This window comes from Triturus cristatus, chromosome 5_2 (genome assembly GCF_964204655.1).
Source record: "Triturus cristatus chromosome 5_2, aTriCri1.1, whole genome shotgun sequence".
Classification (NCBI taxonomy): domain Eukaryota; kingdom Metazoa; phylum Chordata; class Amphibia; order Caudata; family Salamandridae; genus Triturus; species Triturus cristatus.
Genome location: NC_140588.1, coordinates 1,051,535,244 through 1,051,679,422, shown reverse-complemented (window position 1 = coordinate 1,051,679,422; position 144,179 = coordinate 1,051,535,244).

The following is a 144,179-nucleotide window of genomic DNA, read 5'->3' as shown; positions in this document are numbered from 1 at the left end:
GGGGGTATCCACCAGGGACAGATAAGGAGACACATTTATGCTCTACGAAATCGGACAGCTTACATATGGTACATATTTCTGGCCTTCACAGAGCTGAGCCGAAGCGCTTTCTGAAATGGCGGGAAGTGCATGCAGTGCGCATGCGTGTACAAGGCAGTTTTTTTGGCGATTGTGAAACTGAAACATGCCAAAGGAGGCACCGTAGGGTGTTTGTCATATTCGATAATTCACTAGTTGTGGTTCAAAAGCTAGCCGGTAAAGAGCCACCTCCTCTTCTGGTTCTAGAGCAGTTATGCACTTCTAACAATCTGGTTACTCCCTGCTGCCCATTGGTCAGATCTTCTTTTGCCTTGATGTGACACTTTCCTGGACGCAGCACCAAGAAGCCTTACTGGTAGATGCTCGCTTTACAAAATATGTTTACATTCCTAACCTGCACATCTAGTCAGCTAGGCTTCCAGAAGTGACATGGTTCTACCGCCGCGTGTTCCGTCCAGACGCGAGCGACCTCTACATGTTTCAGCGCAAAGGACCTTGGAGGGGAGTCTGAATCTTCACATTGAGAAGTGGGACCTTGGGCGTGTTAGGCTCTTTGCAGTAGACATGCATTATTGGGCAACATGAAGCCATTGTGATAAACTCAAAGTGTGCAAAGTAGACTCTCTGGTCAGCCATTATTAAAAGATGTCTATTTTCTGGACTCACAGAAAATTGTCCAGTCCCAGGCTGAGACCACTGCCCGCAGACAGGCCTTGATGCAACAATCGAGTGAATCAAATGAACCCATTCGTGCCTTTGGGCACATCACTCCTTTAGTTGACCTTTTGTCAAGCATAAAGCAAGAGATACTCTGTTGAGTCCTCAGAAAGATGGGCCATTAGCATCAGATTTTTGGGAGTTCTTTACCCCTAAAATTATACAGCTTAATGGCACGCCCAGGGGTTGGGAGGGTGGGGACGGGGTTAACCTTGAATCACGAGGCGATGTGTCTCAGAGATAAGGTTCAAAATAGCATTTCAAAATACGATCCATAAAGAAAAGACTAAGTCAAAAAAGGAGTTCTAGAGGAGAAATTAAAAAAAAAACCACAAAGATTTATTACAACAATTCAAAGGTACAGTACAAAAATAGTAAAAGTGTAGATGCAGTAATAGTTTCAATAAAAGCATAGAGTCTTTGCCATAAAGGCTCCTAGTAATAGAAACAATGGAGAATAGTAGGCAAAATCAGAAAGAGCCACCGTGCTGCATGCACTGCGATGCACACAAGGGAGAGGGCAGAAATGCACCACATGTAACATTATATGGTGCATTCCTGTCCTCTCCTTGCGATGGCGCACAATGTGCTGCCTTGTGCCAATTCAGGAACCCTTGAGACGTGGTGCAAGGGTGCCTGTAGTGTGGATAGGATTGTTTCAGTGCAGAAAGGTGCACATTCCTGCACAAAAACAATCCTCAGGGGCCTTTTCCTCTTTCTAAGAATGAAGCACACATAGAAAGAGGAAAAAGCAAGGAGAAATAAAGATATTTCTCCTGTTTGCGGCTCTGATAGGAATGCGTACAATTCTGATATATTTCCAGGTCTACCAGTTTTGGTAGATCTGGTGATGCGTCAGTTTAAATGGGTGGATGCGTGGGAACACCTACACTTAACTCTTGTAACACCCCCACAATGCAGTGTAACGCAAGGCAGCAACTTGCGCTGCTTTGCGTTACGCCATATTTACCGAGACACGCAGGGTGGCCTTGCGTGGCTTGGTACATCTGAATCTAGGTTATGCTTCACTCTGCTTCACCTTGAGTGGCACAAGAGTGACGCAAAACATTGATACACGTGGCCCTTAGTCTCACATACACCGCATAATCAGTAAGACATCAGGCAGCATCTCTAGTGGACACAAAAAAGATCTCGCTCACCCCAAATTCAAGGGTTTATTTAGGAACGTTCTCCATAAGAAAGAATCAAAAGTGCAAACGCATCCTAGTGTGAGCAAATAATTCAATTTTCAACAATTGAAGCATGAATTGTCATATAATCCTGCCACTTCGCCAATACATGAATAATGATTCAGCCCCTTTGATCTAATGTCCTCCGGAGGTGCCAGGGCAAACCAGCGGCATAAACAACAGTGAACCATTGGGAATGAATGCAATACCGCATGGGTGGGAAACACTGTCACATTACGCCCTCTTCGAGAACAGTGTCATTCTGCAAAGAACAAATGCACATCTTGCTGCAGGTAGTGTTGGGCTGGAATATAAACAGAGAATAAACATGACTATATGACAGCTTTTTTGATAGGATGGCCTAATTGAGGCCTAACTAGTGTAAGCCAGGCAAGCAGACCTTAAGAGGTCCTAGCAAAATTGGTTCAACTGCGACAGCTCCATGTCAGGATACACATGTGAAGTCCTGTGGAGGAATACATTCTCTGCACACTATTAGTAATGCACAGTATGAATAAACATACAAAAGCACTCACCGATTCAATGAATATAAAAGTGCTGCAGCCTTCATTTTATTATGGAATTACATTCGGGAGAGACACACTTCCCCTTGCGTACTTTCAAGTCATCATCATCATCATTTCACTTTATTCGGTTATAAAATACAATAACCATCAAAGTACAATGTTAAAAGACACATATAATTAGCAACAGTAAAATCCCGATCAAAACATAGGTATTTTAAAAATCACATAATCATTGTTTTCCGGCATCTAAAAACATTTTTAAGAAATACAGTTACAGTAGCAATGATGAATTTGTCTTCTAGAAATTGCAAGGCTAAGAGGGCAGGGCGACAACGTCTCAAACCAAGGGTCCTCAAGGCTGGTACAATCCAGGTCTTTCTTGGCACTTCATAAAATTTGCAAAATAGAATAACATGAATAGTGGATTGCATGGATGTACCATCACAAGGACAATTGCACAAATGTTTGGACCAGTCGTTCATCATTGGGAAGCTAAGAAGTCTAAATATCAGGTTGAATCTAAAACGAGTCAACAAAAAACGATCAAAATCATTATCAGTTAGGGATAGGTATAACTGGATGGTGGGTGAGGAGAGGGTCAGATAATGAGCTTGGGCTGTAGGTTTTTTTAATTCAATAGCTATTCTTTTATCATCTAGATGCTCCATGCAGCAAGCCTTAAGATCTTTCCTGGAAATGGTACGCATGGTAGTTGGATCTATATAGTATTCTGGATGGCCTATGTCTAGCATGAGTTTTTCCACGTATTCCAGCCACCTGATGGATTTAACACCGTCTGATTTCAGTACATCGGTGAGTAGGTAGCGGTTAAATCCTGTTTCCTCTGACATCCAGATACTATGCCATAGAAGGACGGGTTGGATTTTAATGATATCTTCCAGGTATGGGATACCCAATTCCATATGTATTGCATATGTTGTGGTACTTTGGGGTACTGCTAAGAGGAACTTCAGGAACCTGTTTTCCGCAGTCTGCATAGTGTGTATATCAGCATATCCCCAAACGCCTGCTCCATAGATGGCAATAGGAACACATTTTGCCTTGTAGATGTGTATAAGTTCAGCCGGTGAGCGCTTGCCTAATTTTCGACTGAAGTTCGACAGGGCCGCTAATGCCCTGACGAACAGTAGATGTCTATTCTTAATCGACTCAGTCCAGCTTCCTGTCCTCTCAAATAAAATCCCCAAATAGGAAAATGTTTTGGTTTGCTCAATAGGGCTGGTATTAATAAATATAGTCTTAGCCCTCCTGTTTGTCCCAATCCCGCAATTCATAGTGTAAGTCTTTGTACAGTTTATAGACAACCCCAAATTTGACATAAAACTAGTGTAAGAATTAACTACCCTCTGTAGAGCAAGTGGGGTACGGGCCATTAAAACAGCATCATCTGCATACAGAAGTGCTGGGATAGAACGTTTTGCTGCCATGGGTAGATCCCTACACTCCTTGGTTAGGATAGTTTCCAGACCATTTATATAGAGTGTGAAAAGGAATGGAGCAAGGACGCAGCCTTGCCTCACCCCTTTCTCGATACCAAAGTGCCTCGTGCATTCTCCATTTCTTCCATATCTTACCTTAGCCCTGGCCCCCGAATAAAGTTCCCTTAAAAACGAAATGATTAAAAGATCTACGCCGAGCCCTTCTAGAATCAACCACAGCTTGTCATGCAGGACACAGTCGAAAGCTGCCGTAAGGTCGACAAAGGTCATGAATAATCTACCCTTTTTTGCCTTTGTATATTTTTCCATCAGTATATGGAGGTTCAACCCCTGTTCGACTGTGCCCAATCCCTCGCGAAACCCGTATTGGAGGTCACTAATGATAGCTTGTTCGTCAGCCCAGGTCTGTAGTCTATTAAGTAGTACCCGGCCTATGATTTTGGTGGTAGAATCCAGCAAAGATATCGGGCGATAACAAGCTGGATTTGATCTATCACCCTTTTTAAAAATTGGCACGATCAAAGATTCGTACCAAGTTGGTAAAAAGGTAGAATTGCATGCGTTAGAAACCTGGGTTAAAAGAGGACCCCATAGTGCTGTACTAGATTTAAAAAGGTCCGCGGGAATGCCGTCTGGGCCTGGAGCTTTACCAGAAGGGCTAGAATCAATAGCTGCAATAATTTCATTTAAGGTAAAATTCATTTTAAAATCATTTACTATATCCAATGTATTAAAAGTGGGACCTTGTTCCTCAGAGTTTGAATTCTTGTACAGATTGGAGTAGTGTTGGACCCATTCAGATTCCGAGATGGCAACCTCCATTACTGCCATATCTTTATCTGCCATGAAAGGTGAGTTCACCACTTTCCAAAAGGCAGAGAAATCACGACTATCTGCAGCGTCGCGTAATGCCCGCCAAGTATTGAGTTTTAAAATAGACTTAGCATTTTTAAGGACATTTTTATAATTTCGCCTTGCCTCCCTTATGTGTTCAGTGTTCTTGGGTGATGCATGAATACAGTTTTTAAGGTAAGAATATGCTTCTGAACATTCGATGTTAAACCAGCCTGATTTGCTTCTCGAGGTCTTATTCTTTTTAACAGATAATGACTCTTTTATGTATTTCGAGATTGCCAGAAAATTCTCCCTAATCTCAATACTGGGTGTGGTCTCGTCGAGGCACTTCAGAAACATGTTTTTACAATTGGTAACTATATTTGAGATAAGTTCATTAGTATTTACGTTGGACCATTTTAGTGCAAACCCATTTTGTCTAATGCCAACAATGTGGTCAACATTGTCAGCAATTATTGATCTAGTGGTACAGCTCTGTTTGGACGTAGTTACGTCAACACTAAAAGGGAAATGGTCACTAAGGACTATCTCATGTGTCTTAAAGTTATTAATACAAGAGGAATATCTGGATGAGAACAAGATAAAATCAATAGTAGATACTCGACCATGTGCATGAAATGTAGGGGAAAACGGAATCGTGGGGGAGCACAGTCTGTTAGCAAACCCTATATCAAATGTAAACATTAGATCATTTAGAACATCTCCATAAAGCGTGTGCGAGAAATGAGCGAAATTATCCCCGTTTCCATAAGTTAACCCACATACATCGTCATCAAAGTGTTTACATAAGGAGGAATTAAAATCCCCACCCCAGATCACAAGCACCTCTTTCTTTAGTCGGGCAATTAGTGTGTGCAGGAAATCGGTCAATGATCTCAGGGTATCTGTAACCAGAGTCGGTACAATATTGTTATAATAATTTATAATTACTAAACAGAGGGCACTATTCAGATGGAGGGTCACAAGATGATAATAAGGATTGGTGGAAAGAAAATCAATTTTATCGACAATAAGAAAATTAGAAACATATGTGGAGAGGCCCCCCTTGGCTCTCCCATGTGGTGCTGCAATGGCTGACGTATGAAATGTTTTATAACCATTGATATGTAGGGGGTCTTGCATCCAGGTTTCTTGTACATTAATTACATTAGCGTTATCGATAAACTCGATCCAGAGGGGGTTATCCACCTTTGATTTTAGCCCGGCGATGTTCCCAAAAATTATTTTACTCTTAGCCTCTTGGGCTCTTTCATGATCATTAGTCCCTACTCTATTGTCTTGGGGTTGTAATGAATCAGTTTGTTGATCTGGGTTAAGCGCTCCCTCCCAGGTACAAGGACCCAGCACAGCTTGCACTAAGGTAATGTTTGTTGGGTCATTATGCGCAAGTGGCTCTTCCAGGGTGGTGTCAGATTGTAATTCAGGGAAGTTTGCTGGGTCATTTTGTGCGGGTGGCTCTGCCAGGGTGATGTCAGGTTGTAATTCAAGGAAGTTCATTCTGTCCACCCGATCTTTGATATTGAATACATCAGTGCTGGGAAGTTCTCTCAGTTGTTGTCAATCAACTGAGTTGAGGTTTGAGAAAATTTCAAAGCGGTTTTGAACAGGGATACTAAATGAACTTGCGGGGCCTGAAATAGATGTTTCCCTGAAATGGGCCGGTTTACTTAGGCTATCTGGATGGTAAAAAAAGCCTAGTGGCACCAGATTTATGCCCTGAGTGATGGTAGAGAGGGAGCCTGCTCTGTGCAAAATTTCCCGGACCAGATTTGGGGTTTTAAATGACAAGATCACACAGTCCCCTCTCATAAGTTTCTGGCCTTTGCCAATCCACGGTGCCCTTCTGGCCAACTTGAATTCATCATACAACCTTTCTGTGAGGCCGGTTCTAGTGCCTAGCCAGTGTAGTGACTTGTTTCGTAAGCTCTCCCAGGATTCTATGGTTCCCTTTGGAAGGCTCGGTACATTGGTTAAAACGGCTACATAGGGGGTCACTGCGGGTGGTAAATCCGGATTATTTTTCCATTGATCAACTGCACGATCTTTACGAGTAACGGCGGGGGTGTAGTTTGGACCCCCGGCATTCAAAGTTGTGAGCATGGTTGGGGAATGTATGATTGGATTGATGTCAGGTTTAGGAGAGGGATTGTGAGCAGAACTACGTGGTAAGCCTCTAGTCTGTTCCTCGTTGCATTCAGGCAGGATACCGACCAGCCGACAATTAACTCTCTTTTCGTTACCTCCCTTTTTTGGTTTATGCATATCTAATAGACCCTCAGAGAGCTGCTGGGTACTGCTAACGCTGGTGTGTACTAGATCATCTAACTTCCCAATTCTATTAGTTAAATTATCTAGGGTTGCCCTAATGAAAGCATCCAAAGAGTCCAATTTAACATTCATCTTGTTTATCTCCTTTGTAATCTGTGCGTTTGAAGTGCCTAATTGCTTGCTCCTGTCCCCTGGTTTATGGTACCCTACCTGGGGAGCCTTTTTATAAGTCTTTTGGCGCGTCGTTGGTTGGAGTATTACCGGCGGTACATTAAGGTTTCCCGCGGGTTTTTGTGTGGGAGCTGGGTTTCTTGGTCGTTTCGGGGGTGGTTGGTCTTCCTGCTCGTGATCGCTTTCAGAGATGTGATCTGAAATATCCACACTGCACCCATTAGTAGTAATATTTGCTGGTGCAAGTGTAGCAGAAGTATTAGAGTGCCCCTGCGTATTGTTATCGGCCGTTGACTTAGTAGAGGGTTCTAGGTTGGCAGTACTTATCGACTCCTCCACCGTTAGTATCTGCTGCTCAATTACACCCACTGCCCCAGTTAAGTAGGTGAGTAGTGTCTGTCGTGAGCGCGTCTGTGGGTTGGGTTGTTTATTTACATTATGGGGACCAGTTTGTGCCTTTCGTTTACCCATAGTTAGTACTCTCCAAACTCAATTCTGGAGTGGATATTACTCTCCCACCTTAGGTATTAAAAAATATGAACATCAAAAGCGTATGATCTTAATAAGCAAACACAGGAGTAACAGTCACAGGACTAGCTCACACAGTACCTTGCAGGCTCGCGGGACGTGGCCCAGACCAGTCTACTTCAGTCTATGACGGGCTAAGACGGGCCCGTCTTGGCCCGGTCTTCGCCCGGGCGCGCCCGCGCGCGTCCCGCGGTGCGGGACCTTGTCCGTGCTTTTCACGTCCCTCCAGGGACCGGTAACAAAGTGCTGCGTGCGTCTGCAGGGCCAGGGCTCAGAGAAAAGTGCAGGGGGCTTCTCAGGTTTCTAGCGGTCTCCCGCCGATGCGGGACCGCGTCCGTGCTTTTCACGTCCCTCCAGGGACCGGTAACAAAGTGCTGCGTGCGTCTGCAGGGCCAGGGCTCAGAGAAAAGTGCAGGGTGCTTCTCAGGTTTCTAGCGGTCTCCCTTTCAAGTCAGATCTATCACAGACATTGTAGATCTATTTGAGAGAGACTGTCAAGGCTTAGAAACTATATTTATAGTGAAAAATAGCAGCTTCGACCACAAATGTTTAATAGATGAAGCCATACTTAAATCTATTCCCAGGAAAGATGTTTCTTCTGGTTGCGCCTCTGGTGGGAAGGCGACGGGCGTACAATTCTGATGCATTTCCAGAACTGCAGACCTTTTCTGCTGCGATTCCACACAACTACTCAGAGCATGACAACAATAGATGGCAATAGTCAAAGATGGTGCACGTTTTACTCAGCAAACTAGTTATTATAGTTAACAGACCAGTAAAGGGATCAATGAAAGAGGCCATTGAATAAGGAAAAGAGAGGAAGGGAGGCCAATGGGCAATGCACTCACATGCAATGAGGCGCATTGCCCCTCGCTGCGGCTCCTGTCAGGCCTGTGGCGATTACCGATGCTTGTTCCATGGCTGAGCCCTGGCTGTTCTCAGGGCAGCCGTGCGCCTCATAAAACACCATGAGTAGACTGGAACACCATCAAAAAACTGGACTTCCTCAACGCATTGAAACTAATACTGTTGCTTAGTTTCTCCGCTTGTGTTCATTGTATATTAAGGAGAGGCTTCTTTGAGGGCTGTGTGCTCCCACATCCTGCCAAACAACTCTAGCTACTCCCGGCTTTGTAGTCAACAGCACCCTGCATTCTGGGACTTGTAGTATTGTTCTTCCAATTTTCACCTACGCCAGGGTAGATGTAAGGCAGCAGCCCTGGGGCCAAACTGCCGCTGAAGGGCCAAATGTTTGCCTTTTTTCAATGCATGTGGAGCACTCCTGCAGGAAGGTAGTATACTGCCTAGAGAGCTGAAAACCCTCCTCACCTTCCTGGATTGGACTTCAAAGGTCTAACATACAGGATGCTGTTCGCCAACTGGAACATACTGGCTGACTTGGTGACACGCCACATGATAATTTATGCGATTTCACAAGACTGGCATCCACTTTGCTTCTGTTGTTCCCCATTCCGTCTTGCTTCACACCCTTTCTTGGGCAGTTCTGCCTTGAACCACTCGTTCAGTTTTCACTACCATTACTCAGTAGCGGCTCGCGACCTCGCAGAGTGGTGGGTGCAACAGATGACAAACAACAAAGGAGATGCAAAAAATAATAACAATAACTTACCTGCTGTATATCCTCTCTTCTGTCTTCACCAGCACAGGCTTCCAGAATCACCTGTGGCCAACCCTGACGTTGCTGTCATGCAGCTGGCAGCATGGAAGCAGCGTTAGGATTGGCCTGAATGCCAATGATTTGCGCTCCCAGTGAGACTGGGAGCCAGTGCTTGCTGTCTCCAACCGGGCAACACAGCGCGGGTTGGAGTCAGCTTCAGTGCGCATGTCGGTTTGGCCGTCCAGAGATGGCCGGCCAAACCACATGCACACTGACAGCAGTGCCCTGCCCCCCCACTCCCCCTCCATGACGGCCCTGAATTGGGCCTGCGCCCAAGACTCGGCTATTGAAAGAAAAATAAAGCAACAGTTCACATTTTCATTACTGTTTTATTTTTAAAGTCTGAGGCTGATGGAGCGATGCTCCTCCGCCATCGCAGAGGAACCGCCGCTGCCATTACTGATGCCTGTGCATTGACCCTCACTCTGGCTCTGGTTGGCCAGACTGGGAGACTCAGTGTAAAAGACTGCGTTTCAACTGAAAGCCATTTGGAATTAGTGGTATAAGATGTGCTGTGCATGGTTTACCATTGACACACTGCAACCGGCACATCACTGGCCGTGATACTGCAGCCACTACATTGACCTAAGCCCTACATGGAAGGTGTAGGTAAGGATTTGTGGAGGTAGGAATAGTAAATATATAATTACCATGATGATGTAGTAGAGGTGATACTCTTGTGCTACTATTACCCCCATGTAGTGTAATACAGCACCGTGCATACTTTGTGCTTACACATGTGTGCTTTGACATTCTTTCGCACTTGCTGTCTCTCATGCATGCACAGATATACACATGTATACGGATGTACTCACTTACATACCTGACTTTACTCAATTTTACTCACCCTCTGTTTGCTCAATGTGCACACTGGATACAGTAGGCATACGTAGAGGTAGGTTCATGGCCAGCAGCAGTGAATGCCACAAGAGAAGCACTGGGGTGGGAAGGATTGGTATTGGAAAATGGTGGCAAGAGGGCAGTTTAAAGATTGTTGGAATGGGTTTCAGTTTCTTTCATACTTTGTACCTTAGGTATAGTTACTGGTAAAGCACATGGCTAGGGTTATGCAAAGAGCGAGACATCTGCGGCCTGGTGTACCTTTAATGTTGGGTCAGACATCCCACTGAGGTGAACACGTTGGTTAAATGAAACTATGCTTTCTACCAAGTCAAGCTATGTAGGTCTTTTTCACAAACTTCCAAGTTCCATCATGACTTTGCATCAGGCTACTTGGGATTTCTTCGCAAAGTTCTAAGTTCCATGACTTTGCATCAGGCTACGTGGGTCTTCTTCAAAAAGTTCCAAGTTCCATGACTTTACATCTGGCAACACAGGGCTTCTTCGCAAAGTTCCAATTTCCATCATGACTTTGCATCAGGCTATGAAGGTCTTTTTCGCAAAGTTCCAAGTTTCATAACTTTGCATCAGGCTACGTGGGTCTTCTTCGAAAAGTTCCAAGTTTCATAACTTTGCATCAGGCTACGTGGGTCTTCTTCGCAAAGTTCCAAGTTACATGACTTTGCATCAGGCTATGTAGGGCTTATTCGCAAAGTTCCAAGTTCCATCATTAGTTTGCATCAGGCTATGTAGGTCTTTTTTGCAAAGTTCCATCATGACTTTGTGTCAAGCTACGTAGGGCTTCTTTGCAAAGTTCCAAGTTCCATCATGACTTTGCATCAGGATATGTAGGTCTTTTTCACAAAGTTCCAAGTCCCATCATGACTTTGCATCAGGCTATGTAGGTCTTTTTCACAAAGATCCAGGTTCCATTACTTTGCGTCAGGCTTCGTGGGTCTTCTTCGCAAAGTTCCAAGTTCCATTACTTTGCGTCAGGCTACGTGGTTCTTCTTCGCAAAGTTCCAAGTTCCATGACTTTGCATCAGGCTACGTAAGTCTTCTTCGCAAAGTTCCATGACTTTTTGTCAGGCTACGTGGGTCTTCTTCGTAAAGTTCCAAGTTCCATGACTTTGCATTAGGCTACGTGTGTTTTCTTCACAAAGTTCCAAGTTCCATGACTTTGCATCAGGCTACTTGGGATTTCTTCGCAAAGTTCCAAGTTCCATGACTTTGCATCAGGCTACGTGGGTCTACTTTGCAAAGTTCCAAGTTCCATGACTTTGTGTCAGGCTCTGTGGGTCTTCTTCGCAAGTTCCATGAAGAAAAGTAAGTAAAGTTTATTGTTTAGTTAGTTCAAATCATAACAATTTTACCACATATCTCAATTGCGAATAAAAACAGAGATGAAAATCATTTGACAAAATTCTCATAAAAATCTTGTAATTAAAAACCTAGTTGGCACGGAGCATTTTTTGACTGCAAAATTTCAGCAGGTCTCTTTCATCACGATTAAATTACCCATACTAGTTTAAAAACATCGGTTGTCAGGTAATCAATATCGAAGGAGTCCCCTAGTGTTGTACTTAATTTACACAATTCAATTTTTTGGCTGTAATGATGACCACTAGTCTTACACAACAAGATTCAATTAAGACATGCAGGGTTAAAAACACCACTTGGCAGGTAATAAGCTAATTTGCTGCCTCTCCATCCAGAAATGATTTTTCTGTTTCAGTTAAGTTCAGCAGTTTTTGAGTCCAGTGTAAACCAGTTAACCAGTCAGTGGCCCTGCTGTGGTTCCCATCTATTTCCTACCAAATAGTTGTGTAAATGGGGATTTGAACTCTCTTTTTCTTTGGGATATAAATTAACAGTGCGGATTGCCGTCAGCATACGCCCCCAATGGAAAAAAACCTCTTAATGGACCTTGGGTTTCACAGCCTGTTTGTGTATTCGGAGGAACTTGATCAATTTGCAATTCATTTGGGGGTCCGATGAATCTAGCCCCTATATTATGGCAGATCTGCAAGTTCCATGACTTTGTATCAGGCTACGTGGGTCTTCATCGCAAAGTTCCAAGTTCCATGATTTTGTATCAGGCTACGTGGGTCTTCTTCACAAAGTTCCTTGACTTTGCATCAGGCTACATGGGTCTTCTTCGCAAAGTTCCATGACTTTGCATTAGGCTATGTGGGTCTTCTTCGCAAAGTTCCAAGTTCCATGAGTATGCATTTGGCTTCTTGGGTCTTCTTCCCAAAGTTCAAAGTTCCATGACTTTGCGCCAGGCTATGTGGGTCTTCTTCGCAAAGTTCCATTTCTTGGCATCAGGCTATGTAGGTCTTCTTCGCAAGTTCCAAGTTCCATGACTTTGCATCAGGCTAAGTAGGTCTTCTCCGCAAAGTTCCAAGTTTCATGACTTTGCATCAGGCTACGGGGTGCTCTTTGCAAAGTTCCAAGTTCCACAACTTTGCATCAGGCTACTTAGGTCTTCTCCGCAAAGTTCCAAGTTCCATGACTTTGCATCAGGCTTCGTGGTTCTTCTTCGCAAAGTTCCAAGTTCCATGACTTTGCGTCAGGCTACGTGGTTCTTCTTCGCAAAGTTCCAAGTTCCATGACTTTACATCAGGCTACGTGGTCCTTCTTCGCAAAGTTCCAGGTTCCATGACTTTGCATCAGGCTTCGTAGGTCTTCTTTGCAAAGTTCCAAGTTTCATGACTTTGCTCGACTTTGCGGAGTAACTTTTCACTTCAATGATCCTTAAACATGACAATTCTTTCTATGCACGTCATGTTAAAAGTGTTCATTTTTTGTGTCCTTTTTAATTTTTGTTCATTACCTTACTTTCAGCACCACGTACAACTCAGCCGTTGCGGAGTAAGTTAGAGCCTCATGTAAATATACAAAATGCTTGAGAAAATGTTTGCAATTACCATTAAAGTTACCAATTTCTGGGTGGAAATCTGATTTGCACTCTTACCCGACCGCTTCGAGGGATTTCAATGTGGCCACTAAGTCAAGTGCCAAAAGGACACAACTTTACCAGACCAAGACATTCCTTTTAGAAATCATTGTTTTTAAGTGTAAGTGACTAATGTGTTCAACTGAGCTGAGGGCTGTCAGTTTCAGAATACACTTACATGGTAAATAGCCTAGGACTGGAACAGTGCCACATATTAAAAGCGAAATGTAAGTTTTAAATACATGCGTGTGTGACGTATGCATTTATTTATTTAATGTCTTTGTGTAATGCATATAAGGACCTAGAGCCTCAGAACTCTGCACAAAACGCTGTACAAGAAAGAAAACAAAGGCAGTGAAAATAACCCAGGATTGAATAAGGACAAAGATTAGCAGTAAGCAGCAGTAAAATAAACAATGTTGTGAGCTCGAACCGTGAAAAGCTCTCCTAGTGCTCGGGCTGAAGAACGCCTGAACATTTTACAAAGAGTACTGCGCATGTGCATAGACATAGAAAGCATCTGGAGGACAAAAGAGTTCAAGTTCTGCAAACATCACAAAAGGCATCTCTGTGAAAAGAAGTCTGCCTTCAATCAGTGAACAGTCAGGTAATGTATCAGGCCTATACAATATGGTATTAAAGAATAAAGGTGGAGTAAAGAAAAACACTTCCCAGTAGCTCAACAAACAATTCTGTCACTTAGAGTTAGGAACGCAACGCATAATGGTCACAAAGAAAACGTTCCAGGGCGTTTATGAAAGCCGGCTGTGAGATGGTAGTTGTCCTAGCAGGAGGCGAGCGTCCGAGACATTTTGTGCTCAGCCTGAGAAAGACTGGCTAGAAATGCATGTTTTTTTAATAAAATACATGCGTCTCAAGAAATAGAGAGTAAAAGCTGTGGAGTTGTCAAAAAATAGGCAAAACTTAGAGAACACCGGCATGATTCACGTATTTTTGGGTATTTCACGATATTCCAGTTACGTGCAATTCCTAAAATTACGCTTTTATACCACTCTGCATAAGTGTGTGCCATTCACAGTAAAATATTTTCCACAAATGCATGCGAACAGAACGCAAGCAGCTGTTGTCGACAGTGGTTTTGTTAAATGAGTCCTTAAGGCAAAAATTGATGAAAAGACACATTTCCCTCTAAAATATAGGGTCAAATGACAGATTTGTATTTTGCATAATTATTAAGCCTGGGCAGAGTTCGCGTAGTGCAAAAAAAACCTCAGCTGCACTACGCATAGCTCCGCAAGCGACAGAGTGTGTTAGATGAATGCTGTTCACTGTGATTTTCAGCACCAGGTGTTTGTCCGCACTGTACTTATTGCGAACGGCACCATGCAAAGCGCAAGCCGGCGCTGATTCATTTCTGCCACTCAAGTATATTTTTTACGCGAGCAGCAGCTTTCTCAACATGAACAAAGGGTTTCTCAATGCGAGCGGTTGCAAGCATACGCAACCACTTTTAATGAGAAATCTCACCGGGAGGTTTATTTTCCATGCTCGCTCTCGCCAACTTTACGTTGACGATCGCGAACGAAGAAAAATCTCACTAGTAGGTGGATTTTCCTCGCTTGCGCTTGCCAACTTGATGTTGATGAGCACGAGCGAGAGAAAAAAACTCTGCTCCGCTACGCGGAGTGGAGTTTTTCAGACCTCCGCGAGCCCCACGTATTGCAGAGTGTGGAATACAAACTCCGCGAGCAGGGCGAATGTTCACCGCCCGGGCTTTATAATGATGCATAATTAAACTTAATTTTGAAGGCATTTCATGCAATTACTCGAAATCAAAGTACACATATTTTGCATACCCCTAGCAAGAACCCCCCAAAACCTTCAAATTTTCGGTGAAGTAGTGTGAGTGACGAGATAAGAAGAGTGTGTCCCCGAGACAAGCACGTTTGTATTAGATCGATTTGACAATGGTAAGCCAGCTCAACGAGTTCACCACTTTAGGCACATCTACCTCCTGTTCACACGTGGATTTTTTACATCCTCCTGTTTTGTGATTCACCTTTAAGGGACGCATAGGTAAAGTCAGACTTTCCAAATGGAAGTGTAACATGGATTGGGAAAGAACTCTTGAGAGTGTGTTTAAGTTGGGGTCTGGGAGTTGTACATTCTGCTGGTAGAAGGGTATAGAACAAAGTGGGTGGTCACTTTCCGCTCGGTTGTGGTTCCATGTACATAGAGGTTCATACCCCTCACAAGGTACCAAAGTGCATTGTAGGTTGTGCTTGGTTGGAAGGATGTGGGTTTGTAGAGTGGTCTACTTAGGGCATGTTCTGGTTCCATCTGAGATGACCGCAGTGCTGCTGTTATCTAGCCATGTGTCACTGTAGTGGCGGGGAAAGGAGAGAGCAATCGACCTCTTAAGCTTTAATTTATGGTTGTGTCTACTCGGGGTGATTTTCTGTGGGTAACACATGCTGCCACTCTTGTGTCGCTGCATTACTGGAATGAAGAAGAGCAGAGTGAGTTGCACCAGAGCCCTCAAATTACCCAGGTTCATGCTTGAGTACCTCATTAACTCTGGATTTTTTCTGGGTGTAGGCGATAAACTCCGCTCCGCCAGCGGAGTTCACGGAGTTTTGCCCACTACGATTACGATTGTAACACGAAGTTCCGGCAAAACTCCGCCAACCGCCGCATCGCATATGCAGCATTAAGGTTGGTGAACGCGAGCAAGAATTTGCATCCCTAGCTCGATTTTTGGGCACTAGAACGCCACCCGGCGTTATTTTCTCAGTGTGGGCAGTCATACCACAGTATGTCCGTTCGTGTTGAGAAAGCTGCTGTTTGAGTACAAACTCTACTCAAGCGGCAGAAATAAGCAGCGCCCTCTGGTGCCCCACGTGATGCATTTCGCCCTGATTTTACAGTGCAGAACAAGCTCCTGGCACTTAAAATTAGCACAAGCAGAGTGACGTGCTGAATTCGACTGCTCGTGGAACTCCGCAGAATCTCGCAGAGTTTTTATGTAACTCCCCACAATTCTGCGGAGTGAAACTCTGTGAGTTCCACCTCCCCCCCTGCCCCCGCTCTCCCCCCCCCAATATTTTCTTTGCATTCTGGGACTTGAGGTCCTGATATAAAAATAATAAAAACAAGACTATCAAATCCCAAAACTCAAAGCAAAAACCAGGAGTGGATTGGCTACTCACATACAGGCATTGGAAACACGTGAGCTCTGTGGCACTCATGAGGTCATGCCTTCTACCCCTGTGAGAGTAGTAGCTCTAGACTTTGGCTGGGAATGGGCAGCGTTTTTAGAAGAGAAAAACAAGTTAATGTTCTGTTCCATACTGCCCTGTCCCCCACACCAGCATATTACAGACCGTGCAGATTAGAACCCGATATTGCTGAGTAAAAAGTACGTTTTTTAAATTTACTTATATTTCATTATTCCCAATTTGGCGGAAATGTATACTGATTTTTGGTATAATCTGACTTTATTTATATTTTTAGATGACATGCTGTCAAGACCAACAACTGAAACCTAGGATTGCTATTTTTTCCATGCATTGTTGTCTCCCACATCTTTCCATCTGCCCCGTTTTGTTCATCCATGGATCACAAAGCGCTTCCTCCTTCTGCCCCTCCTCTAAGCTCTAGGTTGCACTCTCTGGCAGGGCGGGGGCATGCCATTCTGCTGATCTGTGAGCGCGCTGGATTCACCCACGGATCACACAGCGCTGCCTCCTGCTGCCCCGCCTCTAAACTCTAGATTGCACTCTCCGGCAGGGCGGGGGCATGCTACTCTGCTGATTTGTGAGCGCAGGCTTCATCCGCGGATCAGACAGCGCTGCCTCCCACTGCCCCGCCTCTAAGCTCTAGGTTGCGCTCTCTGGGACGGCGGGGGCATGCTACTCTGCTGATCTGTGAGAGCGCTGGAAATATCCGCGGAGCAGAGAGCGCTGCCTCCCACTGTCTCTCTTCTAAGATCTAGGTTGCCCTCTCTGGCAGGGTGGGGCATGCCAACCACTGATGGAACCCCCTGCTCTGTGAGAGCGCTAGATTCATCCGTGGATGAGACAGCGCGTCCTCCTGTTGCTCTTCCTCTAAGCGCTATGTTTCACTCTCTGGCAGGGCGGGGGCATGCCTCTCTGCTGATCTATGAGCGCTGGATTCATCCATGGATCGGAGATCGCTGCTTCCAACTACCCCGCCTCTAAGCTCTAGGTTGCACTCTCTGGCAGAGGCATGCCACTCTGCTGATCTGTGAGCGCTTGATTCTTCCGCAGATCACACAGCGCTGCCCTCCTCTAAGCTCTATATTGCACTCTCTGGCAGGGCGGGGGCTTGCCAATCTGTGATCTGTGAGCGCTGCCTCCCACTGTCTCTCCTCTAAGCGCTAGGTTTCATTGTCTGGCAGGACGGGGCATTCCAGCTGCTGATGGAACCCCCTGCGATGTGAGTGCGCTGGATTCATCCATGGAGCACACAGCGCTGCCTACCTCTGTCTCTCCTCCAAGCGCTAGGTTTCACTCTTTGGCAGAAATAGGGCATGCTACTCCGTTGATCTGTGTGCGCTGGATTCATGCGTGGATCAGACAGACAGCGCTGCCTCCCGCTGCCCCTCCTCTAAGCGCCTGGTTTCACACTGGCAGGATGGGGCATGCCACTCCGCTGATGAATCCCCAAGCTCTGTGTGACAGCGGCGGGGCCGGCTTTGGGGCAGAAGCTGGAACGGAGTCAAGGAAAGAGAAGCCAGCTCCGTTCTACTCCATCCCTGGCTCGCGACCAATCACATCCAGCGACAAATCGTTAAGACATCTGAGCAGGCAGAGATCAGAGACGGGTCCCATTGTAAAAGGGTCTAATTGACAGGGTCGAGTGGCTTATGGGGCTGGAGGTGAAGGTTTTATTGAGTGTGCCTCCCTGCTTGTTCCATCAAGGAAGGCCCGGTGTCGGCTGTGTCACAAGGAATTAGGCCACAGAAAATCCTCATTGTGTGCAGCGGCCCGGCTGGAGCTTTACGTCATGGAAGGAACGTGAAACAGGAACTGTAAACGAGTATAGGCGAGAAGGCAGCTGTAAAGGTGGATTTATGCATCCATTTATGTATCTGTTTATGGGGGTTTATGCAATGCCAACCAGGCCCCTGGGGCTCAACTGCCAAGTGGCCCAGTGCCATGTGCAACGCCTTCAGCCAGCCAAGGCTACTTAGACACGAGCACTCTGCATAATGAGAACTTCAAGCCCTTCAATATAGCCCAAGTCCTTGATGTGGAATCAGTGACGTCTGCACAGGAGGTCGATGACTGCTTACAAAATTAAATAATTAATATTAGCAGATTATATATATATATATATATACATACATACATATACATACATATATACACATACATACACATGTATATGTATGTATATATATATATATATATATATATATATATATATATATATATATATATATATATATATATATATATATATATATATATATATATATATATATATATATATTATATATATCAAAAGAATACCCTTACAGGCATAGAGTGCTGCATATATTACACAAAAAAGTAACAGAGAACTCTGGGTGGTTCCCAAGTTTAGGTGGAGTGCAGCTCCTGTATACAGCACCCTACAACATTAGCGACATTCAGATTTAGCTCACCTCAAATGTCTGCTTTTCTAGCAAAGTGGCAGCTTTACAAGAAACGGACCCATTTACGCATTAAAGCAGAGATGGATCAGTTTCCTTGCGCTGGAGAAAAAAAATTCCTTGTGCCACCATGGACACGTCGTGTTTACAATAAGGAGTGACAGATGCATCAGAAATTCTGACTCATCTGTTGGCGCAAAAGTAACGCATTACTGGATTCATGTCACAAGCTCTATACAACTCCAGCAATGCATGGAGAGGCCTATACTTATTGTGCTGAGTCAATCCGCATGCCTGCTTCAAGCATGCGTAAGGTTTTTACGCAGTGGCTTCCTAGAAGTGGCGCAGTGAAATCTTGTAGATTTCCCTGCGTCACTTCTGCGAGGCATTCCTGCGTGGGAACGCCCACCCTGCATACAATATATCTGACGCAGGTATAATGTGACGCAGGGCTTTACAACATGGCGCATCTCCCTAGATGTGTCACATTTTAAATGGGCCGCAATGTGACACATCGTTGCGCCGACGCTGCGTCACAAGAAGTGACTCAACGGCGCAGCAAAGAGTGTTGCACGGGGATTGTAAATCTGCACCAGCGTTTTTAAGCATAGGATTAGCACAGTGCTATCTATGCAGAGATAGACAGGGTCAAAGGGACATATTTACAAGGGCATTGCGCCACCAGAGAGCCACTTTTTCTCATGCTCCAGTGCCGGAGTGTTCTGCTCCATATTTACCAAGCGGCGCTAAGCCACTTTGTGTTGTAAATAGCGTACCCTTTCATGCAGGTATCCCCATGAAAGGGGCGTGCAACGAGTGTTGCTTTGGGCGTTCCACCACAACACCCATTGCCTTTTGATGCTGCCCCAGATTTACTAGGATGAATTCTGCAGCACACATAGAAGGAGCCAATCACCTTTAATCATTGTTCATGTGAAGGAAAGCTTCCCTCCCTGCAAATATACAATCATCCCTGCAACGCAGGCACCCCTTTACCATGGTGCAAGGATGTCTGCCATGGCGTTCGGCAGCTTTTTTAGCGCTAGCGTAAGGGAAAACACAGGGGTGCACCAAATTCTTGTATATACGACGGATCCCTGCGTTTTTTAAATGATGCAGCGCGGCACTGCTAAATTGCTTGCAGCGCTGCATTATTTCTCTGCAAATATGCCCCAAAGTCTTTTGCCATTTACACAACAAAATCTTTAAGCATAGGATTAGCACAGTGTCATCCATGCAGAGTGGTAAAATTACAAAAGCTTTTTACCACTCCAGGCACGTTATTACAGCTTTGGATTGGTAAATACCCTCCAAGCCAAACTGGAATGACTAAAAGCAATCCTAGACACCTGGTTTGCTATCACTATAGCTTTTCAGAGAGGTTTAGCTTCATCCAGACACAAGGGAGCACACAGTATAAGTCAAAATAATACCCTTTCAGACATAGAGTGCCACATACATTACACAAAAACGAATCATAGAAGTCTGGGTGGTCCCAAAGTTTAGGTGGAAAGCAGCTCCTGTATAGAACACCCTACAACACAAGTGACACCCTGAATGTGCTCACCTCAAATATCTGTTTTTCAGCAAAGTTTTTAAACATACATTTAGCAAAGTGTCATCCACGCCGAGATAGAAAGGGACAACGTTTTCACCATTTCTACAGCAAAGCCTTTAAGCATAGGACTAGCACAGTGCCGTCCATGCCGAGCTGTAAAATGGCAAAAGCCTTTTACCATATCTAGATATAATCTACATCAGGAAAGGGTGCAGCATTATGCCTGCGGGCTCCCAATGGTGCCGTGCTAAGCACTTCGTAATATAGGAAACAACCCTCCACCACGGTGCAAGGAACATGAGAAAGCACTCACACATGTATGCTGTCTGCTTGCTGATGTAAGTCTCACACTGAATGCAGAGAATAGTGTGAGTTTCACAAAAACAGACACATTCTTTTGGTATATTTTCTCTAAAAAGGGTATGACCCCTGACCACGGAAGCATTGTAATTTACTTGCCCTTCAGAAGATGTGACCATGCTGTGATCCTTCCTAGGAATGGCAAGCAACTGCTCCAGGTGCATTTGTGATTTTGCCACTGTGAGCGTCCCTCTAAGACAAATACCAAAGCGAGATGTTCTGTTTGAATAGTCATCACAATGTGACTGAAATTTCAGGAAAATAAAACATGCAATAAAAAATTCAACTGAAATGGCTTACTTTGACCTGAAATTGCATACAGAGATTGTAGTGGATGAAAGCCCGGTGGGGTTGGGGGCGATCCTTGCTCAACACAATGGGCAGCCCGATGCTCAGAGACAAATTGTGGCCTATGCAAACCACAGTCAATCTCAGACCGAACGTGCTTATTCTCAAAATGAGAAAGAACGCTTAGCTGTAGCATTGATGTGTGAACACTTCCATGTGTGTCTGTATGAGAAGCATTCCCCCCTTGTCGAAGATCATCAGGTGATGCTCACCCTTTTCGGAAATCCGAAAGTCAAGATGCCCCCTCACATCAAGAGGTGGGGGTTGCATCTACAGGAGTATGATTAAACTATTGTGAACAAACCAGGGAAGGATCAGAACCCCGCAGACTACTTTTCACGAGTGCCGCCACAGCGTCATAGTACAACGTCCAAAGCTGCTGAGGCCTACATCAATTTCATAGTACAGTCAAGTGTGCCTGCAGCTCTTTCTATTGATACATACTTGACCCCGTAGAGATGATACTGAGTACCAGTAATTCAAGAATATTCAGGAAGGGGCCAGAATAGTTATCCATGAAAGCCCGAGGCAACAAGTTATTGAACTGGCACATGAAGGACATTGTGACATTGCTGCAACTAAAAGAGCCCTTGTGGATCGAATGTAGTTTCTGCGCTTTGATGAACAAGTTGAGAGGGAGCTGAATGCTTGTCATTTGTGCAACTGTTTGTCTCTCAAATTGACTCAGTAGCACCTGCTGAACATGTCCAATCTTTCTAAGCAAGCCCGGTACAGCTTCACGCAAGCCTGGTTGAGCTTCACTCAAATGTGAAATGAAGACGTAAGTGCTGATGCGCTTGAGACACGGTCTTTGAGGAAGGAGACTGAGTACTTGTCAAGCAAAAGTGGACACATAAGGCTGATGCTGTGTTTGATGTTGAACCGCTAAGAATTGTGGCGAGCAAAGGTGATATGGTAACTACCTAACGGCCAGATAAACCCATAACCAGAAACTTGTCACAATTTAAGCCGTTGCCTCGATGTTCGTCAGGTCCAGACCTCAGGGGTGAGGCAAGTCCACCTGAGTGTCCAAATCAAGAGTCCGACTCTTCTCCCGAGATGCCAGTTGAAGGCACCCATCCGGTATCTTGTACAACTAGATCAGGAAAAGTGGTGTGAGCACCTCAACTACTCGTCAAGGAGTTATAATGTGTATGTGTGTATACATTTTGAATGTACTTTTTATTTAACATATTGGGAGACATTGTGTCCTGTGTTTATGTGTATGAGACCTCTAGCGGCCATCGGCGGACTCCTTACAAGTATTATGTAATCTGGTAGTTGTGGCTGGGTGGGGTTAATGGAGTTCGTGACACAATGTGTTCATTTAACGGTTGCATGCTAAATAATAAAGACATGCAAACCAGTGTGTGGTCTTTCGACACTCAGATGTTTACTCCACTTTTTGCGAGGCCATACTAGGCCCAGGGAATTCCCTTTTTTGTGTCCAGTGTTACTGCCTGGACCATCAACGGCACTGTTTGACCTATTCTTCAATACAGCTCTTCATTTAGAGACCAGATCCGACTCCACTCACTAGTAACACTGCGCCAGGCTGCGCTGTTCCGGAGCGCAATTTGCATATAGCTCCTTACTTAAGGACACGTGCCTTCATTTAGATGTCAGGCCGGACCGGGCCTTTCTTATTTATACTGCGACCAGTATAATTCATTGTGGCGCTTTGTATGTATAGCCAAACTTCAGTTTCGTGAGGGTACTCGCCCTATTGAGCCCTGATGAAGTTCTCCATGAGAGAACGAAACGGGTCAGCTGAGTTTAATGAGTCTATATCATAAGAAAATTAACAATTGAAAATAAAGACTTTCTGTGAAAATCCAATATCAATCTCTGGACTTCATTACCTGGTGCACGCCCACCCCTTGCTTTGTATAGGTTCTGGATCACAGAGGCGTCATCTGACGGCTGATGCCCGAGCTTGTTGCGCTGGACGTGCAATATATTTGAAACTAGCGTGAGGTGCAGAAGCATCAGTCTGCCGTCACTTTCTTTTTCGTAGCAATGTATGGTCTGTTACTTGCTCCCGGGCTGTGGAGGAAGCTACAGCACAACCGCCATGCACAGTGTCGTCATCAAAGGTGTCATTTCAAATGTTGCAGTGATTTTATCAATGATGTCATAAAACATATCATGAATGATGTAATATGGTAGGTAATTAGCATTACTTGGTGAGGTATCGAGTTATAGTTACCTACAGGCACAAGTGAATTTCAGTGCTTTTTGAGTTTGAAGCTTTACATTGCAACTGAAATTTTCACCTAATATAACGTAATTATAATCTTTCTTTCAGTGAATGTTTATGTTTTTTTTAACGTAGAGTAATATTTTATTTCCACACATAAAGCCAACCTGCATCCAAACCCGGTAAGCAGCAATCCCCCTCCACAATGGGAAGGGGTAGCGCAGCCCCCATCCCAAAGCTACTATTGACCCCTTGACCCTTTGTTTTTAAAAAAAGAAAGGGGGTGCTCGTGGTCTCCCTTCCCACGGCACTATTGACTCTGGAACTCCATGCCCGGGGACAAAAAATACATAATTAGGGGAGGAGGGCATGTGGTCCCCTCCTCGAGACTTAAGAGGCCCCAGAGACCATAATAAACATTAGGGGAGGGGGACCTTTCCCCGAGACCAAATGGGCCCCTGGCACCTCATCCCCTGGTGCCAAATGTAATCATATGGGAGGGGCATGTGGACCAGATTGGCCCCCCATGAACTTTATTGGGCCCTGGGAGCTCCATCTCTCGAGTCCAAATAATATTTATATGGTGAGGGGAGCACATAGCCCCCACACTGAGCCTTAATAGGCCCTGGGGACACCACCCCCGAGGCTGAATTCAATTTATAAGAGGAAGGGGATCATGCGCCCCCCCTAACCGAGCACCCATTCCCAGGGGTCAACGTGCATAATAGAGAGGATGGGGGGCATGTGTGCCGTTTCCCCGAGCCTTAATAGGCCCTGGGGGACCACATCCAACCAGGCCGAACATCTACATAAAGATGAGAGGGTAAGCGGCCCCTCCCCGAACCTATTGTGGTCCAGTGGACTCCATCCCCCTCGGCCTGTCTTAATTATAGTGGGCACCCACCAATTAGCAAGTTGGGGGTTGTGAGGGAGCCCCAGGGCCCCCAAGACCACAGTCAGCTCCTGTATACTGTGGGAGCTGGCATAGCTCCCTCCCCAGTAGGACCAGCTATTTCTGCATGCTCCTGCCGGGTGGAAGCAATTTGAGTTTCCCTGCCTGCAGGAGCGCGGGCAGGTACACAGAAGTCTGCTCCCACCCAGTGGGAGCATTTGTAAACCTCCGCCGAGTGAGAGCAGATATGACTTCCCTGCACACGCTCCTGCAGGCAGGGAAGGCATTCCTGCTTCCACCCGGTGGGAGATTTAAAAATGTCTTCCAGAGAATGGTAACAAACATATGTCTTCTGTCCGTGCTGATGCGGGCAGGGACACTACTGTGTCCCGTGGTGGGCTCCTAGGACACAGTTTGTTAGCTAGCTAATCCCTTTTAAGCTCATTCCCCCAGGCCGAACACGATAATAAAGTGAAGGGGGCTGAGCCTCACTGGACCTATTGTAGTTCTGTGGACCCCATCCTCTGACTGAGGACTGTCTTTATTTCAGGTGGCACCCACAAAGCAGCAAGTTGGGGGCTATTGGGGAGCCTTACGGCCATAGCCAAATATTACATATTGTAGGAGCTGGCATGGCTCCGAACACCAGAAGCTGCTATTTGTGCTTGGCTAGAAATTTAAAAATTCTCCCACTGGGTGGGAGCAAACATATGTTTCCCTGCCCGTGCTGATGCAGGAAGAGTAAGTACTGTGTCCTGGTGGTTGGCTCCCTGGGACACAGTCTGTGAGCTGGCTACTCCCTTATAAGTTCATTTTAGCCTTGACGGATCGGGTTACTGGGGTCTTTTAAGGCTCAGGGAGAGGGCCCGCACTCGCCTGGCCGTCTTTCCACTGAGTGCACCACACAATCACATTGGGGAAAACTAGACGGTACAATAGCATGGAGAGTGGTTTTGACATATCACACTATAGTAAACGAACCCCATTGAGGTAAATAGGGTCATTGAACACCTGACCGCCGAGTTTCTGTGGTGGCCAGTATATTTTCTTTCTTTATTACATATGCAGTGACTATCAAATTAGGGACCTGATGAATGCCTCCGGATCTCCATAGGGGACCAATGAATGGCAGAAACATGTTGACCTTGATCTATATTGGTTCAATCCCTAGCCCTCCCGCTTTTGAATCGTGTCCCTGTGACCAACCACAAAAAATTCATTGGTCCAGAGAGACACTTTTAAATCACTGACTAACTTTCCTTGCACTCTGCCCCTCGTTCACCTCTATTTCATATGCTCATCTTTGAGGAAGCACCTGAGCTCTTTCCCTCTGGGAGTTGTAGCCCACACCATGGTGTGAGGAGGGAACCCATATGATGAAGCATGTCACCTAACAGTGGGTTCTTGTCCTGAAGGAAATTTCTCCTTCTATCTCTTTCACGAACATTACACTCCTCTATCTCCTTCTTTTATTTTCCATGTACAGCCGGGCGTACTTTGTGTGATAAGAAGAGAGGGGCCACTATCCCATCGTGGCACATTCATAATGATTGCTAACATTTTAGGGTATCTGTTCTGTAAAAGACAATAAAGACAACAGGTCCAAGAAGGACCTGTTAGCAACACCTCTTTGACCTGTATCTTCACCTGTGGTCAACTTTGATCACACAATCCTTGTTCACTTTGATTATGTGCATGAAACCTGCAGGTAGAGTCATGCCCCTTCATACACATCTTCACTGTACACTTCCATTTCCTGCTGCCCAAAAAAATCCCAGGACTCCCACACTGGATAACAGTGCCCACCTGTTGCACCCAAAAGCGGCAGCAAGATGCAAAGTTCACATAGGTTCTGAAGCCAACATACAATTAGTTTGCATCTCCATGGCTGCCAGCCATTGATCAAGGGATCAGCTTGGTCACATGTCTTTGCCCTTCTTCTTCTGGTCTCCCATGGCATTCTCACCAGAAGTCCTAAGCTAATGGTGAAAAAAATATATAATCTTCTGTTTGAAATATCTAAGGATCTAAGAGAAAAAGCACCTGCATCCTGCACCCCTCAAACACTCCATAGTGTTCATCCACTTCACCCCATTATATATATCACAAACTATGCACTATCAGACTATGCTCCAGCAACTCAAACAGCATCTTCACCATTACCAACAGCAAACACACAAAACACCCCCACTGGCTCAGGATCTCCAATGCTCAGTTTGAAGTCCAACTTGTATCAGACATAGACGACCTCATTGCCATCAACAGTTTCAAGGGATTGCCTGACCACCTCATGATTAATGTGGCACATCAATGGGCTAAACTGCCCAGGAGAGAGTACCAATCACCTACCCAAAAATAGTGGTGCTGACTCTCCAGAAGCAACCGAAGCACACCGTTTTCAAACACCAGTGCTGCCAATTTCAACTGTCCACATCACAAACTCACATTTCAGTTCCACTGTCAACCATTAGGGCTCAATTAGTCTCTAAACATCGAGATACCCGACTTGATTACAGCGACCTCCATCAGCTCTACAAATGGCATCTCTGTAGATCTTTTTTACCTCCTAGGAAATCTGCCTACAAAGACCAAAAAGATTTAATTCCACCACCTAGTATAGATAACTATACATATCTCATTGTATGGCACAGTCACAAGAAAGGAATCACTGTAGACAATGTCTGCACACGCAAGTTTAGTATCATATGTAATCCACCACTTGACTTCAGCTCGGTGACCAAATCACTATCCCCATTGACCTGACCTACTCTTCACCCAACTCACCAAGATTTACACAAAGCAGTAATGATGCAGAGAATATTGTTCTGGAAGTTACCGCAAGACACACTTTTTCAGGCCCTGCTTTCATTGGCAGCTTCTTCTAACCAGCAGATGACCCAATAGAGATGGAGACACAGACAGATGACAAACAGCCTCACCTCCCTGAAACAACTCCTCGGTTAATGAACAGAACAACTGCTAAGCCACCTTCTACAGAAACAACCCACTGCAAGACAATGACAGCCTGGATCTCAGATAATGGTGACCCATGCATTCTCTCTCTCCTTGGCAACTCTGCAGCCTTCAACACCATTGACCTCCAAGCTCACTGCATTGGCTTGTCCAGAGTCATCCTAGAGTAGTTTGAGTTGAACCTAAAGAACAGAGCCCATAGAGCCTCCTCCAGAGGCACACCCATCACTATAACCTGCAGCTTCCTCCAAACTCCATCCTTTAAACATGTGGAACTCCTGGAAGCCAGCCTTGCTAACAAAGGAATTGCATCACACGCACATGTCAGATATCCAGCTCTATCTGAAAGTTGATGGAGCCAAAACATCACCTGGTAAAGAACTTTAAAAAAAAAACTTTTCTTTATTGAATTTCACAATGATAATTACAGCAACAACCCAGTGCAATTATAGTTAAGCATGATGTAATACTACATATAGGTCAGTGGAGTTAACTGGCAGAGGCCTACATAGCCATCAGATATTCCAACAGATCCAATTACCAACATAATGGAAATCATAAGTGAACAGCCCTATGATGCTGACAGCTGCCCAGAGAGCCCATGCGTTCCCCTGTTTGTCCCTGCACCCATAGCGATATGAGGCTGTGATAGTGGGGCATCACCGGCATCCTGCGTGGAAAGTCAGTAAGCATAGAATGGCTGCCATATATCCAGGGGTCCAGCAGCCGGCGGCTGCAGTGACGCATAGGTGTCGCTGTTCGTGTTGCAGTAGGCCATGCTGCGTAGCCATGTCTTCAACATTGGCACTCGTTTGCTGCCCCAGGTAAGGGTAACTTTACGTTTAGCAATAAGGAGCGCTATGGCTACAAATCTCCGCCTATATTTGTGGAGGTCATGCAAATACCCCATGAGCGCAAGCATTTGTGTGGGTTCAATCTCCCTCTCTATCATACAAAAAATTTCTCCAAAAATTACCCTCCAATATGCTGCTATTTCGTTACATGTCCATGTGATGTGCGCAACGTCTGCTTCTGGTGAGCTGCATCTAGGACAGTAGTGTGAGCGGGGTGGATCAATGCGATGTATTTTGTTTGGCGACATATATGCCCTCCAGAGAAATTTTAAATGCAGCACCTTGTGCCAGTGGTTGGGGGAAATACACCTAATCTGCATGCAACAGCTGCTCCACTGTGAGTCAGTTACAGGATGGCCCAGGTCACGGTTCCATGCCGCCGGCACCCCAGCATCCCTGCTAGGTAGCATCGATACTGCAGCCCTATATAATCTGGACATAAGATATATTCCGCTTGTATCTTTAATAATGCAGTTCGGTAATGGAAAATTGGGTGGGTCAATCGGGTAGCTAAAAAAGTTGGCCCTCAGAGCCCTTTGTACCCTGTGCAGCACAAAATGATCCATAACTGTTGTCTCACGGAACAGAGGATCTTCTGTACGCGAAAAAATATGGCCACTAGGGAATAGATCTCCAAATGTTACCAAATGGAATATAGCCAGCGTCCTTTTCACCCGCGTCTCCTGCAGGGTAGGGATCCAGCCATTGCCCGCCAGTGGCAGCTCGGCCGAGTAGAGGAAATGGGAACCAGTTATGTTAAGTAAAAGGTGTCTATATATCTTGTGGGTCCCTAGGAAACCCAGCAGGTAATAATGTGTTAAGGGATGCCGGGAGTGCCAGATTGGACTCCGGCCTGAAATACGGAATCCTGGCATCTGCGTGGTACCAGTGTCGAGCAAAGCTTGCCTGGGCCACCAATTAATAGAGACAGAAATTCGGCACCCCAAACACTCCTCTCTCGTACGGTAATGTCAGGGTATCCCAACTAACCCGTGGTTGCTTTCCTCCCCATACCGGCCTATGCAAACGTGTACAAAGCATAGACAAAAAAATGTTATACAGCGGGATGGGAATATTTTGGAATAAAATTGTGGAAGGACCACCATTTTAATAATGGCAATTCTCCCCACCAGAGACAGGGGCAAAGCAGCCAACGTTCAATGTTACGGTCCAGCCTCTCTAACACCGGGCCATAATGAAGTTGCAGGATACGAGCCGTATCTCTATGTATATGTATACTAAGGTATTTAACGGAGTCCTCGTACCACAACAGCAGATACCCCACCACATCGCCACAAGGCCCATTGGTTAATGGGAAGACCTCTTACTTTTCCCAGTTGATACAGAGGCCTGATAATGTTCCACATCTGGTTATTTCACTGAGAAGCGGGGCAAGGCAATCGGCCAGTTGTCGCACATATAGTATGATGTCGTCTGCGTACGAAGTGATGAGGAGTGGCCCAGTGTTAAACTGCAGGCCCCGTTGACTATGACCGTCCTACAGTCATCTCACAAGGGGGTCCAATGCTAGGACAAACAGCAAGGGTGAAAGCGGGCATCCCTGCCGCGTTCCCCGCGACAGGTGGAATGCTGGGGTTAAGGTGCCATTAAGGCGAATGCGAGCTGTGGGTGTTGAATACAATAACTTAATGAATGCTAGGAACTGACCCGGCACCACAAGACGACCTAGTGTGGCGTACAAGAAGGGACATTCAAGGGAATCAAATGCCTTTTCCTCATCAAGCAGAAAAGGCAACCGCCGGTACTGTGGGCGATATTCTATGTAGCGTGGCAAATAAAGTGCGGAGATTGAGGGCAGTTGACTTATGAGGAATAAATCCCGACTGAGCTGGTGAGAGCATTTGGTCTACGATCAGGGCTAGCCGCGTTGCTAATATTTTAGCTAATATCTTGTTATCAAAATTTAACAATGAGAGCGGCCTATACAAACTGCACTTCTGGGGGTCCTTTCCGGGCTTAGGGAGGAGTATGATTACCGCTTCCCTAAGAGTGGGTGGGGGCACTCCAGACTCCGCCGCTTCCTGATATATGTCTATAAGGTAAGGAGCGAGTATTCCCTTAAATCTCTTGTAGAAGCATCCCGTGAATCCATCGAGCCCCAGGGCCTTGGAGCCGTCTAGTGCATCAATGGCGTCAATTACCTCATCTTCGGTAAAGGGTTCAGCCAGAACCTGCTGGTGCGCTTTTTCTAACCATGTTAGAGATACCTCGTCCAGATACTCCCTGTATATTCTTGGATACCCCTCCACCCTTGATGTGTATAGGTTGGTATAGTAAGTGTGGACCTCCTCGGGATGTCTATGTTCCCGGGTATTCGCATGCCATTCTGCCCTTGCAGTTCGGCTATATATGACGGTTTGCGAGTTTATTGTATCAATCTGGCGAGGGTTTGACCTGGCCGCTCCCCTTCCCCATAGCGCCGTGCCAGTGCATATTTACCTAAGTAATGTGCCTCCCGCTCCGCTGCCTCACAGAACTCCGCCATAAGGGCTACTCGGCATTGCAGACTAGGAGGCTGTAAACCAGTGCGGTCACACCTGTCAATTTCCAACAGCTGCGCATTCAGTTGTGCTCGCATACGACAGAGATCCCTGAGCACTCCAGCGCTCTTAGAGATGCACACTCCCCTCGTGTATGCCTTAACTGCTTCCCATAGGGTGGGCTTCGAGCCTACAGAACCAACGTTTAGTGTGAAATACTCCAATATCGCTTCACAAAGCTCAGATTCAAATACTGTGTCCCACAGGGACATCTCAGGGAAACTCCACGGCCTTTCAACACTACCTGCCCAGGGAATTCACAATTGCAGCAAGACCGGGGACTGGTCTGACAGTGTGCGGTGAAGGTGCCTAATGTCACTAACCCATATAGTCGCCCCTGTAGTGACGAGCCAGTAGTCCAACCAGGTCCAGGTGTTGTGTGGCGCAGAGTAGTGTGTGTACCCATCTTGCCTGGGGCAGTGGTATCTCCATGCATCCACCAAAGCATATGTCTCAGCAATGTCAGCTAGTGAGTGCCTAGCTTGTGCCTTAGTATTGGCGGTAGCGGCAGTGCTGTCCCTTGTTGGATCGAGAAGTATATTGAGGTCTACGCCCAGGAATAACTGGTTCCCCCATGCGATCAATTTGTGCATGAATAGATGCAAAAAAAGTGAATCATCCACATTAGGGGCCTTATGTAGGTGGGCTGGCATTTACCACTTCATAAATACCGAATCATACCGATTCGGTATTTATGAAGTGGTAAATGCAATGTAGGTAATGAGTCGGTAAATATTACCGAATCGGAAAAATTCGGTAATTACCGAATCGGTATTTACCGATTCGGTAATGAGGCATACCTTCCCATTGATGGGAAGGTATGCCTCATTACCGAATCGGTAAATACCGATTCGGTAATGGGGGAGCACATGCAAGGGTGGCAGGGTGTCACATTGACACCCTGTTGCACCCCTGATTCGGCCATGTGTGCACATGTGGCGCACATACATGCCCTAAGGGCATGTATGTCTGCCACATTGCACACTTAAACGTGCACAAAAATGCTTTTTGTCACCTATTCGTCATTTACCACCAACCTTTAGTTGGTGGTAAATAACGAATCCCCACACCCACCACACACTCCCCCTACATCTCATTTCATGATTCGGTATTTACCGAATCGGTAATATTACCGAATCGGTAATTTTACCGATTCGGTAAATACCGAATCATGAAATTCTCCCCCTACATCTCAAAAGCCAAAATACCGGTCGGTAACGGTATAATTACCGAAAATTGGCCGTTACCGACCGGTATTTGGCTTCCTACATGAGGCCCTTGGTGCATAGACCGACAAGAAATACTGAACGCTCCAATAGACACCCCTGGACTATTAGAAAACGGCCTTCTACATCTCTGTACACCGCCACCTCCCTGAAAGGTACTCGGCTATTAATAAATGTTGCGACCCCACGAGCATGGGAACTATAGCCTGCAAAGTACCTATGTGCCCCCCAAGAAGCAGCAATTTCTACCTGCACCATAGGCGCCAGGTGCATCTCTTGCAAAAAAACAATGTCCACTTGGTGCCATTGCAAATAGTTGGTTATTTGCTTACATTTCCATGCGTTATTGAGTCCCCTTACATTCCAAGACATCATTACAATATTCGCCTCTGTTTGTACCCTGTTAACCATGATCTGAAACTTTAGTACATGTACTGCCCATTGCTATATACTTATTGCTGCACCGTAGTAGAAAAATACAAAGGAGCCAAATTGCAAGAACGTACTGGAAAATCCCATGACCACCCTCCCACCTCCCATCCCCCACACCCAACTTCGGGGGAAAAACCCATTCCTTAACTATGATAATTGAGTACATAAAACAGTAAAACATTATACCATACTGTATCAAACATAGTACGTGCATCTGCACTGGGGGGGTGGCAATGCCCCACAGTTACCCCTGTTCTACTGGCGCCATTGCGCCTGACTGGGCAGGATATAGTCCACCTCGTGCAGCTGCCATCGCAACATCAGCATGACCTGAGAAAGAAGGGAAATGACCGCAGTAGGCTTGGAGCAAGTGCAATAGGGCCCAAGACTGTCACTGTTCCTGATCAAGGCATGATCGTTTTAACTCGCTTGCACCTGAGTCTGGAATATTCTGAGAATGTTGCGGAGAAGGAGTTTCCCACTGTTGCCCGTGCTTGGAATATGCCTGACGGAATTCCTGAGCATCATGCCGAGAGTCAAATACACGTGAACTGCCATCCGCGTCTACTGTTATTCGAGCAGGGTACAGCATTCCATGTCGCAGACCAGTCTTGCAGAGACTGGCCTTTACCCCCACATACTTCCACCTGGCTTCCTGAATGATTGCGGTGAAGTCCGGAAATAAGGATATGGAGGACCCCTGCCACATAAGGGTGCCCTTTTCACGGGCCATTCTCAGTGCAGTGTCCCGGTCCTTAAAGTTTAACAAGCGAGTGATGATTGGTCTCGGAGGGCAGCCCTGCTTAGGGCGCGGTCCAGGATGCGTTGGGCTTGTTCTACAACAAACGTGAAAGTGAAAGACTCCCGCCCAAATAGGTCGATTAACACTGTCTTCACTAACCCGTCCAGTCGCCCTTTGTTCGAGGAGGTAAACCCACTATCCTTATGTTGTTGCGTTGCCCCCGTGCCTCGAAGTCCTCATTCTTAATGGCAATGGACTTAAGGGTTTTCTCCATACGCTCGAGCTTTTTGGTAGTTTGGGTGGTTCCGCCCTCCAAGTCGGAAACTCTGCCTTCAGTGGTAGGTATGCGCCCTTCTTGCTGGTCTAGCCTAATGCCCATGGTGTCAAGCCTCTTATCCAGGGCGTCAAATTGTGTGCCTAGTGCCTTAATGCCGGCCCTGAGTTCCGTTGACATGGTATCAGGACCAGCCATCGCAGTCACTGATGGTACACCACCCTCCGCCATGTTGGCACAGTGTGCGTCCACTCTGCCGGCTTGTGGTTTGAAGGGGAGTTTGCTTTGTTTTGGGTCCCTCTCGACCATTCCCCAGGCGTGGCTAGACAGTTGTAGGTGCCAATTAGTGCAGTGACATTTCGGTGTTGGCTGCAAGGTACGCCAGCATCCAAGCTCTTGTTATGTGCCCTGCATTATAATAGAAGGGCCCTGCAGTGCGCCAGCCTTTAATGGCGTCACGATGTTAAGGGGCACCTATGACGCAAATCACTCCCTTGTTCACAACATCAGACTTTGGGGCCGGAGGGGGGCGGCGGCTGGCAGCAATTAATGGCCAAGTGGTGGTCTGCGAGGCGCAGCTGCATGGGGGCACTGTGGAACTCCCCACAGCTCCCGGCCCGATGGACAGTCCCCAGGCTCGCCCGTAGCCCCTGTCGCCACGGGACCTCCGGGGATGAGACTGTGGGGCACTCTGGTCCTGGAGTCAAAGTGCTAAGCACCACTCAATGCCCCCAACGCCAACGCTTACCTCGTCGCGGTCTGGCCGTTACCTTCACAGTGCTCCCACCTCGTGCTCGGTTCCTCGCCTGGCGGCTCCAATTAAATTGAGCCCTTGGCTTCTTGCATAGCGGTAGGCCTCTCCTCACACGTGCCTATCGCATCGATGCAGACGCGATCTGCAGGCTCCTCCTGGGTCGCATTGGTTGCCAGCCGCCCTCACCTCCTCCCACGTTCCATCACCCGACTCAGAGTTGCGGGGAACGCCGCACGGGCAGCAGGATTCCGAGACTATATGGCAGAGCTATAAGCCTACGCGGCAATTTCGTTCGGCGGCTCGGCCACGCCCACCTGGTAAAGAACTTTCACGCCATTGTTGAAGCCTGGATGTCCACTACGTATCTTAGGCTGAATCCAACAGTAGTATAACGAATGGGCTGCCATGGTGAAAAATGGTGACTTTACACCACCATCGATGATCATCAGTCCCCGGTGCTGCGACATCGACTCCAGCCCCATAGCGTGCACACTGCCTGGTGAACCTGGGTCTGATCCACCAGGTCAAACCATTCCTTCCAGAGGACGGCTTGAGAATGGCCACCCAAACACTGGTTGTGTCCCACCTCTGGGCAGTCATACTCCTCATGATACAGCGCAGCATTTCAAAGGCCTTTGTAAATTGAACCAAACAACTATTGGCTCAAAGCCCTCCACTAGGTGCCCACATCCAGGCACATCACTTGCACGACCTGCTGGATTGCCTACAAAAGTGTCAACACTTGCTCCCCATCTTACTCTGCATCTATGACAAAGACATTTACAGGACCACTCAAGACTCATAGCAGCAGCTACGCCCGGCTTGAGAGCAGATACTCCAGCCAGGAGAGCCATGGCACCACAAACTCATGGAGTGTCTAGGGGCCTGGTTTAGATCTCGATGGATGGGTTACTCTGTCACCACGGTGACGGATATCCCGTCCGCAGAAATATAAATACAATTATGTCCTATGGGATTTGGATTTTGGAAAACGAGTAGCTAAATCAGGCCCTTAGTGTGCAAAACAACTCACACTCAGTCTAAACATATCAGACAACCCCCCTTCATTTCACACAAAAACTCAAGACCATACATCTTTGACAAAAGGTAGCTGTGCGATAACCACCGCTACCTACACACTCTGTGAGGAAGCTTCCTGAGTCCACTGCACCTTCTCACCTGGCGTCTGCCCACCGTGCGTCCTACCCCCCTCTTGCTGTGACGTCAACCTGTCCGCCTGCCTCACCTACATCCACAGAGTGCATCCCTCCTCCGCGGTTGCTAGTGTCGTGCTATAGAAGCCCACAAACGTATACATTCAAATTTATGGAAAATTGCTTTGCTGGCGAACAACTGCTTCCTGGCTGCCATTCAACCTATTGTCAGGAGCTGCCATGTTTATAATTGCAGCCTACCCTCCTGGAGCGATGCATCGGAAATAGATTACTATACATTGAGATTTTATCTCAGGCAACTAGGGAACATGTGGGCCTGATTGTACAGCACATGCAGAGTCCCGCCCCTATCGTTTTAAGAGGCTTGAGACTGAGTGGTTCAAAGGTAATTGGCATGTAAGACACATTTTCGTATTCTGCTGCTAGCAAAGTCTAAATGAAGACTACCATGGATTTGAGAATCGTTTCACTGTAATATGTTTGAGTTTTAAAATAACAATAGTATAGCTGACGATTTGTTTATTAAGGTTATACAAATGCTGCATTATACATTCAATAGTAGAGATTATCACATTCCTACTATTATTTTTTTGATATGGCTGTAGTGAGGTGCAGATAAAGTGGTTGGTCTCAGATCACACAATTGGTAGCCATGTTGGAACGACTTGATTAGCGGGCTTCCAAAACAGTTGTCAGCAAATCAACCACTGTCACACATCTCTATGTTAATACAGTGACAATGGGGACATCTCCCATCCCACCTTGTTTGTCCTTGGAGCTCTCAACTTGCCATAGTTTGCTCTGACAACTCGAAATCTTATTATTAGACTAAGGGGCATATTTACAAGCCCCTATTCCCTCAGGAGCATCACCCAAAGGAACATCACTTTTAGTGACGTTCCTGTGGCGATAAGCCCTTCGCCTTATTTACAAGGCAGCGTTGAGCCACTTAATGTGGCTTAACGCCACCGTGTAAATAAGGCCCCCTTTCACGCTACACTTAGTGTGAAAGGGGCATGCATGAGTGTTCCACAGCAACACCCATTGATTTTGACGCTGCCCCCTATTTACAAGGGTGGCGTAAATAGGAGGCAGTGCCGAAATATAGGAGGCAACACCAAAATTAAAACTGGACTTAACATGGTGAAACAAGGAGAAATGTTTTATTTCCTCTCCTTTTGGCTGTTCCTATGTGCACTGCAACAACAAATGGCCATGAATGATTTTTTGTGTGCAGGAAGGTGTCTTTTCCTGCATAGAACAATAATTTACTAAAATGACGATTTTCAACTTCTATGTGTGCTGCACATTGCAGCACACATAGAAGTAGCAAATCGCCATTCTGGATTGTTTATGTGAAGGAAGGGGCACCTTCCTGCACATAAAATATAATTCCCTCAAAGCAAGCCACCTTGCACTAGTGCAAGGGGGCCTGCCTTGGTGCTAGACAATTAAATTTAGCACCAGCGAAGGGAGAAATGCAGGATTGTGCTGTATTATTGCAATACTGTGTTTCTAAAGTGACGGAGCACAGCGTTAGAAATTCTGGAGCTAACCCGAGCTCCGCCACTTTCTTATACTTGTGCCCCTAATACTGGTGAATGGCTGATGATAAACTTTGAAAACTGTCGTGTGTAAGGATAAACCCTCAATTTGCCCTCACAAATAAGTAGAGCTAGTGGGTTTTGAGGGGATTCTTCGCCTTAGGAAATTTGAAAACATTGCTAAAAATTTGGTAAAATTGTGAATTTTCTGTCACAATTTGTTTAATAAACTGATCAAAAGGCAGTTCTTTTTTATAGGAATTTCCAAAGGATCACTCTAGAAATTTTTGATTTGGCATGTGACCTTCCCTTCCGAAATACGCTGGCGGTCTCCAAAATCAGCTGGTACTCTATCAAACCGTGGTCCTCATCTTTTCTGTCAGCTCTCTCTCTCCCTCTCTCTGTTCTAAGCGTTTCATAGCCATCCCTTTCTTTCAGTTGTTTCTCGCCTCACGCCCAGACTTTCTCTCATAATACAATTGTCCCAGCCCGTTTAACCCAGTTCATGTGCCCTCTAATTCTTTTCTCCTCCACCCAGTCTTTCTGTCTCATGCATATGGGTATATTTACAAGAATAGCTGCTGACTGGTTTTTGCGGTGGCTAGCGGCAATTGTTGTAACGCGGCCTATCACGATTGCCCTGTTACCGACATATTTACAATACGTCGCTACATGACGATAGTGTCAGCTAGCCGCGGCGAAAAAGCCACTAACACTAGCATCAAGGAGATAAAAAAATGTGATGTTCTTGAGAGCAAAGTAACAAAAGGCCAATAAGCAGCAAAAACGTTCACGTTAGTCAGCTCAACTTCACTTTTTTGCCTCTAGAGGCAAAAATAGCCCATAAATACACCCCTAATGAAATACAAAAATAAAAAAACAATGGAATGCTGAATAGATCCAGAGGATCAAATCCAGCACAGGTCAACAACCCCACCAAACCCCCCAACAGCCAAGATGACCAGTCAGAGTCCCAGGGTAAGAGGAAATTCAGAAGCAGGGACTCATTCATGAAAAGAGGCTCATCGTTGGGGAAAACCAGTGATGTCACACTTTTTATAGCGCCATCGTTTCGACCCCATGGCAGCCAATGCCTGGAAGCGTGGAAAGTCTCGCTGGGCCCGCGTCTGAGACCCGGAGTTGGAGGCAGCGGTGCTGTGGAGTCACTGTGGCCTGACGGTGGAGGCTGGCCTCGTCGGGCCCAAGCCTGTGGGCCGTGGCTGTAGACATTGAGGCGTTGGCAATCTCCCTTACCTGGTGGCGAAGACTGTAAGGTCGCATGTAGACACGTTGCTGACCTGTGTGAGAAGACCACCTGGCGCCCCTTGGAGCTGTGATTGGTAGAGGCGCGCCTGCGCACCGACCTAGGAAGGTCTGCATTGCATAACAAGCTCCAACACTACACCGGGGTGCACGGACGAGATTGCCAGTGGTGGGCCGCAGCTCTCTGCATCACAGGCCGGAGGATGCGGCACTGCCAAGACAATGTGGAGGGTGAGGCCCCTGAGCTGCACAGAACTTGTGTGGTCGAGTGCTGTAACTTCACGCCTAAGGGGGCCCTGTTGCATCACCTGCATCTGGAGGTTCCCCAGCGGACTTGGCGGTGACTGCTGTACCCAGGCTTGTGAAATCACAACTGGCTGAGACTCCTGCTGGCTGAGTCACAGATTTAGAGAAAGTGCGGTGGATTGAGCCCTGGTGTCGATGTCCAGGTGAGAAGAAGGTGGGAGGGGGAGCAGATGAGGCCTGGGGGTTATGTCGGGCCCAGGCCTAGCACATCTGGGTGGCGCGTACCGTGCCCTGGGCAATACCTGCGATGCGACTGAACTACATCACTGAGGGCAATGCACAAGACTGGTGGGGGGCTCTACTAACTGGCTCAAGTCGCTGATATCGGGCATTGGTGACAGTGGGTGCCAGGGTTACGGGGGTCGGTTCGGGCCCAGGCCCTTGGGTATGCAGCTTGATCCACTGTTACTCACTGGAGAGCAGGGGAACACGGAATCTGGTCATCACTGTTAGATCGGAAGAGGCACCCGGGTGGTGCTGCCTTTCCTCGCCCCAGTTAGTTTGCTTTTGGGTGTCTGGGGGACTATCCCTTAGTGGAGTTGCTCCTATCACAGTTCTGCACCGTCTGGTAGCTGCTGCTGCTGTCCCCATCTACTGCAGCTGGTTTCTCTGACCCAGAGGTCAGGAGTTTGAGGCACTCCTCCACCCACAGGCTCCTTCCTGTGCCTCATCACTGGTGATCCAGTGGTACAGCATCACTGCTCTGCTTGGCTTTGTTTCTTCTGTGCTTTTTTCAGTTCCTTCTTCCCTGTCCTCTCTCTCGCTGCGATTCCCCGTGGCCTGCCCCTCCAATGTCCTTTCCTGCCTCCCAGCTGTCCAGCCCCCTGCAGCACTACTTAATGGCAGCCGCTGTGAGGCCATGCTCAGCGGGCGTGCCACTGGTGCGCCAAAGGCATGCCAAAGGCAAGCCCGTCTCGACACTCCACTGCTACAACACCAGCACCCTCCTGCCCCTCAGCCCTGAATGCCACGCGGCCTGTCATCTAGCATCACCAAAGAATACCCTTCGCCTGCCGAAATTGCAACTGCACCTTCTGCCACATCAACAGCCCTACGTCTCTTGCCGCCCAGCTGACCAACAGCACACCTGTCTGGCTCAACTGCATCCTCCTTAATGTGCGGTCCCTCCACAAACATGCCACAGAAATCTGGGACCTCCTCGATGCCACTTCTCCAGGCATTGCCTTTATCACAGAAACCTTGACCAACCTCTGCTCCGGATCAGACATTGCTATTGCCCTCCCCGACGGCAACTAAATCACCCGCAAGGACCATCCAACTGCCCAGGAGGAGGAATTGCCACCCTGGAGGAGGCATTGCTATTGTCTAAAAAAGCACACTCCGACTGACCACGCACTCTAATGACCCAACGCCGACCATGAAACACTTCCATTTCCAGATCCTGACCAACCCCAAATCCACCCTCCGCGGCACCCTTGCCTACAGCCCCCCCAGCCCCTGATCCCCTATCCACCGATGCCATCAGAGAACTCATCACACCCCAGGCTCTCCCATCTACCGACTACATCCTACTCAGAGACCTCAACTTCCACCTGGAAAACCCTAGTGACCAGAACACCTCCTGAAGAACCTCACCAACATCGGATTCAAGCAGCTAGTCACCGCACCAACCCACATAGCCGGACACAAGCTCAATCCCGAAGCAACCACAACACAGAGACTGCACTCCTCGCTGCCACAGACGACATCCGCTCACTGCTAGACCGAGGTGAGACCGCAGTCCTCATCCTATTAGACATCTTAGCCTCCTTCGACACCGTCTCCCAAAGCACGTGAGGGAGGAGAAGGGGTTGATGCAGTGGCATATACTGCGACATGCTTGCGTGACCTACTGCCATCAGGTGCACTCTCCCCATTCTCTGTTGTGGAGCGGGCCCATCGAGTGCCGGTGAGCAGTCCGCTGCCAGTGACAGGTTCTAGACCCTTTCTCTTCCACCACCTAATGGGATCGTGACACCATCCTGAGGGATGTATGCAAGTTGGAAGAGGTGAAAGTTGATAATGATACAGTTGTTTTCTTCCCTGCCCACGACACTGGGGTGCAGAGGCAGAGGGGGTCATCTCTAGAGGTTAAGCAAAACCTCCAAGATATGGACATCCAATACTTCCTCCTCTTCCCGTCAAGTCTACGACTGACCTCAGATGGTGACAAGCAAAAGTTTTACACCGCTGAACAGTTCAGGCAGCTATCTACTGGTCACAGGGTGCTGCGGACAGGGAGTGAAGGGTTTGCGCAACAAGCTGTCATTCGAAGAGCCAGTTGTAGTGGTAGGCGTAGGAGGAGCAGGAATCCCCGCACAACTACAAGCCACCTCCAATCTGAAGCAGGTTATGCAAGAGAGGCGGAAGGCACTGTATGTGGCGGCAACAATACACAAACACACTCAGAGACAGGAGCCCGACACTTCCCCTGAATGCTCCCCCAGCCACGTAGGCTCCACTGCGACGTGGTCATCCGATGCGGAGTCCGTGTAGCCCCCGGATGTGACTCCTCAGACTGCACATATCTTAATATATTGTTGTGCGTCCCTCCCACACCAGGATCCGTGCAGTGCCAGCGTCAGGCCCCGTAGTGCCAACATCAGGCCCAGCAGCCCGCAGCCACCCAAGGCCCTAAGCATCTCCCACACCAGGATCCGAGCAGTGCCAGTGTCTGCCCCCGTAGGGCCAACATCAGGCCCAGTGATCCCACAGCCACCCAAGGCCCTAAGCATCTCCCACACCAGGGTCCGAGCAGAGCCAGCATCAGTTCCGTAGTGCCAACATCAGGCCCAGTGGCCCCGCAGCCACCCAAGGCCCTAAACATCTCCAACCCCAGGATCCGAGCAGTGCCTGTGTCAGCCCCTGTAGTGCCAACATCAGGCCCAGTGGCCCGCAGCCACCCAAGGCCTTAAGCTTCTCCCACGCCAGGATCCAAGCAGTGCCAGCATCAGCCCCGTAGTGCCAACATCAGTCCCAGCGGCCCGCAGCCACCCAAGGTCCTAAGCATTTCCCACACCAGGACCCGAGCAGTGCAAGCGTCAGGCCTGTAGTGCCAACATCAGGTTTAGCGGACTGCAGCCACCCAAGGCCCTAAGCATCTCCCACACCAGGATCCAAGCCGTGCCAGCGCAGGCACTGTAGAGCCAACCTCAGGCCCAGTGGCACCGCAGCCACCCAAGGCTTTAAGCGTCTCCCACACCAGGATCGGAGGAGTGCCAGGGCCAGGCCCCGTAGTGCCAACATCAGGCCCAGCAGCCCCGTAGCCACCCAAGGCCCTAAGCATCTCCCCCACCAGGAACCGAGCAGTGCCAGCGTCAGGCCCCTTAGTGCCAACATCAGGCCCAGTGGCCCGCAGCCACCCAAGGTGCTAAGCATCTCCCAAACCAGGATCTTAGCAGTGCCAGCGTCTGCCCCCTTAGTGCAAACATCAGGCCCATCGGCCCGACAGCCACCCAGGGCCCTAAGCGTCTCCCACACCAGGATCCGAGCAGTGCCAGCATCAGGTCCCGTAGTGCCAACCTCAGGCCCAGCGGTCCCGCAGCCACCCAAGGCCCTAAGCGTCTCCCACAGCAGGATCCGAGCAGTGCCAGCATCAGGCCTGTAGTGCCAAAATCAGGCCCAGCAGCCCCGCAGCCACCAAAGGCCCTAAGCATCTCCAACACCAGGATCCGAGCAGTGCCGGTGTCAGGCCCCGTAGTGCCAACATCAGGCCCAGCGGCCCACAGCCACCCAAGGCCTTAAGCTTCTCCCACACCAGGATCCGAGCAGTGCCAGCGACCGCCCCCGTAGTGTCATCATCAGGCCCATCGGCCCACAGCCACCCAAGGCCCTAAGCATCTCCCACACCAGGATCCAAGCAGTGCCAGCGTCAGGCCCCGTAGTGCCAAACATCAGACCCAGCAGCCCCGCAGCCACCCAAGGCCCTAAGCTTCTCCCACACCAGGATCCGAGCAGTGCCGGCATCAGCCCCCGTAGTGCCAACATCAGGCCCGGCAGACGGCAGTCACCTAAGGCCCAAAGCATCTCCCACACCAGGGTCTGAGCAGTGCCGGCATCAGGCTCAGTAGTGCCAACATCAAGCCCATCGGTCCCGCAGCCACCCATGGCCCTAAGCGTCTCCCACACCAGGATCCCTGTAGGGCAAGGCCCAGGCCATGGACAGCACTGCTGGTGGTGAATTTCAGGCCCATCATAGTCTTCATCAAGTTGTGCAAGGTGCAAAGCCAGGCAGTAAGAAGCAAGCTCTAAGCTGAGCCGACACAGGCACTGAGTTGTGATAGCATCGGGCTCTGAAGATCACAGGGCACAGGCCTGTGGGAATATCAACCCACAAAAGATTATGGGATCAGTTTGCCCTGCCTGAGCCCAACCCTCTCAGCAACACATTAGACAGACACAACCGGTAGGCAGCACCATCCTTTATTTTATTTTACTTAAAACAAATAAAAAAATAAACAAATAAAGCTAAGTAACAGAAGGCAAAAATAATAGTCAGTGCAGAGCCATGAGGCCCGCATTTACAAGCCGCCACTGATGAGCTACATCTGTGGGCCTCAGACACCACCTCCTTCTGGCTCCTGAGGCATCATTCCTAGGTTCCTACAGTGGCTTCCTGTTTCTTCTCTCATCCCCGATGCCATGAGCACTGGCTTCTTCACCCTATCGATGCCCATAACCGCAGATAACATGTGTATGTATATATATATAAAAGACCATCACAGTCCTGGAATGCGACCATCTCGACAAATTTCAGGTACGGACCACAATGTGCTTGATTGCTTCAGAGTGTTTTTATTGCAAAATAGTCAGCATGAATGAACTGAGGCAAGTTTCCAGCATGACAAGTTTAGCCACTGTCTTGATCACATGTATATAAATTTATATATAAATATATATTCACTGAAAAAAATATAGATTTTACAGACGTTATAGTTAGGAATTAGCATTTAAAAAAACCTTAAAAATTCACTGAGAAAACCACAGGTTTCAGGGACGTTATAGTTAGTTGGACATTTGACTCATATAAAACCAGAGAAATTCGCCCGTTATAGTTAGTTGAGCTAACTATAACTCGCGCGCAAACAATGCACTGGTGATGACATCACATATTGCATTACTCATGACATGGTCAGTGACATAACTAATGACATCACTGATGACATCTCAAAGGACATCACTGATGACATCACTGATGACATCATCCAGTGAATGTGTGTTTCTGTAAAGTTTAAATATTTTTCATATATATCTATGCCAAGGTGTATTGAACAAAGATTGGATTTACAAGTGCCTGAATGGATTATTTAGTAGGTACGTGACTGACTGTATAATTGAGTGATTGAACATGTGTTACTGAATGTATGGGTTAGTGACTAAACTGTGTGAAAGTCTGTATTAGTGTCTCAGTTGGTGTATAAGCGGCTGCATGGGTTGGTGAGTAGCTACATGAGTGTCTATATGGGGTATTGATTTGTTGTCTGACTATTTGTATGGGTGCCTGAGTCTGTATGGGTGGGTGGGGGTGTGTGTGACTCTGTGCATACATGTCTGAGTGGGTGATTCACTGGTTGTATGGATTAAAAAGTGCATCTGGGAAGGGCTGTATGGGTGAGTTAGTGTGTGTATGCGTGTGTTGGTGAGTGAATGAATGTCTCACCGGTATATGTGTGAGTAAATACATATGTTTTAAGGCAGTATATGTGAGTGTTGGAGTATATAAATGACTATACGTGAGAGTAAGCTATTTGAAGAGTGGGTGTATAAAAGAGTGTCTGCTTGTATCAGTGATTGTATAAGACAGTAAGTATGTGTTAGTATCTCATAAATAAGTGATGTGGTGTGTGTATAAATAACGCATTTGGTGTGTATAACTGTATACATGAGTAAATGGTTATGTGATTGATTCTTTGCATGACTGACTAGGTGTGTGAGTAACTCTATGGATGAGTGGCGGACTGTGAATGTATGTATAGGTGTATGAGTGCATATTATAGTACTGTATTGATGAGTAACTGCATGTATAAGTGAGTGGATGTGAGTGTAGACCTAGGAAATAGCGGGTGGTATGTAGTATCTGGCATTGTGTGTGTATGGTTTCAAAAATAGTAGTCTGTATTTTAGAGTGTAAGTATCAAAGTTTATATTAGGCCATCAGTATGTGCATCAGATTATCAGGTGGATGAAGTAATCAGTGATGTCATCAGTGATGTCACTGACCATGTCATGAGTGATGTAATATGTGACGTCATCACCAGTGCATTGCGGGCGTGCGAGTTATAGTTAGCTCAACTAACTATAACGGGTGAATTTCTCTGGAATTACATGAGTCAAATGTCCAACTAACTATAACGTCCCTGAAACCTATGATTTTTTCAGTGAATTTCAAAGGTTTTTTTAAATGCTAATTCCTAACTATAACGTCTGTAAAACCTAGGGTTTTTTCAGTTAATTTCAAAGGTTTCTTTAAATGTTAATTTCATATTTTAATTTTTATATAACATATTTTTTCTATTTTTTTGTAATATTTTGGAACTCTATTATCATTTTTTGTTTTTAATTTGAAAAATATGTAATGTTTTATATCTCCAAAAAAAGTATGTATATCTTTTTGTTGTTGTTGAGAAAACTGAAGTCCCGTACCAGTAGTGTACCAAACTCCATCAGCGCGCCAATCCTATCCGCCATATTGCTAAATTCGTAAAGGATGCGCATTTCATATCCGACGGGTTTGTGGCACCGCATCCTGTGTAACATCATATATGTATGTAGTCACGCCAGCTGCTACTTTGGTATGCGACGGGTACGCAGTACCAAGCCGTGCCTTACGTCATGTAGGTATGGGGTCACGCCCGCTGCGCTTTGCATATGCGACGAGTTCACGCTGCCAGGCCCTGTGTTACGTCATAGACATATGGTGTCGCGCCGGGAACGCAATTCCCTCATTTTTTTTCATCTCAAATCTATATCTAAATTCATTTAAAGTGTATATGAGAACAAGCGAGAATCTAAAATATTTTAAACATTTACATATTTCTAACTGTAAATCACGTCGGGTGCAGCCTCCATGTGCGCTCGCTGCACGATTGCCATGTGACCTTAAAGAAAAGCATTTGATTGGTTCATAATATTTCCCATTGTAACAGTTGGAGGAGCCCACCCATTTTCGCCATTCTCTCTACAGTGATTGATGAGAGACTCCTCTCCTGCTTACAGAGCTTTTTTGAAAACTTTTTGCTATGTACACATATCTGACAGTACACACAACATGCAACCATCATCTTCATCAATATTCATGCTCTGTAAAGTAGCCTCCCACCTGTGATAGCCATGCATCTAAAAGGTATATAACAGAACTTTTCCCCACTGCCAGAGGTAACATGGTTGCATACGCTGTCCACAGCACAATGTAATGTGGTACGGCCCAGGGGCAGTATCATGCATACATAATGAACACACGGACACAGATAGATAGTGGAAGTGGGTACGAGCACGTGCGCTAGACTTCTTTTTATTACCAGGGTTACATATCCAGTGACGTCTGTGCTGGATGCGTGTGGGGTGAGTGTAAAGCAGCCCTCAGGGAATGTTTGCTGCTAGCATTAACTACAACAGTAATCATTGGATCACACACAGAGATTCAATTATAAAAGGGTCAATAGTGTGTGCTGCAGTAAGGTAGGGACACTAGAAGTGAAATAATACAGAAAAAATTCTATCGTAAAACAACCATAACTTCTGGTATACTAACATACAGGCAGTAGATCTGAAATAATGCACAAAAAGATTTTATCATAAAGGGTCCATCAGGTCTAGTGCACTCAGCATGTACACAGCCAGCGTTGATGCGTGCTGCGGGCGGGCCGTACTAGGAACAATGTCTGTTGCCTACAACACTACATCATCTGCAATAGCGATTCGATCGGAATTGTAAACACTGCTGTCTGCAGTGTAGGCCAGAGAGCGGTCAGCAAGGGCCCACAGCCACGTGGCGTTGACTTGAGCTGCCCAGTTTGCCGTACACGAAGCAACAAAAACCGTGTGCAGACCCTGTGATGATGCGTTTGCGTGGTGTCGACAGAGCGCACTGGAGCAATGTCTTTTGCCTACAGGACTGCGTCATCTACAATAGCGACTCTATCTGAATTGTGAACACTGGTGTCTGCAGTGTAAATTGAAGGCAGAAGTGAGCACAGTCTACCATGAATACTTTTTCTCACGTCCTCTTCACAAAATACAACAACATACATTACACAAAACTCTGCAATAAATAAATCAAAACAATTTGAATTGTGATCTCTGCTGTCCACTGTGTACACTGTTATTCAGTGTTCTTTACCACTACCAAGAAGATTTTGGTCATTGTACTAAACCTATAAGTCATCTTAAAAAACTTCTTCAAGCAAGTATACTAAAAGGCTATTGTGTATATTTCAATAGATGTTGTAGTTAGTTGCCTACTGGATTCTGTAATTAAACAATCACCACTCCATCTGAATTGTGAGGTCTGCTGACCGCACTGTAGGCCAGAGGCAGTTGTCATTAACGCCTCACAGCCACGTGCCGTTGGATTCGGAAGCACGCAGTTGGTTGCACCTGATCGGAGTGGGTACACAGAAATCATCACATACTTTAACTTCTGACATCCTCAATCACAGAATCAACACCCCGTTTCACTGTTCCCACCTGCTGTACCACGGTGTACTCCACCGACTGCGGTCAACCAAGCCCAATAATCATGTGCAGCAGTTAGTTACGGAAGCACAGAGTGTGATGCTCCTCAACGGAGGGAGTTCTGTCAAAACACAGCAGCAAGTAATATCGGACATTGTCCATTTTGGGATCAAGACACCGTTCCGCTGTTGGGACCTAGAGTTGCTTGCACCTGGTCGAAGGGAGTACCTTCATCTCCACTCTCAGATACAGTTCTAACATCGTCCATTTTGGGATCAAGACCCCGTTCCACTGTTCGGACCTACTGTACCGCGTTGTACTCCACCGACTGCAGTCACCCAACCCCAATAATCATGTGCAGCAATTAGCTACGGAAGCACAGAGTCTGATGCACCTCAACGGAGGGAGTTCTGTGAAAACCAAGCAGCACGTAGTATCGGATATTGTCCATTCTGGGATCAAGACACTGTTCCACTTATGGGACCTAGAGTTGGTTACACCTGGTCGAAAGGAGTACCTTCATCTGCACTCTCAGATGCAGTTCTAACATCGTCCATTTTTGGACCAAGACCCCGATCCACTGTTCGGACCTGCTGTACAGCAGTGTACTCCACCGACTGGTGTCAACCAAGCACAATAATCATGTGCAGCACTTAGCTACGGAAGCACAGAGTCTGATGCACATCAACGCAGGGACTTCTGTGAAAATTCACAAGCAGCAGCTAATATCGGACATCATCCATTGTGGGATCAAGACACCGTTCCACTGTTGGGACCTAGAGTTGCTTGCACCTGGTCGAAGCGAGTACCTTCATCTCCACTCTCAGATGTACTTCTAACATTGTCCATTGTGGGATCAAGACACCGTTCCACTTTTGGAACCTCTTCGACTACTGTGTTAGTAGTATACAGAGCACTTCACGGTGCTGGGCCTCAGGCTGGGCGCTGTCTGCCTGTGTTGCGGTAGCCAGCGTTGATCTCAGGAGCCTTCCCAGCTCGCAGACCTCGGCCCATAAGCTTCCGCCGGCACGTGGTGGGCCCTCTTTCACATACGACGGTGTCGAAAGGTGAACTGTGGGGCATATGTGCGTTGCAGCGGCCATGACGGTTTCTGGGTAGCAGCAGGCTGAGAGCATTATTCCCATAGCCACCCTCGCTCACGGCATCAGCCTCGTGGCGGTGTAAGCTGCGCAGACCTGACAGACATGTTCGCCATTCCGGAAGAGAACCACACCCAGAGAAACGTGCCTTTTATTCATACCCCTATGCTAGCCTTGCATACGCCAAGCCAGCCCACTACGCTAAAGATTTGGGGGGGAGGCGGCACGTACGCGCTATGTTTTCGTAATCTTCCCTACTGACTGTACTATCATGGTTGCTTCCACTGTCGACTTCACTCAATATACCATCAGTGCATGTTGACATGTAAATGTCCGTGCTCTGCATACTCAAGTCTCTCCGGCACATCCCCTCAACACTTTGCTTTGTATACTTTTATAATCGAGAATCACTTGCCACCTTCGCACATACTTTGCTCCCATCTCTCCCCGCATTCTGCATTGTGTGGCAGAGATGCCATGTCATGTTTGGTTTGTGTACATGACTAGCCACGGTTCCCACAGTACGTAGTGTTGTTGTATCTGCTAGGTGTACATGTTGTTTGTCATGTTGTATGTGATTATATAAGGTAGCGCATTTATTTAAGAGCAGTGGTTTCTCCCATTTACATATCACTGTCTTAAAGAGGATACAGAAGTTTTTCTCACAGGTGAAAAGTGCGACCACAATGGCAGTCATTCATTACTATGCAAGAATGTCCAACTGCACGATGCTTCTAAGCTTACAGCCCCTAATCATGCATGCTTTCCTAAAGCACGCCAACTCCCACAATCAGACCAACATTCACACAGCTTCCTAACGCCAGTTATCTGCTTCTTAATAACATGGACTGCTACGCAATGTGAGCTGGCATACCTTATGTCCTTACTGTTTCAAACCGGATAACTTCCTCTGGCAATCTCTATTCCCACCCACACAAAGTAACTCCCAAAGTTCAACTTGGCCTTCAATAACTACTTTGAAAACAGATTTTATTAAACGGAGGAAACTGAAAGCGCTTTTGTTTCAAACAGAAGTGTCCCTCACTTCTCCAAAAGTAATTTATCGACTGCAGATAGCACGAACTTCAAGTAAAATACACTCCCTTTTAAATACGAACCTCCTTTACACTTTGTGAATTGTTACACAATTTTCAACACATTTGACATTTAAGGTCTGCCACACTTTTTTAACATTGTCTCCTCCGGCCATCTCACAGGCTTTCAAACAGTTTTTTGTCAAATACCAGACTTCATTCATTCGATCATCTCTGGAATAGATGCCCATAATTCTCGCTCTGTTTGCGGCCATCCTACTACTATTTTAGCTTTATAAAAATGGCTACACTCCCTATGGTAACAAGCATGTCCGACAGAATACGCCTATACGCGACGCAACATCAATACCATGAAAAAATGGAACAACTTTCGGCTGCCTACCTCTATCTATTATTGGAGCCAGCTACAACATGGATCTATGCCTTGCCAACATCCCAGCAAACGCTCCCGATATCCAGCAGGTAATGGAGTATCTTGAAAACCATGAACTTGATTGTTCGGGCAGTGGAGCAATGGCGGATGCAACGCAAAAAGGTATCCTGGCGGAATGGGATTTCTGCGCAGCCGCAAAAGATCTCCTGCAACGTGCGACCTTTGACATCACAGATTGCTTGCCAATTCAAATTGCCGCTCCAACATTCGAGGAACATTACTGTCCCTTCGAGGATATGAATTGGAACGCTTCGCTTTTCTCACACGATGGCAACAATCGCCTCTTGGAACATTACGCATCTCAAGCCGCTGAAGAACTTCCAGACTGCAATCTCTAAGACTTGTAAGAAATTCACTTTATTCTTGGATTGATTTTTTCCAACTTTTTTTTACTTTTCCCTATAAATTTTTTTAATACACTTCAATTGAACTATTTTCATATAATAACTTTCTAAGTATGCTTAGGCATTTGAACTCTGTTTTCATTATTGGCCCTTACCTCTCCAGACTAACCAGGGATGGATGATGTATGACCTATGCAAATACGCTATTAACTTGCTAAATTAGCCTAAACCCGACATCCATTTTGAAACCATATCTATTCTTCGTGCACACGTCTCTCTGCCTACCTGTTATCCACAAAGCCCTTTCAAACAAATTAGCTCATCCTCAGCCTCAGCTCACGAACTGGCAATCAAGATCAAAAGACACGGCATTGTTTAGGAACTGGTTGGCACAGTGTGGTTATCGTATCCTACCTTTATTTTCATTCTACAATTTAAAGTCATTCATGTCTGATGGGTATTGTTTATGTCACATGGAACTGTAACATGTAATATGGAATTGACTGATGCAGAAGCTTAGCTTTGAATACAGCAGAAGTGGTTGGAGTTTGCCTCAGCTGGATGCCTTAGCTCTTGCACCAGTGGTTCCATTTGTGACACTTACATAAAGACACTTTTTATATAACTTGCAGACTCCATCGCTTTATCCCACATAGCCACTTTCTTAAACACACCTGATTTCACCATTTGTCTTCTGTGGCATTGCAACATTCTGCATTATATTCTTCACAATTATTTCTTTATTCCTGCTTGTTAAAACACTCCATTCGAGTCTTCAGACCGGTAGGGGTGAGTAGTTTGCTTCCCACTCCCGCTATAGTCTAACCCATACTAACACCACTTGCACAGCAATGCTACAGTGGCCAGTAAGATAAAGCACCAGGAGCACATCAGTTTACAGCAATCAGCTAACGGTTTCATCCCCGAGTGTACCGGCACCTCACCTCAGCGCCATCTCACTCTGGGCAAACAGCACTTTCACACCGGTAGGGGTGAATACATTGCTTCACACTCCCTGTATAGCACACCCTAACCATCCCACAGACCTCACAGCGCTCCTACCCTCCTCTTTCCTACTCTTTTCATCCTTTTTTCCCCTTACTCGCTTCAACAGAATCACAAAATGGCAGCCTAAACTTCCTAGTTGCAACCACTCGCAGCGCTCACAACCAATAAGCAGCAAGTTCGTGCTTGTAACGCCTCAGCCAATCAGATGGCAGAATTCCCAAATATCGATATCTGTAAATTTTTATACTTCTCAAAAACTACTGAACGGATTTACACCAAATAAACAAAAGCGTGCTTTCTAGACCAAGACCCTTCTCCCTGCTGAATTTGGGGTAATTCCATTCACCCGTTCGACCTGTAGCCTTGTCTAAAGTTTACTATGTAAATTAACATGGAGAAAACAAGTTTTGGGACCCCCCTTTTTTCTCGCCCCCCCCTGACCAATTACCCCTAAACTTTCCACATAGGAGCTGATAAGAACAAAGAATGCGTTTGGAAAATTTCATGAAGATTCATCAAACAACACCAAAGTTATAAGCAAAACAAAAAATGCTCTTCCTATGGAAACTTGGTCCTAACTATAACTACCTACCTACTGCCAGTAGGTAATATATACTGTCTGTTTAAAAGCGTCATTTGAGGTGTTTGGTACACAGTGAAAGCAAGTGAAAGGTTTTGCCAACAACAACACTGAATGATTTATTTGTTTGAAAATGGCAGCAATGGTGCATTATGGATGTGGTGGTCCAGGTGACTGTTGAAACATACTAAAGTGCAGAGAAAGAGTATGAAAATACTTTATTTTTGATGGACTGATCTGAATGAAATTTAAAAGTAAATATTAATGTCTGCAAAAAGGAACTATTTAAAAATTCATGAATCCTCATGTACTGCCTCTTTTAATCGAATACGTGGGCATTGGTCCTTCCTCAATGTTTTCAGTCACGTGCTTTAAAAGCTAACGAACCCACCCATGTATTATTTGCATATGATTAAGACTCGTTGGAGTCAAAACGCGTAATGCTTTTCTGCCTTTCTATAAAGGATTTTATCAAGCACGGTTGGTGTGGCCTGTTTTCATGCACTGAAGAATGCATGTTTTCTTTTGTAATATATATATACGATATCGAGGCGATCGAAACGCGTCTGAGGCGGACACTTGTCTGGCAGAAATGAAATAAACGTCAGAATCGAATTTGTGAAACCGCTTGGTGTATTCATTTGGACGACAGCATTGTGCATGGATTAGAGGTCAGTACCTGTATCCAACCCCCCTTGTTGTATTTGGGAGGTCAGGACTTTGTTCTTAGATATATATATATATATATCCATCCAACAGGTAACCCTCAAAAGGAGTGAAGCCACAGGAAGATAAATAGCACGTGTCTTTATTAACAACTTGCAAGCAGGCAACAATCCGGGTTACAGGCATCAACAAAGTTAATTTCGCCAGACGCGTTTCAGGAGTTAATTTTTCCCTTCTTCAGTGGCGTTGTTCAGGATAATGAAAGCACGATTTCCCGCCACTGAAGAAGGGAAAAATTAACTCCTGAAACGCGTCTGGCGAAATTAACTTTGTTGATGCCTGTAACCCGGATTGTTGCCTGCTTGCAAGTTGTTAATAAAGACACGTGCTATTTATCTTCCTGTGGCTTCACTCCTTTTGAGGCTTACCTGTTGGATGGATTTACACGGCTGTTTGCCCAGCCGCGGAGTGAGGCTCACCACTTGGCTGCGGGTCCGTGCTGGCTCTAAGGTGAAGGCTGGTATCGACGGAAGGAAGGCAAGTTTGGCGCCATTTAAGGGTGGTGCTCGCTTGATGCACGCATTGACATCTAAAAAGCGGGGCAGGCCACAGCCGGGACGGTGCTTCTACCCACTTGGGCATTTATTGTACGTTTTGAATTTTGGAGAAATGACAAGCAGCTCCACATGGGGAATACCTGAGCGCACTACAATGCCCAGGAGGCCACGAGAATGGCCACGCCCACTAGGACAGGCAATTTGTATTTAAAACGTGTGCAAGGAAATCGTGCTTTCATTATCCTGAACAACGCCACTGAAGAAGGGAAAAATTAACTCCCGAAACGCGTCTGGCGAAATTAACTTTGTTGATGCCTGTAACCCGGATTGTTGCCTGCTTGCAAGTTGTTAATAAAGACACATGCTATTTATCTTCCTGTGGCTTCACTCCTTTTGAGGCTTACCTGTTGGATGGATATATATATATATATATATTTTTTTTTATATATATATATATATATACCAGAGTATTGGATGGATATGTGTATATATATATATATATATATATATATATATATATATATATATATATATATATATATATATATATATATATATATACACACATATCCATATCATATATATATATATATATATATATATATATATATATATATACATATACACATATATGTCTATGTATGTATATATATATATATATATATCGTATCCCAATCTCCAATAAAACGCACACTCGAAGAAATATGCTTATGAAGAAGCTAATTTATTGCTCGTTACGCGTTTCGACAACTTAATGTCTTGATCACATATATATATATATACATACATAGACATATATGTGTATATGTGTGTGTATATATATATATATTCACTTAAAAAACCATAGGTTTCACACACGTTATAGTTAGCTGGACATTTCTCTCGTAAAAAACCATTGAAATTCCCCCGTTATAGTTAGTACAGCTAACAATAACTTGCGCAACAGCAATCCACTGCTGATGACGTCACATATTACATCACTCATGACATGGTCAGTGACATCACTCATGACATGACATCTCAAATGACATCACTGATGACGTCACTGATGATGTTATCCAGTGAACGTTTAATTTGCAAAATTTTTTATAAATATAGGGAAAGGCCTGTTAAAGAATGAGTGGGTGTACAAGTGTGTAAAGGGATGATTTTCTGTGTTGTGTAACTGACTCGACAAGTGCGTCCTTTAACTGCATCTTACTTCAGACTAGTGCATAAACTGTATAAATGTTTTGTATGTGTCTGTGTGTTGGTGTATAAGTGGTGGCATGGTTTTGTGAATAGCTATATAAGTGTCTATATGGGTTATTGATTGCTTGTCTCAGTATATGTATGAGTTCCTGCGTGTTTGTGTGGGTAAAGTGTGTGTGAGTGTGCATAGATGAGTGAGTGTGTGATTCTATGACTGGATGTTATTAAAAGTACATCTCTGAAGGACTGAATGGTTGAGTGAGTGTATGTATGGCTGTGTTATGGTTTGAATGTATATCTCAGTGGTACATTTGTGACTAACTAAATATGTAAAAGGCATTATATATGTGTGTAAGAGTATATAAGTGGCTAGATGTGAGAGTGTGTGATTGTGACAGTGACTGTATGGATGAATGTGTGCTTGTGTCAATGATTCTAATTGAGCATAAGAATATGATACTATTTTTGTGAGTGAGTGAACTTGAGTGTGTATAACTGCATACATGAGTAAATGGCAGTGTGATTATTTGTATGAATGACTAGGTGTGAGAGTACCTCTATGGATGATTGTTAGTGTGTGAGTGTCTATATAGATGTATGTATAAATTCATATGATACTATTTTTCTGGACTGAATGTAACTATGAGTGACTGTACAGGTGAGTGTGTGGAGGTGAATGAAGACCTAAAAGTAATTTTTTGGGTATGCAGTTATTAGTATTGCATTATTTATGGATTTGAGAATGGAACTGTGTAATTTTCAGTTGGTATATCAAAGGTTTTATAAGGGAGTGAGAAGATGTGGTAATTTATCACATTGATGTCTTCAACAGTAACATCATCAGTGATGTCATTTGAGATGTCATCAGTGATGTCATGAGTGATGTCACTGACCATGTCATGAGTGATGTAATATGTGACGTCATCAGCAGTGGATTGCGGTCGCGCAAGTTATAGTTAGCTGTACTAACTATAACGGGGGAATTTCAATGGTTTTTTACGAGAGAAATGTCCAGCTAACTATAACGTGTGTGAAATCTATGGTTTTTTAAGTGAATTTGCAAGGTTTTTTAAATGCTAATTCCTAACTATAACGTGTGTGAAACCTATGGTTTTTTCAGTGAATTTGTATGGTTTTTTAAATGCTAATTTTTGAATTATTAAATTATATATATAAAAAAATAAATAAATAAATCCTATGTATTCATTTATATATTATCTGTATCCTTTTATTTGTTTTGGCTCTTTTTTTTTAACTTTCAATTAGGATAAAGTTGAACAGTTTATTTAATTTTTGCAATTAATTTTTATCCACTTTTTTTTTTTTTATATAAATTCTTGGGGTGCGCGCTCAGAGCGCGCACCTAGTACGTTTTCGTAAGTTTTTTATGAATACCGTCGTATGTTATTTACGTACGCATACATACGTTTTAGTGCGCGCTGGGAGCGCGCACCCAGTACGCATGCGTACGTACGTATGCGTACGTACGCATGCGTGCGTGCGTCGTACGCGCTCCACGCGGTTCACTTCCGCATACGCTTAAATTACGCGCGTTTGCGTTTGCGTATACGCGTGTGCAACATATGCGCGTTACGTACGCGCATATGACGTATGCACATGCGCTCCTACGCGTTCGCGCATGCGTAATCACAAGGTGCGCGCTCGGAGCTTGCTCAGTGCGCGCACCTCGGGTTATATGCTTAATAAAACAACACTTCTAATTGGTTATCATTACTTTCAGTTTCTGATTGTTTCAACACCACACCCAATCCCCTCATGGCAAGTCATGTGATCAAGAATCATCACTTTTGATTGGTTTGAAGTACTTTCAGTTCCAGATTCTTCCCAAACCACACCTACTCCCCTCATTATTAGTTCTGATTCCCTTGGAGAAGGAGCTATGCTGTTGTTGAGAGACAATGGCTGAACAGCAACCATCTTCAGACAATGACCAGGACATTCTTGAGAGACAGAGGAACAGGAAGCAGAAAGACAGCTTTATATGGCAGTTTTTTACTTTCCCAGAGGGACAAAAAAAGGTGAATGCACCGAAAGTTACTTGTACATTGTGTCAAAAAGTCTTATCACGTGGGAATGCTAACAAGAAGTATTCTTTTAGTATTCATACTATGATGAGGCATGTTGAGGCAATGCATCCAGTGACTTTTCGTCGAGCTTCTGGAGCAAACCCTCCACCTGCTCAGCTGACGACATCTGCAGCAGCTCAGCCGAGCACATCTTCGGCAGCTCAGGCGAGCACTTCTTCTGCGATGGTGCCTTCGCCTTCTTCCACACCTCTTGTTGGACCACCTTGTTTGGCGAGGTTGTCCACACGCTGCACTGATTGCGGTCGACTTATTTCTGTGGGTGAGACCAGTCTTGATCTCATTCAGAGAAAATTTGATGCGCATGAGTGCAGTAGGCCATAGATGTTTTTTCTTTATTTTTGTTTTTCTCTTCCTGTTTCCCTACATTAACTCAAGGGCTCTTTTAAGAGCCACTTAAAAACTAAACCCCCAAAAATTTTTGGGGGATTTTTTTTTTTTTTTTTTCTTTGGGGTGCACGCACCCTAGGATGTTTTTTAAATTTTCTTTTTTTTTTTTTTTTTAATTTAATGTACAAAGAGAGGTGAAGAAATGAAAGCATGAAAAGGGAGGATTGAGAAATACAAATATTTTTCACTTATTTTTTAAAAAAAATAACTTATTTGAAAAAAAAATGTTTTAGTAATTTGCAAGGGAACAGAATTTCATTTTTTAATTTTTCTTTCTAGTTCTGCAAAAAAAGAAAAAAAGTATTAATATTCAATCATACATTTTAAAAAGCATTGCATGTTTTTATATATTTTACAAAGCAATTTTTTGCCCTTTTTTTGCTGTTTTCAGAATTTTTTAATTTTCACTTAAAATAGTGAAAACAATTGTATTCATCATTTAGCAGCGGGCAAAAAAAAAACAATCTGAAAGATTGTTTAAAAAAAGCCCCAAAACTATCCTCACTAAAATATACCTTGTTAGAAATATTACATATATATTACAAATACTTTTCTAGATGAATAAAATTTTTCTAGATAAACCGTCTTTAAACCTTGTTGCAAAAGCACACATGCCAAAATAATTTCTGTCAAAGGAGTCCACAATTGTTTTTATTACTTTTCCTTTAGGCCAAATAGTAATTTCAAAATCCTTTTTAAGTGATATCTTCAATTATAATCCTTTAAAATTACAAAAAATGCTTTCTTCAGATGCAGTTTTTAGTTTTCAAAATTTAGTTTTCAGAAAAATTAAGTAAGAATTGGGTAAATCATAAGGCAAACGTTGCTTGAAAATCAATTGGGAATCATTACACAGTGTCCAGCCTTTTTCACATTTAAGATAAACTGTGTAATGTCCAGAAGTTACAGTAGGTCCTTCATGAAAAATTATTGCAACTGTAACAAAAGTTTTTCCAGAAATTGATAATTGTTGTCCTATAAACTTCTTTATTAAAGTATCCAATTTTGAACCATCAGCTCTACAGCGTTGCATCATTAAAATTACATACTGACCATATTTCTGTAAAAATAACGTGGAAAACATGTCAGATTTACATTCAGAACATTCCATGTTGTGATTGGCATCTTTAACTAATTTACTAAAAGTCACTGATTTACTTTGTGGTAATGGTAAAAATATGAACCTTTCTGAATCAACATTACTACTGCATGTGTTCATACAGTTTTCACAGCAATGTTCCCATTTGTAAGAGACACCAAATAAGTTTTCTACTTCTACTCCTTCATCTTCAAGTACGCTCAGTATATATATTAAGAATTCCTGTGCATCTTGCTAGACATTTTCTTTAAACTGTGTAGATTCAGAACATACATCTAAAAGATTTCTAACATCAGAAGCACTTTCTATTTTAGTTTTATCATTACTTAGCTTCTCATAAAGGAGACTCAGCAGAGAACACAATCTTTTTCCATGATTTACTATTATCTGTTCTTGCAACTTTTCAAGATAAAATACAACATTCAGCACTACATTTGCATAGCAGTTGACACCAGAGCTATTTTCAAAATGGCAACCAACAACCTCTTCAACACTGTCCTTTTTCTTTTTCCTTGCTATCACATCACTGTCCTTTTTTTTTTTGTTCTGTTCATCCACATTACAGATATTTTCAATTCTCCTTTTCCGAGAAACAACATGTTTTTCAATCACAGGATACTGACCTAAATGAGGAGCATAGGTTCTTCTTATTTATTTATTTATTTATTTTATGAAATTTTTAAAGCGCGCAAATACCCGTACGGGTGTCTCGGCGCTATCGATTACAGAACTCACTTCTTGCGATGAGGGGGAATTAGGCAGAGAACAGCCATGTTTTAAGGCTCTTTCTGAACTTGAGCAGCGTAGGGGCCGTTTTGATGTGGAGTGGTAGTGTATTCCACAGCTTGGCAGTAGCGATAGTAAAACATTTATCTCCCCAGCTGGCCTTTCTTGTCCGTGGGACTTTCAACAAGTAGGCTGAGGACGATCGTAAGGTCCTAGGTTGTTCCACTGGGCAGAGGGCTTTTTTTAGGAACTGTGGTCCGGAGTTGTTCAGAGTTTTGTAGGCTATACACAGAGCCTTAAATTTGATTCGGCTCCTAATAGGGAGCCAATGTAGCTCTTTGATGTAAGGAGACGTGGAGGTGAATTTGGGGATGTGTAGTAGGGTTCTGGCCGCGGCGTTTTGCACCGTCTGGAGTTTATTGAGTACCCTTTCCTGAGCGTTCAGAAGAAGGGAGTTACAATAATCGGTTCTTGAGAACACTAAGGTGCTGATAAGTGTTTTGCCCGCGGACTGTGGTAAGTAAGGAAGTAGTTTTTTTATTTTTTTTAGGGTGTAGAAGGCAGATGATACCACAGCGTTGGCGTGATGGAGGAAAGTCAACTTATTGTCAAAAGTGACTCTTAATCTATTATACTCCTTTACACAGTTTGTATCAGCACTAACTTTTGAGTCATCAAAGTCTATCATAAATAAACCAGATAATGTTTTTACTCGTGACAGAGCAATAGATGCCATACCTTCTTTGAACACAGTAGAACCAATGTTTACAAAAGCACTATCTACAGTCAATCCTTGAGACTTGTGAATAGTTACAGCATATGCTAGAGAAAATGGAAACTGCTTTCTACGCACATATAAGTCTTTCACAAGCATGAAACGAACTGAACAACGACAAATGTCTTTAACTTCTTCTATCTGATCAAATTTTATTTTTAAACATTCAATTCCAACTTTTTTCTGGTAATTAATAAAACCCACAACTCTTCCCATAGCTCCATTCACTAAACCTTTTTCTACATCCAAATTTCTCCTTAAAATCACTCGACAATTCATGCAAACATATAGATTTTTTTCTAATCCAGCTGTTTTGGAAATGTTCTTCTCTAGTGAATCCAATTTATTTTTCAGTTTGCCTGTTAATGTAATAGTAATTCTTTCATGCTGAATTTTGTCCTCTGCTTCCATTTTCTTAATCTCTTCCTTTTCCAATTTCAAAAGTTCCTCATTGAATATTGAGCACTCACGTAGTGTTGGCATTAAGCAGATTACAGTATTTTTTTCAGCAATGTTCTTGTATATTTTCTCTGCAACTATTTCTTCATTTGGAAATAAATTATGTAGCATCCTACTCTGTAATGCTTTTTTGCCAACTTCTGTGAGTAGTCCAATTCTGATATCTTTCAGAATACTTGCATAATCTTCATCGTTTGCTTGTCTCATATTGGTAGTGAGTTCTTTGTACTCAAAGAACGACCAAATATTCGCATTACCAATGCTTCCTAATGACTTCTTCGTGTCTTCATGTGTGACAGTATTAAACACGGGTTGTCCTTTAACTGGAGTGAGCTGTAAAAGATCTCCAAAAACTATGATGTGTTTACCTCCAAATAACACGTCATAGTCTCTCTTAAGAATTTGTTGCATTCTTAAATGCACAAAGGCAAGCATTAAGTTTGATACCATGCTCACCTCATCAATAATGAGAACTTGCATCTTCTTCAACACTCTTGAAACTTCGAAGCATGCTTCTCCAGTTAGCTTGTGGTATTCTATTTTGTTCTCATGCTCCACTGGTAACATTAGCAAGCGATGTAAGGTAATTCCTTTTATGTTATAGGCTGCTAACCCAGTTGGAGCAGTTACCACACAAGACAAATTTGAAGCTGTTTTTTGCTGTAGGTAGCTTCTGATGACTTTTATTAAGAAACTTTTACCAGTTCCAGCTTGTCCACTCACATACATCCTGATTGGTTCAAATGATGTGCATGAGCACTGTTTTTTTTCATGTAGTAATCCATGATCAATTTTTTTGGTGACTTCTTCATAAATTTGTTTTTGTTCTTCATTCAGTTGTTGTTCAAGATTTAGTGAAAAAATGTAGTTCTGCAGCACTTCATAGAGACACATGTTCTCAAGATGATGACTTCTTTTTGGGTAATATGTGTCCAACATGTTTGTTTTCAAAATATCTGTACTTTCTGGGTCATTCTCGGCCAAATATTCAATTTCTCCAACAGATTTCAGTACCCGATTTCGCATTCCTGCAAGGCCTAAACTGACCCAAATTATTCTTCTGGATTTCGAGTAAAGGCTTGCAGATGATAACCTATCTGAGCATTCGTAGGATCCAATTTCTCGATGCGATAACATCTTTAAACTGAAACTGTACAGCTTCTTACTGACAGTCTTCTCGTGAGAAATCTCTTCCCACATTTCCTTCAATTCTGTTTTCTCAGATTTAGTGATGTAAGATGTGACATACCGAGCAACAGCAATAGAATTGTCTGCCACATACTGAATATCCATGTTAGCATTCCACATGGTTAAAATGACTGGGTTGTTGTCATTTATAAATTTTGACTCTTCTTTTCTTCTTTGGTTGTATGTATTTTTGGGAGATTTTCTTGTTATAGTATGTCGCACAGCTGACATAAAACTGTTGACTCTTCCTTTTGAAAGAACAGGTCTAGGAAATCCAAATCGACACTTTGTGTAGAATTTATCTTTTGTCTTGTACTTCCATCGACAGTATTTTCCACACCGATGACTTTGGAAACGTAAAACTTGCTCTTTTAACTTTTTCTCGTCTGTGCTTTTAGGTATAGCACATGTTGCATATTCTTCAATGAAAGATAACACTGCTTCATCAGCATCTGTTCCAAATTTTGGAGCATCCTTGATCCACAACAGCATATGAATATGAGGAGCACCTCTTGCCTGGTACTCTTTTCCCCAAAAGAAATCCACTACTTCCCCAAGAGGTGGATTTTTTTTATTGCAGATGAAGGACATCATAGCCTCAAATCTATGATTGAAATATCTGCAAACATTAACCGGATCCAATGAGCACAGTTCTCCTGCTGTCTTGTATTCAATGTTTTTAATGTTTGAATTTGCCTCTCGTAGAAAATCCAATAAATCATCCCAAGCGTACTCGGCACAGCTTAGGGTTACGAACCATGTAGGAGTTCCTAAATTCCGTAACATGCATTTTAATTCTCCATGGCGTCGGTACCAATATTCATTTGTCCCACGCTGACAAGCCATCAGATTGATCAATTGTGTTTCCAAATGATCATCTCGGTGCTGCACTTTCTCCATAAAATCCTGAGCAGACACATTATGTAGATGTACTCCACTTTTTAAAATGTGATTTACTGCATAAGATAATGCAGACAAGTCGCTTTCAAATAAAAGATGAAACAAATAAGGAATACTTTGACGAAATCTTGAATCTTCAGCATATAGTCTTGTAGTCCGATACTCAGAAGCTGGAATCTGTTCTGGGTGTTCATCGTATCGTCCACCTTTTCCTGTAGGAAACAGCTGAGGAAAACATCGAGCTTCCAAGCTCTTCTCCCATACACTCACGGGAGTTCCTTTTGCTTTCTTCATCTGAAACAGATCAATAGTGTCTCCCATAACTTCTTTTGAATGAAGAGGATCTATGCTAAAATGTTCATAAATTTCTTCTTCTTTTGACTTGTCCACTTTTTCAATTTGTCCAGTTGGTGTTTCTGTGTCTTCTTGTAAATCTTCTTCTTCTTCATCTATATAAATTGATTCATACCATTTATTATTCCTTTTCAAATATAAATTTGCTCTTTGTACTTTCCGTACATCTACCAGCTCCTGCCAAATCTTCTTATTCTTTGTAGGTACACCATTAACCAGAATAACTAATGGTTCAGTTTCCAAAGTATCTGCATCAATAGTTTCCATATTTTTTGTCAAATCCAATGGCAAATACACCACTCTTCCTTTTAAACCTCTCAGTAAATCTGAAGGAGGTAATTTACCAGTTTTGGGCTCCATACGTACTATGGTCTGGAACGGATGAACACATTGAATGAGTATAGACTCATATGTATTTAAATCAGAAAGTTCGGCAGGAATAGCATCCAATTCTAAATTATTATGTACAGCTCTGGTCGGCATTCTATTTTCTTCTAACTTATTATAACAGTATTTACAAATACGCTGATCTTCACCCAATTCAAAACAATTTTCTAGAAATATATATGTTGCAAAATCCTTCCACTTATAATTATCTTCATTTCAATTTTTTTATACAGATCAACATTCCTTGTTTGAATTTTATAATGGCTTCTGCGGCAACAAATACAAGTAATATTTGGTCTTTCATTAGAGATGATAGTAAATTTTGTCATTTCATCCTCAAAATTTTTAGTAATAATGAGTTCTACATTCTGTTCCTCATTTTCCTCATTAACTGTGTCCTTTTCTGCACTTTCTTGTTCTGGACCAAAGTAACAAAACTGAATCTCATCGGTAACCTTCATTACATCTGATACAGATCCATGGAACAGAGCATTATTTAACTCATTTAACTTTACTGCTGGACTTTTAGCAAAATACAATGTTCTCACAAACTTTCTCATTTCAGTATGATGAACAGCCATCATCCTAAAATGATGAAAAACACTTTTACACACTTTTCTAGATAGACAAGCCAGAGAATGTCCTTGCAAACCAGTATTCTCTCTCACTCTGCATGGATCTAGTGTTTGAAGCACCTTCATCTTCTGTTTTACACTCTTTTTACTATATTCTCTTAGAAAGTCACGTAATTTATCAATAGATTCCTGACGCACAGTACAAATAATACTACAGTTCCAAGCGTACACTGGGGCTTTTGGACGTCTCCCCATAGCCTCAGCAGCCATTACTTCTTCCTCATTTCTTGGGACCATTTTCTCTTTTTCCATCACACAACCATCCTTAACTTCATATGCTCTACCATTGGTGTCAACTGCATGCAACAAACTATTACTTTGAAGATAACTCTCTTCATTAAAAAATGGTTCAGTGCTTGAACTGTGCTTCCATTCTCCCAGGAACACTTTACAAAAATTACTTTTTTTCACTTCTCTTTCCTTTTGCTTTGTGACTTCATTGCATTGACTAATTTATCTAATCTACGCATCCTATTCAAAATTAGAATAAAAAGTTTTCTTTTTATTTCCAAAGCCTTACTTACAATATTTTCTATAAATTTTTTTTTCTTAATAAATTTTGATTTTTTCTTATATTTTTTCACATCCTTTAGCAAATTTAACATCACTCTTCTCTGAAACATTTTTCGACGAATGTTTTTAAAATCTAATTTTCATGTTAAATCAGTTTTACTTACTTCTGATTGTACATTAGCTTTTGTTTTTTGCTGTTGACTCTGTTGTTGCTTTGTACATAAAACACTGTTTGTTTTACATTTATTTTTGCCATTTTCTGTTTTTTTGAAGATATTTTTAAAGAAAACTTTAGTTTTCTTACCAGTAGAGTTTTTCTTTTTTCCATCACAAGCTTTTCCTCCTATTTTTTTTTTTCCAGTTTTGTCCAGATATACTTGTTGTTGCTTTTCTTTCCTCTTTCTTGTCCTTAAAGGCATTTTTTTTTTCACTGTTGCTCAGCAATACCTGCAAGAAACTTAAAAAAAATTCCTTTTTGTAATTATAATTCATTAAAAAAATTTGTAAGCTTTTCATTAATTTCAAATGTTTTACCATTTGCCTCTCATTTGTGATTTACTGATTTGTGCAGAGTGCTAACCACCACAGTTGAAAAAAACAAGCTGCCCCTTTCCTGCAAGTGCAAGTCTTTCAGAACAACTGCAACACACTTTAAATCTCTGCCCACAATTCCTGTGCGCACACAGCCTCATGGTGTGATTCTAGGCAGAAAACAATATTTGATTGGCAATTTAAATGCACATTTACTACTGTGGTAGAGCAAGTGATAATTGCTGTTACTGCCTGACACATTTTCCTTATAGTTTACAGAGACAGAAAAGAGCACATTTCCTAACAGCTACTTCATACCATGAGCATGTGCAACCTGGGTGAGTGATTAGACTAGAGCAAAGAAAATGAGGCCTTGATGATGTTTTTATGTGTTTGCGTTACACACTGCTATCTGAAACATCACACAGAGCTGAGTACTACGCATGGGAGTGTTGGAGAAGCTGCTGCATGTGTGCCAAGAGTGTGTTTCTGGAGACTGTGTATTCTCTGGTGCAAGAGAGATGAGCAAGGAGACTTCCAGAACTGCATGAAGACTGCAGGGATGTATGTAACAGTGCATGTGTGCTAAGGGATAATTTGAGTTTAGAAAACAGGCTGCCCCTTTCCTGGGACTGCAATTCTTTCAGAACAACAACTTCACAAATTAAATCTCTGCCCACAATTCCTGTACGCACACAGACTCATGCCGTCATTTTAGGCACATAACACAGGCTGCCCCTTTCCTGGGACTGCAATTCTTTCAGAACAACAACTTCACAAATTAAATCTCTGCCCACAATTCCTGTATGCACACAGACTCATGCTGTGATTTTAGGCACAAAACAGTGTTCCTGGATAGTACCAAATTACTGTTACAGCCTGACACATTTTCCTTATCATTTAGAGAGGCAGAAAAGAGCACATTTCCTAACAGCTACTTCATACCATGAGCATGTGCAACCTGGGTGAGTGATTAGACTAGAGCAAAGAAAATGAGGCCTTGATGATGTTTTTATGTGTTTGCGTTACACACTGCTATCTGAAACATCACACAGAGCTGAGTACTACGCATGGGAGTGTTGGAGAAGCTGCTGAGTGTGTGCCAAGAGTGTGTTTCTGGAGACTGTGTATTGTCTGGTGCAAGACAGATGAGCAAAGAGACTTCCAAAACTGCATGAAGACTGCTGGGATGTATGTAACAGTGCATGTGTGCTAAGGGTTATTTTCAGTTTTGAACATATGGCAACTACCTGTGCCTTTGCTATTTTGAAAGGAAAATCTACCCTGTTGGTTTCAAATGTTTTAGCTTTTGCCTCTCATTTGCGATTTAGTGATTTCTGCTGAGTGCTAACCACCACATTTGAAGAAAACAAGCTGTCCCTTTCCTGCAAGTGCATGTTTTACAGAACAACTGCAACACAATTTACATCTCTGGCCACAATTCCTGTGCGCACACAGCCTCATGGTGTGATTCTAAGCAGAAAACAGAATTTGATTGGCAATTTCAAAGCACATTTACTACTGTGGTAGAGCAAGTGATAATTACTGTTACAGCCTGACACATTTTCCTTGTAGATCACAGAGGCAGAAAAGAGCACATGTCCTAACAGCTACTTCATACCATGAGCATGTGCAACGTGGGTGAGTGACTACACTAGAGCAAAGGAAATGAGCCTTGGTGACGTTGAATGTGTTTGCGTTACACAGTGCTATCTGAAACACCACACAGAGCTGAGTACTACGCATGGGAGTGTTGGAGAAGCTGCTGCGTGTGTGCCAAGAGTGTGTTTCTGGAGACTGTGTATTGTCTGGTGCAAGACAGATGAGCAAAGAGACTTCCAAAACTGCATGAAGACTGCTGGGATGTATGTAACAGTGCATGTGTGCTAAGGGTTATTTTCAGTTTTGAACATATGGCAACTACCTGTGCCTTTGCTATTTTGAAAGGAAAATCTACCCTGTTGGTTTCAAATGTTTTAGCTTTTGCCTCTCATTTGCGATTTAGTGATTTCTGCTGACTGCTAACCACCACATTTGAAGAAAACAAGCTGTCCCTTTCCTGCAAGTGCATGTTTTACAGAACAACTGCAACACAAATTACATCTCTGGCCACAATTCCTGTGCGCACACAGCCTCATGGTGTGCTTCTAAGCAGAAAACAGAATTTGATTGGCAATTTCAAAGCACATTTACTACTGTGGTAGAGCAAGTGATAATTACTGTTACAGCCTGACACATTTTCCTTGTAGATCACAGAGGCAGAAAAGAGCACATGTCCTAACAACTACTTCATACCATGAGCATGTGCAATCTGGGTGAGTGACTACACTAGAGCAAAGGAAACGAGCCTTGGTGACGTTGAATGTGTTTGCGTTACACAGTGCTATCTGAAACAGCACACAGAGACTGTTTTTTGTCTGGTGCAAGAGAAATGCATGAAGACTGCTAGGATGTATGTAACAGTGCATAGTTTCAGCACACCTTTGATTCTGGGGAAGACATACTCCAAAATATCTAACATGTTCAAGACAGATACATATCTTCCACAACATAAAATGTAATTCACAACTTTTAATGTAGAACGAAAATCTACCATGCTAATTTCAAATGTGTTGGCATTTGCCTCTCATTTCTTTCAAAGTGATTTCTGCTAAATCCTAACCATCACAGTTAAAAAGAAGCTTTCCTTTTCTTTCAAGTGCAAGTCTTACTTTTCAACAGCAACACAAATGAAATCTCTGGCAACAATTCCTCTCTGCACACAAACTCATGGTTTGATAGTAGGCACAAAATATTATTCCTCATTGTTACCAGTACACCTTAACTCATGGAGAAAACATACTCCATAATATTTTACATATTCAAGACAGATAAATATCTCCCAAAACACAAAATGTAAATCACAACTTTAAACAAATAATCACAATTCTTTTTTTTATATCTAAATTAACCACAAACACCCCCTCTCAAACTCATAACTCACCTTTAAAATTTGTCAGTTGTGAAAGAAATGTGGCAGTCACACAGCAGTTTATCAGACCAGAATCTCTGAGCTGAACACCTCTCTCCTCTCAGCAGAACCAGTTAATGGCACAGTTTCCCTCTCTTTTTTCACACATATACATGTTAACTCCAAATCACATGCCTTCCCACATTTTTTCAAATGGAATCACACTTTTTTATTGGTTGTCATTTTCAACCCTTTTCCAACTGAACCCTTCCCCCAACATGACTTCTGCCTGCTGCCATAGCAACAGGTCATGGAACACTGGTGTGTGCAGAGAGGTCAAAAGTTCAGCACACAATGTTTCAAATCCAAAGAGCAAGAGTGCTTGACCTGTCAAACCTCTCAGCAAATCCAAAGTAATGTTCAGTGGCAACACATTTTTCATAACCAATACAAAACATGCTTCTAAAAATGTATACAGACAGCCTAGTTTTAACTTTAAAATAGTTTGAATCAGCCAATCAGTTCTTTTTGTTAAAAAAAAATATGTATGCCTCCTTTTTTCAACTGTCTTTCTTTTCATATTGCCATTCTGCTGAAAGACACATCCTGAGTGCATCCAGATCTCCTTGGAAGACGTTCACAGTGTGGATTGTAGGTCACAGCTATGTCTTCTGGAGTGAAAAGTATGCAGTAAAAAGAGGTATGATGAGAGACCTTATTTGCCAAATGTAGACATTAAATGGATTGGTCAGAGAGGGTTAAAGTGGCACCAATTAATGCCTTTGGTGAAAACCTTTCTACATCTCCCACAGCCTAACCTTATTATTGTGCACTGTGGTGGAAATGACCTAGGCACTTTAACTGGGGTAGGTCTGGAAATGCTTGTTAAGGACACCTTTGTGCAATTGATGTCACTTTTTCCACAAACTGCCTTTGTATATTCTAATATATGCCAAAGGCAAAAGTGGAACTGGTCCAACCAACATTGTCCGCAGATTGACAAAGCAAGGAAGCACGTCAACAAATCTATTTCTGCTTTCCTCAGAGACTATGGTATGGGTTCTATATACCACAACAACTTGCGTTACAACATGCAAGACATTTATAGAGGAGATGGTGTACACTTCACTGATGAAGGCAACAGAGTCTTCCTCTTGAACTTAAGACTCTGCGTCGGTACTTACTTGTAGGTACTACCAAAAAAAGCACTCAATGAACACAAGGGCTCTTTTTAGAGCCACCTAATATCTAAGCACTTTACTGTGATTTTTTTTTCTTTTTTTTGTTAAAAGTTTTTTTCGGGTGCGCGCTCGGTGCGCGCACTCGGCGATATTTTTAAAAAAAATATAATTCTTTTTTTTTGCCCTACAAGGTCCTACTGTGACCCCCTGCCAATGCCTAGTGGGTCAATATCTCTCCACTCTGTCCCCTTTACACGTTCTCCCCCTTTGTTTTTTACTGCCTCAGACTGCAAGAGACAAAATGGCGGCCGCCGCTTCCTGATTTCCACCGATTCGAATGTTTACTGACATCTAACAACCAATCAGAAGTGCGCTCGCGCACGGCAGGGTGCGCGCACAGGGCTTGCTCAGTGCGCGCACGCTGCGCGCGTATAGATATATATATTGATTTAAATGCTATTTTCTCAGGAAATACTGAACAGATTTACACCAAACCTGCAAAAGGCACTTCATGGACCTTATGGCTACCTCTCTGCCAAATTTCACATAATTCTGTTCAGCCGTTCGGGCTGTATCTGCGACTAAAGTCCCTATGGAAAAATCCATGGGGAAAACGTGTTTTGGGACCCCCCCTTTTTCTCAGCCCCCGCTTGACGAATCACCCCGAGACTTTCAGGGTAGGAGCTGAGCGGAGCGCCCCATTAGTTTTGAAAATTTTGCGAGGATTCGTCATCCGGCGCCAAAGTTATTCAAAATAGAATTTTGAGATTTCCTATGGAAACACGGTCCTAACTATAACTACCTACTGGCGACCGCCAGTAGGTAAGATATATATATATATATATATATATATATATATATATATATATATATATATATATATATATATATATATATCAAAGAAAACAATCCTTCTCCAAACGAAGAGGCACGTACTCAAGGTATGTATAGATAAGACTTCTTTATTGTTTGTTCAGGTCTCCCACGACCCCCGCATAAAAAGAGACGTGTTTCGCCTGCGCAGCAGGCTTTGTCAATCTAGTTGGCGCCATAAAGTTTTTGAAATATATAGCCCTCCTGCCTCCATCAGGCTTACAATGGACATAGAAAGTGGACTGTGTGATCGGAACTGTGGCTAGTAAAACATACTGGTTTTAACATGTGCAAAAATGCAAAATGTAAACAATTTCATTGACAAATATGAAGACTGCATACTGCGCAAATGAGCAAGTAATGTCAGCTATTAGGCTTAATCAAATTCCTTATGTATACACAGCAAATGTATAATTATGTCTCATTGGCCTGAGGTTAAACAAGTCATAATGACGTGCCGAGGTGCTTTATGGTAATTTAAAAGAATGGCGTCAATGCTCTCAAAACAATCTGCCGATTAACTGCAGAAAAAAGACTGCAAAAATTAAAACTGCTTAAAATGCAGAGAGTGCTACAACCTGACAATGCGTGTTTAATTTACCTCTCATTTCCTTGTGCCCAAACAGAACAGAAACTACCCGGTTAGGTGAATACAAATATTGCCTTGGATGGAACAGGATTTCACTGTATTTTCAATTGCATACAAAAGCGGACACAAAGAGTAAAAGCATATAGGGCTGGTAACAAGTCCACGGGGCTCTAGTTGCACATGCTGTGTATAATTACGACTAAATGCCGGCCTCTCGGTGGTAGCTACTCTTCTCAGCGGGACTACGTGACCCATAATCCCCTTAGGCAGCTTAGGTGTCCGCGAAAAAATAGTCAATGTCATTCCGAAAGTGCAAATGTTTTATGAATTGACAGTGTCCTTAATCGGGTGTTTGTTGCACAAAGGAAGGAAAGCTCGAGATTCATCAAATGACACCAAAGTTATAAGCACAACAAAAAATGCTCTTCCTATGGAAACTTGGTCCTAACTATAACTACATACCTACTGCCAGTAGGTAATATATACTGTCTGTTTAAAAGCGTCATTTGAGGTGTTTGGTACACAGTGAAAGCAAGTGAAAGGTTTTGCCAACAACAACACTGAATGATTTATTTGTTTGAAAATGGCAGCAATGGTGCATTATGGATGTGGTGGTCGAGGTGACTGTTGAAACATACTAAAGTGCAGAGAAAGAGTAGGAAAATAATATATTTTTGATGGACTGATCTGAATGAAATTTAAAAGTAAATATTAATGTCTGCAAAAAGGAACTATTTAAAACTTCATGAATCCTCATGTACTGCCTCTTTTAATCGAATACGTGGGCATTGGTCCTTCCTCAATGTTTTCAGTCACGTTCTTTAAAAGCTAACGAACCCACCCATGTATTATTTGCATATGATTAAGACTCGTTGGAGTCAAAACGCGTAATGCTTTTCTGCCTTTCTATAAAGGTTTTTGTCAAGCACGGTTGGTGTGGCCTGTTTTCATGCACTGAAGAATGCATGTTTTCTTTTGTAATATATATATATATATACATATCTAATTTTTTTTTTATATATATATATATATACATATATATATATATATATACCAGAGTATTGGATGGATATGTATATATATATATATATATATATATATATAAACACACACACACACATGTATACATACATACATATATTATGTAATTTATATTTATATATATTTACAATTTATTCATTAGCCCGCAGAGGAGAATCTTACTCATATTGTAACCTACACAATGCAGAGACTGCCATACTCATTCAAAATATAGCTCATGTTTTCAGTTCTCTCTTCATCTTCTCTTTCCTCTACTTAATTGAGAAGTGTTTCCCTGTACGAAACCCCAAAGGATTGCCAGTGGTGTTTTGTTATCCTGGCAAATCATGTTTCACCATCCGCTTCAAACATGTGGTCGGTCCTCTTTTACCCAACAAAAAGCAGGACAGGGACACAGAAAACGGACTATACGCTGATAATCAGCAGGTTGTTGCTAGTGGGTAATTACACCCAGGAAACTGCAGGTGGCCATTTCCTGGAGGGGGGGCTTTGCTGGGGCAAAGTAAGTTGGTAATGTTAATGCTACCTATTAGGGATACCATTAGCCCCACGTAGCAGGGTGACAACACCCAATCAGCAGCCATGCACTGGCAACCGCTTGCTGCCACCTAAAGTCCATCATGCAACCACATTGCAAAACTGCTGATCCACATCACCGCTGCTCAATATTCTCTGTCATTCAGGCCCCTTTTCCGTCCCTTTTTATGTCCAGCCTTTGAGAAAACTTAAGTTGTCACGCCATGCAACTGATTTTCAAAAAAATCATACATAATGTGCGTACTTTACAACTGATTCTGCCCTGACACATCGCTTGCCTGCTCTTTCGCTAGGTTTGTGCAGTAGAAATACTGTATACATACATACACTCATAGAGGGTCGTTTATTGGCCTTTTAAACCGCCCTGGAGCGTGTTGCAATGGACCAGCCCACTTCACCCATTGGCTCACTCCACTTTGAGTGACTTCAAAAAGCCTGTGCACATTGTTCTCATCCAACTGAAAATAGTCCCTTACTTTTCAGTGACAAAAATGTGTGTTTTTATTTATTCATGTTTTTTTACCTTTGAATAACTGCTGTTTATTTTGCCTGCACTTTGTGTGCCGCCGGCACTAAGGGGGATATATTTTCAAACTCCTTTTTAAAGTTGATGTTATGAAGTTTTGAAATGACATTGTAAAATTGTAGTTCCTGCAGTTTGACTATTTGGTTAAGTCTTTATTTATTTTTATCTCCTTCACAAATAATAACAATAAAATGCATGGCAAAACTGAAAGGTTTGTTATTTATATATCATCGTTAGTAAAACGGCCAAATCACTGAATGTTTTTTTAAACTTGATGTTGAAGCATATTCCAGCCAAATTCAGTTGGAAGTGTTTTATACCTTTTGTGGCATATGCTTGCAATAAAAACAAAACAAATGTAACGATTGCATTAGTTTGCAGATATTATTGGCTTTGGAAATGCTTTTTCTGTGTGTACTTCACCGGTACGCAATGTTGCAGCTAGCAAGTTTTTGCAACTTTACAATAGCCTACAACTGAGTTGGAATTTACTCAGGGCATCTAAACTCAACATAGTGAAGATTGGAAGCAGCTTCCTCTACACGCGCCCACACTAAGGGACAGACCTGTCGAATATTCTCCAGAAATTGTAGAACTTTTATTTACCACCAAACTTGAAACAATGTCCTAGGCCCAATGGTTCTCTTCGACCAAAAGACCGATTGCAAATGAAACTCTAAGTACCAGTGCAAGTTGTTAACAAGTGAGAACAGGGAAAAGAGGAAAAGGGGAGTCCAGGAGACAATGGAAGGGGAAAGAAGATAGGGCATGATAGCTTGAAGAGTAGAGGATCAAAGAAGCAAACAGGAGAACCAATGGTTGAGATGGAATCTAGCAGAAGGGACAGAGAGGGGAAAAGTACTGATCAAGCACAACAGTCAGCTGAAGAGAGATTGGAAGTGCAAGGGAGGCAAAGAAAAACGAGGAGTACAGCGAGAGATGGATCGTGAGCAGGGACGAGGGCGAGCAGATCCGCTCTTTCAAGTAAGTCGCATTGTTCTGTTCTGCGGCCCTGCATTTTTCTTTCTATTGTTTCACTTCTCCGTAATGTTTCAGGCCGTGGGCGTCTAGCTCCCCGCGTCAAGCTGGAAAAGCGAAGGCGATATTAAGTTAATTAAAACTGCCCTCCATGTGTTAATCTTCTTGTCAAGTTTTAATTAGCTGTAGATAATGGCTCAGCATTGCTGGGGAGCTATTGTCCCCTTGTGAAATGAGGCTGCCAGGCAGGGCCAGATAGGATTCCGCTGCTCCTGTGTTTGCTTACAGCATCTCCCCACCCAGCCCTTCCTGTTTACGCTGCTGCGAGGTGTATTTCATGTAAACGGCGCCACCATATTGAAGCACCAAGATATATTTCTGCAATTAGGACCTTCTTCTTAATTGTCTTTTCATTAAAACATCTCTGGATGTTTTAGTACATCCCCTGTAGGGCTCATGTCTGGTAATGTATGCTCATCGAAAAGGAGGAAGCGTCGCTGCTAGAAGCATGCCCATCAGTGGTGGGCTAGTGGCATGAGCTGGCCCTGCGCCACGAGTGTGTACAGTAGCGGTGGTAACCAGAGTTGCAGTTCTTTCTCTAAGTGAACAAATTGTTCTTGTTGGATTTATTAATCTATCGAATCCTTTGATGCTCTCAACATTGACACATTGAAGCATCGCTTCCAAGTAGGAAATTAAGGGCCTGGTTTAGATCTTGGCGCACGGGTTACTCCGCCACAACCATGACAGATATCCCTTCTGCCAAAATATAAATCCCATTATATCCTATAGGAATTATATTTTGGCGGACAGGATATCCATCACCATTGTGAGGGAGTAAGCGTGTCACTGACTCATCATGTCAATGGACATCCAAGGAGTTAATAGTGTCACTGACTCATCATGTCAATGGACATCCAAGGAGTTAATAGTGTCACTGACTCATCACATCAATGGACATCCAAGGAGTTAAGTGTGTCATTGACTCATCATGTCAATGGACATTCAAAGAGTTAAGAGTGTCATTGACTCATGATGTCAACGAACATCTAAGGAGTTAAGAGTGTCATTGACTAATCATGTCAATGGACATCGAAGGAGTTAATAATGTCATTCATTCATCATGTCATTGGACATTCAAGGACTTAAGAGTGTCATTGAGTAATCATTTCAAAGGACATTCAAGGAGTTGAGAGTATAATTGACTAATCATTTCAATGTACATACAAGGAGTTGAGTGTCATTGACTCATCATGTCAATGGACATCCAAGGAGTTAAGAATGTCATTGTGTCATCATATCAATAGACATCCAAGGAGATAAGAGTGTCATTGACTCAGCATGTCAATGAACATCCAAGGAGTTAATGGTTTCATTGACTGATTATGTCAATGGACATCCAAGGAGTTAAGAATGTCATTCATTGATCATGACAATGGACATCTAATGAGTTAAGAGTGTCATTGACTCATCATGTCAATGGACATCCAAGGAGTTAACGGTGTCATCGGTTAATCATGTCAATGGTTCTCAAAGGAGTTAATAGCATCAGTCCCTCATCTGAATAGAGACAATCCTTTGCCTTCTTCTGGAACCTATTAAAGTCTCTCGAACTATCCAAAAGCCTGCATACAACTTGAAGTGCATAATCCCAACCTAAAACAATTCAGTCTATGGTAATGCTGCATATTCACTCCTCAACATTTAGCACTCATTTACTAAGTAACTTCAAGATGAGCTGTGCCAACAGGCTCTTTGGATACCTCCCCAGACTATAGGCTTCAGGTATATTGCATTGCATGGCATGACTTGGCTGCTAGTTAAGTGCACAGAGCTTTACTTTTGGAGGGAACTGAAGGGGGACATTGGAGTGCATGTAGTGAATGACCCAAACTGCACAGAGGAGGCTACTGGGATACGTGGTGGTCCACATGTTAATGAAGGGTACATTTACCAGCAATGCATACACATGATATAACTAAAAGCCATAGTTGTGTTCCAACCTGTTTAGCAAAAATGCAAGAAAAATACTGGCTAACACTGGTTCTATTTGTCAAACAAAATGTACCAACACGATATGAGGCACCCAGCAATTGGCCGCTCTTCAGTGGTGGGTATTCTGTTTTGCATGTTGAATGCCTATTATTAATGCTTACTCTCTGAGTTTGTCCAGGTATATTTTTGTATACCCATCGTATACCCATTGTTTCCCCTAACGTGCTGCTAGGTGTGGGGGAAAGGTGTGAGGGTGACCACATGTGTGCTGCTTTGACCTTTGACATCTGGTCTTAGCCAAGCCACAGCACAGGCAAAGCCCTTTATTTTAACACCACCCCATCTTTTACATACCTGCTCTTTGCAGGTGGAATTAAGGCCCTCGGGTGTGCCCTCTATGTCCTGGGTGGCTTTACACTTTTGTTGGGTAAAGTCAATATAGAGCATGAGGTGATGCCAGATTCCTTTTACACCTATGCAGCTTTGATAGTTGTTCCCTTGTGACCATTGTCCAGGAGTGCTGCATCTGCTGCTACATTTCCAGGATCACCACTGACCATAAATGAGTTTCATTTAGAATCACTCTTAGTAAATTTGTCTGACAAGGCGATCTTGAAAGCCTGGCTTGGATCTGTTAAATGTAAATTTGATACTTGTATAGCGCACTACTCACCCGCAAGGGTCTCAAGGCGCTTGTACAAATACCACTGTGGAACCCATCCTGGCTTTCCCTGTGAGGCGTCCACTCCTGGGCACCCCCAAGGTGGAGGCCAGGCATCCTTAGCGTTGTGGGGGCCGTTGTGGAGATTAAGCAAGCTATTGCCCAGAGTTGCAGAGTGGGACTCCATGATTGGAATAGGCACCGAGGCGAGAATTATCAGGTCCGTGGAATTTTTGAGCCCAAGACCCGCCGAGGCGGGGAATTGAGCCCTGGTCCCGGGCTAGACCTCTGCATCAGGGTCTGCCGCTCTAATCATTGAGCCCCACTTCTCCACAATGTTCTCAGACATCTACATTAGAAACCCCTAAAACACACCAACCTGCTCCCTAACTTCAGTCGTACAGACAGTACCCCATAGGCCTGAAAAGATTTTCATGCTTGCAAAACCTTAAAACATTTATATCATTATTTTTTATTTGACAGAGTTTTATATGGCGTGAACTTGACCCGAATCGGGTATCAGAGCGTTTTACATAGCACCAGTTGCATTACATGAGGACACATTCATTTTTTGTTAGGCACGGGGAGGTTAAGCGATTTACCCAGAATCACAGGATGTTCAGCGTCATTGCCGAGACTCGAACCTGGTTCCCCAGATTCGACGTCGACCACCATAGCCGTTAGACCAACTCCTCTCCCCATTTGTATAATTAGGGTTCACTAACTTTCTTGAAGTTTCGTTAGATTTTGCAGGTTTGAAATTGTACATAAGTTTTTTAACTGGTCTGAGTAGTAAATAAATGTTTCATGACAAATATTTTCTTCTCAAACCACTCGCCTGCCATTGTCTCATGAAGGATGCAGTTATTTTCAGTTTTCAAGCAAGATGCCGGCAAGAGAATTTTGCAAAATATCATGGAATTTCACAAAATGAATGTAAAATATTGCAATCTCACCTGTCTCGGCATTCTCTCTCTTCTATTTTTAAAACCAGTTATTTTGGTGTTTGTGGGCATTGCTGAAAGCCTAGGCCAGTGCAGCACAATTGCCTTTCCTGGGTGGCCAGTGGCCACACCATATTTCTGCCTTTTGTGAATTTATTTTTTGCTGGATTGAGTTCCCTGCCCCTCTTACTATTGCTAAACTATTGTAAATAAACAGTTTCCTCATCTAAACCATGTGCTGTACCCAGGAATACCCTATGTAGTCTATTTAACTGCCATATAAGTCCATTGTAAGTGGTGCCCGGAGTGCACCTCTGGCATGGTATGTTGAATGTCATATATGGGCTGCTGTATATATTTACACCACCCTCATATGTGACAAAATATATGTTTCTGCCAGGAGCAGTACTGCACCCTGGCCAATCTGCAGTTTAAGTGCAATTCAGTGACACATGGCAAGGAAATATGCAGTTGCCATTTAGGAAAAGCCTATGTATATATAATCAGTACTTACCCCTAGAGTGCACCATGTAAGCCCACAATCCAGGGTGCTAATATATAAAAATAATAGGGCACACTAGATACATGGGTTAATGTGCCTTCACAACTAAATAAAACCCGAGAGCTATTTCACTATGTAGGCCGTGCCAGACTTTTCTTTAATCGTCGTAGGTGGAATAAACATCTTTATTTTTCAGCTCCCTTAGGAAAGGGCTAGAGAAAGGCTTCAAAGTTATTTTCTGCTTAGTTTTCAAAATCTGACTAAATGGTGTCATCAAACCTGGAAACACTCCATTTGAAGAAGAAGGTTTTGCTGGAAGAAGAATCCTGACTACCGATTCCTGCTGGAAGAACTCACACAAGGATTCAAGGACTCTTGAATCTTGCTGCCACCCAGGAACTGAAACCACTGCCCATGGGTCAAGTGGCTAGCCATCTGTTCACCTGCTTCAAGGAAACAAAAAGCAGAAGGACTCCTGACTCTAAGATGGCCAAGCGGACCACATGAACAGTTGTTTTTCCAGAGTGCTTGACTTTTTCTAGGTGCTGTTTGTTTTAACATGTTAGAAATTCATGCCTGTGGTTGCCTTTTAACCTTTTTTGATGGTCATAATGTCTTCTTACTCAATCAATTGTTCCCGATGTTTGTAAATTGGTTTGGGAGTTTTATTGTGTTGTGTTCTTTAAAACTGTTGGTATTGCTTGAACTTAGAGCACACTTCTCTGAGGATAGCTGCTGCTTCTTCCATAGCTACCAGGGGCTCAGCAGTGATTCTCTCAGAACTGTATTTTGACCTAACCAGAGTAGGTTTATTGAGTTAGTATGGATACCCTCTCCCGTCGTAATAACCCCATTTCTGACAGCCAAATGTATAGCCCACTGCCAGCCACTGAATGAACATTTTGAAGGAGGCACCCATTAACCCCTTCGATGCTCATGACGGAACGGTTCCGTCATGAGCATCGGTTGGGCTGTGCTCATGACGGAACCGTTCCGTCATGAGGACAGCCCCCGGGGGAAGCGCTGGCGCTCCCCCCCTTGTCCCTCGATCTTGGCCCCCTTTACGGGGGTGGCAGCGGAAGAGCTTCCGCTGCCACCCCCGACCCCCCCCGAGCCCCCCCACGCTTTCTGATGACGTCAGCGCGCACAGCGCGCGCCGGCGTCATCAGGAAGCGTTGGACGCGCTGGAATCCATTTCTTCCAGCGCGTCCGAGGGGAGCAGAGGTAGGTGTTTGGCGTCTGGTGGGGGCCGCGGCGGTGAAATCTCTAGTATTGAGGCATCGGGGGAGAGGAAAGAGTATTTCCTCTCCCCCGATCTCTCAATACAGGGCATTCCTGCTCCACGATCGCGCACAGCGTCGCGATCGTGGAGTAGGGATGCCCCACTAGACACCAGGGATTTTGGATTTGGAGTTTGGGAAGCGACCCCTTAGGCAAGGGTCGCTTCCTTGGGGACGAAAATTTGGCAAAGTCTTTTCTGCCCCCCCTGGGGGCAGATCGGCCCGCTTTCTGCGCGTTTCTGCCCCCGGGGGGGGCAGAAAAGCCCACTAGTCACCAGGGATGCTGTTCCTACTATGTAGGAAGCGACCCCTTGGGCAAGGGTCGCTTCCTTGGGGGCAAATTTTGTTGAAGTCTTTTCTGCCCCCCCTGGGGGCAGATCGGTCCGCTTTCTGCGCGTTTCTGCCCCCGGGGGGGGCAGAAAAGCCCACTAGACACCAGGGATATTGGTTATGCTATGTAGGAAGCGACCCCTTAGGCAAGGGTCGCTTCCTTTGGGGGCCAAATAATTTGAAGACTTTTCTGCCCCCCCTGGGGGCAGATCGGTCTTCTTTCTGCCCGTTTCTCCCCCTAGGGGGGGCAGAAAAGCCCACTAGACACCAGGGATGTCTATTTCGTTATGTAGGAAGCGACCCCTTGGGCAAGGGTCGCTTCCTAGGGTGGTAAAGTGATTAGGAGACTTTTCTGCCCCCCCTGGGGGCAGATCGGTCGTCTTTCTGCCCGTTTCTGCCCCCAGGGGGGGCAGAAAAGCCCACTAGACACCAGGGATGTCTTTTTCTTTATGTAGGAAGCGACCCCTTGGGCAAGGGTCGCTTCCTTTGCGGCCTAATTTTTTAGAATACTTTTCTGCCCCCCCCTGGGGGCAGATTGGTCGTCTTTCTGTCCGTTTCTGCTCTTTGGGGGGGGGCAGAAAAGCCCACTAGACACCAGGGATATAAATATTATTGTAGGAAGCGACCCCTTGGGCAAGGGTCGCTTCCTTGGGCCCCTAAATGTTTTGAAGACTTTTCTGCCCCCTCTGTGGGCAGATCGGTTTTATTTTTTTGCCGTTTCTGCTCCCATTGGAGGCAGAAAAGCCCACTAGACACCAGGGAATTAGTTCAATTAGAAATAGAAGTGACCCCTCGCTTCCAGGGTGCAATTTGTTATATGTATTTGGGTCACCTGCCCCGGGACTGAATAGCCTTTTTTTTCCTGCTGTTTTCTGCCTGACCTGGCACACAAACCGATTGACCATTTGGGTAGTGACATGGCATGTTATAATGTTTATTGTTATATGTTTTGTGATTTCCAATTGTAATGTTTTTTTTGTTTACTTTTTTGTTCTAGGTGAAGGCTTTTCTTCTGTTCACGGTGACATTTTGGTTCTGGTGGTTTTGCTGTTTGTGTAGTTTGGTAAGAGACTGTTTTTTTGTACAATGCAAATGTGTTTGATTTCTCTGCCTGTTTTTTTTTGCAAATGGTGTAATAATAGCAGTATGTTTGGTTTTTGAGTTTCAAAAACTTTTTGCATTGGTGCATGATGTGTATTTTGTTGTCTTGTGAGTAATTTGTTTTTTTTTCTTCTTTCTAGTTTGATATCGTTGGTCTTTGCTGTGTCACTGCAGAGTTTGTTTCTGGTGAGTGTAGCTGTCTCTTTTGATTTTGGATTGTATAGTTTTTGAGTACATTGATCTTATTGATATAAGGTACACATTTCTTTACTTACTTGGTTTGCACATTGTTGGTTGTTGTTGACTTGTTTGTGCAGTCTTCCATCTTAGTAGGTATAATGGCTAGCCGCAGGATGACTGCTCAGCAGGTTGTTGGTTTGCTGTTTGAGTCTTCCTCTGATATTGGGTCAGAGACTGACTCTGCTTCTGAGGGAGAGGGGGCAGGGGACGATTCTGGCAGTGAGTTTTCTCTCCGTATGGGGTCATCGGATGATGAAGATACTCTTAGCGCGGATGAAGTGCCTGTGTTAGAGGAGGAGACTGATGTGCCGATAGTGCGGCAAGAGGCATCTGGGCTGCAGGCTGGGACTGCAAGGCTTCCCGTTGGTGTAGTGCGGCAAGAGACATCTGGGCTGCAGGCTGGGACTGCAAGGCTTCCCGTTGGTGTAGTGCGGCAAGAGGCATCTGGGCTGCAGGCTGGGGCTGCAAGCCTTTCCGTTGGTGTAGTGCGGCAAGAGACATCTGGGCTGCAGGCTGGGGCTGCAAGTCTTCCCGTTGAAAGTGATGACCTCTGGGTTGCCCCTGGCATGGTGCAGCCGGAATTTCCTGAGTTTACTGGTGTTCCAGGGTCTAGAGTGAATACCGAGAACTTTTTGCCTGTAAATTTTTTTCAGTTGTTTATGGACGATGTGTTTTTGGCAGAGATTGTTGAGCAGACTAATTTGTATGCCGAACAGTTTTTGAGGGACAACAGTGCCAGTCTTAAGCCACACTCTAGAGCTACCCGGTGGACTCCCACAAATGTTGAAGAGATGAAGAAGTTCTTGGGTTTAACTTTTTTGATGGGCTTGCTAAGGAAGCCATCATTGGCTTCATATTGGTCTAGCAGTCCCTTGATGGCAACGTCTATTTTTCCGGCAGTCATGAGTCGTGACAGGTATTTGCTTCTGCTTCGGATGATGCACTTTGTAGATAATGGTTTAGCGTTGCCACGAGATCACCCTGATTGTGACCGTCTTTTTAAGATTAGGCCTGTCCTTGATCACTTTGTTGATCGATTTTCTGAGATTTATGCCCCTGGTAGAGAAATTGCAGTGGATGAGTCTTTGGTGTTGTTCAAGGGCCGCTTGGTTTTTAGGCAATACATTCCTAGTAAGAGGGCACGCTATGGAATAAAGCTGTATATGCTGTGTGACAGTAGGACTGGATATGTCTCTAATTTCAGGGTGTACACCGGTAAGGAATCTAGGTTTAACCTCCCTGGTTGTCCGTCCACTTTTGGAGTGACTGAGAAAATTGTTTGGGAACTTGGAAGAGGATTTTTTAACAAAGGCCACCATTTATATGTAGATAACTTCTACACTGGTGTACGGTTGTTCAGGGAATTGGCCAAAGTGGACACTTTTGCTTGTGGCACAGTTCGCTGTAACCGTAAAGGTTTTCCGAAAGAACTTGTTTGTCAAAAGCTTGTGCGGGGACAGTGCAGTGCGTTGCGTTGCCAGGAGCTTCTTGCTGTGAAGTTTACAGACAGGAGAGATGTCTACATGCTGACTTCCATCCATGATGAAAGCACTGCACCTGTGACTGTTTGGGGTCAGGTCGCTGAAGCGCGCAAACCTGTATGTGTTTTAGACTATAATAGGTACATGGGTGGTGTTGACAGAGTAGATCAGAGGTTGGAACCTTACACTGCTCTTCGTAAGGCTTACATTTGGTACAAGAAGTTGGCTATCCATCTTTTCCACTTGGCAATGTTTAATGCTTTTGTTGTGTTCCAGGATTCTTGCCCTGAGTCAAAGATGACTTTTGTTAAGTTTCAGGAGTCTGTAATAGGCAGCCTTGTTGTAGTGGAACAGGCAAGTGTTCCTAGAGTTGGACTGGTGGAGGATGTTGCTAGATTGAAAGAACGCCACTTTCCAGAACACATTCCTCCCACACCCGCAAAAGATTTTCCCAGTAGGAGATGTAGAGTCTGTTGGCGAAGAGGTTTGCGGAAGGAGAGTCGTATGTACTGCCCCGATTGTCCCTCTCATCCTGCACTGTGTCTCTCTGCTTGTTTTAGAGCGTACCACACGCGAAAAAATTTTTGGGAGGATTCTTGAGTGGTAAAGTGAACTGGCTGGTCTGTATTCTTTGGATAATTTGATTCTGTTTCAATGTTGGTGTTAGTGCAATGTATTTAGTTGCTGATTTTCTGTTAGAAGATTTGTATCTATTTGCAATTTGTTTGTGTTTTTATTTTTTTCTAAAAAAATCCAAAATGTGATGGCGGTGTGTGTAGGCTTGCGCTTGGCTGTTGGTGTGTGTGGACTGGCACTTGGTTGGTGGTGTGCGTGGAATGGTGCTTGGCTGACGGTGTGCGTGGACTGGCGGTGTGCATGGACTGGCGGTGTGCGTGGACTGGTGCGTGGCTGGTGGTGTGCGTGGAATGGTGCTTGGCTGGCGGTGTGCGTGGCTGGTGGTGTGCGTGGAATGGTGCTTGGCTGGCGGTGTGCGTGGAATGGTGCTTGGCTGGTGGTGTGCGTGGAATGGTGCTTGGCTGGCGCTGTGCGTGGACTGGTACTTGGCTGGCAGTGTGTGTGGACTGGTGGTGTGTGCGGACTGGTGTTTGGCTGGTGGTGTCCGTGGACTGGAGCTTGGCTGGTGCTGTCCGTGGACTGGAGCTTGTCTGGTGGTGTGTGTGGACTGGAGCTTGGCTGGCGGTGTGCGTGGAATGGTGCTTGTCTGGTGGTGTCCGTGGACTGGAGCTTGGCTGGCGGTGTAGGTGGATTGGCGATTGGCTGCCGGTGTGCCTGGACTGGCGATTGGATGGCGGTGTGCCTGGACTGGCGCTTGGCTAGCGGTGTGCGTGGACTGGCGTTTGGCTAGCGGTGTGTGTCGACCGGTGCTTGGCTGGCTGTGTGCGAGTAGTGACTTTCTGCTGGTCACTACACACACTGCTAGCTGAGTGCCACTCCACGCAATCCTTCTGCCTGTGTAGTTGCTGTGTCTGGATTGTGGGCGTGTGAAAGTGATGGGCCCTTGAATGGCGCTGTGTGCCGGTGTGAGTTTTGTTATGTGATGGGCCCGCGGCTGGCGGTGTGAATGGTTTTGTATGTCTCACACGTATGAAAGGTGTATGAATGGCCTGTAAAGAGGTTGGTGCCTTGTCGTGGCTTTACAGCTCACGAGCTGTGAGTCAATGGTTCAGTTTCTTGCCCTTTCAATTATTACCAGTGCATTTCATTTTTTGTGAAATCACTTGGTAATACAATTTTATCTACTGAACCATCACTCACCCTCGTGCCAAATCCAACCAGTATGTGCGTGTGCTTGCGGGTTAGATGACTGTGCAGTAATATTTGTTTTTTTGAAGCAGGGTGTACCTTGTCCCTTTTTGGTGATTTTTGTACTGTGTTGCTTTTGTACCTGGTGGTGCGAATGGTCTTGTTTGTATCACGTATGAAAGGTGTGTGAATGGCCTGTAAAGCGGTTGGTGCCTTGACGTGGCTTTACAGCTCACGAGCTGCAAGTCATTGGTTTGGTTTTTTGTGAATTTAATTATTGACAGTGCATTTCATATTTGTGAAATCTCTTGTTAATAAAATTTAATACACTGAACCATGACTTGCCCTCGTGCCAAATCCAACCAGTATGTGTGTGTGTTTGAGGAATAGATGGTTGTGCAGGAATCTTTTTTTTTTGTTTCTCTGCCAAGGTACACTTTCCATGTAAGAATAACCCACCAACTGTAGATATTGTCGAAAACCTTTGGGAGTTTATGGTGATGTCTCTCTAGTGATTTGAAAAATATTTTTTATCCCCATTGTCCTGTAAACCTCAAATTGTCTGCCACATTTTCTTTGCAGTATTATTCCTAAATTCTCACGCTGTAGTAACAATAGGTAATCTGGTTATGCAAGGGGGGTTACTTTTGTTTTTTGCCCAGGGATCGGCGGGCATCTAGGGAAACCTTTCCAACCCACGCATTTCTGAAAAGTAGACACTCGGCGGCTTCCAGGGAGGTATGGCTTGCGTGGATCCCCCAACGTTTCCTTACCTAGAATCCCCTGCAAACCTCAATTTTTGCCCAAATAATCACTTTTTTCACACATTTTGGGGTGGGAAAGTAGTGGCATCACCGGGCTCACACAAATTTACCACCACCCAGCGTTCCCCCAGGTCTCCCGGTAAAAATGGTGCCTCACTTGTGTGGGAGGCCCAAGTACCCGCGGCAGGCAAGGGCCCCAAAGGTAGTGAGGACACCTCTAGATGGCCTATCGCCAAACCACCTGGTTTTGCAAGGGGGGTCACTTTGGTTTTTGGCCCGGTGCGCGGCGGCCATCTAGGGAAACCTACCAAACCCAGGCATTTTTGAAAACTAGACACCCGGCGGCTTCCAGGGAGGTATGGCTTGCGTGGATCCCCCAACGTTTCCTTACCCAGAATCCCCTGCAAACCTCAATTTTTGCTCAAAAAATCACTTTTTTCACACATTTTGGGGTGGGAAAGTAGTGGCATCACCGGGCTCACACAAATTTACCACCACCCAGCGTTCCCCCAGGTCTCCCGGTAAAAATGGTGCCTCACTTGTGTGGGAGGCCCAAGTACCCGCGGCAGGCAAGGGCCCCAAAGGTAGTGAGGCCACCTCAAGATGGCCTATCGCCAAACCACCTGGTTTTGCAAGGGGGGTCACTTTGGTTTTTGGCCCGGTGCGCGGCGGCCATCTAGGGAAACCTACCAAACCCAGGCATTTTTGAAAACTAGACACCCGGCGGCTTCCAGGGAGGTATGGCTTGCGTGGATCCCCCAACGTTTCCTTACCCAGAATCCCCTGCAAACCTCAATTTTTGCTCAAAAAATCACTTTTTTCACACATTTTGGGGTGGGAAAGTAGTGGCATCACCGGGCTCACACAAATTTACCACCACCCAGCGTTCCCCCAGGTCTCCTAGTAAAAATGGTGCCTCACTTGTGTGGGAGGCCCAAGTACCCGCGGCAGGCAAGGGCCCCAAAGGTAGTGAGGCCACCTCAAGATGGCCTATCGCCAAACCACCTGGTTTTGCAAGGGGGGTCACTTTGGTTTTTGGTCCGGTGCGCGGCGGCCATCTAGGGAAACCTACCAAACACAGGCATTTTTGAAAACTAGACACCCGGCGGCTTCCAGGGAGGTATGGCTTGCGTGGATCCCCCAACGTTTCCTTACCCAGAATCCCCTGCAAACCTCAATTTTTGCTCAAAAAATCACTTTTTTCACACATTTTGGGGTGGGAAAGTAGTGGCATCACCGGGCTCACACAAATTTACCACCACCCAGCGTTCCCCCAGGTCTCCCGGTAAAAATGGTGCCTCACTTGTGTGGGAGGCCCAAGTACCCGCGGCAGGCAAGGGCCCCAAAGGTAGTGAGGCCACCTCAAGATGGCCTATCGCCAAACCACCTGGTTTTGCAAGGGGGGTCACTTTGGTTTTTGGCCCGGTGCGCGGCGGCCATCTAGGGAAACCTACCAAACCCAGGCATTTTTGAAAACTAGACACCCGGCGGCTTCCAGGGAGGTATGGCTTGCGTGGATCCCCCAACGTTTCCTTACCCAGAATCCCCTGCAAACCTCAATTTTTGCTCAAAAAATCACTTTTTTCACACATTTTGGGGTGGGAAAGTAGTGGCATCACCGGGCTCACACAAATTTACCACCACCCAGCGTTCCCCCAGGTCTCCCAGTAAAAATGGTGCCTCACTTGTGTGGGAGGCCCAAGTACCCGCGGCAGGCAAGGGCCCCAAACGTAGTGAGGCGACCTCAAGATGGCCTATCGCCAAATCACCTGGTTTTGCAAGGGGGGTCACTTTGGTTTTTGGCCCGGTGCGCGGCGGCCATCTAGGGAAACCTACCAAACCCAGGCATTTTTGAAAACTAGACACCCGGCGGCTTCCAGGGAGGTATGGCTTGCGTGGATCCCCCAACGTTTCCTTACCCAGAATCCCCTGCAAACCTCAATTTTTGCTCAAAAAATCACTTTTTTCACACATTTTGGGGTGGGAAAGTAGTGGCATCACCGGGCTCACACAAATTTACCACCACCCAGCGTTCCCCCAGGTCTCCCGGTAAAAATGGTGCCTCACTTGTGTGGGAGGCCCAAGTACCCGCGGCAGGCAAGGGCCCCAAAGGTAGTGAGGCCACCTCAAGATGGCCTATCGCCAAACCACCTGGTTTTGCAAGGGGGGTCACTTTGGTTTTTGGCCCGGTGCGCGGCGGCCATCTAGGGAAACCTACCAAACCCAGGCATTTTTGAAAACTAGACACCCAGCGGCTTCCAGGGAGGTATGGCTTGCGTGGATCCCCCAACGTTTCCTTACCCAGAATCCCCTGCAAACCTCAATTTTTGCTCAAAAAATCACTTTTTTCACACATTTTGGGGTGGGAAAGTAGTGGCATCACCGGGCTCACACAAATTTACCACCACCCAGCGTTCCCCCAGGTCTCCCGGTAAAAATGGTGCCTCACTTGTGTGGGAGGCCCAAGTACCCGCGGCAGGCAAGGGCCCCAAAGGTAGTGAGGCCACCTCAAGATGGCCTATTGCCAAACCACCTGGTTTTGCAAGGGGGGTCACTTTGGTTTTTGGCCCGGTGCGCGGCGGCCATCTAGGGAAACCTACCAAACCCAGGCATTTTTGAAAACTAGACACCCGGCGGCTTCCAGGGAGGTATGGCTTGCGTGGATCCCCCAACGTTTCCTTACCCAGAATCCCCTGCAAACCTCAATTTTTGCTCAAAAAATCACTTTTTTCACACATTTTGGGGTGGGAAAGTAGTGGCATCACCGGGCTCACACAAATTTACCACCACCCAGCGTTCCCCCAGGTCTCCCGGTAAAAATGGTGCCTCACTTGTGTGGGAGGCCCAAGTACCCGCGGCAGGCAAGGGCCCCAAAGGTAGTGAGGCCACCTCAAGATGGCCTATCGCCAAACCACCTGGTTTTGCAAGGGGGGTCACTTTGGTTTTTGGCCCGGTGCGCGGCGGCCATCTAGGGAAACCTACCAAACCCAGGCATTTTTGAAAACTAGACACCCGGCGGCTTCCAGGGAGGTATGGCTTGCGTGGATCCCCCAACGTTTCCTTACCCAGAATCCCCTGCAAACCTCAATTTTTGCTCAAAAAATCACTTTTTTCACACATTTTGGGGTGGGAAAGTAGTGGCATCACCGGGCTCACACAAATTTACCACCACCCAGCGTTCCCCCAGGTCTCCCGGTAAAAATGGTGCCTCACTTGTGTGGGAGGCCCAAGTACCCGCGGCAGGCAAGGGCCCCAAAGGTAGTGAGGCCACCTCAAGATGGCCTATCGCCAAACCACCTGGTTTTGCAAGGGAGGTCACTTTGGTTTTTGGCCCGGTGCGCGGCGGCCATCTAGGGAAACCTACCAAACCCAGGCATTTTTGAAAACTAGACACCCGGCGGCTTCCAGGGAGGTATGGCTTGCGTGGATCCCCCAACGTTTCCTTACCCAGAATCCCCTGCAAACCTCAATTTTTGCTCAAAAAATCACTTTTTTCACACATTTTGGGGTGGGAAAGTAGTGGCATCACCGGGCTCACACAAATTTACCACCACCCAGCGTTCCCCCAGGTCTCCCGGTAAAAATGGTGCCTCACTTGTGTGGGAGGCCCAAGTACCCGCGGCAGGCAAGGGCCCCAAACGTAGTGAGGCGACCTTTGGGATAGGCAATGTTGATGTTGCCTCACTACGTTTGGGGCCCTTGCCTGCCGCGGGTACTTGGGCCTCCCACACAAGTGAGGCACCATTTTTACCGGGAGACCTGGGGGAACGCTGGGTGGTGGTAAATTTGTGTGAGCCCGGTGATGCCACTACTTTCCCACCCCAAAATGTGTGGAAAAAGTGATTTTTTGAGCAAAAATTGAGGTTTGCAGGGGATTCTGGGTAAGGAAACGTTGGGGGATCCACGCAAGCCATACCTCCCTGGAAGCCGCCGGGTGTCTAGTTTTCAAAAATGCCTGGGTTTGGTAGGTTTCCCTAGATGGCCGCCGCGCACCGGGCCAAAAACCAAAGTGACCCCCCTTGCAAAACCAGGTGGTTTGGCGATAGGCCATCTTGAGGTGGCCTCACTACCTTTGGGGCCCTTGCCTGCCGCGGGTACTTGGGCCTCCCACACAAGTGAGGCACCATTTTTACCGGGAGACCTGGGGGAACGCTGGGTGGTGGTAAATTTGTGTGAGCCCGGTGATGCCACTACTTTCCCACCCCAAAATGTGTGAAAAAAGTGATTTTTTGTGCAAAAATTGAGGTTTGCAGGGGATTCTGGGTAAGGAAACGTTGGGGGATCCACGCAAGCCATACCTCCCTGGAAGCCGCCGGGTGTCTAGTTTTCAAAAATGCCTGGGTTTGGTAGGTTTCCCTAGATGGCCGCCGCGCACCGGGCCAAAAACCAAAGTGACCCCCCTTGCAAAACCAGGTGGTTTGGCGATAGGCCATCTTGAGGTGGCCTCACTACCTTTGGGGCCCTTGCCTGCCGCGGGTACTTGGGCCTCCCACACAAGTGAGGCACCATTTTTACCGGGAGACCTGGGGGAACGCTGGGTGGTGGTAAATTTGTGTGAGCCCGGTGATGCCACTACTTTCCCACCCCAAAATGTGTGAAAAAAGTGATTTTTTGAGCAAAAATTGAGGTTTGCAGGGGATTCTGGGTAAGGAAACGTTGGGGGATCCACGCAAGCCATACCTCCCTGGAAGCCGCCGGGTGTCTAGTTTTCAAAAATGCCTGGGTTTGGTAGGTTTCCCTAGATGGCCGCCGCGCACCGGGCCAAAAACCAAAGTGACCCCCCTTGCAAAACCAGGTGGTTTGGCGATAGGCCATCTTGAGGTGGCCTCACTACCTTTGGGGCCCTTGCCTGCCGCGGGTACTTGGGCCTCCCACACAAGTGAGGCACCATTTTTACTGGGAGACCTGGGGGAACGCTGGGTGGTGGTAAATTTGTGTGAGCCCGGTGATGCCACTACTTTCCCACCCCAAAATGTGTGAAAAAAGTGATTTTTTGAGCAAAAATTGAGGTTTGCAGGGGATTCTGGGTAAGGAAACGTTGGGGGATCCACGCAAGCCATACCTCCCTGGAAGCCGCCGGGTGTCTAGTTTTCAAAAATGCCTGGGTTTGGTAGGTTTCCCTAGATGGCCGCCGCGCACCGGGCCAAAAACCAAAGTGACCCCCCTTGCAAAACCAGGTGGTTTGGCGATAGGCCATCTTGAGGTGGCCTCACTACCTTTGGGGCCCTTGCCTGCCGCGGGTACTTGGGCCTCCCACACAAGTGAGGCACCATTTTTACTGGGAGACCTGGGGGAACGCTGGGTGGTGGTAAATTTGTGTGAGCCCGGTGATGCCACTACTTTCCCACCCCAAAATGTGTGAAAAAAGTGATTTTTTGAGCAAAAATTGAGGTTTGCAGGGGATTCTGGGTAAGGAAACGTTGGGGGATCCACGCAAGCCATACCTCCCTGGAAGCCGCCGGGTGTCTAGTTTTCAAAAATGCCTGGGTTTGGTAGGTTTCCCTAGATGGCCGCCGCGCACCGGGCCAAAAACCAAAGTGACCCCCCTTGCAAAACCAGGTGGTTTGGCGATAGGCCATCTTGAGGTGGCCTCACTACCTTTGGGGCCCTTGCCTGCCGCGGGTACTTGGGACTCCCACACAAGTGAGGCACCATTTTTACCGGGAGACCTGGGGGAACGCTGGGTGGTGGTAAATTTGTGTGAGCCCGGTGATGCCACTACTTTCCCACCCCAAAATGTGTGAAAAAAGTGATTTTTTGAGCAAAAATTGAGGTTTGCAGGGGATTCTGGGTAAGGAAACGTTGGGGGATCCACGCAAGCCATACCTCCCTGGAAACCGCCGGGTGTCTAGTTTTCAGAAATGTATAGGTTTGCTAGGTTTCCCTAGGTGCCGGCAGGGCTAGGGTACAAAATCTACAGCTAGTCACTTTGCCAAAAAAAGGGTCATTTTTCACTCCAAAACCACGTTGCGTTTTGCGCCGTTTCCTGTCGCGGGCACTAGGCTGACCCGCACAAGTGAGGTACCATTTTTCTCGTAGGACTTTGGGGAACGCGGGGTGGGTGGAAATTTGTGGATCCACGCAGATTCCAGAACTTTCCATCACAGAAATGTGGGGAAAATGTGTTTTTTTTGTCAATTTTTTACGTTTGCAAGGGATTCTGGGTAACAGACCATGGTGGGAGGCAGTCAAGTCACCCCATCCTGGATTCCCCTGGGTGTCTAGTTTTCAGAAATGTATAGGATTGCTAGGTTTCCCTAGGTGCCGGCAGGGCTAGGGTACAAAATCTACAGCTAGTCACTTTGCCAAAAAAAGGGTCATTTTTCACTCCAAAACCATGTTGCGTTTTGCGCCGTTTCCTGTCGCGGGCACTAGGCCGACCCGCACAAGTGAGGTACCATTTTTCTCGTAGGACTTTGGGGAACGCGGGGTGGGTGGAAATTTGTGGATCCACGCAGATTCCAGAACTTTCCATCACAGAAATGTGGGGAAAATGTGTTTTTTTTGTCAATTTTTTACGTTTGCAAGGGATTCTGGGTAACAGACCATGGTGGGAGGCAGTCAAGTCACCCCATCCTGGATTCCCCTGGGTGTCTAGTTTTCAGAAATGTATAGGTTTGCTAGGTTTCCCTAGGTGCCGGCAGGGCTAGGGTACAAAATCTACAGCTAGTCACTTTGCCAAAAAAAGGGTCATTTTTCACTCCAAAACCACGTTGCGTTTTGCGCCGTTTCCTGTCGCGGGCACTAGGCCGACCCTCACAAGTGAGGTACCATTTTTCTCGTAGGACTTTGGGGAACGCGGGGTGGGTGGAAATTTGTGGATCCACGCAGATTCCAGAACTTTCCATCACAGAAATGTGGGGAAAATGTGTTTTTTTTGTCAATTTTTTACGTTTGCAAGGGATTCTGGGTAACAGACCATGGTGGGAGGCAGTCAAGTCACCCCATCCTGGATTCCCCTGGGTGTCTAGTTTTCAGAAATGTATAGGTTTGCTAGGTTTCCCTAGGTGCCGGCAGGGCTAGGGTACAAAATCTACAGCTAGTCACTTTGCCAAAAAAAGGGTCATTTTTCACTCCAAAACCACGTTGCGTTTTGCGCCGTTTCCTGTCGCGGGCACTAGGCCAACCCGCACAAGTGAGGTACCATTTTTCTCGTAGGACTTTGGGGAACGCGGGGTGGGTGGAAATTTGTGGATCCACGCAGATTCCAGAACTTCCCATCACAGAAATGTGGGGAAAATGTGTTTTTTTTGTCAATTTTTTACGTTTGCAAGGGATTCTGGGTAACAGACCATGGTGGGAGGCAGTCAAGTCACCCCATCCTGGATTCCCCTGGGTGTCTAGTTTTCAGAAATGTATAGGTTTGCTAGGTTTCCCTAGGTGCCGGCAGGGCTAGGGTACAAAATCTACAGCTAGTCACTTTGCCAAAAAAAGGGTCATTTTTCACTCCAAAACCATGTTGCGTTTTGCGCCGTTTCCTGTCGCGGGCACTAGGCCGACCCGCACAAGTGAGGTACCATTTTTCTCGTAGGACTTTGGGGAACGCGGGGTGGGTGGAAATTTGTGGATCCACGCAGATTCCAGAACTTTCCATCACAGAAATGTGGGGAAAATGTGTTTTTTTTGTCAATTTTTTAAGTTTGCAAGGGATTCTGGGTAACAGACCATGGTGGGAGGCAGTCAAGTCACCCCATCCTGGATTCCCCTGGGTGTCTAGTTTTCAGAAATGTATAGGTTTGCTAGGTTTCCCTAGGTGCCGGCAGGGCTAGGGTACAAAATCTACAGCTAGTCACTTTGCCAAAAAAAGGGTCATTTTTCACTCCAAAACCACGTTGCGTTTTGCGCCGTTTCCTGTCGCGGGCACTAGGCCGACCCGCACAAGTGAGGTACCATTTTTCTCGTAGGACTTTGGGGAACGCGGGGTGGGTGGAAATTTGTGGATCCACGAAGATTCCAGAACTTTCCATCACAGAAATGTGGGGAAAATGTGTTTTTTTTGTCAATTTTTTACGTTTGCAAGGGATTCTGGGTAACAGACCATGGTGGGAGGCAGTCAAGTCACCCCATCCTGGATTCCCCTGGGTGTCTAGTTTTCAGAAATGTATAGGTTTGCTAGGTTTCCCTAGGTGCCGGCAGGGCTAGGGTACAAAATCTACAGCTAGTCACTTTGCCAAAAAAAGGGTCATTTTTCACTCCAAAACCATGTTGCGTTTTGCGCCGTTTCCTGTCGCGGGCACTAGGCCGACCCGCACAAGTGAGGTACCATTTTTCTCGTAGGACTTTGGGGAACGCGGGGTGGGTGGAAATTTGTGGATCCACGCAGATTCCAGAACTTTCCATCACAGAAATGTGGGGAAAATGTGTTTTTTTTGTCAATTTTTTACGTTTGCAAGGGATTCTGGGTAACAGACCATGGTGGGAGGCAGTCAAGTCACCACATCCTGGATTCCCCTGGGTGTCTAGTTTTCAGAAATGTATAGGTTTGCTAGGTTTCCCTAGGTGCCGGCAGGGCTAGGGTACAAAATCTACAGCTAGTCACTTTGCCAAAAAAAGGGTCATTTTTCACTCCAAAACCACGTTGCGTTTTGCGCCGTTTCCTGTCGCGGGCACTAGGCCGACCCGCACAAGTGAGGTACCATTTTTCTCGTAGGACTTTGGGGAACGCGGGGTGGGTGGAAATTTGTGGATCCACGCAGATTCCAGAACTTTCCATCACAGAAATGTGGGGAAAATGTGTTTTTTTTGTCAATTTTTTACGTTTGCAAGGGATTCTGGGTAACAGACCATGGTGGGAGGCAGTCAAGTCACCCCATCCTGGATTCCCCTGGGTGTCTAGTTTTCAGAAATGTATAGGTTTGCTAGGTTTCCCTAGGTGCCGGCAGGGCTAGGGTACAAAATCTACAGCTAGTCACTTTGCCAAAAAAAGGGTCATTTTTCACTCCAAAACCACGTTGCGTTTTGCGCCGTTTCCTGTCGCGGGCACTAGGCCGACCCGCACAAGTGAGGTACCATTTTTCTCGTAGGACTTTGGGGAACGCGGGGTGGGTGGAAATTTGTGGATCCACGCAGATTCCAGAACTTTCCATCACAGAAATGTGGGGAAAATGTGTTTTTTTTGTCAATTTTTTACGTTTGCAAGGGATTCTGGGTAACAGACCATGGTGGGAGGCAGTCAAGTCACCCCATCCTGGATTCCCCTGGGTGTCTAGTTTTCAGAAATGTATAGGTTTGCTAGGTTTCCCTAGGTGCCGGCAGGGCTAGGGTACAAAATCTACAGCTAGTCACTTTGCCAAAAAAAGGGTCATTTTTCACTCCAAAACCACGTTGCGTTTTGCGCCGTTTCCTGTCGCGGGCACTAGGCCGACCCGCACAAGTGAGGTACCATTTTTCTCGTAGGACTTTGGGGAACGCGGGGTGGGTGGAAATTTGTGGATCCACGCAGATTCCAGAACTTTCCATCACAGAAATGTGGGGAAAATGTGTTTTTTTTGTCAATTTTTTACGTTTGCAAGGGATTCTGGGTAACAGACCATGGTGGGAGGCAGTCAAGTCACCCCATCCTGGATTCCCCTGGGTGTCTAGTTTTCAGAAATGTATAGGTTTGCTAGGTTTCCCTAGGTGCCGGCAGGGCTAGGGTACAAAATCTACAGCTAGTCACTTTGCCAAAAAAAGGGTCATTTTTCACTCCAAAACCACGTTGCGTTTTGCGCCGTTTCCTGTCGCGGGCACTAGGCTGACCCGCACAAGTGAGGTACCATTTTTCTCGTAGGACTTTGGGGAACGCGGGGTGGGTGGAAATTTGTGGATCCACGCAGATTCCAGAACTTTCCATCACAGAAATGTGGGGAAAATGTGTTTTTTTTGTCAATTTTTTACGTTTGCAAGGGATTCTGGGTAACAGACCATGGTGGGAGGCAGTCAAGTCACCCCATCCTGGATTCCCCTGGGTGTCTAGTTTTCAGAAATGTATAGGTTTGCTAGGTTTCCCTAGGTGCCGGCAGGGCTAGGGTACAAAATCTACAGCTAGTCACTTTGCCAAAAAAAGGGTCATTTTTCACTCCAAAACCATGTTGCGTTTTGCGCCGTTTCCTGTCGCGGGCACTAGGCCGACCCGCACAAGTGAGGTACCATTTTTCTCGTAGGACTTTGGGGAACGCGGGGTGGGTGGAAATTTGTGGATCCACGCAGATTCCAGAACTTTCCATCACAGAAATGTGGGGAAAATGTGTTTTTTTTGTCAATTTTTTACGTTTGCAAGGGATTCTGGGTAACAGACCATGGTGGGAGGCAGTCAAGTCACCCCATCCTGGATTCCCCTGGGTGTCTAGTTTTCAGAAATGTATAGGTTTGCTAGGTTTCCCTAGGTGCCGGCAGGGCTAGGGTACAAAATCTACAGCTAGTCACTTTGCCAAAAAAAGGGTCATTTTTCACTCCAAAACCACGTTGCGTTTTGCGCCGTTTCCTGTCGCGGGCACTAGGCCGACCCGCACAAGTGAGGTACCATTTTTCTCGTAGGACTTTGGGGAACGCGGGGTGGGTGGAAATTTGTGGATCCACGCAGATTCCAGAACTTTCCATCACAGAAATGTGGGGAAAATGTGTTTTTTTTGTCAATTTTTTACGTTTGCAAGGGATTCTGGGTAACAGACCATGGTGGGAGGCAGTCAAGTCACCCCATCCTGGATTCCCCTGGGTGTCTAGTTTTCAGAAATGTATAGGTTTGCTAGGTTTCCCTAGGTGCCGGCAGGGCTAGGGTACAAAATCTACAGCTAGTCACTTTGCCAAAAAAAGGGTCATTTTTCACTCCAAAACCACGTTGCGTTTTGCGCCGTTTCCTGTCGCGGGCACTAGGCCGACCCGCACAAGTGAGGTACCATTTTTCTCGTAGGACTTTGGGGAACGCGGGGTGGGTGGAAATTTGTGGATCCACGCAGATTCCAGAACTTTGCATCACAGAAATGTGGGGAAAATGTGGTTTTTTTTTCAATTTTTTACGTTTGCAAGGGATTCTGGGTAACAGACCATGGTGGGAGGCAGTCAAGTCACCCCATCCTGGATTCCCCTGGGTGTCTAGTTTTCAGAAATGTATAGGTTTGCTAGGTTTCCCTAGGTGCCGGCAGGGCTAGGGTACAAAATCTACAGCTAGTCACTTTGCCAAAAAAAGGGTCATTTTTCACTCCAAAACCACGTTGCGTTTTGCGCCGTTTCCTGTCGCGGGCACTAGGCCGACCCGCACAAGTGAGGTACCATTTTTCTCGTAGGACTTTGGGGAAGGCGGGGTGGGTGGAAATTTGTGGATCCACGCAGATTCCAGAACTTTGCATCACAGAAATGTGGGGAAAATGTGGTTTTTTTTTCAATTTTTTACGTTTGCAAGGGATTCTGGGTAACAGACCATGGTGGGAGGCAGTCAAGTCACCCCATCCTGGATTCCCCTGGGTGTCTAGTTTTCAAAAATGTATAGGTTTGCTAGGTTTCCCTAGGTGCCGGCAGGGCTAGGGTTCAAAAACTACAGCTAGACTCTTTGCAAAAAAAGTGTAAATTTTCAGTGTGAAAATGTGGTGTGTTCACCTTAGGTTTTGAGCCACTTCCTGTCGTGGGCACTATGCCTACCCACACAAGTGAGGTACCATTTTTCTCGGGAGACTTAGGGTAGTTCAAATTTGTAAAGCAACTGTTATTACCTGTTGATTTTTGATGCATTTCTCCCTTCCAAATGAAAGACATTGTGTAAAAAAAAAGTCATTTTGAAAAATGACCAATAATTGTCATGCAAATATGAGTATTCCCAATTTCGAAAATGTGCAAATATGCACTGTTTCTGAACTCTGTAATTTGTTCCCATTTCAGAAATACATAGGTGACTTTCATACCGATTTTTCCAAGTATACATTTTCCCACAATAATTGCTATATACCCGGACCAAAAAAAAAAAACATTACAAAATGCTGCTCATTTTTCTACTCTGGGTTCGTTGGGCTCTTGATGAACCTACAAGTCCTATATGTCCACACAACCAGGAAGGTCTACCGGATGTAACGGTACATTGCTTTCAAAGAGATGTCATAATTCGAAGAAGTTACAGGTAAAAACGTTGACTCAAGAGGCTGCTTTTTTCAACAAATTTTTAATTTCTCCTATATTTGCCTGTAAATTTCTATAAAGAAACCTTGATGGATCTACGCAAATGACCCCTTGCTGAATTCAGAATTTTGTCTACTTTTCAAAAATGTATAGCTTTCCAGGATCCATTATTGTTTTGTTACCCTTTTCTACCGTTAACTGGAAGGAGGTTGAAAGCACAAAAAATAGCAAAAATAGGGTATGTCCCAGAAAAATGCCAAAACTGTGTAAAAAATGTTGGTTTTCTAACAAAAGTCTGTCATTCCCTAAAAGCTGGAGAAATTGTGATTTCAGCCCCACAAACCCTTTTTTGATACCATTTGCAGAGAAAAACCCAGAAGCTTTCATTTGCAGCCCGTTTTTCACATTTTTCACAAAAAAAAAAAAAAATTGCTGTATTTTGACTAATTTCTGTGACCCCTCTAGGAGAATCCACAAACCCTGGGTACCTTTAGAATCCCCAAGATGTTGGAAGAAAAGGACGCAAATTTGGCGTGGATACCTAATGTGGTCAAAAAGTTACAGGGGCCTAAGCGCGCACTACCTCAAATAGCCCAAAAAGGGCTTAGCACAGGAGGGGAAAAGGCCTAGCAGCGAAGGGGTTAATGATCATTATCACCAACCCCCTCCTGTATAGCATAAGGACTGGAGCTCTAGTGTCCCAGCATTGCTTCTTGAAGACACCAAACCATTGGAAGATCTCAATAAACCCTGCATCAGAGATCTTGTCTGTAAGTCTGGTCCCTCGTGGTCTAGCAAAGGCCCCGGTAGTGCATCGAAACAAAGAATGCCACACTCAGCCGAGGGTATTTAGGTATCTATGAGGCAAGCAGACTGAGTGGAATTTTAGGGATGCTAACAAGGTTTTGAAGAGGAGATTATGCATCGCGTTGCGCCACTGCTTAGGACATTAGGGTCCATTTGTGTGTCAGAGGCTCTCATTATCTCTATTGCATGTACAGGCATCTCTTTGGTGGAGCAGTCTACCTTCCCCCTCATATGGATACAGAATCGATGAGGCTTAGACACAGAGCTGCACAAATCCCGCCAACCAAACATAGGATACGCATAAAGACGTGCAGTATGACGGGCTTCCGCCCGCCTCACAGGAGACGTATTCCAGACATTTGCAGCCTCCAATAACTAAATGATATGTGTATCTGTGGCTTTAAATATATTTCCTCTTGTTCATGTAGAGCTTATTAAAAAATCCAGTACCCATTTCTTCATCAAATCTTCCTAAATATTTAGACAAGGCTGTCATGTTGCTCCTGGCCTCTTCTCCAAGAATCTTAACAATAAGAGATATTTCAAACTTTCCACTGTGGTGTAACTGGATGTTCCAGGCTTTTGTATATCTTTTCACATTCATCTGTGTCCCTCTTTGCACTTTTTCAGAGTCAGCGAGTCCGCGGGTGGCCAGGAAGAGCCAGAATAAATTTCAGATCTTTTTTCTGGAACCGTTTAGCACTAATGCTTTATAGAAAGACTGGCGCACCTGGGAGGCGGCCAGAACTTTTTTACAGCCCTTCCTTTTTTAACCTGTATGTGTTAAGCACTGTTAGCTAGCATATGATGGTGGGAACAAGAAGGAGGTATGTTATGTTGTTGTTATGTAGCACAGCATCCACAGTTTTCAACTGAACCTTCATGGTGTTTGGATAATATAAGCTTAGAGAAGGGTATGCACGAAAAGATAGTGGTCACACTTCAACTCAACTCAACTCAACTCATTTCTGCATACTGGTAACCCTAACTCAGTTGTGCTGGCTTGGCCGGAGAGTGTAGGTGCCTACTATTTTTCTGTGCATTTCTTCAACTTGTTAGCAACGAGGGAGAAGAATATGTTGGAGTGGGTAGGGTGGATATATTTGAATAATTTCTGAGAGAAAAGATCATTTGGTGAATGCTCCTATGCTACAGGAGGAAACACTGCTTCCTTGAGAAATGGGTGATTTGCGATCGGGGTTGTAAAAGAGTAAATAAGTAAAGTATGCTCTCAATTATAGAGAATCATATAAAATGCTACATTTACCAAGATGGGTTCAATTCTGTGACTCAAAAGAATATTAAAAAATTGGAACAAGTGCACAGATATGTCACCGACTATATGACAGCGGCGGTCCTCTCGCGATAGGAGCAGAACTCAGGAGATGGGCAGCGGCGGCTCCTCTGCAAAGGCGGAGGAGCGTTGCCCCACTGCTATTTGAGCAGTGTAAAAATAAAAATAAACATTCATGCACACTTAGCATGTCCTCCACATGGCTGATGGAGAACATACCCAGGCTACGAGGCACTGTCTGAGCAGCCAAACAGGCCTGTATGTGGACACTTGGCCACATACAGCAAGCCTCATACCGGCCCCACACCAGCTCGTACCTGGGGCACCTGGAATCCTGCAGCAACACTGCTCGCCGCTTTGCCGCTTTGCCAACTACATCCCCCAGCCTGCCTAGCGGCGCCGGTGCACTTCCGGCCGCCGTCGCGCCCGGAGGCGCTTACATCAGCGAGGCTCCCTCGGTGGAGCGGGGGAGCATTTTCGAGAACACTTGGCCACATACAGCAAGCCTCATACCGGCCCCACACCAGCTCGTACCTGGGGCACCTGGAATCCTGCAGCAACACTGCTCGCCGCTTTGCCAACTACATCCCCCAGCCTGCCTAGCGGCGCCGGTGCACTTCCGGCCGCCGTCGCGCCCGGAGGCGCTTAAATCAGCGAGGCTCCCTCGGTGGAGCGGGGGAGCATTTTCGAGGACACTTGGCCACATACAGCAAGCCTCATACCGGCCCCACACCAGCTCGTACCTGGGGCACCTGGAATCCTGCAGCAACACTGCTCGCCGCTTTGCCGCTTTGCCAACTACATCCCCCAGCCTGCCTAGCGGCGCCGGTGCACTTCCGGCCGCCGTCGCGCCCGGAGGCGCTTAAATCAGCGAGGCTCCCTCGGTGGAGCGGGGGAGCATTTTCGAGGACACTTGGCCACATACAGCAAGCCTCATACCGGCCCCACACCAGCTCGTGCCTGGGGCACCTGGAATCCTGCAGCAACACTGCTCGCCGCTTTGCCGCTTTGCCAACTACATCCCCCAGCCTGCCTAGCGGCGCCGGTGCACTTCCGGCCGCCGTCGCGCCCGGAGGCGCTTAAATCAGCGAGGCTCCCTCGGTGGAGCGGGGGAGCATTTTCGAGGACACTTGGCCACATACTGCAAGCCTCATACCGGCCCCACACCAGCTCGTACCTGGGGCACCTGGAATCCTGCAGCAACACTGCTCGCCGCTTTGCCGCTTTGCCAACTACATCCCCCAGCCTGCCTAGCGGCGCCGGTGCACTTCCGGCCGCCGTCGCGCCCGGAGGCACTTAAATCAGCGAGGCTCCCTCCGCGTCACGGGACACGCGCGGGCGGCGCCGGGAGAAGCCCGGGACAAGGGCGGGACCGTCTGTGGCCGTCCGGGGCCGAGGGAGGCCGGGCTGGGCAACACCTCTTGGCTGTGATCTCTGGGTTAGTTTGGACTTTAATATCTCATCAATAATGAGTAGTGTTTTAATTGTTATATAGTATACAGTCATAAGCCTACATAGCGTGTTGTATTCTTTTTAATTCTCGCTTTCTTAGTATTTAGCTATTGTGCCTATAGGGGTTTCTTACAGTACCGTACCAGTCTGCTAGTCCCCAACTGAGTCATGGGGAAACATACTAAACCCTCCTCGAGTCGTCCCATGACTAGACAATTAGCTAATTCGAATCCACCGCTGCCAAGTTTGACAGCGATAGATAAAATGTTGCAGAAAACAATTGGGGTGGTTGCTACAAGCCATTGAAAATACGGAAAGACGGCTGTCCATTACTCCTGCATTTACTATGGTACCCCCACACGACGGCTCGGCTGATATGTCCACATATCAGGTGGATATGGAAGCTATGACATCCATGCTCCCATCCTTTACCCATTTACCTTGTGCGCAGGTGATTTTAGATGAGCCTGAGCGCACGGAAGTTGGTCCATTATCTTCCTCTTTTGTTTCTATAGTGGCCCCCAAGAAACGGGTAAAGCCAAAGAAAAATAAACAGAAAACAAAACAGAAAACAAAACAAAGGACCTCCAACTCTGCCCTTCCTGTTCCTGGGCTTGCCTCTCTAGACCAGATTCAACACCCTTCTACTATTAATCCACCGGTTTGGGTTTCTAACCTACTACTAGATCTACAATCGCATATTGATCACTCCCTAAACCTTCTCCTAAAAACCCTGTCATCTAAAATAGACAGGTTGGTATCCCTTATTAATACCAAAGGTATAGGGTCACAGCAGTCATATCTTGATCCATTGCTCAATTCTCGTTGTACGGTAGGTAGTACTACCCAAGCTAAGAGTAATAATCCTGCTCCCCAGGGTCAGCCTAGTTCCTGCTCGCTCCCTACTTCCTCTATTTTAGCCCAGCCTCCTTTGGCTCCACTAACTGTCCCTTCTCCTTTTGTTGGTCCCCCTACACCCCTGAACGCTCCCCGAGCCTCTATTGTTTCATCAGCTTGTGATCAGCCACAGAGCAATAAGGAACATAGCCCACGGGGTTCTGGTGGGGGTTGGCCCCTTCCTACCATGGGAGGGAACTTAGCCTCTCGGAATTTGGTTAATTCTCTGCCATTCGTACAGCTCCCCCCCGAGTCTGCCCCGTATGTGATTGTGCTCACAGGAGTCCCTCCTTTACCTAGTACCAAGGGGGAAACTTACTATGAATTAAAAAACAAAGTCACACATTGGTTGTCCAAAAATAGACCACTGAATGGAGCTGGCAAAGGGTAGATTCTGTTTGTTCGTAGGGTTAGTTGGCTAGGGACCCGCCCAAAGGACATTAGTGGGGATTGTGTCTTGATCAATTTTAGGGACCCCAGAGTAGTGTGACATATACTGGATTTGGGTGGGAAGCTTAAACTAGGTTCTATTGATACTTTCCATTTGGGGTATTTTTATTCTCATCCTAATGCCCTGAACCCTGTAGGACTCTCATACCCTCACCATCCTTCTCATAATTTTTATTTCAATATCCCGGTTGCCAACCGTTTTGATGTGCTTAGTTCCGTGGATTGACCATCATCCGGAAGGAACACCAAGGGTAGGCACATGTGTTTAGAGGGGAACTTTGGTAGAGAGGTTTATGGTGTGGTGATGGATTCTTCCTTGACCGCATCTGGTACTGGGAGTGGACTTACTCCCCTCCCCCTTTCCCATCTGAACAATAGCTCTATGGAAGGATACCCTGAGCTGGGTCCCCCTGAACATACTGCCTCGCATGAGTCCCCCACCTCTCCCCACTTGGTGGCCAGTCCTTGTTCCACACCCTCTCGTAGACCACTAGTAGGGTCCTGGAATGTGGCCGGACTGGAGTCCAAACTCTCTGACCCTGAGTGGGGAGAGCTAATGGACAAATTTGATATTTGTCTATTTCAAGAAACTTGGCTCCGGTACAGTCCAGCGAGGGTGGGCTACGCAACTTTTTCTATTCCCGCGGTTCAAGGCGCCAGGGGCAGACCATCGGGGGGGTTAGTTATTTGGGTTGCAACCCATTTAGGTTGCTCTGTAAAATCAATTGATACAAAATCCCCTGATATCTTGTGCTTGTTACTTACCTTCCCTGCCGGATATTCGCTGGTAGTCTTAAACGTTTATTTACGCCCCTATCCGGCACAGCTGGGGTTGTCGATTTTGGGAGCTTTGGATGAGGTATTACACTCCCTTCCTCCTGCGTCGCACAAATTATTAGGTGCGGATTTTAACTGCCACTACGAGCCTCTCCTCGGGATCCCTCCCCTTACCTGTGATGAGGTCGAAAACTACAAAATCCCTGTCCCTACCATCTACCCGGCCAAGCGTCTCCTCCCTCTAGCCCTCGAGATCAATAAGTTAGCCATTGCACATTCCTTGAGGGCTTGTAATGGTAGATTGTGTCCTGACGTACCGGGAGCTTTCACCTTTAATAGACCCGGGAGTTGCTCGTCCATCGACTATATCTTGGTGAACGTGGAATTTTGGGGCTATTTAGCAACATTTTCTGTTATCCCGCGGGTCGATAGCGATCATAACTTACTGTCACTAGAGTTGATAAGTAACATTGGTGGTAGTGCAGGCTCACACGGCCAGTCGCCACATAATAGTGAGAACTTGGTTTTAGCTGCAGGAGGTAGACGGATTAGGTGGGCAAGGGTTCTGACCGATGAAATAAAGCTTGCAGCTTTATATAGTAGTGTCACTCGTTCCCTGGAGGCGGTTTCCCTCCTATTGAGTCCCAACGGGGATATTGAACAGAACCATCTCCTTGATCTCCAAAACATCCATAAGGAACTCCTCGGTGGCCTGGCTGGTTTTTTCTATAGTGCCTCTGTTTCAAGGCCACGGGCCCCAAGGCCTGAGCATTGGTACAATAGTTCTTGCAGACTGGCCAAGACTGCCCTGATTAAGGAGGTAAAAAATGGCACACTGTCGAGTATCCAGGTTGCAAGGGCCTTTTATAAAAATTTGATTAAGGAGGCAAAATCGGAGTGGGAGGATCTTAGGTGGCAAAACATGAAACAAGCACTAGCAGTCCATGATTCGAGGGCCTTCTGGAACATTGTTCGAACTGGTTCAGTAGCTTGTAGCCCCGCTATCATTCCTAACCTCAGTGAGGAGGTCTGGCTCGCCCATTTCAAACCCCTATATTCTTTAAATGACCCTTGGGGAGGATCTGATCTGGTAACCCCGCCTAATGCTATTCCATTGAATCAGAAGGACCAAGAAGACTCTGCGAGTCGTTCTTTCTCCCTCTCAGAAATAGAGTTGGCTCTTAGTACCCTAGCTGCAGGGAAGGCTCCGGGGCTTGACAGGATTCCCGGTGATCTGTTTAGAAGTGAACCAAATATTTGGGCCCCTTACATTCTGGTATACTTCAATGCCATTTTGCAGGGCCTTGAGATCCCGGATACCTGGTTGGGAGCAGAAATTATACCCATATATAAAAAATCCTCCCCCCTGGACCCAGCCAATTACCGCCCCATTAGTTTGATTGACGTCTTACAGAAGCTGTTTGCCCGAGTCCTCTTAACAAGGTTGCAGTCCTGGATGGAGGACCACCAAATCTTAACCTCGCTCCAGGCAGGGTTCCGAGCAAAGGTTTCTACCATTGACCAACTGTTTAGGCTTCAGTTGATCTATTGGAAGACAGTCAGTATGGGAGCTGGTAATCTTTATTTGATTTTTGTGGACCTCCGGTCCGCATTCGATACGGTCCAAAGGGAAAAACTGTGGTTTTTGTTAGTAGAGATGGGTGTTCCCCCCTACCTTTGTCATTTATTCAAACGCCTACACCAAGGCACCTATGCAAGGGTGAGATTTGGGAGATGTGGGGAAATTTCAGGGCCATTCCCGGTTGAAAAGGGTGTGCGGCAGGGTTGTGTCCTGGCCCCCACCCTTTTCTCCCTTTTAATCAATGGGATGATTGAGCATCTCCTGCGCTCCGCTAATTTGGATTCTCCGATCCTCGCGGGGCGTAGGATACCGGCCCTTATGTTCGCGGATGACACGCTCTTGTTATCCAAATCTTTCATGGGCGTCCAGCGTACATTGGAGGCCTTTTGCTCTTTCTGCGAAAAAAGGGATTTGGAACTGAACCTATCCAAAACAAAATTTATGGTTTTCAGTTCCAAGTTAATCAACTGTCCCCACCCTAAGATGGGAGATGTAGAACTAGATAGGGTTGCCACCTTTGACTATCTAGGGGTGACCCTCAATGATAAAATGAAATGGGGGTCTCACATGGCAAAGGCAAACCTGAAGCTAGCTCAATCAGTGGGGGGTTTACTGAAGGTTTTTAATAACTCCTCTTCCAAACCTTTGGGCCCCCCCATGGAAATCTATAAATCCCAAGCAAGAGGGGGTGCGCTATACGGCGCTGAGCTTTGGGGGTATTCTACTCCTGCTTCTTTAGCGGTAATTGAGAATTCCTTTATTAGGCGTCTGCTGAAATTACCTGCAAGTACCCCCCTAATCCCTTTGAGATGGGATTTAGGCTTAGTTCCTATAGAAGAAATTGCCCTGAATCGCCCTCTCCTGTTCTGGAGACGACTTTGGTCAACACCTGAGCTTGCAAGCTATAGGCTTGACCTGGCCGATATATTGGCAAGGGGGAAACTGGAAAAGATTCCTTGGCTAACTTACGTTAAGACCCTGTGTTATGCCATAGGGAAGGGGGACCTTTGGTCCGCCCCGGAAGAGACAAGCTGCACATTATCCAAGAAATCTTTGAGTGAGGCTTTGCGTCTCTATCGGAAGGAAATGTTATTACATTCTTCTCTGGGTAGGCTTACAGACACCTTTTTGGACATTAAGTCCAGCCCCCAGTACGAAACCTTCCTGGATGTTATCCAACCCCCCCTGGCAAAGAAACTTTACATCCAGTTTCGTCACAGTTCGTTACCTTTGAGGGCCTTTACATGTAGATGGTCTAACGCATCTGATCGTTCAAGCATGTGTCCTGCTTGTATTGATATTTGTGAAACTGAGATGCATGTTGTTCTTTTTTGCCCCCTTTATATCAAGGCTAGGAAGAAATGGATTATTCAGCTCTGTAAGTCTAGGGGCCTTAGGGACTACCAGGTAGTCTTTAGAATTTTAAAATATGATACCACCCCATTGATAGTCTTTGCGATGGCCAAATATCTTTTTTCCATGTGGCTCACCAGGTCCAAAAAAATGATCATTGTCCCACAACCCTTTTGATTCCAGTATGATTATTATTGCAATTCTAGAATCTGCTGGTGTTCTGAGATTATTTTGGGCTTTGGTCACAATTCCAACAAATTGGCTTCTTGTGCAAATTTTTTAGTATAAAGTTTTAATGTTTCTATGGCCTGCACTCTATGTATATGTTGATTTAATTGTATTTTATTGTACAGAATTATTTATGTCTTTTTATGGCATCATGCCGAAATAAAAGCTTTTGACTGACTGAATATGTGGTAGGCAAGTGCCCTCGATAAACTGCCACCTTCTCAGGAGGGAAAAGCCAAAGACATAAAAAAAACCTCCTTGCTGGATGAAGACTTCAATGGATTGAAGTAAACCAGGAATCCAGAATCTGATGGTGTAATTCATCAGGAGACAGGAGTCAGGAACAGCAAGGGGAGGAAGTGAGGAAGCAAGCAAAGGAACGCAGCTTTGTTGCGATGCACCCTTCAATCAGGCTGAAGCCTTTATATAGTAAATAAACAAGAAAAGAAAATGGCATTAAACATCACATGACAGTAAACATGGTGGGAACACCCATGCTCCACCCATGGAATGCCTCCCTGGGGCAGAGTAACGCAAGGCAGTGGCTTGTGCTACCTTACTCTATTCTAGATTTATGCAGCCATGCAGTGCCTTGCAAGCCCCATTGTGGAGCACAAGGGCGACACAAGTCTTTGATAAATTTGGCACTAGCGGCAGAGCAGCTATAAAAAGGCAGCTACAAATCCTCAGGTAGGTGATTGCCAGGAGCTGGAGCATCAGCCAGCAGCCCAGGAGCATGAGGGTAGGTAGCCCCAAATAAGTGAAGCAGTAGCGTACCACAAGAATGAAAGTCTCACCAACACCTCGTATCCTGGCCTCCCAATTACCAACATGGCCTGTACTCACATAAATCACATAGACCTGCATCCATTGATGTTTTCAGAGGAAACCCACCTCTACTCTGCAAAGCCATTAAAGCGCCATCAGCAGCCTCCTCTATCTTCACCCTCCAATATATCTGCTCCAAGAGGCCCCTTTGGGTCAATTTGGTGCCACAAAGTACAGTTTATCATAGTTTAGCTGTGCATAACCTAGAAAATCACTCTCTCAATCTGAAGAAGCCACTTGAGTGCTAATGTTATGGTAATTTAATTTATAATGCGTACAAACCACCCCGAGGGGTATCTCAGTGCAACCAAGAGACAGGGCAATAAGAGCAATGAGATCAGAACAAAATCGTCCTAAGTACTTTCCTAAAATGAGAATGACCCGCACAGATGGTGTGGCAGTTTGTCCCAATAATAAGGAGCCAGATAGGAAAAGGACCTGCCCCCTGAATGGGCCCTTTTGACAAGAGGAATGAATAACAATGCTTTGTCACTTGATATCAAAAGTCTCAGCGGGCTGTAGGGTCTAGGTTTGTTCGCTAAGTAACCAGGGCTATTTCCAGTTAGGGCTGTATGTGTAAAATTTGTAACACATTTTAAAAGTTATTCTCTTCTGAACCAGGAGCTAATGCAAGGTCTGCAGAAGGGGAGCGGAGGCAGTCCCAGATGGCAAATTGCAAAGGAGGCGAGCTGCGCTGTTCTGTACCACCTGCAATTTTGATAGTAGCATCTCGTTTGCCGAAGCCAACAAAACGTTGCAATAATCCAGGTTGCAAATCGCAAGGGCCTGGACCACCGTTTTTCTTGCTGAAAGAGGAAGGAAGGGGAGGGCTCTTGTCAGCAAGCGCATGATATGAAAACAGGAACCTGAGATTGACATCCCCTGCTCTTACATGGTAGGAGGTTGGTCAAGGCGGACTCCCAAGTTCTTAACTACCTGCTTGGGGATGAGAGCAATCCCAAGTTCTGATGGATACCAGTCAGCAGCCCATAGTTGTTCGGCCTCGCCAAACAGCATAATCTCTGTTTTTTCTGCATTCAACTGGAGGCAGTTTTCTGTCATCCATGTGGCAATTGCGGTCATCCCATCTAAAAGGCTTTGTTTAGTTTTAGTTAAATCTTTCTCAAAGGAGATTAAAACCTGTGTATTGTCTACATACAATAGGATCTTGAAGCCAAAGGATCTTACAATCTTGGCGAGTGATGCAACATATATATGTGGAAGAGCAGAGGCCTAAAACAGAATCCTTGGGGTACCCCTATGTCCAGCGACATCTTGAAAAATTTAAAAGAGCCTAAAATAATGGTTTGGGCTCTGTTGGACAGGAAATCCCCAAGCCAATTAAGTGCTGTCCCATGAATGCCAATCTCTTGTAGCCTATTGTAATTTGGGATGAGACACTGTATTGAACGTGGCCGATAAGTCGAGCAATACTAGCATATATATTGGCATCTAAAGAAACTCTGATATGGTCCGTGAACATTACCAAGTATGTCTCTTTGCTGTGAGATGGTCTGAAACCCGATTTTGATGTGTCTAGGATGTTGTTAACCTCAAGGTATTCTAAAAGTTGTTTGTTAATTAATCCTTCCAAGAGCTTACCCAATAAAGGAAGCAATGAGATTGGACGATAATTAGAGAGGCTTGGAAGGTGCTAGCTTAGCCTTTTTTTTTGATCAGCCTAATCTGGGCCAACTTCCATGTGGCAGGAATTTATCCAGTGCTAACCAAAAGATTGAATACTAAATGAATGGGAGGGGCCAACTGATAGGCGAGAGCAACAGAGATCTTGGGGGGCCAAATATCTAAAGGAAATCCTGATTTGGCTGAAGCAAGTGCCACCGGAATTTCCTCCAAGGAAAACTCCCTCAACTTTCCAAAATTTGGAACCCCATGGGTGGGGGAGGTAAGGAAATCCTAGTCTCCTCCAGATGATAGGAGAAATTCTGATAGATTGTGTTTACCTTCCCTAGTCAGGGCATTCCCCAAGTTTGAGGTGCCCTCTTTAAGCCTGGGCGGTGAACTCCGCTCCATTCGCAGAGTTTCCTGAGTTTTTCGCACTCCGTGCTCCATGGAGTTTGTGGAGTTACGGAAAACTCTGCTGCACTCCATGTAGAAGAGTTTTTTTTATCACTCACGCTCGGCAATGGTAAGTTGGTGAGGGAGAGTGAGGAAAATCCAAATCTAGCCCACTTCCCAGTGAGATTTCTCAACGCGGATGGTCACTACCCCTCGCATTGAGAAACCTTCCGTTTTCATTGAGTAAGCTGCTGCTCCAATAAAACTTCTACTTGAGCTGCAGAAAGAAGCAGCACCCCCTTGCACTGTGTGAGATGCCATTCACGCTGTAAGAGTGGGACAAACACCCGGCACTAAAAATCAGTGCGAACGATGTGAGGTAACCCACTCTGCCACTCGCGGAACTCTGTATAGACTGGCGGAGTTTTTTTATCACATCGCGGAGTTCAACTCTGCGAACTACGCCCAGGCTTAGACCTCTTTCAATTTAGTGAAAGATGGCATGAAAACGTTAAGTGTTTCCTCCACCCCCTGGAGTTCCATCTTTCAAACCTCTTGGAAGAAGAAATACATTTGGCACAGAGAATCAAGGCATTAGTGGCATTTAGGGGAAGAGATATGGCGTAATATCCAGCAGCCGTGGCCCGTGTAGGTAAGAGCTCTGGGTCCGAAAGGGATGGGATTTCGACGGATGATGACGAGGGAAAATTAAATAAATAAATAATTTTCCCTCCTCATCGCCTGTCGAAATCCCCCCTCCCAACACCCGGCCCCAAAGCTCCTACCTGCACATGCTAAGGCTGATAACCAGAGCTGCCGGCTTTAGAACTGAGGAAACCAGTTCAAATCACAGTGTCAGCTCAGCATCATGTGATTCTGAGCAACTCACTCAATCTACCAGTACCTAAAAAAGGAAAACAAAATCTGACGTTGTTTAATGTAATCTCGTGCTCATGTAAAGGTGCTCTAAGACGTTTTGGCCAGGTTTGCATTATATAAAACTACAAAGATTTTTTTTTTTTTTAGTTTATCACTTTACTGTCATCGAGCCAATAAAGGACAATGTGGCGGGAGCTCTTTCAGTGGACTACCTTTATTTTTATCCCTCTACATTCCACTGCCCCTCCCTTTCCGCCTCCTCCCTAGCCCCTCCTTTTCCTTTTCCTGCCTGCCCTGTCTGTGGATCAGGGTCAGGCATAACGACATGACACCTCCCCTCTTTGTATTTTAAGTGTTCGCTGTATTTCAGAGTTCTTCGATGAGTCGAACAGGTCTTCGAATTGTTCTTCGTGGTCGGCTGGCCTGTATCTGGTCAGGCGAGCTTCTTTCTCTCGCGTTGCCAATTTCCAGCGCTCGTCTATACTCCTGGTCACTGTTTCCTTCTTGACTTGACGAGTCCGTGTTCCAGTCAGGCTCTCGTGCTCGGATATTAGCAGCAGAAGGGTTGCACCTTTTGAAGTGTGATATATTTCTGGTCGTCCGCTTGCCTCCAGATTCGGTTCTAGCCATGGTCCCTTTCCTTCCTGTCACCTGCAGGGGGTGGGCAAGGTAACGGCTGTCCGCTTTGGTTCTCCTGTTCTGTTTCACCAACACCCAATCTCCCTCACAGATGTGGGACGTCTTTGCGTGTCTGCGGTGATCAGCATACTCTTTCATTTTTTATTTCTTGGCGTGGTCAAGTTCTACCAAAGTGTCATGGTCTGTGGTTACAACTCGGGATTGTGTGACAGCATCCGTAGTCGGGAGCCAGGTGCGTGGGGTTCGTCCGAGCATTAGAGTGGCAGGACATTGGTTTGTAGTGCTGTGTGGGGTGGTCCGATAGGCTCACAGCACTTCATTTAGTGCCGGTTGAATGTCACGATGAGCCAGTTCAGCTTGTTGTATGGTCTTTTTGATTGTTCCCATAAAGCGCTCCACCATCCCGTTGGCCTGGGGCCACAGGGGGGTGATTTTCCAATGTTTGAAGTTCAGGTGCTTTGCAAAGTCTGCAAACTCTTGCCCGTTGAACGGCGGTCCGTTGTCTGTCTTTACCACTGTAGGGATTCCCCATGCCGCGAACGCTTTGTCGATGACAGGTATGACAGCAGTCGCTCTGGTGGAGGAAATTTGATGAGCGATGGGAAAACGTGACTACTCGTCCATGATGACAATTATGTATTTCCCTAACTTCAGCGGGCCGAAGAAATCGACAGCTACTTGTTGCCATACACTGTCCGAGAGGTCCGACATCTGCAGTGGGGCGGGTGGTTCATCTCGTCCCACTAATTGACAGGATGGGCAGTCTCGGAGTGTGGCTTCCACCATCTGGTCAAGGGACGGGAACCAGACGCGTTCTCGCACTGCTTTTGTCAAGAATTCCTGTCATACAAGGGAAACTCGCCCTTATGTAAACAGGAGAGCTGTTACATAACTCAAGGGAAACACGCCCTTATGTAAACAGGAGAGCTGTTACATAACTCAAGGGAAACACGCCCTTATGTAAACAGGAGAGCTGTTACATAACTCAAGGGAAACACGCCCTTATGTAAACAGGAGAGCTGTTACATAACTCAAGGAAAACACGCCCTATAAAGGGAGGAACCGGGAGGTACAAGGCTGTCGGATATTGTGTTTACACCGACGTACCTGCTTCGTGAAGAGCAGTGTTCCGGAGTGGTGCTCCAGTAAGGCAAGAACGGAGGTAGGTCGAGTCGTTACTCCCTGGGCCGTGTCTTGCCCCATCGTCACCTGTGAAGGACCCGGAAGCTCTACCGGTCAACCATTGAGCTTCGCTTTTTGACTCGGCTGAGTCCAAGCGCAGTGGCGCTTTTGCTGGTTGGAGTCGTAACTCCCAGCCCGACCAGAGACACAGGGACTGCCAGCTGTAACGCACACCAGGAGGTGTTTGCCGCGTTACAGACTCGGAAGTCCACAGGATCGATCGAGCGGCTGCTCTCGGTTCAGTCTTCTTGCTTGTGATTGGGGTATCGGTGACGCATCACCAGGAGGTGACTCCGCGTCCCGGTGCAGTCTGAGGAAGAGGTTGAGCGGCTGCTCCCTTCAGGTAGAGACCCCGGCTGGGTGTTTCCCTGACTCCTCGATTCTCCCCAACACTCTTCGTGCCCCTCACAGCCTACCGATTGGCATTGTCGGCCATTTCATTTCTGCCCTCTGTTGGCATACGCCGGGATCGGCGTATATGCAGAGGACGGTTAGGACCATCCGTGCTGTGGGCTGGTAACGTACTTAGCCTGGAGGATTCCAGTGACTATAACTTTTGTTTGTTCTTTGTATTTTATTTGCCTTCATTAAAAGAACTAACCCTTCACAAGTGGTTGCGTCCTCATTGTCGTGTCTGTTAAACGATCCTGAGACGTTCAGGGCGTTACAAAATATCCGACCTTAATAACACTAACTGTCTCCCGGTCGATAACAGACATGGCAACACTTGATGATGTGCTGGCTGCTTTAGCGGCCATGCAAGTTGAAGTGGCTGCCTCTAGGCAAGAAACAGCCGATGTAAAAGCCAGACTGGATGCTATCCAATTGGACCCGCTCACGCCCAGCACCTCCCTCACGAACCAGACCCCTGCGGTAGTAGTGGAAATGCCGGTAGCCATCCCCTTGGCAACACCAGAGAGGTACAGTGGGGATCCTAACACAGTGCAGGTATTCCTCACACAAGTGGCGCTACATTTATCGTGCAAACCAAAGGCGTTCCCCACGAGTCAGGCTCGTGTGGCTTTCCTTATATCCTATTTGGCTGGAAACGCGGCACAATGGGCCGTACCTCTGGTGAGCAGGGACGACCCCCTCTTATGTGATTGGGGTGCTTTTCGCGAGGAATTCCTGAAGGTATTCGACAGAAGGGCTGACTCGTACACGGCGGACCGTGAAATGCTTGAGTTGAGACAGGGATCCAACGACCTGGTGCAGTATCTCAACGCGTTCCGAAGGCTGGTTGCGGAAACCAAGTGGCCTGTTGCTAAACAGACGGCGCTCTTCCATCAAGGGCTGTGCGATGAGCTCAAGGACGCCGTGGCTCATATTGACCCTCAACCCAAGACATGTGAGGGCCTTATCAACCTGGTATTACGGCTGGAACATAGGCTAAGTGAAAGAAAGGGGGATCATGGGAGAAAAGGAAAATCCCTTCCATCCTATGTGACGGTGGGAAGTCCTGAAACTTCCACCGCATCCAAGGGAGAACCCATGGACATCAGCGCAATACGAGCGAGCCTCACAGCCACGGAGAAAGAGTCACGCCGTAAACAAGGATTGTGCCTATATTGTGGCAAAAAAGGCCACTACGTACGTGAATGCCCTGCCAAACCGAAGACGTCACGTTATCGGGCCAACCGGTCGGTAACAGCCGTGGTGGACATACCGGCGGAAAACTAGAGGACTCCAAGACCAGAGAAGGGGCATCTCGGAGTCACTCATCCATCCCTTCACTTTCCAACTCGGTCACTAAGGGACAACGACACCTGTTTATCACGGTGCACGTGGGAGTGCATGACCAGTGGATACCCGTTGTGGCCATGGTGGATTCAGGGGCCACTGGCATGTTTATGGACCACAACGAGGCATGCAGGCTAGGGCTAGTGCTTCTTCCCAAAGCAGTACCCGAAGACGTCTATGCGGTAGACGGAAGGCGATTGGTGACGGGGCCCATCGGACAGCACACGGGGGTCCTTCCGATGAGATATGGGAGGAACCATTTGGAACAAATCGATTTTAACATCATCCGAGCGCCCCAATATGGCGTCATATTGGGATTGCCGTGGCTACAGAAACACAACCCCTTTGTGGATTGGCCAACACATCGCATCGAAATGACGTCACCGTATTGCATCCTGCATTGTGGAATAAGAACGGAATCCCTTGACGCAGATGAGAGCGGGAGTCAGACGGTGGCTACAGCGGCAGAAAAAGATGTGGCTCTCCCCCAGGCTTATCACAGTTTTGAGGATGTATTTGATGAGGTGAAGGCGGAAGTGCTACCACCACATAGACAGTTTGACTGCCAGATCGACCTGGTGCCAGGGGCCAGCGTTCCCAGCGGCAGGCTGTATGCCCTGACGGAGCCTGAAAACGTGCATCTCCGGGGGTACCTGGATAAACTCCTCAGGCTAGGATTCATCCGCCCGTCCAAGTCTCCGGCCGCCTCGCCACTCTTCTTCATCCCGAAGGCTAATGGGGAGCTGAGAGCCTGTGTGGACTTTAGGGCATTGAATGCGATAACCATAAAAAATCGGTACCCCTTGCCTCTCATCAGTGTACTTCTGGAACAGGTCAAGAAAGCTCGTATCTACACCAAGTTGGATTTGAAAGGGGCATACCATCTGGTGCGCATGAGGGACGGAGACGAGTGGAAGACCGCCTTTAAGACCAGGTTCGGCCTTTTTGAGTACCTCGTCATGCCGTTCGGTCTGTGCAATGCCCCGGCAGCCTTTCAGTACTTTTTGAATGAGGTATTCAGAGAGGAGTTGGATATCTACGTGGTCGTATATATCGACGACATCCTCATCTATTCGTCCAGTGTGGAGGAGCACGTACACCACGTCAAAGCTGTGCTCCAAAAGCTGAGGGAAAACATGCTGTTTTGTAAACTCAGCAAGTGTGACTTCCACGTCACATCCGTGGAATTCCTCGGAGTGATGCTGAGTCCAGAGGGACAGGAGATGGCAGAACGAAAGATCAAGGCGGTGAAAGAATGGCCGGTGCCCCAAAGCGTGAAGGACGTCCAAAGTTTCATTGGCTTCGCCAACTTTTACAGGCGGTTTATAGATGGATTTTCAGGAGTGGTGGCCCCAATCACACAGCTACTGAGGAAGTCCAAGGAGTTTGTCTGGTCCCCTGAAGCGAACAAAGCCTTTGAGGCCCTGAAAAGCGCCTTTGGTAAGGCGCCGGTGTTGGCTCACCCCGATCCGGATCTCCCCTACGTGGTGGAAGCGGACGCGTCGGATGTGGCGCTGGGGGCTATCTTGTCCCAACGCAACCACGACACAGGGGTGCTTCATCCCGTTGCGTACATGTCCCGCAAACTCAACGACGCCGAACGCAACTACCATATTGCGGAGAAGGAGCTTCTCGCAATCAAGGACGCCTTCACCGAATGGAGGCATTGGTTGATGGGGGCAAGACATGTGGTATCGGTGTACACGGACCATCGGAACCTACAGTTCATGACGGCCACTAGACACCTTTCTCCCAGGCAGCTGCGGTGGATGATCTTCTTTGCGGGGTTCAACTTCCGCATCACATATCGGCCGGGGACGGAAAACCGGAAGGCGGACGCCCTGTCCCGTCAATCTGCAGTTAAGGAACCATTGCCTGCAACCGAGCGTTCCATCATTTCCCCGAGGATGGTATTGGGGGTTATCCAACCGGATACTTTCCTGAGGGGAATAAAGAGAGGGATCAGGTCATTCGCATGGCGGAGGTGGCTCCTCAGTCACAGAGAATGGCAGCTGAAGGACGGGATACCCCTGAAGGGCAGGTGCCTATTGATACCCACGCCTAGGCTAAGGAAACAAGCATTCATCTGGTGCCATGACTCTCCATGCGCAGGTCATTTGGGCTTTGAAAAAACGGTGGCTAGCATGGGACGGCATTTCTGGTGGCCAACCATGAGAGTGGATGTCAGGAGGTGGGGACAGGAGTGTCCTACGTGTGCTACCATGAAGGCCGACCATGGCCGAACCCAAGGGCTCTTACATCCACTTCCGACCCCGGATAGACCATGGGATAGCATATCACTGGACTTCGTGGTGGGCCTACCGGTGGACCAGGGGATGACGGCAATACTGGTGGTGGTGGATTACTTGACGAAAATGGGGCACTTCATCCCCTGCAAGAGAGTCCCTACGGCCGGGGAATTGGCGTCACTACTCCTAAAGAATGTGGTACGACTGCATGGATTACCTGGGGTGATCGTGTCGGACCGGGGGTCGCAGTTTACTGCGCAATTCTGGAAGACTTGGTGCACTGCGCTGCATGTTAAGACCGCCCTGTCCACCAGCTACCACCCTCAAACGGACGGCCAAACCGAGCGCCTGAACCAAACGCTCAAACAGTATCTGCGATGTTTTGTGGACCAGGGCAGGGAAGAATGGGTCGACTTGCTATGGGTTGCAGAGATAGCCTATAACAACGCCACTCACAGCTCCACACAGTCATCTCCGTTCTATAGCAACTATGGCCAACATCCCAGGTTCTTGCCATTTCTACATCCGTTCAGAGAGGACAGGATTCCCGCCACAGCGGACAGGGTGGCACACATAAAAGACACGTTGATGCGCTCAAGGGCTGTCCTAATAGAGGCCAAGAGAAGATACAAGGCTGCGGCAGATAGGAAGAGAAGGCCCGGGCCACTGTACCGCACTGGAGACTACGTCTGGATATCCACAAGAAACATGAGGTTTCGAAAGAACAGTGTGTTCCATCCCAAGTACATGGGCCCCTATCGAATTACCAAGTGTATGGGTCCCGTGAACGTGAAGGTGTGCTTGCCCCAGTCATTGCGGATACACCCTGTCTTTCATGTATCATTGCTCAAACCAGCACCCTCCAAGCCGTCTGGGACACCTAGGCCGGTATGCGTGGAGTCGGAGGTGGAGTATGAAGTGTCGGGCATACGGGCGTCCAAATGGCGCAGGGGGAAGCTGTGGTACCTGGTTGCGTGGAAAGGCTATGGCCCGGAGGAGCATTCATGGGAACCGGCTGAAGGGGTTCATGCTCCGCGCTTGGTCTCCTTGTTCCATCGGCGTTTTCCTGCCAGCGCTGGACCCGTGGGGAGCCGCTGAGAGGGAGGATGTACTGTCAAGAATTCCTGTCATACAAGGGAAACACGCCCTTATGTAAACAGGAGAGCTGTTACATAACTCAAGGGAAACACGCCCTTATGTAAACAGGAGAGCTGTTACATAACTCAAGGGAAACACGCCCTTATGTAAACAGGAGAGCTGTTACATAACTCAAGGGAAACACGCCCTTATGTAAACAGGAGAGCTGTTACATAACTCAAGGAAAACACGCCCTATAAAGGGAGGAACCGGGAGGTACAAGGCTGTCGGATATTGTGTTTACACCGACGTACCTGCTTCGTGAAGAGCAGTGTTCCGGAGTGGTGCTCCAGTAAGGCAAGAACGGAGGTAGGTCGAGTCGTTACTCCCTGGGCCGTGTCTTGCCCCATCGTCACCTGTGAAGGACCCGGAAGCTCTACCGGTCAACCATTGAGCTTCGCTTTTTGACTCGGCTGAGTCCAAGCGCAGTGGCGCTTTTGCTGGTTGGAGTCGTAACTCCCAGCCCGACCAGAGACACAGGGACTGCCAGCTGTAACGCACACCAGGAGGTGTTTGCCGCGTTACAGACTCGGAAGTCCACAGGATCGATCGAGCGGCTGCTCTCGGTTCAGTCTTCTTGCTTGTGATTGGGGTATCGGTGACGCATCACCAGGAGGTGACTCCGCGTCCCGGTGCAGTCTGAGGAAGAGGTTGAGCGGCTGCTCCCTTCAGGTAGAGACCCCGGCTGGGTGTTTCCCTGACTCCTCGATTCTCCCCAACACTCTTCGTGCCCCTCACAGCCTACCGATTGGCATTGTCGGCCATTTCATTTCTGCCCTCTGTTGGCATACGCCGGGATCGGCGTATATGCAGAGGACGGTTAGGACCATCCGTGCTGTGGGCTGGTAACGTACTTAGCCTGGAGGATTCCAGTGACTATAACTTTTGTTTGTTCTTTGTATTTTATTTGCCTTCATTAAAAGAACTAACCCTTCACAAGTGGTTGCGTCCTCATTGTCGTGTCTGTTAAACGATCCTGAGACGTTCAGGGCGTTACAGCTTTCTTCGTGGCCACCACTCCTCTGTGTCTTTCGTGTGCCAGGTTGACGGTTCCTTGTCTTAATTTCTGAGGGATCACAATTCTTCGGTCTCTTAGTAACAGCCCGTCAGCGCTGATGGAAAGTTCATCATGGACGTGTTTGAATGCCACAAGTTCTTGAGTGTTGACAGCGTCACTAATGTTTGTGTTTTCTAAGTGTCTCCATGAGTTGGTGCGGATTCGGTGCATGATGTCTTGGATTGTGGGATCTTGGGCAGACACTTCACGGATGACTTTCCTACGGGACTGCTGGTGGACAGGTTTGGTCAATGGCGAAGTGGAGGTGTTCTTCCGCCACAGAGTGTCGCACTTGCGTCCGGGTTTGTGGATGTCGAAACATGTAGGCTGCCTGGTTTTCCGCATTCCCTGGTTTGTGGATAATGGTGTAGGTGTAGTCTTGTAGGCGAATTCCCCACTGTTCACTACGTGGGGGCATCTTGGCCAGCGGGTTACCAAAGATGGTTGTTAGTGCCTGGTGATCAGTGATGAGCATGAAGTGTTTTCCGTACATGAAGAGATGAAAGTGCTCACACACCCACACAACCGCAAGACTCTCTTTTTCCAGTTGTGAGTAGGCCTTTTCCGTGTCTGTAAGGCTGCGACTGGCTTATGCAACGATGTGGCGTTGGTCGGCTTCGTCATCATATTGTGCCAGAATTGCGCCTAGCCCCACTGGGCTGGCGTCCACAGTAATTTCGGTCTTCCGTTTGGTGTTGAACTATGTTAAGTTGATGGCAGTGCTCACCGCCTCTTTGATCTTGCTGAAGGCGTGTTCACATTTGGCTGACCATTGGAAATATTGCCCTTGACGTGTCAGTTCTCTTAATGGGTAACTGATGGTGGCATAGTCTTTGATGTAACGGGCGCAGTAGCTGGCCATCCCTAGGAATGAACGGAGGTCACTGACATCACGTGGCTGTGGAGTGTCAAAAAGTGCAGATACTTTCTCAGGGTCAGGTCTCATGCCGTCCTTTGAGAAGATGTGGCCGTAAAATTTGAGTGTTGACTTGTGGAACTCACATTTATCTTGGTTGAGTGTGAGGTTTGCGTTGAGCAGAGCGTGACATACCCGGTAAAGTGCTTTGTTGTGTTCTTTCCGGGTCTCCCCGAACACCAAGATGTCATCACTGTAGTTAAATGCGTTCGGGATGTTTTGAATCACATGCCGGATGGCCTCCTGAAAAATCTCGGCCGCGGACGAAATTCCGAAATTGAGACGTTTGTCTCTGAAGAGGCCTTGGTGGGTGGTGAATGTGGTAATGTATCTCGATTCCTCATGCAATTCTAGTTGGTGGTATCCCTTGTTGAGATCTAGTTTCGAGAAGACTATGGCTCCGTTTAGGCGTGTGATTATATCGCTGATGTGGGGTCCTGGGTGCCGCTCTCTCTCAATAGCCATGTTCGGGGTTCGCATGTCCACAAACAGGCGTACCTTGTTGTCTTGACCTGGGCACAACCACGACCAGCGACACCCATGGGGTGGGTCCCGTTGATCGCTCTATGATGTCCGCTCTCAGCAGGTCTTATAGTTCGTCATCTACTGCCTGTTGCCAGTGGAAGGGCACTTTCCTGTGATGTTGCGCTATTGGTGTTATCTGTTCTTTGATATGTAACTTGACTTTGAAGTGAGTTAATTTCCCTAGCCCACTGAATAGTTTTGGGAATTTGTTGACAATGTCTGTCGAGTCATCCACCTTGTATAGGATTTCAACTAGCTTCAGACGTTCTGCCGTTGGCAGGCTGAGGAGGCAATCTGCTGCTTCGGGGCCTTTAATTACATGAATGTGTGCTTGGATTTGCCGGTCCTTGTACGTTAGAGTAGTGCGGAACTGTCCTAGACATGGCAGTGGTTCTTTGGACATCCACGTGTAAACTCGAACTGCCGCTGGTTCCAGTCTCGGTTTGGGATTCATGCTCTGATATTCTGTGGCGCAGATGTAGTTGAGCGATGCGCCAATGTCTAGTACAAACTTGGCGGAGTGGCTTCCTATTTGAATGTTTAGTCGCGGATACTTATTTAATCTATCTGGGTCCGCTACCATACACACGTATTCATCACTGTCTTGTGATATGGGAGTGAGAGAAAATGATTCTCTGGACGTCGACCGCAGGGATCTGTATGAGCTGACTGATTGAGCGCTTGACCTTGATGAGCAGGTGGAGTGGTCTCTCCGTCCCTGTACATCTCTCGTGTGGTGACGGGATCCCATGTTCTGGCTCACCCTCACTAGGGTAGTTATAACTCTTGCTTTACCAGGGTAGCTATTTACTCAGACTTACCCTGGTCTTTATGTGTTGGGCATCAGTGGGGTCGCGCTCTCAGAATCACGGGCCGCTTCAGCAAGTCGGCCCGGTGCTCGCGCCCTTCTCTCGCTGCCGGAATGCTCCGCAGCGCATTTTCGGCCGTGCGCTCCTTCTGCGCCTCAGTGTTCACGGGGAACACGTGCGGTGGGTCAGCTGATCCCACCCTCGTCGCCAGTTACCTTCCTCGAGCCAATAAAGGACACTGGACGCGGGAGCTCTTTCAGTGGACTACCTTTATTTTTCTCCCTCTACATTCCACTGCCCCTCCCTTTCTGCTTCCTCCCTAGCCACTCCTTTTCCTTTTCCTGCCTACCCTGTCTGTGGATAAGGGTCAGGCATAACGACATGACAATCACCTAACCCCGGCAGCAAACATGACAATCATCTCTGGATCAGGAAAGGAGGGAAGCCTTGTTGTGGCAAAATTTAAGCAGTCTGGTGTTGATGTGCTCTAGTGAAAAAGAGACGCACATTCTCTGAAGGATAGAGCTAGTCTGCTATGGGAGGGGGGGGGGGGGGGTCTCAGCCTAGTCCTTATGTAGTAATTATCCATTGTGGACCTGGTCAGCACAGCAGAAAGTTCAAGGTAAGCTACTGAACAAAAAAGCTAATCTCGGAAAAGGAAAGCATATTTTGGTAAAACACAATTTTTGCATTAAATTTCAGTTTTCAGCTACCAGTGGAAATGTTTAGTTTCTTGTGCTGTTTAAAATGCTGCACCGAGTTGAGTGCAGAAGTCATGCTGTCACCTTGAATTAGGCAGAAACAATTTAAACGGTGGAGAGATTGTTTTTTAAGCTACAGTCCTCTCCTTAACGTCTTTTGCTGATTTTAAAACAGCACAAAGGCAGCTATCTATCATTCACTTCAGGAAATAAATGTGTTTACAGGTCCGTCAGCATTCCTCAGAGGCTGGCCCTGTCTGCATCATCCTGCCGGCGGGCTTCTGAAGCAGCCCCCTCCTACCCCGCTCTCATTCCTGATTTGATTTTTTTGCTACTTTGCATAGTACAAAAACCGTGAGATGCCCAACATCAGCACCGGGCAGTGGTGAGGTGCGGCGTTCACACGCACACAAAGCAGTATCTTTGTAACTGATGCTTGAATCTCAGAGCATCAGACAAGTGCCTCAGACACTCATTTACCACTACATGGAAAACACTCCAGATGCTAGAAACACCCCGGTCTGGGCATTGAGTAGAGAAATCATTGCCTCAGATAAATAATTCACTGCCTGGATTTTAATACCAAGGTAGTCAGTCCTTCTGCAATATATGATACATGGCTCAACTCTGTAATTTGAATTGCGAACAGAGTTTGCAGACAGCCTAACAACGTCTCGGTTTGTATATAAATAAACTTGTCTATAGAATGCGCCAGCTTTGCTTTTTGTGCCTTCCCTCGGACGCTCCCAAATATCGAATGTATTTTCACTTCTCATAATTACTTTTACCTGATTGTTTTAACTTGTTAACCATCAGATCCGTGGCATGCTGGGTATTTGGAAAGCAATGTTTAAACCATTTTAAACCTCAGTTGTCCATATGGTAAATTGTCCTTCAAGTTTCGTGGGAGAAAACCTTTGTAATGGAAAAGGGTGTTACGATCTGTTGGTTTCTTATGTAAAGTTGTGATAGGAAAGTTTTGAGTATTTTTAACTTCCACGTCAATAAATATCAAACTATTTTTGTTCTTAGTGAGTGTAAATTTGATATCTGGCTGTCTGAAATTGAGCCATCGAAAGAAGCTGTCCAACTCTTGTTCAGTGCCATCCCAAAGGCGCCAAATATCGTCTATGTAACGATGCCACTGTTTCAATTGTTCCTGATGGGGATTGATGTTGAAAATGTATTTTGCCATATACAGTGTGGCCATCTCTGGAGCGAACGGGCAACCCATCGCCGTTCCCTTCATTTGGATGTAAAATAAATCTTCAAATTTAAAGTCGTTATTTAGGTCTCGCCTGACCCAGCGCATGCGCTGGTCTGGCGAGACTTATTGAGAGGGCTCCAAAAAGTGCTACCAGGCCAGCCTAGCGCTACAGTGCATGTGCGCGGGCGCGATTACTTTCACTTTCGCTGCCACACGGCCACCTTGATGTTTGATCGCGATCACTTTCGGGGCCGCTTGGCATAGCCAATAGGTCTCGCTTTTGGGACCTTATAAGTATTTAGTTATGCAACTGTTGCATGGCTAAACACTTATAATGTCCCAAAGGCGAGACCTATTGGCTATGCCAATGCTTGTCTTGAGTGCTATTGAGGCCAATTTCAGAATGACCTCAGTTGGTACTTGGTGTGGGCAGTTTCTGGATTCCAGACACCAACAGATCGTAATACCCTTTTACATTACAAAAGTTTTCACCCACGAAACTTGAAGGACAATTTACCATATGGATAACTGTTAAGGATTAGAAGAAACTGCACACGTCAAGAAGACTAAACATTACATGCGGAAGCTTTCCGAAAACAATTGAGAGATCGCTGTTAACCTAAAAAATTGCTCAAACACACTATGAAAAGAGCACATTATGCACCTTGCACTATGCACCTCGAGAATGTCTATTATCCAAGAAAGAAAAACAACAGGATGATAAGTTGGTCTGCGTCTCCACATTTGGACCCCACACAAACAAATTCCACAATATTATACTAAAAAACTGGCACTTACTTCAAAACATGAAACAACCGTTACAACTGCCTCTTTTTCCCTTGGAAAAGAATACCAGCATAGGCCAGAAAATAGTTAGGCCAGAGATCACCCCAAAGACCAAGAAAAAAGATCTACTAGACCAGTGGAACCTCAAACCCCTCGTTGGACACCACAAGTGTGGCAACTGCTCAGTTTGTGACACAACAATTGAAGGTTCGGAATTCATACGTGGGCGAAATTTGCGAAATCCACTTTCGCAAATTATCGTGAAAATGTTTAAAATTATCGCAAACAAGCGGAAATATTGCGAAGATGCAGAATTTTTTTTCCCGCATGTTCGCGAGATTTTCTGCATGGTTGCGGGTCGCCAACTTACCCATGTGGTTGTTCGCGGACGCGGCCATCTTGTTTTGAGTTGTCTCCTGGTGCATGATCGCGAGAAGAAAGACGTGATCGCACGAGGCATGACGTCACTGCGGGCGCGAACTGTCGCGAGACAGCGCAAATGACTAAAAACAATCCAACATCTCATGGAGAACGCAACCAGATCAAGAAAACTTATCGGCGAACGCAGGGATTCAGGTAAGACGATCGGGCGTGCGCGAGAATGTATTATTTTACAGCGCGAGCAAGAAACAAATTATCGCCAAGCTGCGGAAAGCGGAAATTTTGACATTTTCGCGCTCTCCACGGAACGCGAAAATGTCAAATTATCGCAATTTCCGCGAACGGAACGAAATTTTTGCCCAGGCCTAATCACAACATCAAATGGACCCTGAAAGACTTTTCTAACTGCAAAACGAAGAAAGTAATAAATGCAGTGATATGCCTTTGTCATAAACTATACATCGGAAAGACAAACCATGAAATAAGACAAAGACTGGTACAACATTGGTCAAGAATTAAAACAAAGGCACTAACTGCCCCCATTGTTAGCCACTTTGTTGAAATGAACCACAGCGAACAGGATTTCAAATGGACAGTTCTAAGTGTTATAAAACCTAACCCAAGGGGTGGAGAAACGGAAACGGAAACGGCACTCTTGAGGAAAGAGGAAAACCTAATAGGTAAATTCAACAGCACAGTAGATGGCCTTAATGAGATGTCTGAAATAGGGGGGGCATTACCCTTGGAGCCCTTAAATAAGAGTTCATCACTATAACTGGATCAATAAAGTTTGCTCATTATATCATCTGAATGCCCGAATGAGCTGCGTAAATTAGGGAAAACTATCTCTTGAGCCCGTTAACATGAGTTCACTATCCTATCCTGAACAATAAAGCTTGCTCTACTTCAGTCATTTGCCAAAACTCAGCACCATAAATACGCGTAATGAAACTCTACATTAAATGCTGACTACAACGCCCACAATGCAATGCTGTGCCAAAACATAAAGAGGCTTCCGCACCGGAACCCGGTTTTCAATTGAGCGGAAGGAACGCATCCACCCTGAGAGAGAGAAGCATCTAAATTAAGTGAGTTCGCCGCTGCAGCGAATGCGATTGGAACGCTGGGAACAAACGCAGTTACAGTGTTTCAGTAACAGCGCGTCTGCTTCTGTTGCAGTTACTTTGAAACAACGCAAGAACTAATGGCGCCCTCGTGGCGCTTACCATTCGAAGGAGCAAAGACGGCTTCTGAAGTCGAGCAATTCCATCTCACTTATGCACTAATAATAGTGAGTTTACCTTTGTCTCAGCTTTTCAGGACAATGAATAAACATATCAGTCTGTAATCACGGGCAATAAGAGCAGGACTGAGAGCCAACATTAAATCGAAAACTACTTAGGCTCACCATGCTCAGTCGGGGTGCTAATGACACTAACAGGATTCAGTAAAAAGTGAGTCGACCTACACCATTTCACTTATACTCTTGTTCAACTACAAACAATCCATGATTTTAAAGTCCGTCTTTTACTTGATTTTGTCGATTAATGATCCTGAATCTGCAGTCTGCTTAGTCGTTTATGAAAACCGAATTGGTGCCATAAGGAATCCAAACAGGTACTTCTTTTACACACTGAGTTCAAATTGTAGTGTCCATTGAATAACTGATGGAGAGCAGAGATTACATTAAAATGTCTTTGGACTTTTTTCCAGATCTCATCCAGTCAAAAGCCCGGAAAAGAACCCCGAAAATTGTAGAGGGGCTTGAATCGCGCCGGGGTTAACTTTCCCTGGGTTAACACACTAATGATCAATACATGTCTATCTTGAGCATTTGGTTGGGAGTTAATTTTGCCCTGTTGGACATCTAAAAATGTGTACCCAGTGGACAACAGCCTCCACAGTTCCCAGTTACTAAGGGTGTGGAAATAACCATCTAACAGGCTGTTGTGTTCCTTACTGACTGGCTGTAGCTAAAACTCAAATTGTTTTAGGTTGCATTTTGTTTAATACGTATGTTTTGTAATATATGTTTGGTCTAATTCATTGTGTAACTCAGTGTATACATTTTAAATAGTGTAGGTAGTCTGTCTTTTTGAAGGACGTGTTTCAATAATGTTTGAATAATATAAATTATTTCAGACCAAATGAATTTTAAAAAAATGGTCTAAGTCTGTTTAATCAATAAACAGCTTCACTAGGTCAGTGGCCAGGAGATTTTTTGTAATCAAATATGTATAGGTGCTTCCTGATCATGAGTTGGGACAAACAATTATAGATAATGAGGCGTTGTGCAGACTGGCCTGAGGAAGGCTCTATAGATACCGGGTGTAGGAGGCTGGCTTAGATTATAGTGCACACATATTTAGGTGTAGCACCGTGCACTAATCCAGACAACACTTATGGTGATTTTAGTGGTCTTAGACAACCATAGAAATCTCTCTAAGTAGTAGCTGTTGTGAGCAGCCTTCAGGCTTCCATGAAGGAGTGTTAAGCAGCTTGTTTTACCAGATCTAATCATGTGGTATAGGTTAAATGAAAAAGAACCACACAGTGTATATATATAAAAATAAGTATATTTATTACACAACACTTACTAACACATTAGTATATCTCCTACTTGGAGATATAAACACAAATGCACAAGAATACTTCAATTGCAACAGGTAAGTAAGCACGAAATACAATGGTATACAGAGGAAAACCAAACCCTATACTAAGAAAGTGGAATGCGAACTGCGACTGAAGTCGGGACTTGGACCAGGAGACTCAGAGGAGCTGGGAACACAAAGAATGACCCACGGTAAGTACCCCAGAACCCCATCTAGGCTGTGCGCAGAGTGGAAACACAGCCGCGTACTCAGTAGAAGTCAAGAGGGAAGTCTCTGTTGCAGTTTTGAAGAAGAAGGACCCTTCCCAGTGGAAGTTGAAAAAAACCCATGGAAGACAGAAGGTTGTAGAGTCACTCCATCCGAACATACCCCTGGAACCAGGATACCTACACCAGCGAAGCCGGGTGCATAGGTGCCAAGCAACGCCAGAAACCGCCATAGATCACAATGGAGGACTTCAGGAAAGATGCTGCTGGAGAAGACTGTACAAGAGTCAGGTGGAATCCAAGGGTGGATTTTGGAAGTGATGAACCTGCAAGTAGAAGGGACAGAGTCTATGCCACTTGGAGAGGACCAGGAGGCACAGAAGAGCATATGCAGGAGTGATGACAGTGACCTTTTCGCTACAGCTGTGAGGGCCAGGCAGTGCTGAGAGAGACCAGGCGCCACGCATGAGCTGCCCCAAGTCTGAAATGGAGAACCAGGGAGTTAGTGTCCGGTGGGTATACCAACAAGCCTTGGCAGCTGCAACAGGCATGGAAAGCGAAGAAGCAACATTGGGAGCAGCAAGGTCCAAGGAACTCACCCCAAGCAGGAGGGTCCGAGCAGGCCCCAAGCACGCAGGTGAGCCACTGAAATGAGAGAAGACCGAAGGCACAGCAGTTGCAAGAGGACCTCGACCAGCTCACCATAAATGAAGGCCCACGGCAGTGGTGTTAAGAAACTTGAGGGGGCCTCCCTGAAAGGTACAAGGAGGGCCCCCCACTCCAGGTTCAATCAAGAGCTCTCTGGCCAGAGTACTGTACTGATGGGGGCCCCCTGCAGCTCGAGGGCCCCCCCTGCAACGCAGGGGCTGCGGGGGCCCATGTTACGCCACCTGCCCACGGTGCAGAGGATGCATTGAGGATGCTCATCTTGGCAGGAAGAGATGCTGGAGGCTGGAGCTTCTTGTAGCTGAAGATCTCTGGAGTGCAAAACCAACAGGTCTTGGCAAAGGCAAGCCGATGCGGTTTCATAGGGATTCGGTCCCAGCGGTTCTGACATGGGATACTGGGCTCAAGCTTGCTGAGAGGGCAGGTCAGGCCTTGCGGGAGTTGGAGAACCACCACCTGTGTTGCTGAGCCTTTTGACGTACGTCTGACGTCGGGAGCAGAAGACCGGTCAGCTTCGTTGCGGCGCCTGCAGATGCAGGGGAGTGATTCATTCACTCCAAGGGAGATTACTTTACGTGTCATTGATGCTGCAGGTCTGTTGAGGATCCTGGAAGAATCACAGACGCAAACGACGAAGAAGACTTGCAGAACAGCGAGACCAGGAGCGCAGGATTCTTCCTTGATGCAGTCTCGGTTACAGGCAAAGTCCGAGTGTCCAGACGGTCGAAGAGTGACGTGGTTTCAGATGAGTCATGTCCCATGATGAATCTGAGGATCCACCTACAGGTAAGCCCTTAACCACCCTAGGAAAGGGGTTAGGACGGTTCAGGGGTCCCTCCTAGAGGAGGTGCTGAACAGAGGGGAGCTTGCTCCCATGTCCTTTACTAGTTTTGGGACAAAGCAGGAGCCAAGGGCTCTCCTTACTGGCTCAAACTAGAGTACTCAAGGAAGGCACCACATGTCCCCTTCAAAGTAAGCAAAGTGGCGCTAGCAAGCACCCCCACCCCAGCCCAGTACTCTAAGTCCTGTCTGGGAGTTGGTCACACCTCCCTGGGACAGGAAACCTATTGTTTTACCTTCCCCTGCTCGAGCTCAGCTCAGAAGCAGGAAGGCAGAATCGTGTCTGGGATTGGCAGCAGCACTAGACCCTGGAAGGCTGTTACCAGGAGTACTGGGGGCTTCCCGGAGGAGCCCCCTAGTGCATGAAATCATCCCTCCAACACCTGGGTGTTGGTGTATGATTCCAACATGTTTGATATCAAACATGCCCAGTTTCAGCACAGCCACTATATAGTTTGTCATTGCATAATGATGAATGGCCACTATATCGCAGTAGCGCCTAGACACCCTTTGGTATATGCAGTGTTTTACAAATACCTAATTTCATTTCATATATGTATTAAAATGGCTGGCCGCACTTACAACGCCTGGAGAATCAACTCCGGGGTTTGTAGGGGTGTCCTGCTCATGCAAGGGCACCCACACACTTATAACCCAACACCCTGCCTTCAGGATTGAAAGGCCTGCCTTGGCTGTGACTCTTAGGTTTTAAGTGTAGTGACCTCAGATATAAGAAAATGTAAATCTCTCATAAGTGGTGCTAGCACCAGCTTACACCGGCTGCAGTGGCAGGCCTGTCTTCACAGTTTGAGTGGTCTCTCAAGGTTGGCACAATACATGCTGCAGCCCATGGAAGGGGGTACCTATGCCTGTTCTGTTGTGCCTATGCCCTGGGTACCTCAGTGCCATATACTAGGGACTTATAGGGGTACACTAGTAGCCAATTGTGGAGGCACAGAGGCACTTACCATGGTCTACTTAGGGAGGAAGCACAGTGACAGGGGTCCTGATTAGCAGGATCCCAGTCGTTCTAGTCAAGAAAAATACTGACACCAGCAAAAAGTGGGGGTAACCGTGAAAGTAGGTCCTATTTTCCTACACCGGGGCTTTGGGTACACTGGTCTGAGGATTATTCTATAGGTAAAAGGGCTTTGAGCAGACGGGCCTGAGGATGGCTCTACAGATTTGAGGGCTTTGAGCAGACGGGCCTGAAGATGGCTCTATAGGCACCGGGGATTTGTTCAGACTGCCTGAGGATGGCTCTATAGATTTGGGGGCTCTGTGCAGACTGACCTGATGATGGCTCTATAGATACTGAGGCTTTGTGCAGACTGGCCTGAGGATGGCTCTATAGGTACTGAGGCTTGCTGCAGACTGGCTTGAGGATGGCTCTATAGGTGCTGGGGCTTGGTACAGACTGGCCTGAGGATGGCTCTATAGGTGCTGGGGCTTGGTGCAGACTGGCCTGAGGATGGCTCTATAGGCACTGGGGCTTGGTGCAGACAAGCCTAAGAACGTCTCTATAGATACTGAGGCTTTGTAGAGACTGACCTGAAGGTGGCTCTTTAGATACCGGGGCTTTTGAGATCGTGGCCTGGTCTTGTTACATAACATAACGGGGTCATGTGGATTATTGCATGGACAAGCGTGCAGGCACTGCCATGTGAAAAATGCTTTACATTATAGGTAACTGCAGAGACTTGCCTATGGATGGCGCTTTGTATAATAGTGCATGGAAGGAGCTAGCTTGGCAGTGGAGGACTAAAGACTAGGGCAATCCTGGCCTAGCAACCATGGTTTACATACTCAGGTTCAGAATATTCCAGCAGATTTACTTCAGGACTGCCTGTAAGAGCTATAGCCTTGTAGTCAATACATTTAATGAATATTTCTGCATGCATTGCATGGCCCTCATTCCACCACGTTAGGGCTGGGGTTGTCCTCTCCCAAGGCCCTCCTGGAAAGGGTTCTGCAGTTCCTGCCCTTCCCTCTTCAAATACAGCAAACATTTCTAAATTAATGGGGCAATTCTGGTGAGCTTGTAACCTAGTTCTTCGATTTCTGTTTCCCCAGGAGGCACTGTCTGCTGCTCACTGTGAGAAGCAGACAGACACTGTCCAGCTACTGCTGAGTCCCTCCCACTCCATCAAGTTATTTCTCTCAAGATTTAAGCGATGGCATTTATGAGGTTGCCCCTGCGCCGTGAGGGGTGTCCTTATTTTGCAAGCTCCCTCTGAATATGTTAAGTCGCATTGGGACCACCTCCATTTTTTCATACTACTGACGACTGACCTATATCTGGGAGTCTGATGGAAATAGGCCGGCAAGCCACGGCTGCGAAGCTGCTAATGGCGGCGTCAGGAGGGGAATGAATTATGCTCGAGTAGCTTGCAACTTCCTTAATGTGCACCCTTACCTGAATATTTTTCCCCTTCCCCCTTGGAGATTTGCACACAAAACTGCCAGTCCTTCCTCCAGCAGTCACGTGACCGGCCCTGCCCACTGCACACTATCTCCTCAACTCTTCCTCCTATCAGCCATGTTAAATAAAACGATGTATGACGTTACAACGCATACTTTTACAACGCATGCACTTACAACGCAATTTTTACAACGCAACATCCACTACAACGCATTCCATTACATCGCATGACACTACAACGCATTTTTAAAAACTACCTTTACAACGCATTCCATTACATCGCATACTACCTTTACAACGCATACCATTACAACGCATAATGTTAAATTGCATTTAAGGTAAGTATTGGATAGTATAGGGGTAAAAATTACTATTCTTACTCCAGGGGGTGCAACAGTAGGGTAAGTGTTGGATAGTATAGGGGTAAAAATTACTATTCTTACTCCAGGGGGTGCAACAGTAGGGTAAGTGTTGGATAGTATAGGGGTAAAAATTACTATTCTAACTCCAGGGGGTGCAACAGTAGGGTAAGTGTTGGATAGTATAGGGGTAAAAATTACTATTCTAACTCCAGGGGGTGCAAAAGTAGGGTAAGTGTTGGATAGTATAGGGGTAAAAATTACTATTCTAACTCCAGGGGGTGCAACAGTAGGGTAAGTGTTGGATAGTATAGGGGTAAAAATTACTATTCTAACTCCAGGGGGTGCAACAGTAGGGTAAGTGTTGGATAGTGTAGGGGTTAAAAATTACTATTCTAACTCCAATGGTATGCATTGTAATGGTATGCGTTGTAATGGTATGCGATGTAATGCCTGCGTTGTAGTGACATGCGATGTAGTGTCTGCGTTGTAATGGTATGCGTTGTAATGGTATGCGTTGTAGTGTCATGCGTTGTAAAGGATGTTGCGTTGTAATGCCTGCGTTGTAAGTGTAGTGCGATGTAATAGTTGCGTTGTAAAGGTTGTTTCCCTGAATAAAATACCACAAAAGAACTGTCTGCCAAAATGTATGGGGAATAATACACTGAAGTTGGGCTGTCAAAGGAAGGATAATTCCCTGTTTGGGGACTGAAGCCCTCACCCATCCAATAGGTACCATGCTTCATCATCGGGCCCCTCCTGGCACTTCTCTGATGGAGCAGATGCAAGCTGCTACCCATAAATATATGGGGGGATGGTAAACAGTTTTCTATGCCACTTGTATGATCGTTTTGGGTATGAAGGAGTGCAGAGGGCAAAACAAAATGGATAAAACTAGTACCTACTGGGCAAAATAGTGACTTTTATTAGATCCCCCATTCGCAGAATAAAAAGCATACGGAATAATCCCCAGATAGAGGTGGCATGTTTCTGCCCAATTCAACCTTCTATAGAGGCGTACGTGGCATTCATCAGGATTCAAGGAGCCGTCTCTGCCTGAACAACATTTGAATGATACCCACATTTGTAATGCTGTATAAGATGTCATGTAATCACCTCCGTGATCCGAACTGTAGGCCAAAATGGTACCATATTTTCACTCCATCCTTGAAGTGGGAATAAACAAGGCACAGACTCAATATCGTTGCAGCTGTGGCTTGAAGTCCCACCCTTCTCCCATACTATCCTTAAAATAGTAGTGCTTAGTAAGACTAATCAGCAGCTCCTTGATAACTAAAGGGGCTGCTAGATTTACTAAATGCAGCCTGCCTCCACTCATCTCACTTCAGCGTCTGAATCTCCTCCCTACAGCTCCAGACTCTTGGCATTCACTGGGGATGTCCGTGCTAGGGTCTTCATGCACGCAGAAGCGGAACTTTACAAGGTTCAGCCAACAGGCCTCAACCCCCAGCCACAGATAAAAAGATCTGGTCACACTATTGAAGTCTCTTAAACCCGCTATACTGCCACCACAGCTCTACGTGTTATACCCACAACATTACAGTGCCACACTGTCACTAATGAGGGCGCACTTGTTACGACGACTCCTGTTCACAGAACACGTCCAGGACCTCAGATAGTCAGAGACAGGCCTTAGCTTCTATGCATGTGTTTAGATGAGCATGACCCCAGATCCAATCTAAAAAGTCAAGATACCAGATATACAGGCAGTGGGCGCTCCGGGCAGGGGCCGGATATTATACAGGGGACATTCTCATCCCTGCTCACTCCAGTGTCCTACAACGTTCCACCATTTCTTCACTCCTTCCTACTTCAGTGCCTTACCAGAGCTCATGAAGTCATTCATCCTCAGCACCTAAAGCTATGTGGTGGACGACAGCCAGATTATCTTAAAAGTTGGAAGCCCTTTGGACCTAGTATCCTGTTCCTATGTCAAAGTATCAAAGCAGTGGGCCACTGGATGGTACTCAACCAGCTCAGACTCAAGCCATCAATGACAAATATTCACACCTATGGAAATTGCGCACAGATTCCCCCATTACCATATGGATTCTGGTACGTTTATTCCAACAAACTATACCAACAATCCATTTTCCGACGCAACCTGAAGACCTGGCTGTTTACCAACTCATAGCCACATAGTGATACCTGCAACTGCCGACTGTCCTAGCACCGGGACACTGAGCGCTTTATAAGACTCAAAATAAATAAATAAACAATAGTGTATCATATCAGGAACTTCGACCACAACCAACCAGCTCAACAATCCTGGTTTTCACCCAGTGTTTGTGGTACATGTGAATCAGATGATCAAAAGTGCATCTACACCATGGAATCCCTTCATATAGGTTTCCCTCCCAGAAACCATGCTACCATCTCTTTGATCCTGTCATGCCTAGATTGTGCCAATGGGTTGCGCCATGGGGTCCCCATCAATCTACTGCAGAGTCCGAGGAGAATCCAGATTCTGACCAATGGAAAATCACTGGTTGTCTACAAGTAAATGAAGTGGGCTCTGTTGACTGGTTCCAGTCCTGATCACCCCTATCTTATGAAGGCACTTCCTTCTCCTATAGGCAGCCAGGCTCTACAAGGATGAAGGTTATCCTTGCCCACCTGTGATCCCGGAGGGCCCGTAAACATCTGACGACACTCACAGAGGCCACCCTAAAACCTCAACCTTAGTAACCAAGCACAGCAAGAAGACTACCTTTATACACAACCACCCAGAAGAGTCAGAGGCGTAATGGGCACCCCTGCAGCCCCCGATGCGTAGGGGCCCTGTTGGGGCCCTCAGTCATCTACGAGAAAAAGGGGGGCCCCTACAGCTTGTCAGCTCGAGTGTATGGGTATTGTCAGGAGTCCCCTCACCGTCCGTTGTAGGAGATCCCACAAAGATTTCCTTACACCACTGAGAAGAGTGAAAGGAGTATGGGCGCTATACAAATGTCACTCAACAGTAAAATGACACCTATGGGTAGAGGTTTTCATCTGATAGAGTTCTTGTTCATCCCACAGTCTGTTTCTTGCAAGGAAATTGTCTCACAAAGATACGAAAAACAAGTGAAAATCTTCTAAAGATGCTGTTTCAGTTCTAAAAGTGACAGAAATGTTGCCTCTCTTCTCCCATAGAATTCTTTAAAAAAATATTTTTTCAAACTAAAAAATGTTTATGGGTTTCTTGCTTCATTTCATAAAGAGGGCAAAAGCAAAATTGCATAACTTTGACCCAACAATGAAAGCCTGTTAGAGATGCTGCACAAACTTCTCATTTGGGTACAAGGTCAGTCCAATAGCCCACGATGGCGAACACTTTGATACTCGTGAATAAACTAAAGAGACTCTCATCATGAACTGCATTTACCATAATGCATCTGGGAGGAGTGTGTGCTGCTATGCCAGCAGTGCATTCCCCGCTCTCCTGATATTGGATAATTCATTCAGTTACTGGGCTGACGCAGTGCTTAATTTGTGGGAAAAAATAAATGCTGGGGCCCTCGTCCGGACGCCACCGCAGTTTGCACCACATATGGCCATTGTACTGACACAACTAGTAACAATCACACTCCTATAAGTGCGACAATTCAGAGTGTTCGAGGCCGCCAAAGCTTTAAGAATGGCTTGGGAGGCAGGTATTAGTTGCTTTTAATGTATATTGAATTAAAAAACAACTGATTTTACACAGCATGTGGCAGTTGTTATAAATGCAGGTTCTGGTAATTTGGGGGCATATTATCAAGCCAGGCGTTAAACTTATCGCCACTTTAGCGGCAGAAAACTGCCACTAAAACGGCGATAATGGGCTTGATAATATGCTCTATGGAATTCCAATTGAACCTCAGGTTAGATGCCCTTCACATCTAACATGGGCTTCAATTGGAATTCCATGGAGCATATTATCAAGCCCATTATCGCCGTTTTAGCGGCAGTTTTCTGCCGCTAAAGCGGCGATAATTTTATCGCCTGGCTTTATAATATGCCCCTAAGTGCCTTGCCAGGCAATTAAGTACCGGGGCCAGCACCGGAACCTACCGGCTCAAATTAATCATTGGTCTGATAAGCCCTTCGGATTTACCTGCGCTCTTGGGGGCATATTATCAAGCACAGCGTTAAAATTATCGGCACTGTAGCGGCAGAAAACTGCCGCTAAAGCGGAGATAATGGGCTTGATAATATGCTGCAGATAATTCCCATAGAAGCCCATGTTGACACCAGAACATGGGCTTCCATGGGAATTCTCAAGGGCATATTATCAAGCCCATTATCGCCGCATTAGCGGCATTTTTCTGCCGATAAGGCGGCGATAATTTTAATGCCGTTTCTTGATAATATGCCCCCAGGTGAGGTCTTTGAGCGGCATTTCTCAGCTTTCCCCCAAACCGGCATTTTGTAATTTGCTGATGAAGGGTAAAAATCCAGAAACGCGTGTATCTAGACACTACATCGGAATAGAATCACGGACTTGTTTACCCACAATCTATTTTAAAGTTTCTACTGGCGTGTTATATCACTACAGTGGAACGCCGTGCGCTCATTTTTTTTTTTATAGTTCGCAACATCTCCAGATCCCAAATTGGCAAAGGAGTCAACAGCGCGTGGTGTGATCCTGGGAAGATTGCTGAAAGGTTGTCCTTGGTGCGCCTCATGCAGGGGGTGCTCAGCGTGGGATCACGAGGGCAGGCTCCATTCAGGGGGGCAGATTTATGTTTCCTGGCGCATCCCTGCAAATCAGCAAGGATGCGCCAGGAATGATGCTTCACGCAAGTTTACCCTTGCGCCACACATGATGCACGGCATTTACAATGCGGCGCATCATGGCGCAGGAATAAACAGATGCTTGACGCATCCGATGGCGTAAGGTTGGCACAGTGCTTCAGTTGCGTCGCAAGCGCGACGCAACTCCAGCACTGTTCCAACCTACCCTATCCCTAACATGGTGCGTCAAGCCTTACGCCTGCTTCAAGCAGGCGCAGGGTTTTGGCGCATCAGCGTTGGGAAAGTGACTCAGTCAAATCTTATAGATTTGACTGAGTCACTTTTCAGGGGCGTTCCTGCGACGGAACACCCCCCCTCTGTCGACACGCCCACGTGAAACCTGACGCAGGTTTTATGTGGCGCAGGGCTTTACATCGTGACGCATCTCCATAGATGCGTCACGATGTAAATATGGCGCAACGTGGCGCAGGGTTTACACCGCCGCTGCATCACAAAAGTGACGCAACGGCGGCGTAAAAGTGGCGCATCTCCGATATAGATCTGCCCCCTGATTTTTCCACTATCACAATGAAATGAAATTTCAGAGACTTGAATTTATATTAAAATCATGCACAGCAGCACGTTGCTATTTTGAAATATTGGCATGAACCTGTTTCTCCTCGACCTATGATGGGCACCCCTGGTTGAAGGTATCTCTGAAATGTGTTCACGAGCCATTGTGCCCAGGAGCTGCCAGCTTCCCTGGCACAGAGGCCCAGTTACAGCAGGGCACTGCCTGTCAGCAAGCTGTCAGTCGCACTGATTGCCAGAGGGAAGGTCCGCGCTAGAAACAAAAGCGCGAAGGTCGCTCCAAGGACACTTGGATAATTCTCCGAGTGTCACGAGGAACCCGAGTCCTGGCGCGGTCCCTGCGGAGCGTCGGGAAACGACAGCTCAGCTCCAAGGAGGCGGCGGGAAAATACATCCGAAGACAACAAGAACCGCAGATAATGCGGACCGAGGCCTGCGCCGAGGCCTGGCCCTCAAGGTCGCCGGGATTGACAGCTGCCGCCAGAAGAGATATCTCTATTTCTGCAGCTGGGAATAACCTGCCCCGGGGGTGAGATGCGCTGCTTCCGCAATTAAACCGTGGGGGAGGGGGCGGACATCAAGGGGTGGCATGGGGAAGCGTGTTGGGGGGAGGATAGCCCTCACCTTAGCTACGAGTTGGTTTGACCCTGCTCCAGGCTTCCTCGCACCTGCTTTCTGGAGGATCCGCGAACACTGCACACGCAACGCTTCTGGCAGCAGCCCCCATGGCCCCAGAGTTCATTAAACTCTTAATTATGGGGTACGCCTATTTGCAAGCGCCCTGGTCTTGCCAGTTGTGGCATTTAATATAGTCTAAAGTAAAAGGTTAAGGAAAGAGTCTGGACAGGGGTCAGTAAGATTGGGGTGTGCGGGTGTTGGCTTCAAAATATCCGGCAATCAGGGTGGCATACAGTTTAAAACATTATACATGAGAGGGGCTAAGGGGCAGTGGAATGGGAGACGAATGCAGATTGGTAGGAGTGCTAAAAGAGAAAACGCTATTTTTTAAAAAAAATAACCAATATTTTTGAGGATTTTCAAAACACAGAGGGAGAGTGTGTGTACATTTTTTTCTGTGTGTATATAAACATTCCTTGTGAAATCCGACTGATCACTCCCAACACCCGACTGAAAGCACATGTACCCAACTATCTATCAGAAAATACATTTATTGGTGGTGGAAGGGGTGTAACACCCCCTGAAGCTACACCCCTGACTCTGGAATTAGAGCCAACATGTCCCAGTGAAACGGCCGATAGCTTCACCCCTAGGCTGGATCTTCCACTAAACAACTGTGGGGCATATCAACAACAACCGGCGATAATTATCGCAAAGCGCACTTAGCTCTAGGATAATTATCGCCGGCTAGCGTGGATTTTTATCGCTGAGATAGAGTGCAATTAGCAACGCTTATCTCAATAGCGATAAAAATTCTCACGCTAACTGGCTAACGTGAGATTATCGCTGGAAACCCAGCGATAATCTCACGTTAGCTTGTTGATAGGGACTCACAAACTTAGCTATGATATCCTCCTTCCATAGGACATCATGGCTAAGTCAGTCCTGAAGCAGGTGTTAGGAAAGTAGCGATAACAGGTGTTATCGCTACTTTTCCTGACGCTATGCTTCATAGCGTGGGGCTTGATGACAGGAGAAATGTCGCTTAGCGACATTTCTCCTATCATGTCAGGTCAGGAACGCCCACTTTGCATCTCATTAGAGATGCAAAGCTGGGCGTAAAGAATCCCCACGCTAAAGCAAGGTTTCACGCGTTAGCGTGACCTTGCTAATATAGCGATAAAATTATCGCCGCTTTTCGCCCGAAAACGGCCGCTAAAGCGGCAATAATTTTTTATCGCCTCGTTGTAAATATGCCCCTGAGTTACTGAATAAAGCAAATACTGCACAAGACTGTAGTTCTGTGGGTTGATGCACCGGTTGCAGAGATCTGTGCCTAACTTGTTGAGCACTCACTGCTGGTTCGCCTCAAAACCAGGGAATTGCGCTGTCTGATGCTTGATCCGAACATGCTCAATCGAATTTAGTTTCTTTTCTTTAAAAACAGTATGACAGTTTTATGGTTTAGGTGCTCTGATCTATGCTTTGTGTAGTTCTGAGAATGGTGGGAGGGTTCCTGGCATTTCTTTATTTTTGGTCATTTGGAATTTGATCTTGCTCCCTTATTTATACTCACTTTTTTGTAATTCGGGGGCTGGTCCAGCGTTTAAAGTCTTATTTTTAATTAGCTGGGTAGCACCCTTGTTTTGAATCCATCATTTTTTCACAGCCTGCCTTTGATGAAGTGAATTTGACGTCATGAGTATGAATGCAGGTAGCAGTGCAGGGAGAGAACATAGTGCACCTGTGTGCTAAAGGGAAAATTGCCTACAACTAGCCTACATCTTCCAATAACTTAACACCGAAGGAAAACACCTCTTTTTGTACTATCTCCCCGAAATGCTGGCTTTTTGACTATATGCACTGGGACACTGCTAATCAGACCTCTGTGTATGTGCCCTGACCCCTAAAACATGTTGACATTGGCTACACTCCTGATTGGGCTTTTTAACTTGCCTTTAAGTCCCTACTATATGGTACAAAAGTGTACCCAGGGCCTGTAATTTAGAGGTCATTAGTGGACTGCATGTTGTACCATCACTAAAGTGACAATGCAAATCTTGTACCCAGGACTGTGCCTGTTGCCTGGGTAGGCAGTTTTAAATCTGCCAATATGACCTGACAAAAGAAACCTTTTCCAGGCCTAAATCTTACTTTTCATTAATACTTATAAGTCACCCTAAGGTATGCTCTAATTGCCCACAGGGAAGGGTGCATGGTATTTAAAAAGTAGGATATGGGCACTTATGTTTTACTTGTCATAGCAGTGGAAACCCCCAAAGTCGTGTTTCACTGTGGAACGAGTGGTTCTAGCATAAAAAAGCACCGGGTACATTATAACTCCTTATAATGCATAATTTAAGTTTTGCAATAGCTAGAAAAAGTATTCATTTTATTAGTAATTTAAAATCCAACTTTATGGCAAGTCGGATTTCATTAAAAAAACACTTCTAGAAAGTTGTCATTTTCCTGCCACGGCATTTTGTGCCTTTTTGACAGAGTTCAGTGTCACCTGACAGTTAAAGACGCTCTTGTAGTGTGGAGAGATGATTTTCTTCCTGAGCAGGATAGTCTGGGGGCCTGAGCCTCACAGGAAACCTACTGTCACTGTCAAATGTAGCTCACACTTAAGTCTGCCTCCCTTTTGTCTTCATAGGCAGCCTGTCTCCAAACTCAAGGGTGGGGGGGGGGGGGGGGGGCGGGGAATGCCAGAACTGGGTTAAAGTGCCCACAAAGGAGGGTTTGCCCGTTACCATTGCTCCACCTCTGGGTGGGCACAGGGACCTCTGCGTGGGGGAAGAAGTGTTCAGCCATTTTGAAAGTGGGACACTGTGGGGTGGATTAACTTTCAGTAAAACACAAAGGAAGTGCTGCAAACGTGAGTAGGGTTACCCCTGGGGACTTTGACCCCATTGGTTATGGAGTGGTCACATTTGGATGCCTTGTTGGACATTAGGGGACAGATTTATCCAGGCTTTGTGTCACCTTTGTGCCACGCAAGGGCGACACAAAACCTAAGTGAGATTTATCAAGCCACGCAAGGCCACCTTGCACGGCCCTGCGTGGCTTGATAAATCTAGAGTAACGCAGGCAGCACCAATCCCTGCGTTGCGTTACTCAGCCCCAGGGAGGCGTTTCATGGGTGGAGCGTGGTTGTTCCCACGCATCCGCCCATGGGTTTTGGCGTATTCCCAGATTTACCATTAGTGGAAGACCTGGGAATGCCTCAAAATGCTACGTCTCCCCAGGTGAGGCGTAATGAAGAGTAATATCTTTAATTCTTCTAGTGTTTTCTCTTTCTACGTGTGCTGGATTTTGCAGCACATGTAGAAAGAGGAAAATGCCTCTCAGAATTTTTTTCGTGCAGAAAGGTGTCCGTTCCTGCACAAAACAATTGTGCCTACAACACAGGCACCCTTGCATCATGACACAAGGGTGCCTGCATTGGCGCTAGGCAGTCAAAAGTGCACCAGCGCTAGGAAATGACATGAATGTACCGTATAATGTTAAATAGGGCATATTCCTACCCTTCCATGCAGCACAGCTCAGTGAGGTGGCTTTCTGCGTTGCGCTACTTGAAAACAATGATAAATATGCGCCTTAGTCTTCTGGAAATAGGTACTTAGTCGCATCAAATTATGGGATAGCCTATTTCAGAGTGACCTCACACAGTCTGAGAAATGTGAAATAAAAAATGATGGCTATGATAGGTGGTCTGCGACGGGGTACCGACGGATAGAGCAGGGCCCTCTTCCCTGAGCTGTTGCCAGGTTGAGGTGGGCTATGATTATCCATCAGATTGGGTATTTCCGGTATTACTGAAGGATACACTGGAATATGGTTTAGTATCACAACAATATTGTGTTTTTTTGCACCTTTATGTTTTTTCACTTTAGCAGCAGCTTTGTATATCTTTATGGTCCTGACGAAAGCCCGGATACTTTTCTGATCAGAGGGGCTGAAACATGTTGACCGTGTGTTCACAATCAGCAGTCTAATTTCCATACTGCTGTTACACTGCTTTTTATGCCTGCCAGTGGGAGCAAGCCAATAAAGTTAGATCCATTTGCTACTCACTAGGTAGTTTTAAAATCACATTTACTTTATTTTGTGCTGCGATTTTTTTGTATTTTACCTTACTTACCATGAGACTTTAGGATCCCAGAGAGTGTAGCAGCTTCTACTTTAAAACATCCCTGAGCTCCTCCCTCACATTGAGGGGGTTGTAGCCCTCAGTGGAACTAGGTTTTTTCCACTGAGGACATTCCCAAATCATGAAGCACGTCACCTTTGGTGAGTGAGGGTAATCGTCCTAAAGGGATTTCTCTCCTTTAGTGAGAGTCGATACCTCTTTATAATTTGTCACTTCAAACACACTTTGAAAGTTTAGACCCAAGTAGTTTTTGTGATATATTATGATAGAGTGGATCCTGGCAGGCCCCCTATTAATAGTGGTGAAACAGTTGATAGTGGTTAATAGGAGAACTCCATGTTCACCCTCGTTGACCAGACGATACAATAAGCCGTGGACGGTATCATCAATGTAAACTAACACACAACACAAATGGCCATCATAAAATCTTTAGAGACATCTGGCATCCATTGCTCAGACACAGTCACTCGAATTTATATCACCACAACACTTTTGGGATTGCTGCTTTGCCTTAGAGGGGGTGTGGAGCTCAGAGTCACCAGTGAGGGGGACTTCGAGTCCCACAAGCCACCATGCACAGGAAGTGCCACATCGGAGGAAATGAAGCGGGACTGCCCTAAACGAGCTACAAAGTGCTGACACTGCTCCACTGCACGGGATGCTTTTTGGGATTGTTGTGTGCCCAAGAAGGAGTGTTGAGTCCAGAGTCACCAGTAAGGGGGACTTCGAGTCCCACAGGCCACTACGTGCAGGAGGCGCCACATCAGACGAAAGGGGGCGGGCTGCCCCAATCATGCTTCAAGGCGCTGACACTGGTCTGCTGCACGGGACATGCACGGGCTGTGCTCTGGCAAAGCCCAGGCAAAGGGGTGGCCCATCCTACACCCATCAGCGACAGGAAGAGGCAGGGCAGGGCCACCCCCCTCGGCTCCAGCCTCTTCGGATATGCCATACCCAGCCATTATTGTGAGTATCTCTATAAAAACAGTTGGCAGTCTTAATGGGTAAAAGGAAAGCAATAGTCAATGCTGTTAGCTAAGGGCAGGTGGGAAAAACAGCAAAAAGACACGCCGCTGACAACTGCACTCTAGATGCCATCGACGACCTAATAGAGGAGGCTGAGACCATTTTAAACAAAGGGAAGAAGCAACCTGGGGCCACAGGCTCTAAGCCCAAATTGACCCACTTCGTGAAGGGGAACAAAAAAAGTCTCCGGCTCTAAAGAAAGCTGCTACTGCGATTTCATTGCTGGTCCTGAACAATCTGACACATGAAAGGATCTTTTCCAGCCGCTCTCCCTATCACCCCAACACCTGCTTCCTCAGCCCAATCCAAAAGGCTTAGGACCATCACCCAGTATTGTATGTTCAAATCGCGATATACCTCTCGTAAACACGGGAGAGGAAACTCTGGGCCCAAATGCCTCAAAAACACCCCAGGAGGAAGTAGGGGAACCAGGCCCACTGTTAACAATGAGTACACTTCTAAGGGACAAACGGTGATATGAAGCTGAAAGATGACACCTTAAATTTAAGGGTAACTGAGCTCCAAAACACAAATCAAAACTTGTCAAACAAACTGGCGGCTTATTAGACTGATTGCCAAGATGGCCAATTTCAGCCCAGGCCAGATGTTGCTAGTAGAGATTGCGTAGTGCAAGGGGGCAAGCCACCCCTAGGAGCCCCAACTCATTACATCCTGAGACTTTAGGTCAATCCCACTGGCCTGGGAGGCAATGAAAGCAGCGGATGCCCATTCACTTGGGGTGGAAACGCCAACCAGTCAGCGACCGCTATGCATCCTATGACCGTAAGCGCCCCAAGGTCACATTGCTATTGAACACACCATCTTCCGTCCTTCTCACAAACCAGCCTCTGCGACAGGTTGCAAGTGAAGAATCTGCCTACACCCCCCCTTCTATCCCATGACCCCGCAGTACGTATCCCGTTGCTACCCAATAGGAGCTCCTCAGCTGTAACACCTCACAGGCAGGCATTTATAGGCTTGACATGACCGAGGTCCCCAGACCAATGCCTGGGCAAAGAGAGTCAACGGAGGCTCTAGTTAATAAGGCAACACACTGGATATGCCATAAGCATAAGCGCTTCTCCCTGATCCACTGAGATACAATCTCTGCACAACGCTTGATGAGTAACTTGAGCTCCCATGATAACATTAAACTGATCTTGAAAGACCAGGCCCTGGTGGGCGGCCTTTTGGCTCTGGAAGCTCAGTCTTTTCCTCCCCAAGATTCTAATATCTAATTTAAAACTGCTCTGGACGCTCATCATAGCAGCAGTGGAACCCTTTCAGGTCGCCAGTACCTTAAAAACTCACTTGTACCGACCTTGTTAGGCCCACAGCAGGGAGAAGAAAGGCGTACTCTATCTCCATGGAGCCTGCTGATTCCAAGGGACCCTTGCTATCGCGGCTTAAGGAAATGGACGGCATGGATCGCACTACGTTGAATTCCTTGGACAGCACCAGCCCTGACCTCAACAGCCCACTGGCCCAGTCGATGGCGCATGCACCCAAGGTTGATATTGTAAGCTCACTGGCATCTCATCGCTCTTTCCAGCGGTCTCCCAACAAGGACTCATGGAGTGCACTCTCCTGGAGCGTTGCTGGAATGAAACCCAAATTGTAAGTTCTGCTATGGGTCCCTTTTATAGATTCACATGATGCTTGTGTGTTTCAGGAATCCTGGTGTGTTGAGCCACTTTACAGGTGTGGTTATTCGAAAATGCTGTCCTGCTGTGGCCGAGGGGAGAGGTCACCCAGCGGGGCTTTGACCCTATGGGTGAAATATTCACTTAACTGCACAATCAAGAGGCTCCCTGAAATTTCACCTGACTTATTAGCTCTCACTTTAATCAAAGATAATGACTGTGGCTATCTATATAATGTGTACAATAGGCCTATGGGCCCAAACAAGGAATCGCCTATTCTTATGTCCATAGAACACTCCCTATGCACTTTGACCCAGATGCATTTCAGATAATAGCAGATGACTTTAATGTCACATATGAACCCATCGTTAATTCTGAAGTAGACTTAATTGAGGAAGAAGGTGTATATCCCAAGTCCAGGGACGCTCGATTTTGGCCAACCAACTTCTAGCATTACTATAAGGTCAGGCCGTGGAGCCTTCAATCGCGGTCTGATCTGGATGGAGCACACACCCCCAAGAGACTGACCCAATCCAGCAGATTAGATTCTTTTATCACTGCATCCCTGGCCACATACGAGGGGGAAAGTAGTCATCGAGAAAACAGATTTTTCTAAATAAAAAAATATATTTTGGATCTTTCCATTTTTGTATATTGTTTATTATGGTTACTGATTTGTTTGCACCTAGATTATGCTCTAATTACTGTTTTTTTCACACTAAGTCATCGAGAGGGGAGACAGTGACCATTACACCCTAAATCTTGACCTGATAGAGTTAATAATCCCTGGACCAGTGACACTAAAACCCAGCCTCTTGGGCCATCCTGCCTTCTCTAATAGCAAAAAAAGCACTAAAACGGGAGTATACTGTAGGACTACCAGATCTAATAAAAGAATATAACAAACGGTAGGAGGGGCGCAGGAACAAATGAACAAAATAGCACCCATGGCACTGGTTGCAACTCCATCGTAGTGGCCCAAGAAGAATTATTTACACGCTAGACAGATTTTATCTCAAGAGAACCCAAAAACATGCACACAAAAAATTCTGCACTCACCCATGGTACAAGGCACAGTGCAGATCAGCAAAAGCCATCCTGCCGGAATCTATTAAAACTAAAAACCAGAGCGGTGTCCCCTTAGTGCACGGAAGTATAAAGAAGCAGAGACCCGCTCTAAACGCAGCTGGGAGAATGAGGTCTGGTCTGATCTGGTCCTTGCTACAACATCGGGAGACTCTTAGACTTTTTGGACCATGGTTTGCACACGGCAGTCGCAATGCAGCTCCCCCGTTGCCTTTCATGTCCAACCACATGGATGGGTAGCGCCCTCTGAGAAGCTGTATTCGACTGGTGGAACTAGAGTGGGCGGTAGCTTGAGATTTCAACCTCAGATTCACAAAAGGCCCTAAAAACTATTGTCCCAAGGAAGGCTCCCGGCCCAGACTGTATTCCAGCAGATCTGCATCTATCCGAGCCTGATGTTTGGGCCTCCTACCTCAATGCCCCTCCAGGGCAATTATGAGTGGAGGTCCTATAGCGAAATCTTGACTGAGTGCAGAGATCATTCCAATATACAAGAAGGGCCGACCAGACAACACCTGTGACAAGAGATTCATAAGCTTAATAGACGGACTATAGAGGGCCTTCTGCCGGCAGAACCTAGGCAAACTAACAGGCTGGGCCCTGACAAACCACATCCTCTCAGACCGCCAAGCTGATTTTAGACCAAAAACCAGCACCCTGGACAAAATAATGAGATTTTTGTGTAATTTACTGGAAAACAGTAGTGCTTGGCAAAGGTGACCTCTGCGTAGCCTTTGTAGATATAAATCGGCATTCGACCTGGTCCCCAGCAATAAAATGCCGGAGGCCCGAGGTAGTAAGGGCATCCCAGGAAATATTCTAGATTCCCTTATGAGACTTCACACTTACAACCATGCACGTGTCAGGTATGGGACCAATGGGGAAACTGTCTGACTCTTTCAAAATTGAGAAGGGAGTCCGCCAGGGTTGCATTCCAGGGCCAACTCTCTCCTCTTTGTACGGCAATAATTGGGTTGAGTTCCTTGACTTTCCACACAAAGATGCCCCAAAAATAGGCCCAACTAAAATTCCCATTTTATTATTTGCAGCCGACACCCTTCTCATCTCTGAAACCCCTGAAGGATTCCAAGCCATAATACATCACCTTCTAGAGTTTTGCACAGATAGAGGACTTGAGCGCAACAAAAACGAAGCAAAATCAATGGTGCTAAACCCATCTCGGGCAGTAAAACCTAAAATTGTATCCCAAAATGAACTTCTTGAGCAGGTCCAAGATGTTGTCTATATAGGGGTGAATCTGACTCACAAATTTAGTTTAAGGGCTCAGATTAATAAGAGCGCATTAAAACTGCAACAGGAGGCAGGCACGGTCCTGAAGTTGGCCAAAAGAATGACATTTAATCATCCCTTCTCAGTTCTAGAAATCTATACGGTGAAATAAAAAATGGCGCCGAACTCTGGGGCCATGTAGGTGCCAACAAATTGACACTGGAGGAAAACAGACTATATTTCTAAGGCACCTAACCAATCTTCCTTTCCTGTCTGCATTTATTTTTAGATATGGATAAATCAGGAAAATAT